Genomic DNA, 144,179 nt, shown 5'->3' with positions numbered 1-144,179 from the left:
TATAGCAGGACTGGCCTCAGGCTGGGGAGGCAGCTCTTGCCGAGTCATGCTGCCACAGCGTTGCTGGCCTAAGGTGCACGTGTCACTAGCAAGGTGAATTGCCGGCTAAAGCCTACTTGTCCTTAAATCAAAAAGAGGTCATTGTGTGTCCATTGACTATGTGAGGGCAAGGAATACAAAATGGCTTCCTTGTTCTAAGATGGATGCCACGGGTAGATCAAAAATGTGTTTGTAACAGGAGTGCTCTTGCTCGTAGTATAGCGAAAACACCAGGATATACTAAATGGATCATTTGCGGTTCACTGATACCAAAATTATGCATTTGCGACAATGTTACAAACACGGGTAAAATCGTCACGGAACCTCAGGAGTGTCCACCGTAATAACCGGATATATGCACTGCTTGCAGTTGCAATACAAACTACTGCTACTATTCATGGTAGTATTGGACAAATTTACAATTTCTTTTTCTTGCCTTCCCTACACTGGAACGGACGTGCGGGTGCGGTGTTACATTTGTATTTGTATTTGTACTGGGTTTTATATCGCGCCAACTCACCGACAGGTCTCAAAGCGCTACTAACCAAGTGCAGCTACAAGAGGCAAGATGAAAATAAGAGAGATTATAGATCTAATAACCAAACACTAGGAAGTAAATGCGTCTTTGAAGAGTAAAGTCTTCAAAGACTTCCTGAAGTGGAGGAGGTTGGACTCTCTGCGAAGCACCTCCGGTAACTTGTTCCAGATGATCGGAGCCTGAACTGAAAAGAATCTGCCTCCTTTAGTTGCCAGCTTAAAGCGTGGGCAGGACAGCAGGAAAGAACCGGAGGATCGCAGTGCGCGCTTAGGTTCGTATAATTCAAGTCTCTCTTTTATATAGGCTGGCGCCTGTCCATGGATTGCTTTGTGGCAGATGCACATGCTCTTAAATTCAACTCTTTGCACCACAGGCAACCAATGAAGCCTGTAGAGCAATGGGGAAGCATGAGTCCGCCTTGGCACACCAAATATCAGGCGCGCTGCGTCGTTCAGAGTAACCTGAAGACGGTTGGATAGATTTTTTGGGAGGCCAAGATATAGCGCATTGCCATAATCGATTCTCGACACTATTGTAGCTGAGACAATGGTTCGCAGCATATTCCATGAGAGTAAGGGAACGAGCTTCCGCAGTTTCCTGATTAGGTTGGTACAAGAACCAACTACAGCGGACACTTGGTTAGCCATCGAGAGTTCCTGATCGATTTTCATGCCGAGGCTCTTAACGCTAGGGCACGGTCTTGGAGTGGGTCCAAGTTCTTGTGGCCAAAACAGATCGTTCCAGGGGGAGGTCAAGGTTGAAACTACGAGAACCTCCGTTTTGTCTGGGTTGATTTTCAATAAATTGGACGACATCCAGTTTACTGTAAATCGTAATATGTCTTGGGCCGTGGACTGAGCCGATGGTGTATTGTCGATACTCAGCAGCAGCTGAGTATCATCGGCATAGTTAAAAACTTTACAGTTCATATTTGCCAGGGACTCTATCAATGGCTGTAAATACAAATTAAATAGAAGTGGAGAGAGCGCAGAGCCCTGCGGGACTCCACAAGATAAAGCACCCTCATCGGAGACCTGATCTGCTACCTGGATTCTCTGCGTCCTCCCAGATAAGAAGGCTGTTAGCCATTCGAGGGCTCGCTCTCCTATCCCAAACCGAGCCAGTCTGCCCAGAAGCAATGCATGGCTGACAGTATCAAACGCCGCTGAAAGGTCTAGTAATATCAGGGCGCTTGGCTTTTTACTGTCAGCCATGCATCTGAGCTCATCCAGTACAGACAGCATTACCAATTCTGTGCTATGGTGGGCACGGAAGCCAGCCTGCCGCTCTTGGAGAAGATGGTGAGATTCCAGGAGGGCTGACAAAGATTTTAGCACGTGCTGTTCCAACACTTTTGACAGAAATGGCAACTGAGAAATAGGTCTGTAGTTCTTCAGGCTGGATGGATCTGCCCCGGGCTTTTTTAACAGGGGTCTGACGCGTGCCTCTTTAAAGGAGGTAGGTAATGCGCCAGTAGCTAGTGAGGTGTTTAGGAGGTGTAAGATCTGATCCTCTAGGATCGGGATTGCTAGTCGGAGGATATCGGGTGGGCACGGGTCAGCAGGTGAGCCTGACTTGATGGATGCTACAAGTTGTCTCAGGATGGTAGGGTCAATTTCAGGGAAACTGGTAAAAATAAGGGTTGAGGAATTTATAGGAGGCAGTAGTTCAATGTGTGAGACTGGATTATCCTTCTTAATATCGGACAAGATAATCACAACTTTTTCGAGGAAATATCCTTGAAAGGTATCACAGTTGATCGAGATGTCGTTCTTTTCCTCCTTCACACTTAGCTCTTTCAGGATTTGAAAAGTTTCTCTCTGGATATTTGTGGCGTTGTTTATGCGTGTCTCGTAATAGTCCTTTTTAGCTAAGACGATAAACTTTTTGTATGTTTGAAACGACAATCTATATAGTTCCCTATCAGTGTCCTTTTTGGATTTCCTCCAGCATCTTTCGAGGCAGCGGAGTTTTCTTTTGTGTTCGCGTAGGCTTTGAGTGAACCAAGGGGCTCCTTTCTCTGCACCCTTTACTCTTTGTACCTTTTCGGGGGCTAGTTCATCGATTGATTTCCTAAGAGTAGTCGTGATCACATCATACATTGAGTCGAGGTCAGAAACACCTTGAGAGACTATGGAAGTCTGTTTGTATTTGGGCAGAGTTTTGGCCAAGGTGTCAGAATTTACTTTTTTCCATTGGCGTACTTTTTTGGTTTTTAAAGGAAGTTTAGCCTGGAAATTAATTAGCGTTACGTCGTACAGTATTAGGTGGTGATCCGACCAGATACAGGGTGTAACACTTGTGATGGCCACCTTTGGCATGGAAGACCAAATAAGATCAAGAATATGGCCTTTTTTGTGGGTTGGAGCTTCCACAAGTTGTACTAAACCAAGAGAGGTCATAGTAGTCTGTAATTTCTGGGCTAGCGGATCTTGATCGCTTTTATCCCAGTGGACATTGAAATCGCCAGTTACCAGGATGTTTTTATAGCGTGTGCATAGATCTGATAATATAGGGAGAAAGAGGTTGTTAAATTTTGAGGTACTTTGGGGTGGGCAGTACACTGTTAAGATGGTAAGACAGGAGTTGTTCATAGTGATTTTTATCCCTAAAATGTCGACGGTACTTATGGTCTCCGATAAGATTTTAGTTACCGTAAACTGCTTTTTAAAGATCGTTGCTACACCCCCACCTCGGGCCCCCTCTGGTCGGTTGTGCCAGATCATATCATATCCACTAGGAAGGGTGGCAATGATATCCGGGGAAGAGGCATCACTCAGCCAGGTTTCGGTGAGTGTCAAGAAATCAATAGTCTCGTCTTGTAAAAGGGTGTAGATTTCCAGGTGATGTTTCTGCAGTGACCTGGTATTGAGGGTAGCTAGCTTAAGGGGGGGTGAAGGATTAGAGTTCTTACCACCGGGTACGTGCAAGATGTTAAGGTCCTCTAAGGTGGCACATATAACAGGTGATAATGTATAGCTGTCAGGAATCAGTGCTAGGAGATCCCCAGAGGAGTAGCAGGTGCGTGTACCAGAGTCCCTAAGCCCTGTGCCCAGTCGTGCGCGGACGGGCGCAGACGGGCAGGACTCTGGTACGACTCCGGCGCAGATCCGGCGCACCCGCTGATCGCGTCCGCTGCGCGGAGTCATCTCTGCCCGTTTTTATGGCGCCTGAAATCGCGTCACAAATTGCTGCCTGACCCAAGATGGCCGCCAAAACCGGTACTCTGCTCTCGGCGTCAACACTCGGCCGAGAGCAGGTCTGATTCGGAAAAGCAGGGGTCTAGGTACTATTGAGCGCAAGGGGGGTCAACAGGGGGGTCGCAAGCACCTATTACGGTCAGGTGCACAAAAAACAAATTTACACAGTTTCAATTATTAAAAGCAGATTAAGATTTTTAAGAAGGCAAGAGACCTCCCGGCTTCCGCCTCAGGAGGGTGAAAGTGCGTGCAGGTTAGAATTACCGGCACTCTCCCTTCGCGTCCCTTTTATGGCGCCTGAAATCGCGTCACAAATTGCTGCCTGACCCAAGATGGCCGCCAAAACCGGTACTCTGCTCTCGGCGTCAACACTCGGCCGAGAGCAGGTCCGATTTGGAAAAGCAGGGGTCTAGGTACTATTGAGCGCAAGGGGGGTCAACAGGGGGGTCGCAAGCACCTATTACGGTCAGGTGCACAAAAAACAAATTTACACAGTTTCAATTATTAAAAGCAGATTAAGATTTTTAAGAAGGCAAGAGACCTCCCGGCTTCCGCCTCAGGAGGGTGAAAGTGCGTGCATGCTCTTCAAGGTAACACTTAGTTCATCCAGTGACCATCTACTCTCTCTAGATACACATGTGCTATCTAAGAGTCAGATAATACCATGCTCCAGGCATCCATCCATTCAAAGTATATGCACACATACAGTTTCTGTTTCACCCACCCAGGCTGTTGTCCTTCCACCCATCCTTGCTTCATCATTGACCCAGCCATGCACCATACCATATTCTTTCCTTCCCAGCCACCTCGGGGGACAAGCAAACACATATCATTCTTCTTTGCCAGCCATCATAAAATTTCTCGTCCTTCCACACTTACTTACACCCTTCTTTCGCTTTTCGTTCATCCCATCCATCAAGTTCATCTAAGATCTTATTGGGATTCTTCTCACCAAAAACTTCACAGCTAAGTCGAAGTACATTTAGAGGAGGCTACTACCTGGTTGATTTATAATACACCCGTGCAGAAAGCACACTATGCAGTCTTCAATCTCAATAAGTAAGGAATATATAGCTTACCTCTTCCCGCCACCAGCGTGCGAACCCTCACAGGAACGTCCGGCACTTGCACCGCCTCCTCCCCAGAGTCCTCGCCCAACACCACCACCTCCGCGCTGGCCCCGCCACCAGATGTTCCAGCTACAAAGTACATTTAAGAATGTTAGAATACACCACTCACTACTATATAATATTTGGTCTAGGAGGAATAAACAAATGTTAAAAAAACAAAATACAATGTAATAATTTGTAACTGTCTACTCTAAAGTAAAAATGTCCCTTTTTCCACAAGAAATGTGTCCAATTAATCGTTAGCACTAAGCACTTTTCCATTTTCCCTTAAACGTTTACTTTTATGACAAATTTGATTTTAATAAATGTGTTTACTTTTAATAAAGCTTTTAAACTTAAATAGACTCTGTGGTTTTTGGTCCTCCAGACTAGAGTGGATGAGCTAAAGGTTTTGGAATTTTTACAAGCATGAGTGCCTCTGGCACTTCTTGACTCTGACTCTGTACTCTTGTCCTGCGTTGGATAATCTAATGATGATTGGGGATCAATCATCGGTGACTTTGGGAGCTAAATGACTCTGCCACACTATCTAGTCAGTAAGGAGATTGGGGGTTCTTCAAAGTCTGATATCACTGAGGTATGTGGAAAGAAAGTCTACCTGCGCCTATTATAATTGATAAACAATGCACTATTTAGTGTTCATAGTTCGGTTTGTGCAGATTTGTCCCTGCAACAGTAGTAGAATGGATTGTCCTCCTATCCAAACCAAAAGTAAAGTAGTATCGTATTCTTTCTTGGTGGTCATTCACCTTTTTATTGTTGGCAATTGTCAAAGCATAAACATTTAGAAGACTTGAAAAGACATTATGGACAATCCCAGAGGACTGCACTCAGTGCATAGAGCTATTGCTGACTAGAATGGGAGTCCAATGGAATTGCCAAATGTGCAATCTTAGTTAGCTACACAGACAGACTAATAAGAATAATCTAGTAATACCACAGGGAGTCATAGTCGAGGCAGGATAAGAATTTAGATCCAGTCGACAAGAAGATCAAAGACGATTTAGAAAAAATCGAATGAGGAACGCTAGGAAAAAATAGGTACTCTATATTAAAATTAAAACTTACTGGGGCCAGTAAAGGAGCCCTCGCCTGCCCGATCCTGGCCTGCATCCTCCTGAAAAGCACCCTCCTCCTCCTCCTCCTGTGTCCTCTTGCCCTTGGGGGGAGCTGATGTACATTATGAAAGAAAGAAAGACCAGAAAACATGGATGAGATTTGTCAACCAAATCAAACATTTCAAAAGAACAATAACAAAATATTTTGGAGAAATAGCAAATAGATAGACAACTATTCCACGGGATATATTGACCTATCTCATGTGGTATACTACGTTATTCGTATTGCCTGATTTGCGGACCGTTGACTTTGAAAGTTCCTATGTAACTCACTAAACAGACTACTAAAAAGGTTTGCCTAGGCCTGGCAGGCAGCAGTCCGCAGCACGCGAAGTGACAGACAAAGTCCATCCTGCTTGCAGATCAGTGAATACTCAAACTATCAATCCACCGACCACCACCACTATTTCTTCTTATAGCCATGTGTCTAAAGGAAGGACTGGACTTCAGTCTGTTGGGGCTGATTTAGAAGTCCCTTGCGGCTCATTTTCCTCCATTGTTGCGTGACTTTTGTGACGCAGCGGCAGAACAAAAGAGTCGCCATGGTATGGCGTATATATAAAACAAAAACGCATATGGGAGATGCATCACGTTGTAAAGCCCTGCGCCATCAGGGGGCGTTCCGGCGCAAGGGAGGGCGTTCCTGCGCAGGAACGAATCCTAAAAGTGGCTGAGGGAAATCTACAAGATGTCAATCAGTCACTTTTAGGACAATGATGCGTGACTCAAACCCTGCACCTGCTTGAAGCCGACGTACGGCTTGATGCAGCATTGGGGAGATAGGGCACCCCAGAGCATTGCTGGAGGTGCGCCATCGTTGGCACGCAACTCCAGCAATGCACCGCCTTTACGGCACAGATGCGTAAGGCTTCTGTGACGTTTTGGGCCAATGGGTGGTGGTGGCATGGCACACAATTACTGCCGCATCCCTGCTACTTTGCAGGGATGCGCCGGTAATTGAAAATATGACCCTTAGTGTCTAGCATTACGCAGTTCTTTACACTACACTCATACATAATTTCTCAGGCCAATGAAATGAACACAAAATACAAAACAAATAAGCATAGTAGCAAGCAAGGCTACTGAGAAGGAGAGCAGTGCACCTGAAATGCATAGAAGATTTTGAAATATAATTTACCTACAATGTAATCGGCAGCATTATTGCTCTTGGTAAAGAACAAAGATTTGCAAATAACAGAGCCGGATAAAACAGATTAGTGATGAAATAGCTAGAAATAGCTACTACTACTCACCAAGCCCGGGGACCTCTACGCCGAGCGCGTCCAGCAAGTCCCGTTCCCGGTCCATGACATCCGTCCAGCGGTGGGTGGCCTAGTTATAGGTGCGCCGGACCCCAGAGAGCTTAAACATGGCCCGGCACACCTTCTCCCACCGCTTCCGGTGCTCCCGGATGCCATAGCCGGTTGCGATCTTGCCGCCTCCCAGGATGGTCTTGGGGAGGCGGCGCTGGACGTGGAAGATGAGTGCGGCCACCTCCTCCGCGCTAAAGATCTCCCGTGGCATCACTAGCTCCCCCCTCAAACGCCCGCACGGGAGTCGGGCACGGGGTGCGGGACCCTTCCCCTTCTCAGGGTGCTTCCCGGCTCCCTTTACCATGGTCTGGGCAGAAATGAGTTAAATAATAAAGAAGAAATAGAATAGGGAAGAAGAAAAGAAAAGAGTTTAAAAAAGTAGTTTAAAATTAACAAAAACTAGCAGAAAACACACAAATATAGAGCTAGAAAAATAGAGGGATAGATAATAAGTAAAAACAAACAAGCAAAGGATGGCAGAGATTCAGAGAGGATACAGAAAGCATGCCCAGAACCATAGCAATGAATGAGAAACAAGATGGCCGCACCCATTCACGACCGCGTGGGTACGTTCGCGCGAGATTTTCCTCGCGATCACGCGCGAAATTGTACTAGCGAGCAGCACACTTTGCGAGATTACACATAGCGGCCGGAAACGGAATTACGTCACACAAACAAGATGGCCGCGCCCATGTACGACCGCTAGGGTAACTTCGCAAACGTAAAGCTACAAGCGCCTTGCGAACACGCAAAAAATCACGCGAACATACACGCCGCAAAAAAATAAATAGTGTATTCGCACGCATTCGCGGCTTCCGAAATCGATCTCGCATGGATTCACGCCCCGCAAATCGCGCGAAATTGCAGAAAAACGATTTTTGCTAAACTGAAAGCAATCAGCAGGTGCAAAAGTTCAAACGTAACATTAGTAACCATTCACTCTAGTGCTTCCTGAGGGGACCCTCCAGAGTTCAGTTGCCTATTTGCAACTATTCCATGACCCTGCTATGACCCAAACAGCAGGCTCATAGAATAGCTACAAGTAGACCATAAAGGTCCTGTGAAAAAAAATTGCACTGCAACAGAAAGCAAATTACAGATGAAGGAAGCAGGTGCCAGCCAGACTGGAAGTTTCAAAATTACTGACACATTAATCACCCCCTAATTAATTCATGGCAGTTGAAGAAGGGCAGGTGTGCTTGCTTTCACTGCAACAGAAAGCAAATTACAGATAAGGAAGGAAGCAGGTGCCAGCCAGACTGGAAGTTTAAAAATAAGTGACACATTAATCAACCCCAAATTAATTCATGGCAGTTGAAGCAGGGCAGGTGTGCTTGCTTTTTTTCACCCCCATAATCTACAGTGATAAACAAACCTAATGGGTGGCAGTGTGGATGTATCAGAGGGTGGCATGGGTGTACCAGAGGGTGGCAGTGGTGAAACAGAGGGTGCTGTGAACCTGTGATGATAAACCAGACGTAGAAACAACATAGTCGCGGCCGTTGCGAGCCGAATAGTAAGTTCGCAATTGCGAAATGGTCCACAAATCCTCGCGAACGCTCGCCAACACAAAAAAACTTAAAAATCGGCTAACCCGCGAGAGTTCACGGATTTTGCAGGTTGCGAATCCGTAAATACGCAAATTCGCGTACGCGAGATCCGCTAGATCCTCCCATGCTTACCCTCTTCTTAGATATATGACAAAACATGTGTGCTCACAAACAGCAGCTTCATTCTCTTGTTATGTCTAAGTGCTAGTGCAGTGAGAATAACAAGGGGAATTGTTGTTTAACCTGGGTTTGTGTGTTTAGACTAAATCTCAGTCAAAGAATAAAATAGTAAAATGTATGCATGTTCTGTGTTTAAGTAGACTGTTGCACAAAGGCAAGCTGTGCAAGATAAAAGTGAACTACAATGTGCTCAGATAGGCTAACATAGGGAAAACAACAATGGGTCAAGCAAGAAACATACAACAATACGTGGCCTGTATTCAGTATCAGATGGCAATGGCATGTTCTGTAGCTAAAGAGGTGGTATATGACAGTGACTGGAGTATGTGTTATGCCCCTGTATTCAGCCCAGCCACCCTATATCTTCGCGTGTTTTTGAGGCTAGTCGCTCGCTGCATAGTTCGGATTCTCTAGGTCCATGTATTTGTCAAAGCCTACCTTCCATATAGCTAGAGATGGGCGACTGGTTTATCCTTTTGCCTGGCTATGTCTTATTTGCTGCTATGAGTCCTAGCCATGGTAGGTCCCTTCTATATGGTTTGCTATGTAGACCTTTTGTGATGAGTAGGATGGAAAATTTGGGGTTTCAGTGCAGGGACTTCTCCGGCATTTTCCCAATGCCTGGCAGGTCTCCCTCCCAGAAAGGAGCCAGGTCCGAGCAGCTCCATGTTGCATTTATAAAGTTAAACAAAGGAGGCACTGTAGGGAAGCGATTACCGCCATCTACCATAGCCTGATGCTTTTATGGTAGACTCAATGTGAATATTTGCATTATGTGAATCTGTATTGGGCAGGGATAATAGAGTCTCTTGAAGAGCTTAAGGCTTCTCGCTAGTCTTCATCATTCAGTGGTCCTAGATCTTTGACCCACACTTCTCGCAGTGCATGAAATGGGTCAGGGTGTGGATCTCCAGTGACTTGCATATAGATGAAAGTTTGTATTTATTAGGTGTTGTGAGTATTTATGTAGCTTCAAGTGGGTTGTTAGGTCAGCAACATAAGTCATGCGTGTGTGTCTGAGATAAAGAAAGAAATCAATAGAACTCTGTTTTATGGAGGCCGGATTCCTTTTGCAGTGATGTGTCCTGTCATCATATCCACAAAACAGTAATAACAACGAGGTCCTGTTTATCACAACCTTTCAAGGCCATCACTTGCTACAGCCAGTTTGCATGTCACATTGGGATTTCTCTTGTCAGCCTTCCGGTCCAACTCAGCGTCTGGAGGTGCAGGAGTTTGGGCTCATATACATTGTGTGTCCTATTGGCATATTCTGCATCACCTAGTATTCTGTTCCATATGTGTGTGAATTCACACTACCAAGCCATCACTCATCAATGACTACTTGATGTGATGCTCTGTAATAGTAGAGACTAATGTATATAGCTAGACCACTATTGTAGGTGGCTTTGAAGCATTTGACGAATGCGACCAGGTACAGCTGTCTCTTCCAAATGAAGTAGAGTAGTGCTATATTGAGTTGGGCAAAGAAAGACCTTGGGATAGGATATGGACACGGTTACAGTGTAAGCAAGGGAATGGAGAGCAGTCAAGGTCTTTTCACAGTCTACTGATGTTGTGGGTGTAGTTTATCACTACAACCCATTAGGCGGTCTGCATGACATAAAACCTTAGGCATCGTCATCTGGTTAGACTTGTTTCAAGGTCTCCTTCGCAGGGTGCCCTCTGTGCTGGGTGTCCAGGAGATACAGTAGGAATTTTGCAATGTTGATAAGTATGACATCAATTGTGCATAATGCTATCTTGTCAGTTTATTTATGTCAAAGGGGTTGACTTTGTTTCACATTATGTGTTTATAGGTGGACTGTTATGACTATGGCAATGAGGGTAATTTGGTTTGCCAGATCATTTATGACAACAGGTCATGTCTGTCGTTGGTTGCCTTCACTGAGGTGCTGACATGTCCATGTCTCGTCAGTTTATGACTTCAGGAAAGCAGTTCTATAGCTTTTATAACCTGCTATAATAGTAATAAATAACAACTTGGAAATTTGATGGTTCTATTGTGACTATTATTTTCAGACTCTGAATTACAATTCTAGCTCACTCCTGACAAATGTTTATTTGAGCCTCCCTATGTTAGCCTATAGAGCTGGCAATCTACAGACAAAAGGAGAGCAATTAATTTAGCAGTTGTTCCCTCACCTACCATTGGGACATCTATGGCAGACCTAAGAGGTAACTTATATGTAACAATATTTCAATGTAAGACTTTGAACGTACTTTTAGTTCCTATGTCAAATTAGTCCATAGTTTGTTTATTTAAGCAGAATGTAAAGCACACTGCCTTTAAAATGACAACAAGCACCCCTGCAGTGCACACTGAAGTGCATTACATCCACTGGACCTCTACACCTATGTGACCTATCATATACGAGGACCTTGCAGGTAGGTAGTCAGTACCAATTGTAATTACACCTGATTACTATGTGCCTTTTACACAGAGGACAAGTCTTGGGGCTGGTTAGAAGCACCCAGGGAACAATCAGAGACAGAAAACCAGCATCTAGTAGTCTAAATGGGGGGAAAAAGTGGAGGGAAATCTGCAAAAAGCACTGCTCTTTTAAGTGCAAACGCATATGCCCAGAAATGGTGGACAACCACAAGGCGGGCTTAATGAGGAGAGACAGCTTCAACTGACTACTTCCTCTATACATGTGTGCTGCATTTTGCCGCACACACACAAAGAGGATTGAGCCTCTAAGAATGATTTGTGTGCAGAAATATATCCCTTCCAGGACAAAACAATTTCTAACCACAACAATTGCACCCTTTAATTGCTGCACCATGGCGCCTGAGATGGTGCTAGACATTAAGAAGAGCACATTTAGTTGTGATACATTTAGACCTAGACCCTGTAATTTATATTATTACAATTATAGCCTGCATTTTTGTCTAGCTAAAGGAAGGTAAGATTGCCTCCTTTAAGCAGTGCATGCATCATCAATGTAACAAGGGCCAGTTTAAAACAGCGTTTTGGTTTGAGAGGAACGATAGAAAGACGAGTGTTTTTAGTCTGAATATTAACATGGACTCTCATCGTATCCACATTGTCTTATAGAAATGTTTTGTAGATTCAAGACAATACATGAAATCAGTGCCTTTGATTTGAGCCCAGTTGAGTGATGGCATTGATTTTGCATTACTTAAACCACAAGGTTTGATCTGTTTTGTATCTTAGCAGGTAAGATATTTGATGGATGTCTAGACAATAGCCCTCCTGTGAGTATCTACTCTCAAGAGATGGGGAGATATAGAGACGATAGCCCTCCTGTGAGTATCCACTCTCAAGAGATGGGGAGATATAGAGACGATATACTGTCCTATGAGAGAGAAATCAACAAAGAACTAAAAACTATTTTGAAGACCATGGTTACACGTGTTTGCACATTCAGATTTTGCTCTCTGTGCTCTCGTTCTTGTCTCTGTGCTGACAATCATGAGATATCACTTCAGCTGGTAAACAACAGGTAATGGAAAATAAATTAAAAGCACATTCTATTTCACAATCTCAAGCAGGAACTGTTATCCGGCGTCAGTGAGCTCTGTGTGCTGATCTGAAGACTTATGACACAAAAATGTGCAAACAGTTGACATTGAGGGCATAACTCTTACTGAGGAAAAATGATATTACTACCCCTCATTGTACCTTATCCAGGAACCCCAAAACACTCTTACCACTCCCTAATAAATGAAAGACCCATAATGCTTTAAAACCCCATTAAATCAAATATTATTCACCTCTGAACCTCATTTAATCGATTATAAATTTTTGTTTATTACTATACCTATATATAAATAATTTCACAATGGCAATTTATTAATTTAAAATAAGTTTTAATATACCAACATTTTTAATAAATCAATGCCCATAAATTAATGTATGTATTTGTTATAAAACATCTTTTAATTGCTAAACATGTTTTCTTTAATTTAAATAGTGGGAATTCATTAAAAACTCAACATATATACAGAGGTGTACATTGGGTGACTTCCATCTTAGGAATTAAAATAAAATACTTGCATGCACAGTAAGCAATAACCATCAAAACCTATGGAAATGTACCTATGTTACAATGACTACCAATATTATACTGGTGAAGTGCAGATTACATTCCCAAATATTTAATCAGTATATTTTGATAAACACATTCAGAATGCAAATAGGTCTGCAGTCTACATAAATGGCATCTCTTTTCCTGATTTGAAAATAACAAAAATGCAGCAACACCACAATCGTTTGATAAGCAGACAATACATTTTAAAATGTAAAAACATCCTTTTTTTATATAGTCCTCATTGTGCAACATTTATAGTATGGAGTTATCAGGGTCTCCCCTTTTCCCTTCCGACCGTGTCCTTTACCAATCCATCGTGTGGGAACCAACCGGGAACGACAGGGGACCCTTTACTTCCAATTACTATTATGGAAGGTTACTTTTCGGGGTGGGTTGAGCTAGCCCTCCTGGCTACTCTATTTGGCCTTCGACTTTAGTGAATGTTGCTTGCACTTAATCATAGGACATGAATAAAAAAGAAATAGAGAGAAGGAACATGATGAATTAACAAACATTCCATCATTATAAAGCCATATGATGGTTTTCCCACAACTCCCAAAAACAAAATTTTTTAGAAAATGACTTCTTCTTTTTATCTAAATTATACATTTTAAGCAATGAAGAAAGCCACTCCTCAGGTAGTGGAGCTATTTGTGTGATCCATTTTACACATACCTCTCTTCTGGCTAATAGAATCAAGATGAACACCAAATTTTCTTCCCGTTTTGTCAACTTGTCAGCTGATGGAGACCCCGTCACCCCAAAAAAAACTAAGTCCATACTCACGGTTAGCTGTTTTCCCAAAACCTCTTCTAAGGTCTTACCCACCACCTTCAAGAAACCGTCGAGATGGGGGCACTGCCAGAACATATGCAGGTCGTATTATTTACTTTTTCAATTTTATTATTGATTGGGAAGTTTTATCATCCTGCTATTGTATAAATTGCTGTTTTATGATGATGTTTGTATCTTTCATGGCTAAATTAGTGGAAATAAAGATTTTAAAAGTTTTTTTACAACAGAACATTCTTGTGAGAGTTTGGGAATTAATCATTGTTTACAAAATTCCTACGCTTCATCCAAAATGCTGCCAAAAATGTGGCCACAGCAAAAACTATAAAACAAGATAAATCTGTTTTTAGAATTCTGTACGCCTGCATACATTGGTTAAAACCCACATTTCTACACAACGGCACAAGCCAGTACCGTCTTGCATTTTTGTATGCCGGACAGAAAAACATGATATGCAATTCACTTTCCAGTTCATTATTACACCCCGGACAACATTTTTCAGAGGAGGTGGTCCATTTACTAGTAAAAGCTCTAATTGGCAGGGAACCATACCTCCATTGTAAATACAGCTTTCTGGTTAAAATGGGAAAAATATCATCCAGCACTGACTCAATTGAATAAAGATCTTTTTTCTTTTAAAAAGAAATCAGTTAAGGTCCCGCTTTGCACACACTGTATACGAGTCGTTGATTTACTGTCATAGTAAAGTTTTACTAAGTGCTTTCGTGAGACCCTGCTACAGGCTGCCTCTGGGTCAGCCCACAATTGTAAAATCCCCAGCTTTCCCACTTAATTTTTATATAATTGAGCCAAGGAATTCTACACACTTTTTGTAGGCTTAAAATTTCTTGGAGTTCCTGCCTATATTTAAGAAGCTCCGGTGTGCTCCAGAGTCTTCACCAGAATATTAGGGGTTTAAGGCCCAGGACCTCAGCTATTGGTCTAAGGGCCATGTCAAGCCTCAATGGTAGCAGAGGAGTGCTAGAAGGCAAAGCAAGAAGTTGTCTCAGAAATTTATTTTCTGTGACAATGATCTCAGCTCTACACTCATGACCCCAAAGTTCCCCACCATATACCACTGCCCCCCTGGCCTGTGTTTTATAGATCTTGATAGGTGGGCCAACCGGTTTTATTGTTGATGTATTGGGAAGCTTAAGGATGCCCCCTGTTAATTGGGCCAGTTTGAGTCGAGATTTAATTTGGTGGGGGGCCCAGGTCATACTTTCATTTAGGGTCACCCCCATGTACTCAAAAATCTGAACCTTTCCAACCTGTTTGAGCCTATACTCGGGTTTGGATAAGTGGTCGCTGGGGCATTAAAAACCATGAATTTGGTTTTCAGGGCATTAATTTCTAGCCTCCGGTCCCTGCAGAATGCCTCGAAGCCATCCAACACCCTCTGAATCCCCATTGGGGATTTCGACAGCAGCAGGGTGTCATCTGCAAACATGATTGCAGGCACCCTGTTGCCGGCGAGCTGAGGGGCATTGGTGTTGGTTATCCCATTTAAGTGGTCTATTACCCCATTGACGTAGAGGCAAAAAAAGCTTTTAGTCTGATTTTTCTAAACAAATTTTGTGCCTCTATCTTCAAATTTACTATGTCTGTTTTTGCTGTTGGGACAAATTTTATCCCTAGTTCAAGGACCGATTGCTCATGAATAGTGAGCTGTTTGGAGGAAAGATTGATAATTTATGAGTTTGTTACGTTTTGTAATAGTTCTTGTTTCGGGTTCTCATCTCCCATGCTTGTGGTTGGGGTTTTAACTTCAAAAATATGCGACTGTTACCCTCCATTTCCACACATTCCTCAGTCCCCAAGTACTTGGAATGTAGTCAATCTACCACGACGAGGCAGCTATACCGATTGTGGCTCCAGAAGGTGTCAGGCAAGTGCAAGAAGAGCATCCTTGCCAGGTCCCCCCTGCTACCCCCTCTGCGTTCCACTCTTGCTCATCCCTCATCCATATCCTTGTTTTCCCCCAATTGGGCTGGTGGATAGAAGAAGGACAGTGGATGGGACTGGATGGTAGTATCCGATTCACGGTTCCGCCATGCACATATGTGGGAAACAGTTCTCAAGAGATGGGGAGATATAGAGACGATATACTGTCCTATGAGAGAGAAATCAACAAAGAACTAAAAACTATTTTGAAGACCATGGTTACACATGTTTGCACATTCAGATTTTGCTCTCTGTGCTCTTGTTCTTGTCTCTGTGCTGACAATCATGAGATATCACTTCAGCTGGTAAACAACAGGTAATGGAAAATAAATTAAAAGCACATTCTATTTCACAATCTCAAGCAGGAACTGTTATCCGGCGTCAGTGAGCTCTGTGTGCTGATCTGAAGACTTATGACACAAAAATGTGCAAACAGTTGACATTGAGGGCATAACTCTTACTGAGGAAAAATGATATTACTACCCCTCATTGCACCTTATCCAGGAACCCCAAAACACTCTTACCACTCCCTAATAAATGAAAGACCCATAATGCTTTAAAACCCCATTAAATCAAATATTATTCACCTCTGAACCTCATTTAATCGATTATAAATTTTTGTTTATTACTATACCTATATATAAATAATTTCACAATGGCAAGTTATTAATTTAAAATGAGTTTTAATATACGAACATTTTTAATAAATCAATGCCCATAAATTAATTTATGTATTTGTTATAAAACATCTTTTAATTGCTAAACATGTTTTCTTTAATTTAAATAGTGGGAATTCATTAAAAACTCAACATATATACAGAGGTGTACATTGGGTGACTTCCATCTTAGGAATTAAAATAAAATACTTGCATGCACAGTAAGCAATAACCATCAAAACCTATGGAAATGTACCTATGTTACAATGACTACCAATATTATACTGGTGAAGTGCAGATTACATTCCCAAATATTTAATCAGTATATTTTGATAAACACATTCAGAATGCAAATAGGTCTGCAGTCTACATAAATGGCATCTCTTTTCCTGATTTGAAAATAACAAAAATGCAGCAACACCACAATCGTTTGATAAGCAGACAATACATTTTAAAATGTAAAAACATCCTTTTTTTATATAGTCCTCATTGTGCAACATTTATAGTATGGAGTTATCAGGGTCTCCCCTTTTCCCTTCCGACCGTGTCCTTTACCAATCCATCGTGTGGGAACCAACCGGGAACGACAGGGGACCCTTTACTTCCAATTACTATTATGGAAGGTTACTTTTCGGGGTGGGTTGAGCTAGCCCTCCTGGCTACTCTATTTGGCCTTCGACTTTAGTGAATGTTGCTTGCACTTAATCATAGGACATGAATAAAAAAGAAATAGAGAGAAGGAACATGATGAATTAACAAACATTCCATCATTATAAAGCCATATGATGGTTTTCCCACAACTCCCAAAAACAAAATTTTTTAGAAAATGACTTCTTCTTTTTATCTAAATTATACATTTTAAGCAATGAAGAAAGCCACTCCTCAGGTAGTGGAGCTATTTGTGTGATCCATTTTACACATACCTCTCTTCTGGCTAATAGAATCAAGATGAACACCAAATTTTCTTCCCGTTTTGTCAACTTGTCAGCTGATGGAGACCCCGTCACCCCAAAAAAAACTAAGTCCATACTCACGGTTAGCTGTTTTCCCAAAACCTCTTCTAAGGTCTTACCCACCACCTTCAAGAAACCGTCGAGATGGGGGCACTGCCAGAACATATGCAGGTCGTATTATTTACTTTTTCAATTTTATTATTGATTGGGAAGTTTTATCATCCTGCTATTGTATAAATTGCTGTTTTATGATGATGTTTGTATCTTTCATGGCTAAATTAGTGGAAATAAAGATTTTAAAAGTTTTTTTACAACAGAACATTCTTGTGAGAGTTTGGGAATTAATCATTGTTTACAAAATTCCTACGCTTCATCCAAAATGCTGCCAAAAATGTGGCCACAGCAAAAACTATAAAACAAGATAAATCTGTTTTTAGAATTCTGTACGCCTGCATACATTGGTTAAAACCCACATTTCTACACAACGGCACAAGCCAGTACCGTCTTGCATTTTTGTATGCCGGACAGAAAAACATGATATGCAATTCACTTTCCAGTTCATTATTACACCCCGGACAACATTTTTCAGAGGAGGTGGTCCATTTACTAGTAAAAGCTCTAATTGGCAGGGAACCATACCTCCATTGTAAATACAGCTTTCTGGTTAAAATGGGAAAAATATCATCCAGCACTGACTCAATTGAATAAAGATCTTTTTTCTTTTAAAAAGAAATCAGTTAAGGTCCCGCTTTGCACACACTGTATACGAGTCGTTGATTTACTGTCATAGTAAAGTTTTACTAAGTGCTTTCGTGAGACCCTGCTACAGGCTGCCTCTGGGTCAGCCCACAATTGTAAAATCCCCAGCTTTCCCACTTAATTTTTATATAATTGAGCCAAGGAATTCTACACACTTTTTGTAGGCTTAAAATTTCTTGGAGTTCCTGCCTATATTTAAGAAGCTCCGGTGTGCTCCAGAGTCTTCACCAGAATATTAGGGGTTTAAGGCCCAGGACCTCAGCTATTGGTCTAAGGGCCATGTCAAGCCTCAATGGTAGCAGAGGAGTGCTAGAAGGCAAAGCAAGAAGTTGTCTCAGAAATTTATTTTCTGTGACAATGATCTCAGCTCTACACTCATGACCCCAAAGTTCCCCACCATATACCACTGCCCCCCTGGCCTGTGTTTTATAGATCTTGATAGGTGGGCCAACCGGTTTTATTGTTGATGTATTGGGAAGCTTAAGGATGCCCCCTGTTAATTGGGCCAGTTTGAGTCGAGATTTAATTTGGTGGGGGGCCCAGGTCATACTTTCATTTAGGGTCACCCCCATGTACTCAAAAATCTGAACCTTTCCAACCTGTTTGAGCCTATACTCGGGTTTGGATAAGTGGTCGCTGGGGCATTAAAAACCATGAATTTGGTTTTCAGGGCATTAATTTCTAGCCTCCGGTCCCTGCAGAATGCCTCGAAGCCATCCAACACCCTCTGAATCCCCATTGGGGATTTCGACAGCAGCAGGGTGTCATCTGCAAACATGATTGCAGGCACCCTGTTGCCGGCGAGCTGAGGGGCATTGGTGTTGGTTATCCCATTTAAGTGGTCTATTACCCCATTGACGTAGAGGCAAAAAAAGCTTTTAGTCTGATTTTTCTAAACAAATTTTGTGCCTCTATCTTCAAATTTACTATGTCTGTTTTTGCTGTTGGGACAAATTTTATCCCTAGTTCAAGGACCGATTGCTCATGAATAGTGAGCTGTTTGGAGGAAAGATTGATAATTTATGAGTTTGTTACGTTTTGTAATAGTTCTTGTTTCGGGTTCTCATCTCCCATGCTTGTGGTTGGGGTTTTAACTTCAAAAATATGCGACTGTTACCCTCCATTTCCACACATTCCTCAGTCCCCAAGTACTTGGAATGTAGTCAATCTACCACGACGAGGCAGCTATACCGATTGTGGCTCCAGAAGGTGTCAGGCAAGTGCAAGAAGAGCATCCTTGCCAGGTCCCCCCTGCTACCCCCTCTGCGTTCCACTCTTGCTCATCCCTCATCCATATCCTTGTTTTCCCCCAATTGGGCTGGTGGATAGAAGAAGGACAGTGGATGGGACTGGATGGTAGTATCCGATTCACGGTTCCGCCATGCACATATGTGGGAAACAGTTCTCAAGAGATGGGGAGATATAGAGACGATATACTGTCCTATGAGAGAGAAATCAACAAAGAACTAAAAACTATTTTGAAGACCATGGTTACACATGTTTGCACATTCAGATTTTGCTCTCTGTGCTCTTGTTCTTGTCTCTGTGCTGACAATCATGAGATATCACTTCAGCTGGTAAACAACAGGTAATGGAAAATAAATTAAAAGCACATTCTATTTCACAATCTCAAGCAGGAACTGTTATCCGGCGTCAGTGAGCTCTGTGTGCTGATCTGAAGACTTATGACACAAAAATGTGCAAACAGTTGACATTGAGGGCATAACTCTTACTGAGGAAAAATGATATTACTACCCCTCATTGCACCTTATCCAGGAACCCCAAAACACTCTTACCACTCCCTAATAAATGAAAGACCCATAATGCTTTAAAACCCCATTAAATCAAATATTATTCACCTCTGAACCTCATTTAATCGATTATAAATTTTTGTTTATTACTATACCTATATATAAATAATTTCACAATGGCAAGTTATTAATTTAAAATGAGTTTTAATATACGAACATTTTTAATAAATCAATGCCCATAAATTAATTTATGTATTTGTTATAAAACATCTTTTAATTGCTAAACATGTTTTCTTTAATTTAAATAGTGGGAATTCATTAAAAACTCAACATATATACAGAGGTGTACATTGGGTGACTTCCATCTTAGGAATTAAAATAAAATACTTGCATGCACAGTAAGCAATAACCATCAAAACCTATGGAAATGTACCTATGTTACAATGACTACCAATATTATACTGGTGAAGTGCAGATTACATTCCCAAATATTTAATCAGTATATTTTGATAAACACATTCAGAATGCAAATAGGTCTGCAGTCTACATAAATGGCATCTCTTTTCCTGATTTGAAAATAACAAAAATGCAGCAACACCACAATCGTTTGATAAGCAGACAATACATTTTAAAATGTAAAAACATCCTTTTTTTATATAGTCCTTATTGTGCAACATTTATAGTATGGAGTTATCAGGGTCTCCCCTTTTCCCTTCCGACCGTGTCCTTTACCAATCCATCGTGTGGGAACCAACCGGGAACGACAGGGGACCCTTTACTTCCAATTACTATTATGGAAGGTTACTTTTCGGGGTGGGTTGAGCTAGCCCTCCTGGCTACTCTATTTGGCCTTCGACTTTAGTGAATGTTGCTTGCACTTAATCATAGGACATGAATAAAAAAGAAATAGAGAGAAGGAACATGATGAATTAACAAACATTCCATCGTTATAAAGCCATATGATGGTTTTCCCACAACTCCCAAAAACAAAATTTTTTAGAAAATGACTTCTTCTTTTTATCTAAATTATACATTTTAAGCAATGAAGAAAGCCACTCCTCAGGTAGTGGAGCTATTTGTGTGATCCATTTTACACATACCTCTCTTCTGGCTAATAGAATCAAGATGAACACCAAATTTTCTTCCCGTTTTGTCAACTTGTCAGCTGATGGAGACCCCGTCACCCCAAAAAAAAACTAAGTCCATACTCACGGTTAGCTGTTTTCCCAAAACCTCTTCTAAGGTCTTACCCACCACCTTCAAGAAACCGTCGAGATGAGGGCACTGCCAGAACATATGCAGGTCGTATTATTTACTTTTTAAATTTTATTATTGATTGGGAAGTTTTATCATCCTGCTATTGTATAAATTGCTGTTTTATGATGATGTTTGTATCTTTCATGGCTAAATTAGTGGAAATAAAGATTTTAAAAGTTTTTTTACAACAGAACATTCTTGTGAGAGTTTGGGAATTAATCATTGTTTACAAAATTCCTACGCTTCATCCAAAATGCTGCCAAAAATGTGGCCACAGCAAAAACTATAAAACAAGATAAATCTGTTTTTAGAATTCTGTACGCCTGCATACATTGGTTAAAACCCAAATTTCTACACAACGGCACAAGCCAGTACCGTCTTGCATTTTTGTATGCTGGACAGAAAAACATGATATGCAATTCACTTTCCAGTTCATTATTACACCCCGGACAACATTTTTCAGAGGAGGTGGTCCATTTACTAGTAAAAGCTCTAATTGGCAGGGAACCATACCTCCATTGTAAATACAGCTTTCTGGTTAAAATGGGAAAAATATCATCCAGCACTGACTCAATTGAATAAAGATCTTTTTTTTAAAAAAAGAAATCAGTTAAGGTCCCGCTTTGCACACACTGTATACGAGTCGTTAATTTACTGTCATAGTAAAGTTTTACTAAGTGCTTTCGTGAGACCCTGCTACAGGCTGCCTCTGGGTCAGCCCACAATTGTAAAATCCCCAGCTTTCCCACCTAATTTTTATATAATTGAGCCAAGGAATTCTACACACTTTTTGTAGGCTTAAAATTTCTTGGAGTTCCTGCCTATATTTAAGAAGCTCCGGTGTGCTCCAGAGTCTTCACCAGAATATTAGGGGTTTAAGGCCCAGGACCTCAGCTATTGGTCTAAGGGCCATGTCAAGCCTCAATGGTAGCAGAGGAGTGCTAGAAGGCAAAGCAAGAAGTTGTCTCAGAAATTTATTTTCTGTGACAATGATCTCAGCTCTACACTCATGACCCCAAAGTTCCCCACCATATACCACTGCCCCCCTGGCCTGTGTTTTATAGATCTTGATAGGTGGGCCAACCGGTTTTATTGTTGATGTATTGGGAAGCTTAAGGATGCCCCCTGTTAATTGGGCCAGTTTGAGTCGAGATTGATTTTGGTGGGGGGCCCAGGTCATACTTTCGTTTAGGGTCACCCCCAGGTACTCAAAAATCTGAACCTTTCCAACCTGTTTGAGCCTATACTCGGGTTTGGATAAGTGGTCGCTGGGGCATTAAAAACCATGAATTTGGTTTTCAGGGCATTAATTTCTAGCCCCCGGTCCCTGCAGAATGCCTCGAAGCCATCCAACACCCTCTGAATCCCCATTGGGAATTTCGACAGCAGCAGGGTGTCATCTGCAAACATGATTGCAGGCACCCTGTTGCCGGCGAGCTGAGGGGCATTGGTGTTGGTTATCCCATTTAAGTGGTCTATTACCCCATTGACGTAGAGGCAAAAAAAGCTTTTAGTCTGATTTTTCTAAACAAATTTTGTGCCTCTATCTTTAAATTTACTATGTCTGTTTTTGCTGTTGGGACAAATTTTATCCCTAGTTCAAGGACCGATTGCTCATGAATAGTGAGCTGTTTGGAGGAAAGATTGATAATTGATGAGTTTGTTACGTTTTGTAATAGTTCTTGTTTCGGGTTCTCATCTCCCATGCTTGTGGTTGGGGTTTGAACCTTACGTGACCTCTGCCTTCGCCCTTCTCTAAAAAAAATTTGGGATAGAGGCACAAAATTTGTTTAGAAAAATCAGACTAAAAGCTTTTTTTCATAATAAAGATAATACCAGATTACCAGAGCCATCAAATTTATCGAACAAATCGTCCTTCACTCCTACATCTCAAATGGTTCCCAAACAAATATTGGCATTTGAACAAGCGGTTCTTTCCTCTCTCACGCAGTAAGGTAAACAGAAAACTTTTTTCAAGAAAAACATCACGAAAGACCAACAGACAGCAATTAAACAACTAAGTAATGATACATCAATAGTAGTGAAGCCGGCCGACAATGGGGGAGCCCTAGTGGTATGGCAAAAAGAGAAATATATAGCGGAAGCTGCCAGTCAAATAGGAAATACTGAATGGTACAGGAAACTAACAGAGGATCCATCCAACAGGATCCAGACTGAGATACAAATTAAACTAAAAGAAGGACTTGATGAGGGCATATTAGGCCCTAAGGAAATCGATTACCTGAATAAGAAAGATCCGCGCTCTCCCGTAATCTATTTCCTACCTAAGGTGCATAAAAACCTACAAAATCCACCCGGAAGACCGATTGTCTCCGGGTGTGAGTCAAACCTAGAACCAATATCTAAATATGTGGACGTTTTTTTAAAACCATTCATGAGTGATGTTAAATCCTACATTAAAGATACAGCAGACTTCATCAATAAAATTGAAGATCTACCATTTGATGAAAATAATGATTTAATGGTAGCGTTTGACGTTAACTCATTGTATACACAGATCCCTCAAGAGGAAGGTTTAGAAGCAATTGAGTTCTTCTTAGACACAAGGCCCAAACCACAAAGAGTGCCTACTAAATTCATAATCGAGCTGGCCAGCTTGGCATTAAAACAGATTTTTTTTCGATTCATGGACACCTTCTACATGCAGGTGAAGGAGACCGCCATAGGGTGTCCTTATGCTCTAGAGATGGCGGTCCTCTTCATGGCCCTGTATGAAGAACGGTTCGTCTACTAAAATAATCCTTATGGCGAGCACATCTCAAAATGGTATCGCTACATTGATGATGTCTGGTGCCAGTGGAATGGTACCGAAGAACATCTGGTCCAGTTCCAAGAATGGCTTAACAACAGGCATCCAGACATCAAATTTAGAATGACATACAGTAAGACACGCCTAACATTCCTTGACATTGAGGTCTTTCCCCAAAACAATGAATTGGTCACTACACTACATCGTAAACAGACTGACAAAAACACCATCCTCCACTATCGGAGTTTTCATCCACAAAGTTTAAAAGAAAACCTGCCGTACAGCCAACTGTTGAGAATCAGACAAAATTGTTCAAGAAAACAAGATTACTTTACACATGCAGAAATTTTCTGTGAGCAGCTAAGAGCAAGAGGTTACCCAAAGAAAATGCTGAAACATGCCACCAAACGTTCATGGTTTACCCCTAGAGAGGTATTACTAACTAAAAGAGACAAAAAAAACACTCGAACAGCTTATTTGTGTGTCAACCTACGGTCCACACACAAACAGATTCAAATCGATTGTCTTGAAAAATTGGCACCTAATATCAAACCTTGAAATTCCTTTTGCAAAACCTATGTTTGCCAACAAATAATTAGGTCAGATTTAGGTACCTCCAAAGCTAAAAGTGACCTGTGCACTATATGGAACTTGAACCCAGTGCAAGGCCACCACAAATGCGGCACCTGTGTATCATGTGCAAGTACCGTTGAGGGAACAATGTTTGAACACAACACCATCAAATGAACCCACAATGAATTTACTAATTGCAAAAGTGAAAATATTGTCTATGTAATAATTTGTCCTTGTGACACGCTTTACATTGGGAAAGCCAACCAACAGATCACACAGAGACTGGCACAACACCGCTCCAGAATAAAACAGAAAGTTTTGACTGCACCTATGGTCCAACACTTCATAGACCATAATCACACAGAAAAAGATTTAAGATGGTCGGTTCTCTCAGGAATAAAAACTCCTCAACGTGAAGGGAATGTGGAAACCCTTTTACTTAGGAGAGAAGCATACTTAATCATGAAATATAACTGCGTGAGTGTAGGGTTAAATGAACAATCTGAAATTTAAATCCATGACTGCGTCCTCTGTAAAATGACCACATATGAAATGAGCATCAAGACTACATCCCCCACAATCACTTAATCACATGACACGAGCAGATTTGAAATGACCATGTGACTGGAACACCAAACACTCATTCAACACAGGAGCAGGCAGGAACAACTTGAGAGACAAGGAATTCCAAGGTAACGATTTGTACGAGTGGGAGAATGAATCCAATAGATAGAGAATGAGACTTAAATCTCTTCTTTTTCAACCTTTCAGCGAATGCGGGCAAATAAAAGGCTTGGTGAAAAAAGGCGACGCCTTTAAAACGAAATTACGGCGGTCAGCCTTCGTGCTGAAACCCCAAGTAAGTAATTACTGGTAACGGAGAAACTCCCCATAGAGATCTTTAAACAATTGTGTATATCCATTAAAATCATCCTTTTTTAACAATTCCCAGCTCCCGCCGTCGCTCCCCTATAAGCTGTGCAACAAAAGACAAAAGGCAACTAGCGGCCGCATCTACGATTAATGGACACTAATACACGTAAGTCCTGATGCTATATGAGTAACAAGAACTCAGTGATACAATGGCCCCTACTAAAGTCAGACACATTATGTGTTCTTCACCCCTGCAGAACTGTCCAACCACGAATCAAGAGCCTTAATCAACTAGAACAGATCTGTACACAAATCCTGAAAAGGTAATAATGAGTACCAATGACTCATGTTACTAAAGGGACAAAAGTGAAGGTCCTATACTGAATCGTATTCCCCATTGTTTTTATATAGGTACCCAACTAACAGCCCTGAAGAAAAGCCCGACAAATAAGAAACGGGCTTGGAAACGCGGCGGCTTAGTTTTGTTCGTCCTATTCACGAACACTCAAGTGGAGTGGAGTGGTGTGGCTCACTGGTTAGAGGCGGCAGACCCGTAAGCAGAGGACGGCCCGGGACCAGGGTTCGATTCCCGACGCGGCAGGGTCGTGGACCAGGGTCAGCGGGCTCGATAATTCTCGCCTCGGTGCCTACTCCAGTCAGGGAACACACTCGGCAACTCTGGGCATTAGCTTGCCTCATCTTCACAACGGCCCCCCAGACCGCCGGGGATGCTTGGTCGCACCTTAGAGATACCCATTAGGGACCATCTCTCAGGGTGAGCCAGGACGGGTTCCCCAGCGGTCGAAGCGCGGAGATACTCCTCCGGGAGTTGATTCTAGCGCTATATAAACCCCCAATCAATCAACCCGCAAAGGACCATAACCATAACGTTGTATATCCAGTCAATGAAATAACGTTTACTAAATTGTAGGCCCTTGCGTGACCAGTCCTCGATTAGATAAAAATCATATTGCGTAGGTCTGGTGTTCAAATTAGCTAGTGGGGTACAACTTAAAATAGGTTTGTAAAAAGTGTAATGTCGAAATTGTAATGTGAAATGTTAATGTATATTTGTATTCCAATCGTCTTGTTTAGTGTGAAAAGTGTATGTATAATTTGTATGTAATGAATTTGTGTTTCTGTAAGGCAACAAGCAAAACCTCGGTCTACCTGAAATGTTTACAATGTGATGTAACTTGTACATGATAAAAAATACTCATACCACCCAAGGACTAAAGCTTTAGGGTGTAGAGATCTGCTTAGAATAAAAAAGTGGCAGAATTTGGAAAGTGACCGGGTCCCTTTATTTATAAAAAAATATTGTTACGTTGTCCTACCCGGCCTCAGCAAGGACACAACCCCACTCTTCCGATAAAACAAAAAAGGAGGCATTACTGGCACGTGTTTTCTCCTCTCTAGCCCAAGTTTCCTGGAACATACAAACATTGTTCCCTTCTATAAACGATCCCCACTCAGGGCAATCAAATTTATTAGCCAACCCTGCCAGGTTCTCGGACAATATGAGTAGGGACCCTGAGTTGGTGTTATTATAGGCTTTCCCCCTGGAAATTGTGAGGTCCATATTAGATTTCAACAGATCCTGTGTGCCCTGTTCTATAAGTGCAAGTTTTGGGTCACTTCCCAAGCTAAACTGATCAATACTAACAGCAGATGGACCTACCGATTGCCCCAGATTATTGCTCACTAGCAGAGCACCATCTTGTGGCTTTCCCACTAGAGTCCATACTCTCCCGCCACTAGACTTCAAAAATATGCGACTGTTACCCTCCATTTCCACATATTCCTCAGTCCCCAAGTACTTGGAATGTAGTCAATCTACCACGACGAGGCAGCTATACCGATTGTGGCTCCAGAAGGTGTCAGGCAAGTGCAAGAAGAGCATCCTTGCCAGGTCCCCCCTGCTACCCCCTCTGTGTTCAACTCTTGCTCATCCCTCATCCATATCCTTGTTTTCACCCAATTGGGCTGGTGGATAGAAGAAGGACAGTGGAAGGGACTGGATGGTAGTATCCGATTCACGGTTCCGCCATGCACATATGTGGGAAACAGTTCTAGGGTCCCTAAAATTCACTAGCACGCAGTCGCCACTCACCGTTTTAGTAGTATTACCTACCCAATGGAGCCTTCTTACCATCAGGACCTCACTTGACATTTGGAAGGGGAGTGGTCTATTCTTGTTCAGCCAGCTAACAACCTAATTTTTGAGTGATGTGAAGGGTTCTCTGGCCCCCAACTCTAGTGAAGGAACTCCCACTAGAACATCTACAAGTGGGTTGGCTTCAGGGGGCAGATCAAGTGTTAATTTATTTCCATTGGTATTACCCTCTAGCGATTTACGTTCTGCTAATACAGCAGGATTCTTGTCAACCAGCGGGGGATTCGCTTGTGGCACGGGGTTAGGGTTCCTAGCAGGAATACACAAGAGTACTGGGGCTGGGCTAGCTATGGGGTTGGTGCTAACTAACTGCGCTCCCCCCTGACATATCTCCTTCCTTTCCCCATTCAACTTTTTTCTAACCATGGTCAAACTATCAGCAGCCCCAGCTGTAGCCTTCTCAATGCTAGACAATCTTACTTCAATCTTAAGGAGTCTGTCTTCTAAAGGTTGAGAAGCACCCAGGTTTTCAACTGTCAAATCAGTGCCCGACGATGCCGAATTATTAATATTTCGGGCACCTGGAATGACAGGAGGCAAACCCACCTCTAAAGGAACAATAGACTCACCTATATCAGCAGCGGCTCTGCCTTTGGGGATCGGGCAACTCCATTGTTTAGCCAGTTTTGCCTTTTACCATCAGGTTTTTGTGCCGCCCGTTTCCTTTTAGGTACTGCCCCTTCCCAGGTCCCCCGTGTCTTATTTAAACTTGCTTGACTATCGTTAGTAGAGACATTAAGTAGCAGATTGTTCTCCGACAAAACTGGCGGAGTATTGTCATCACACAAAATTACATTTTCCCCAACAGAAGGCTCATTTACTATTAGATTGTTACCGGACCCTGGGCGTTCGTTTATAGTTGTGTCCACACGCCTCTCTGGTGTTTTAGCATTCGCTATACAGCCCAGTGATGACCTCTTAGCAGATGTTAATTCCTGGGGTAGCCGCCTTTCTAATATAGTAATTTTGTGGGAGAGAAGAGAGTTGGCTCTGACAATGAATTTTTCCATTGTTCCTACTGCAGAGCGGACCGACAATGCTGATTTACTCCTCATCTCTCGTCCCGCCATTCTTCTAAAATTAGTCCAAGCAGGAAGCCTAGGCATTTGGGATAACTGAAGATATATGTAAACCACAAACAACAGATAATAGGGGGGTAGCCCGGTCCCGTCTCTGCCGGTCTAGAACGGGTTAAAACGGGCCCGCCCTTGGCCCGCGCACGTCCCGCGTTACGTGGGAAGTGCTTGTTCATATAGACCAGGTGTTGGGCTAATCACGGGAAGAGGCACCAGCTGTGAACAAGTTGAGGATGCTGGTCCTCGCAGTCCTGTGAGCCCGTGTCAGCACCCAAGCAGTCTCGGTAGGATCAACGCACCTCTGGCCCTCCAAAGTAATGAACAGCAAAGTCCCAGCAAGGTCCAATGTCCCGGTAGCAGCAGTCAGCGAGCGGCTCCCACGGAGCGGGGGCTGCGAGTCGTTTTACAACTGCAGGCAGGTGTCGGGCTAATCACGGGTAGAGGCACCAGCTGTGAACAAGCTAAGGATGCTGGTCCTCGCAGTCCCGTGAGCCCGTGTCAGCACCCAAGCAGTCTCGGTAAGATCAACGCACCTCTGGCCCTCCAAAGTAATAAACATCAAAGTCCCAGCCAGGTCCCGGTAGAAGCAGTCAGCGAACGGCACCCTTATTCATCTACCACTCAATCAACACATTATCTACACGTACACACACACACACCTAATTTCTACCTTTCTTGCCTACGGTTAACAACCGTTTCTTACGCTCCAACTGCAGAATCCGACTAACACCCTGTAATGTACTGGAAAACAAAACACCCATTTCCTTTACAAGCCTGTAGGTTCTTTCCGCTTCTGCTACCTTTCTTCCTTTTCACCTTATTCTACATCCACTACCTCAAATACACCTACCTACGACATTTATTGCTGCCTTTGCCAAGTATTATTCTAATTCAAAATGGAGTCCCTGAAATGGGCCCAGTATTGTAATTTTTCAGCCCTACCACCGCAGTGGTAACTTAGTACACTTACATTCCTTCATTTCATGTGGTACTCAGACTCCACTAGGAAATTCAACAATCTATCTGTATAATGAGCTGGGAAACCAAACATCCACTTCCCTGACAAGACAGTGAGTACTTTGCACCTCTGCAGCCTTTCTAATTTTTCACCTTTTTTATCTTCTCAATCAACACATCATCTACACATAACACACAAACTTGCTGCCTTTTTTTGGCTAGGCTTATCAATTAACCATGAATTTTATAATCTAATTCAAACTCCTGCCTTTTATCGAGCCTTTTTGTTATAACCAAAGTGGAAACAATACTATTTTGGAATGGGTAAGGTGAATAGACATATTTCACATTTTTTAGTACTGTATTTTGCTATAACAGCCTGAGCCTTTTCCTGAAGTCATAACGAACAACTTATTTAAAAATTTAAGAAAACATAAGAACACAATATCCTTATAAGTAATTATATTTATATAACTTTGTAAATGAGTGAAACTCTACTAATGAAATATTAGTAGATAATGGTCTTTATATAATATTTTTTGTAAGCCAAAATAACTGAAAACACTAGTTTTGTATTTATATGTTACGAAAACTGATACAATTAACTGTTTATATTTTTATACAAGGAGCAGAACAGAAAGAAAAAATGATGGAAAGAGAACAGCCTCATACTGAGGAAATTTTGGATATTACCTTGAGTGTAATTCAAGAACTAATCGTATCTATCACAGGCAATGACAGTGAAGAAGGGAAATTAGTGCTCCAGACATGAGCTCTGATTTTAAAGACGAAACCTTTGATACACACTTTCTAGAAGCATTAAATTATGTTGAAACTTTAGAACAAATAAATTCCGATACTGCTAACGAGGAAATTGATGTGTATGAAATACCTGATGAACGGATTCATGTCCAGGCCCTTTATTGATCCTTTTTGTTCTAGCTACTACCGCGGCCGAAAACAGTGGGAAATTTGCACACCTGCAGACTTTTTTCGCCAGAGTTATCAATTATTCTTCAACTAATTCAAACTTTATTCCCTTTATTGAACCTTCTTCATAACTACTACCCATGAATGACAACGGGAAATTGTACACTTGCATTCTTTTTTGCGTCCTTTCTACCGCTCAGTGTGTGTACTTTGTGCACTCGCTAAACTCCGTACATGAGGGTGCAGAGCGGGAATATCGTCGTAAAAATATCGACTAACCTTAATATCGCCGCAGAAATATCTACAAGAAGAAATATCGATGTCAAAAATATAGTTTGACCAGAATATCGACAGACAGGTAAGTAATATCGTTAACATTAATATAGTTGTAATAAATATCGTTTACAAAAACATAGATAACAAAAATATCGTTTTTTAAATAATAATAAGTAATTAAGTGTTTTTAATGAGTATTGGTTGTCAAAGTAGTATTTTTTGTAGTATTTTATTAGTTAATAACATATTTTATGTTGAATTTAGTGTTAATAGTTCCGTAGCGGGTTGTGGGTTTATAGGGGAGTAGGGTGGGAAGTAATTTAATTATAATAAAATAATAGATTAATTAATGTGTTAATTGAATATAAATAGTGTAATAAATAATAGTTAATTAATTTCAATTAGTTAATTGATTAATAATTTTGTAAATTAATTATGTTAATTGTTTAATTAATTTTAGGTGTGTGTAGTGGAATTTTTAAGTGGAAAAGTAGTGAATTAATTACATTTTAATTGAATAATTATTTAATTAATGATTAAATAAATAAAAATAAAGATTTGTTAATTTTTAAACATTGTAAATACATTTAGTAATTTTTACCCCTACACTATCCAACACCTTCCCTACTGTTGCACCCTCTGGAGTGGGAATAGTAATTTTTACCCCTACGCTATCCAACGCTTTCCCTACTGTTGCACCCTCTGGAGTGGGAATAGTAATTTTTACCCCTACGCTATCCAACGCTTTCCCTACTGTTGCACCCTCTGGAGTGGGAATAGTAATTTTTACCCCTACGCTATCCAACGCTTTCCCTACTGTTGCACCCTCTGGAGTGGGAATAGTAATTTTTACCCCTACGCTATCCAACGCTTTCCCTACTGTTGCACCCTCTGGAGTGGGAATAGTAATTTTTACCCCTACGCTATCCAACGCTTTCCCTACTGTTGCACCCTCTGGAGTGGGAATAGTAATTTTTACCCCTACGCTATCCAATGCTTTCCCTACTGTTGCACCCTCTGGAGTGGGAATCGTAATTTAAACCCCTACGCTATCCAACGCTTTCCCTACTGTTGCACCCTCTGGAGTGGGAATAGTAATTTTTACTCCTACGCTATCCAACGCTTTCCCTACTGTTGCACCCTCTGGAGTGGGAATAGTAATTTTTACCCCTACGCTATCAAATGTTTTAACTAATAATATATTTTTGTATTTTAATTATATGTATGTATTATTGTTGTTATATAAAGTAATGTGTTAAATATATGTATATGTACACATTTATTAAGTTTATAATGAAAAAGTGTAGGTAATTTGTTTTCAATAGTCAAAAAATAAAAGTAATGTAATGTATTTTGTTAATAGTACTTATATTTATTTATTATTTAATGTAATTTTAATTATTTTAAAAAGTCGATATTTTTTACATCGATATTTATTACAACAATATTTTTGAGTAGATATTTATGTACTTACCTGTTTAGGTATAGGGTGTCGATATTTTTGTAAACGATATTTTTACAACTATATTTTTGTAAACTATATTTTTGTAATCGATATTTCAACACCCTACCGTACATGAGATACCCATTTCTCAGGCACCCACTGCACATTCCGATGCAGTCTGTGTAATGGACTGGAAAACCAAAACACCTACTTTCTTTACAAAGCAGTGGGTAGTTTGTGCGTCTCCTCGATTACTTATCTTTCACCTTTTTTATCTTCCACTTAATCAACACATCATGTACACGCACACCCACCTACTTTCTACCTTTCTTTGCTATTGTTACCTAATCTTCTATTTCATATCCATATTCAAAATGCAGGCCATTTATTGAACCTTTTTATTGTAACTACTACCCCGGCAATTTGGCACACTTAGTGTATTTCTTGCCCAGGGTTATCAAATACTCATGAACTTCATATTCTAATTCAAACTCATGTCCCTTTATCAAGCCTTTTTCATGAAGATATTTTACGGCCAGAAGACAGAGGGAAATTTGCGCACTTGCTACCTTTCTTATTTGGGCTTATCAATTATTCCTCTTAAAATTCAAAGTGCAGGCCCTTTATTGAGCCTTTTTGGTAACTGTTACTCGTCAAAGAGTAGATAATGTGCGCACTTCCTATCGTTTATGTATATTAAAAACCTTAACAAAAGTCTACCAATATTAAAAAAGACCTACTATAGTCTATGTTTATCAAATCTACTGCTTCTTATCCTACTTCAAAGTACAGACCCTTTATTGAGCCTTCTTGGTAACTACTACTCGTGAATGGCAGTGCACAACTTCCACATTTACAGCCTTTCTTATTTTTTCACATTATTCATCTTCCACTCAATCAACACAACATCTACATATACACACACCTACTTGCTACCTTTCTTACCTATAGTTCTCAACTGTTCTTCTATTTAATATTCCTATTCAAAATGCAAGCCCTTTATCAAGCCTTTTTATAGTAACAACTACCCCAGCCGAAAGGAGTAAGACATTTGCATGCGTCCTGCCTTTCTTCTCTGGGGTTATCAATCATTCTTCAATTTCATACTCTGATTCAAAGTCAAGGTCCTTTTTCAAACCTTTTTGTTGTAGCTACTACCCCAGCCAAAGGCAGTAGGACATTTGCACATTTGGTACATTTCTTGACTGCGGTTAACAATTATCCTTCTTCCAATACAAAATCAAACTACAGGCACTTTATTGAGCCTTCTTGCTAACTACTACCTGTGAATGGCAGTGGGTAACTTGCACGCTTTCAACCTTTCTTGTTTTTTTAAAATTATTCATCTTCCACTCAATCAACACAACATCTACACATACACACACACACACCTACTTTCTACCTTTCTTGGCTATGGTTAACAACTATTCTTATATTTCATATCCATATTCAAAATGCAGGCCCATTATCAAACCTTTTTGTTATAGCTACTAACCCAGCCAATGGCAGTGCGAAATTTGCACACTTCCTGCCTTTCTTGGCTGGCACTATCAAATACTCTTGAATTTCATATATTGATTCAAACTCAACTCCCCTTATCAAGCCTTTTTCATGTAGGTACTGAATCTGCCAGAAGGTACTGCAAAATTTGCGCACGTCCTGCCTTTCTTAGCTGGCCTTATCAATTATTTTTCTTAAAATACAAAGTACAGGCCCTTTATTCAGCCTTCTTTGTAACTATTACTCATCAATGGCAGTGGGTAATTTGCGCACTACCTGCCGTTCATGTATAATAAAAAGCTTAATAAAAGTCTACCAATATTAAAAAAGAGCCACTATGGTCTATGGTTAACAAATTATACTCTGTCCTCAGGTTATGCAAACAGTAACAAAATAGCTTTCATTGATGTTTGTTTCAACAACTGCCTTCAATCTACACTGCAGTCAGCTGGGCTCATAACTTGAATTCAGGTTTCCTGCTACATTAAGGACAGCATTGTATTCAGCCTTGCTTTCCTTAAGGCAGAGACAATTATACTGTGTCCCCAGGTTCTGTTATCTGTGACTAAATAGCATTCTTCAATCTTTGTGTCAACAACTGCCTTCAACCTACACTATGCACAGCTGATTTCACAACTTTAATTTAACTTCCTTCTACATGAAAGACAGGTATTGTCCAGCTGTCACACACACATGAAGTCTTGGTAATCGCTACCTAATACCATCACCACATATCCATATTCATCCAGAGTGTAACTGATTCTTCATTCAATCTACACCAGATACCACTGTTCACAACTTCAATTTATCTTTCAATCTACATTTGTCTTCACTATCTGTGCCAAGGGCTGCGTCCAATATATTTTGTGGTCACTACAGTTCAAAACTTCATACCAGTAGCACCAGTACTACAGAAAAAATGCAATCCAACCTTCTTTTTTGAAGGTACACACTAATGGATTCTATGTCTTCGATTTTGTAAAAGAATGTGACAAATAGCATTCATCTATAACTGTGCTCACCAGAGCCTTCAATCTACACTATGGACAGCAGGGTTCACAACTTCAATTCACCTTTCTATCTATACTAAAAACACCAATAAATCCAACTTAGATTTCTTTTATAACTGAGACAATTGTACTGTGATTCACTTGACGGTTACGAAATACCATTCATCAATCTTTCTGTCAACAACTGACTTCAATCTACACTGCAAACACCGTAATTCACAACTTAAATTCACCTTTGAATCCAAATGTATCTTAAGTATCTCTGCTAACAATTTTTTCATGTAGATACTACCACAACAGAAGACAGTTGAAAATGTTGCACTTGCTGCCTTTCTTCGCAGGGGTTATGAATTATTAATCTTATAATCCAAATTCAAATTAGAGACGCCTTATTCAGCCTTCTTCCTAACTACTTCCCCTTAAATAGCAGTGCTTAACTTCCACACTTTAATCCTTTCTTGCACCGCACAGTCTGTGTAATGAGCTGAATATCTAAAAAACAACTTCCCTGACAAGGCAGTGCGTACTTTCCACGACTGCACAACTCAATCAACACATCATCTACACATACACACACTTACTTGTTCCTTTTTTTCACAGGGATCATCAATTATTCTTCAATTTCTTATTCTGATTCATAGTCTAGACCCTTTATCAAGCCTTTTTGTTGTAGCTACTACCCCAACCGAATGCAGTTGTAAATTTGCACACTAGCTGCATTTCTTAACCGCATGCGTGCGGCATGATTTCCCCCCGTACGCTGGATTTTGCGGATTCGCACTTTACATGACAAGCTGGGCTCGTCATGAGCGTGCGAGGAGGCTACCTCATGACGAGCCCAGCTCGTCATGAGCGTCGAAGGGGTTAACTAGGGTTATCAATCATTCTAGAAATAGCTGCAAACTCAGAAACAATATTTTCATTTGCAAACAAATTGCAAAGTAATCATAGCTATAAAATTTCTTTGCCATATTCTCTCTTTTTTCCAATTCTTATATCTTATAGAAGACTTCCATAACAAGCATCATATACTTGTCGCATATTTGTGATAAATTCCATATATTCAAAATATGACCAAATATTAACATTTCCAATACCACATTACATCTTTTACTTAATCTACTTCTGGAGCATCACAACAAATTACAATACCACGAGCTATTTGCAGAAGCTTGTTGTGAAGACTCTGAAAGAAAATTAAAGTTCTCAATATTGATGACGTAACCATGGTATCAAACTTAATGCTTGCCTTGTGCATTTAACAATGCAGCATACTCTTTAAACAGAGTATGACATATTACTCTCAATTTACTTAAGACAGACAATTATGCTGTGTCCTCCGATTCTGTTATCTGTGACTAAATAGCATTTTTCAATCTTTGTGTCAACAACTGCCTTCAATGTACACTACGAACTGCTGGGTTGACAACTTGAATTTTACTGTAGCCTCACTTCCTTTTATATTTGACTAAATAGCATTCATCGATCTTTCTGTGAACAATTGCTGTCAATCTACACTACGGACAGCTCAGTTCACAACTTTAATTCAGTTTTGCTTCTACTTTAAGGAGAGCCTTCTTTTCAGGTTTGCTTTACTTAAGGCAGACACAATTGTACTCTGTCCTCAGATTCTGTTAACTGTACAAAATAGCGTACATCAATGTTTTTATGAATTACTACCTTCGATCTACATTACAGACAGCAGGGTTGACAACTTCAATTCAGTTTTCCATGTAAATTTCTCCACACTATATGTCCTCAGAAGTGCCTTCAATAAATTCTGCGCTCAATAGAGTTCACAACTAGATACCAACACTGCCAGCACTACAGAATACAATTAATACAATCTTAATTTATTTAAAACATAGACAATTTGACAATGTCCTCACATTTACTTACAGTTTGAAGAATAGGAAAGTCAGACTTCATTTATTTAATTTAGAGAAGCTTCTACTGTATGTCTTCAGATTTTCTTTAAGTGACAAATACCATTTGTCTATGTCTGTTAACAACTACCTTCAATGTACACTGAACAGGGAACATACAAGCTCAGTGCCAAACATACTACTTGCTCACTGCACCATAAATCATCACAGAAAAGACTGAACAGTTTTATGTCACAGTGAGACATACTGTACCTTGTAAATGGAATTCGTACAGAATTCAATCGACATAACACATTACTTCAATTACTGTACCCCCCCAACCACACAGCACTATGTATATTCAACCTCGGCACCAAACATTACTAACTCACTGCACTACAAATCACCACATCACCATATTGAATGAGATGACTTCATTCCAAAAAATAAATATCAAACTTTTCAGAGATATACTTTAACTTACTTCTGTAAATAAACGACCAATATTTATTAGAAAACTTGATTATCAATCAATCAATCAATCAATCAATCAATCATGCCATTTGTATAGCGCACTACTCACCCGGGAGGGTCTCAAGGCGCTTGTAAAGACTGTGTTACCAATGCATCCTGCTTCGACCACTCATCATCGCAAACTGCACAGAACTTTGTTGCTTTAGGTACACACTTCCTGCCTTTCTTGCCTGGGATTATCCATTATTCAATCTACACTGCAGACAGCAGTGTTTACAACTTGCATTGACCGCTCTTCCTGTCAACAACTACCTTCGATCTACACTGTGGACAGCCGAGTTCACTTTCCTTCTACATTAAGGACAGCATTACATTTAGCCTTACATTCCTTAACACACACACTTATACTGTATCCTGAGATTATATTATCTGTGACTAAATGGCATTCATCCACCTTTGTGTCAACAACTGCCTTCAATATACACTACGGACAGCTCAGTTCACAACTTCAATTCAGTGTTCCTTCTACATTAAGCACACCCTTGTTTTCAGCTTTGCTTTCCTTAGGGCAGACACAATTTTACTGTGACCTCAAATTCTGTTATCTGCAACTAAATAGCATTCTTCAATATTTGTATCAACAACTGCCTTCAATCTACATTGCAGACACCTCAATTCACAACTTGAATTCAGCGTTCCTTCTATATTAAGTACAGCATTGCATTCAACATTGCTTTCCTTAAGGCACAGACAACTCTACTGTGACCTCAGTTTCTGTTATCTGTAATTAAATAGCATTCTTCAATCTTTGTGTCAACAACTGCCTTCAATCTACACTGCAGACAGCAGGGTTGACAACTTCAATTTAGCGTTCCTTCTACATGAAGGACTGCATTACATTCAACACTGTTTTCCTTAACACAAATACAATTCTTTATCCTCAGATTCTGTTATCTGTAACTAAATAGCATTCTTCAATCTTTGTCTCAACAACTGCCTTCAATCTACACTGCAGACAGCAGAGTTCACAACTTCAATTGAGCTTTTCTTCTACATGAAGGACTGTATTACATTCAACACTATTTTCCTTATAACAAATAGAATTCTATGTCCTCAGATTCTGTTATCTGTTAATAAATAGCATTCTTCAATCTTTGTCTCAACTACTGCCTTCAATCTACACTGCAGACAGCAGGGTTAACAACTTCAATTGAGCTTTCCTTCTACATGAAGGACCACATTACATTCAACACTGTTTTCCCTATCACAAATACAATTCTATCTCCTCACATTCTGTTATCTGTAACTAAATAGCATTCTTCAGTCTTTGTCTCAACAACTGCTTTCAATCTACACTGCAGACAGCAGGGTTGACAACTTCAATTGAGGTTTCCTTCTACATGAAGTACCGCCTTACATTCAACACTGTTTTCCTTATCACAAATAGAATTCTATATCCTCAGATTCTGTTATCTGTAACCAAAAAGCATTCTTCAATCTTTCTAACAACAACTACCTTCAATCTACACTGCGGACAACTGGCTTCAAATCTTGCATTGACCGATCTTTCTGTCAACAACAACCTTCAATATACACTGCCTACAGCAGAGTTCACAACTTCAATTGAGCTTCTCTTCTACATGAAGGACCGCATTACATTCACCACTGTTTTCCTTATCACAAATAGAATTCTTTGTCCTCAGATTCTGTTATCTGTAACTAAATAGCATTCTTCAATCTTTGTCTCAACAACTGCCTTCAATGTACACTGCAGACAGCAGGGTTGACAACTTTAATTGAGCTTTCCTTCTACATGAAGGTTCATATTACATTCAACACTGTTTTCCTTATCACAAATACAACTCTATATCTTCAGATTCTGTTATCTATAACTAAGTAGCATTCTTCAATCTATGTCTCAACAACTGCCTTCAATCTACACTGCAGACAGCAGGGTTGACAACTTCAATTGAGCTTTCCTTCTACATGAAGAACCGCAATACATGTAACACTGTTTTCCTTATCACAAGTACAATTCTATATCCTCAGATTCTGTTATCTGTAACTAAATACCATTCTTCAATCTTTGTCTCAACAACTTCCTTCAATCTACACAGCAGACAGCAGGGTTGACAACTTCAATTGAACGTACCTTCTACAAGAAGGACCGCATTACATTCAACACTGTTTTCCTTATCACAAATAGAATTCTATGTCCTCAGATTCTGTTATCTGTAACTAAATAGCATTCTTCAGTCTTTGTCTCAACAACTGCCTTCAATCTACACCGCAGACAGCAGGGTTAACAACTTCAATTGATATTTCCTTCTTCATGAAGGACCAGATTACATTCAACACTGTTTTCCCTATCACAAATACAATTCTATCTCCTCACATTCTGTTATCTGTAACTAAATAGCATTCTTCAGTCTTTGTCTCAACAACTGCTTTCAATCTACACTGCAGACAGCAGGGTTGACAACTTCAATTGAGGTTTCCTTCTACATGAAGGACCGCATTACATTCAACACTGTTTTCCTTATCACAAATAGAATTCTATATCCTCAGATTCTGTTATCTGTAACCAAATAGCATTCTTCAATCTTTCTAACAACAACTACCTTCAATCTACACTGCGGACAACTGGCTTCAAATCTTGCATTGACCGATCTTTCTGTCAACAACAACCTTCAAAATACACTGCCTACAGCAGAGTTCACAACTTCAATTGAGCTTCTCTTCTACATGAAGGACCGCATTACATTCACCACTGTTTTCTTATCACAAATAGAATTCTATGTCCTCAGATTCTGTTATCTGTAACTAAATAGCATTCTTCAATCTTTGTCTCAACAACTGCCTTCAATGTACACTGCAGACAGCAGGGTTGACAACTTCAATTGAGCTTTCCTTCTACATGAAGGATCGTATTACATTCAACACTGTTTTCCTTATCACAAATACAATTCTATATCTTCAGATTCTGTTATCTATAACTAAATAGCATTCTTCAATCTATGTCCCAACAACTGCCTTCAATCTACACTGCAGACAGCAGGGTTGACAACTTCAATTGAGCTTTCCTTCTACATGAAGAACCGCAATACATTTAACACTGTTTTCCTTATCATAAGTACAATTCTATATCCTCAGATTCTGTTATCTTTAACTAAATACCATTCTTCAATCTTTGTCTCAACAACTTCCTTCAATCTACACAGCAGACAGCAGGGTTGACAACTTCAATTGAACGTACCTTCTACAAGAAGGACCGCATTACATTCAACACTGTTTTCCTTATCACAAATAGAATTCTATGTCCTCAGATTCTGTTATCTGTAACTAAATAGCATTCTTCAATCTTTGTCTCAACAACTGCCTTCAATCTGCACTGCAGACATCAGGGTTGACAACTTCTATTGACCTTTCCTTCTACATGAAGGACCGCATTACATTCAACACTGTTTTCCTTATCACAAATAGAATTCTATGTCCTCCGATTCTGTTATCTGTAACTAAATAGCATCCTTTAATCTTTGTCTCAACAACTGCCTTCAATCTACACTGCAGACAGCAGAGTTCACAACTTCAATTGAGCTTTTCTTCTACATGAAGGACCGCATTACATTCAACACTATTTTCCTTATAACAAATAGAATTCTATGTCCTCACATTCTGTTATCAGTAACTAAATAGCATTCTTCAAGCTTTGTCTCAACAACTGCCTTCAATCTACACTGCAGACAGCAGGGTTGACAACTGCAATTGAGCTTTCCTTCTACATGAAGGACCGCATTACATTCAACACTGTTTTCCTTATCACAAATACAATTCTATGTCCTCAGATTTTGTTATCTGTAACTAAATAGCATTCTTCAGTCTTTGTCTCAACAACTGCCTTCAATCTACACTGCAGACAGCAGGGTGACAACTTCAATTGAGCTTTCTTTCTACATGAAGGACCGCATTACATTCAACACTGTTTTCCTTATCACAAATACAATTCTATGTCCTCAGATTTTGTTATCTGTAACTAAATAGCATTCTTCAATCTTTGTCTCAACAAGTGCCTTCAATCTACACTGCAGACAGCAGGGTTGACAACTTCAATTCACTTTTGCATGTAAATTTCTCTTATGTTTACCAAGAAGAGCCTTCAATAAATTCTGCACTCACTAAAGTTCACAACTAGATACCAATTCCGCCAGTAGTACAGACAACATTCAATACAATCTAGATTTATTTAAAACAGACAATTTCACAATGTCATCAGATTTCCCTACAGTTTGTACATTACGAAATTCATCCTTCATTTCTTAAAATTATAGATGTTTCTACTGTATGTCTTCAGAATTGGTATTAAACAAGAGACAAAGCATTCCTCCATTTCTCTGTCAACTACTGCCTTCGACCCACAATACGGACAAGAGGATTACCAACTTCAATTTACCTTTCCATCTACACTACGGACAACATTGAATGTAGCTTTGCTTTATTTAAGATAGACAATTGTACTGTGTCCACATATTCTGTTAACTGTGACAACATTGCATTCATCGATTCCTTTAATGAAAGCCAAAAGTAAATTGAAAAGAGAAACTGACACATTTTTCTTAGTAGAATGGAATGATAGATCAAGTTCTAAGCCTTTTTTTAATGACACGTTATCTTCAGAGTAATGATTTGCATACAGATGACACTAGTATTCGTACCTATGAAGTTAGAAATGATTGTTCTATTGTGAAACACAAAATTGTTCCTACAAATGCAAAAGAAGTGTTACCTGAGGAACTTTTATGGACACGTTCTAAAACTCCAGTGAACACTTCCAATTGTAGTAGTATTTATACTGTAAGTTAAGAATCTATTAATTTTCTTATGCATATTTTTACACAACTATAACAACAAAAGTGTTAAACAAAAGATTAAGATGTGGCACACACTAGACTCTTGCAGAGTGAGAGAAAATACTGCTTTCCAAAGTCATTCCCTGCCTTATCTTTCTAAAAAAGTATACCAAACTGTTTTTCACCAATTCAGAATATTACCAGTTAATCATACTCAAATCAGAAAATTAATCAGAACATTGTATTACGCAAAAATTCCAGCACTAATGTTTAAAAAATTGAACAGTACTCTTTTCCGTGCATCTGTATCAGATGTAACAAATGTCTCTGATGAAATTCAGCTTAGTTACTTTGATCCTCAGGAAAACCGTGCAGAAACTGAAATATTAATAGAAGAAAATGTGGAACAGAATGTACAATTCTGCACCTCTTTTGCCTGTTTCTGCAACTCTTCCATGACCTTCTGCAGTTCTCTTGCCTTCTTTGTTACCTCAGTTGCTTCTTGCTGCACTTCTTTTCCTCTTTCTACACCTCTTTTACCTCTTTCAGCACCCCTCTTGCTTCATTCTGTGCTTCTCTTGTTTCTTTCGCACGCCTCTTGCCTCTTTCTGTACTCCTCTTCCCCCTTTCTTCACTTCTCTTGCCTTTTTCTGCACCTTTCTTGCCTATTTCTGCACTTCTATTGCCTTTTTCTGTGATTCTCTTGCCTCTCTCTGAAAATTTCGTACTCTTTCTTTACCTCACTAGTTGTTGTTGTTTTCTGTAATTCTCTCGCTTCTTTCTGTATTTCTCTTGCCTGTTTCTGTATTCAAATGAGAAGTGCAAACTGTCATGGTTAAATGTCTGCATGCCCTTATGACTGAGGTATATGTCTACTTGTGCATGTATTCTCACATGTTATGCATCTAAAGATGATAGCTTAGAAAACGGGTAGCTGCTCTTATAAATGCTTTTATGTATATAGGTGTTATAGAGCCACTTAAATATACTATTGAATTCCCATGTGCACATACTTATTTTTGTACACAAATTTACAGAGTATGCAGTTTGAAACACAGGAATTCAAGTATTTGCATGTTTAATGTTTTCGAACATGTCATCAGGTAAAAGTACAGATGCATGTATTCATACCTTCAGAAACGTGGTGAGACTTACAACAGTGATATGGTATGGATTGATTTTTTTACATTTGGTATGCCTAAAATTCTGAGCAGCTGATGAATATTGAACCTTTAAAAGAAAAATGAGGTTTAAGGCATCCTGAGAAAAGGATTAGTGATTAGGCTACATTGTTTGAGTCTGTGGAAAGGTACAGTCAAAGTTGGCCTCTTTCTGCACCTCTGTTGCTTCTTTCTGCACTTGTCTTGCTTCTTTCTCCACCTTTCTTCCTCTTTCTGAACTTATGTTGCCTCTTTCTGCATTTTTCTTGCTTCTTTCCACACCTTTTTTCATCTTTCTGCACATTTCCTACCTATGTAGGCATAGTTACAAATTATCATTAAAAAACCTGAAAAAAACAGAAGTTTCAGGGACATTATATTCAAGGATTAGTATTTAAAAAACATTAGAATTTCATTGAAAAAACGACAGGTTTCAGGGACGTTATAGTTAGGCTGACATGTCACTCATCCAAAAACAGAGGAATCTGGAAGTTATATTTAGCTGAGCTAACTACAACTTGTTCCCCTGCAATGCACTGCAGATGATGTCACATATTGCATCACTCATGACATGGTCAGTTACATCACTGAGGATATCACTGATGATATCTCAAATGACATGACTACTGACATCATCCACATAACATCTGATATACTTCCGCACACTGTAATTTAACCTTTTAGACACCCACTCTAAAATACAGACTATCATTCTCAAAACCATACACCCACCAATACCAGTTTTTCAACATACCTATTCACTGATCCATAGGTCTGCCCAAACATCTACTCACTAACCCATACAGTCACTTATACACTCATTCACTCATCAATACAGCCACTGATACATACACTCATACATCCATACAGACACTCACATACCACCACTCACCCAAAGAATTACTCAATCACCTAGTCAGTCACCCAAAGTATCAATCACACTGCCATTTACTAACCTAAAAAGCTATACACACACACTCTCACTTATTCATACAGATAGTAACACACATTTACTGTCTTCTTCAATCACTGACACAAGCACACACTCATCCTTTCAGCCACACTCACAAACACTCATTCTTAAATATAGTCGCTTATATACTCAAGCACTCAAATATACTGCCTTTCATATGTGTTGCTACACATATACCACTGAGACATCAATTCACTCACCAACATAGCCATACATACACTCCATCATCCATACAGCCACTTGTAGATGCACTCATAAACCCATATACCCACTAAATTACCCATGCACACTTTTATGTAGGGAGTCACACCCCCACCGACATCCACAGTCAGGCACCCAGACGGGTACTCAGACAACCAATCACTAACCCATATAGACAGACGGATACAGATATTTACACAATTTAGTAATTTACTTGTACATTCACTAAGACATTGGTAATTACTCACTGATAAAGTCAGTCAAGCATCCACTAAATCATCAATCTAGACACTCATACACCCACTCTTTCTTCAATACACATTTGCATATATATATATATAATTACAATTCTTAAACTTTTTAAAAACACTAATTCACTGGATGATGTCATTAGTGATGTCACTGGCTATATCATAAGTGATGTAGTATGTGATGTCCTTAGCAGTGCATTGTGGAGGCGTGAGTTATAGTTAGCTCAGCTTACTATATTGGCTGAAATTCTCTGTTTTTGTATGAGTGAAATGTCAGCCTAACTATAACGTCCTTGAAACATTGTTTTTTTTAATGAATTTCTAAAGTTTTTTAACTGGTAAACCCTAACTATAATATTTTTTTTGTGAATCTATATTCGAAATAGGAGGCACTATGTAATTGGGGAAAAATAATCTTTTGAATACTATGAATTATTAGTCTAATAGATAAGTGTGAGATTTTTTCTAAGTCATGCACTTACTTTAAAATGGTGTTTCATTATTTTATTCACTGACATTGATAAAGGCGGAATGCTGAAACATGTCTGTCAGTGTAGGGAGGTTCTCCACATAAAATATTTATTTATTTATTTCGAATTTTGGATAGCGCGTAGTTACCCTAGAGCATCCCAGCGCTTGTTCCAGAGCAACAGAAAGGTAGCAGTCAAGCGTATTCAGAGGCATCAGTTAGGAAAGAGGTGCGTTTTGAGGAGATTGCGAAACCGGAGAAGACAAGTCTCCGATCGCAGACTCAGGGGGAGTGCGTTCCAAAGAATCACTGTGTTCACTGAATATCTTCTCCCCCCCGTAAGTGCCTTTTTAACTTTAGGAATTTTGAGCAAATGTTTCTGATCTGAGCGCAAGGCTCTATTGGCCTTGTAGGGCACAAGTAAGTTCTTCAGGATAGAAGGTCCCTTGTCCTGGAGAATTTTATGCGCAATGCAAAGGGACTTGAATTTGACCCTTTCGCGCACCGGGAGCCAATGCAGTGCCTTCAATGCGGGTTTAGCAGACCGCGTCAATGGAGTACTCTTAAGAAGCCGTGCTGCAGCGTTTTGAATCTGTTGAAGTATGTTAAACGTTGCTTCAGGGGCACCGAGAAAGATAGCATTACTATAATCCAATCTTGATACGATCAGCCCCTGAATAAGCAGTTTTCTGGATGGCGGTGGAAGGAGGGGCAGAAATTTCCGAGCTGAGCGGAGAAGACCAAAGCAGACTCCCGTCATTTTTTTCGCTTGGGTCCTGAAAGAGAGGTCTTGTTCCAGCCAGACCCCAAGACTCTTAATCTCCTCCTTTGGACTCGGGAGCTCGCCCAAACAACTGGGCCAGATAGTCGGAGGGAGTGAGGGTCCTTTGTGTCCAAAAAGCATTATTTCGGTCTTTGAGCCATTCAGCTTCAATGCCGATTCACACATCCAAGTATAGACTTTGGACATGCAGGAGTGCAGCGTGTCTGGACTTTTAGAAAGCTGGGATAAGGCGACCACCAACTGAGTATCATCAGCGTAGCTCACGATTTTGATACCAAATGGGGCAACCGCATCCTCCAGGGGGGCCATATACACATTAAACAATGTGGGGCTTAGGGATGAGCCCTGTGGCAGACCACAAAGGAGGGGGATTGACGCTGATCGTGCGCTGCCTTCCCATACCTGGTAAGTCCGGTCGCTAAGGAATGACATGAGCCATTTCAAAGCCGTCCCTGTCACTCCTACATCTGACAGCCGTTGAATTAGCACTTGGTGATTAACAGTGTCGAAAGCCGCACTGAGATCCAGGAGGATCACTGCCACTGATCCAAATCCAAGATGCTTCTGGCTTCCTCAACGACTGCCAGAAGAGCGATGTCGGTGCCCTGACCCGGCCGAAGCCTGTTTGTGAATTACGCAACAGGCCATTGGACTCAAGAAAGTGTGATAGATGTTGGTTCACCAACCTTTCCGCGATTTTACTGAGTCCAGGAAGCAAAGAAATAGGCCTGAAATTTGCACGATCCGATGGATCTAGGTGAGGCTTTTTCAGGGGGGCTTTCACAACTGCTCCCTTCCAGCTCGGTGGCACCAGACCCCATGCAAAGGATGCGTTATTTAAATCGGTAACAGGGGTGGCAATAGTAGTTCCTACCTGTTTCAGGATCCTCATAGGGACCGGGTCGCTGGGGGAGCCGCTCTTAATAGTGACCAGCACTTTAAGGACCTCGTCCACTGACGCTGGTCCGAAGGCTTCCAGGTGGACGTGGGCTCCAACCGGCTGCCTACTGGCGTCTGCTCTCTGGTCAATCTGGGGCAGGTTACATAGAATGTTCTCTATTTTGGTGTGCAAATAGTTCGCCAGATCCTTACATTTGTCGCCTGGGTTGTCGTGAGCTAAAGAGGGCTCGGGAACTCGCAATAGTTCCTTAACCACTAGGAAGGTTTCTCTGGAGGAATTCGAGGAGTTTTTAATTCTTTCATCAAAGAATTGCGCCTTAGTACGGCGAAGAGCAGATTTATACGCCCTTATCGCGGAGCGGTATTCATTTCTATTAGATTCGCCCCACTCCTTCATCCATACGCGCTCAAGCTTCTTACAGCCCTTCCTAAGAATTCTCAGCTCAGGCGTATACCAGGGGGCAGAGCCCATTCTCTTCTCCCTTTTTGAGACTGTTCTTTTAGGGAGGATGGAATCGAGTGAGCTGGTCAACCAGTTACCGAGGTTCGCGTCTGCCATTACCGGGTCCAAGACTAGGGGGGGACGCGAACGTTCAAGTTTGAGGATCCAATTCTCAACCGACATCCTGGACCAGGCCCTTTTCAGAATACGAGCACTAGGAAGAGATGTAGCCATGACCTCAATTTGCCAGGGGAAAGGGACCAAAAAGTGGTCTGACCACGGGAGAGGGTAGGAAGGCATGGCCCTAAAAAGGGGCACATTGGCAAAGATCGGGTCAAGCAAATGGCCCTTGTTGTGTGTTGCTCCAGAGTTGATAAGGCTCACCTCAAAGGCCTTAAGATCACATTGTAGGTCTGCCACCACCAGGTCCGCCGGGTCGTTAAAATGGAGATTAAAATCTCCCAACGTCATAAAGTTGGTAGTAGTGGATGCCAAAACTGTGACGGTTTCCATCAGAGAGCTGACAAAATTGCCAGCACACCCCGTTGCGCGGTAGACCAATAAATCTGACACAGAAACCGTAGGTGAAATCTGCAAAGAGAACTGACAGCTCTCGCAGTCCATCACCCCGCTATTCAGTGCCCTACACACAAATGAATCCCTATATAGTATGGCAATGCCACCCCCTCGACCCACAGGCCTGTTCTGAGAGTGTATTAAAAAGCCTGGAGGGAGGGCCCGTACAATATCCACCCCTGAGCTCGATGTGAGCCACGTTTCCGTCAAGAACAGGATATCTAAATTATGATCCTGTATGAGAAAATGAATCTCTAAGGAGTGCCTCGGGAGGGATCTGCAATTCAACAGGGCCATTTGCAGGGAGCTCTTTCCCTTAGATGGCGGGGGCGAGCAACATACCTCACAATGGGAAAAAGGTTTTGCTCCTCTGTAAATGTAGTTGCAGGTCGTCTTTTTAGAGGGTCGTAATGACATAAGGTCGTCGCGAGTATAGGTAATACTGAGCCCTAATGATTTTAACAAGGGTCCTGGCTCTAAGCCCGCCTGGGCGCCATTCCGGCGCGCCCGCTGCGCGTCACCACTGCGCGTTTCCATTGCAGATTTATATAGCGGTTCGTGAGTCTGCCTGGGACACTGAAGCGCTGACCAAAATGGCGGCCGTGAGTGTCCCAGCCTACCCCAAGATGGCTGCGGAATCGGCGATATGCAGCAGCTAAGGACCCGCTCAAACGGCGGTGTAAATACGATTATAGTGCAGGTAAGCGCTAAGAATTAAAAACAGGGGCTAAGAAATGAGGCTGTAAATAATAAAAGAGCTAACAGGAATTATTAAAAAACGAAGCACTCGCTTCCAGAACTGTCACGCTATGTGCAAGAAAGGCTGCCGAGTGCTAGGATGACCAGCAAGCACCAATTGTTGTTTATCACTTTACAAATTTCCCTGTAGTGTTTATGTGCAAGTCAACATGTCTTCTGTAACAGAGCGAGAGGAGGCAGCAGTTGATATTTTTAAACAAGGAATGGGAGAAATAAAAAGTAGTGCAACTTTATCAAATACCTCTGGCAATCCTCCCAGCAACTTAAAGATTCTATACCCGACACTGGAAAAAACCTACGAAAAACAAATTCAAAAGTGGTGGGAGGCAACATCTGTGCAAAACTATCTAGAGGCAGAATGCATTCCTAAAGGATGTTGTATCTTTACAGTTTCATCTTACGAGAATCCGGATTCACAATTGCTGAAAGACTGGTTGGACTATACTACAAAATCCTCAAAGGGAATGGTTAGGTTCCTAATCAGGTATGCTTGGAATGATAGGACTAAACTTTTGGAGGAAATTAAAAATTATTAAATTATAAAAAAGGACAAAGACAGCAAACAAAGGGGTCTATTCGGATGGTGGGTGGATAGCCAGCGCTAGTGCGGTGGTGGAAACCACCATACCGGTAGTGGCCATTCACCTGCGTTCGAAACCCGGAAAACCGCCGGTCCGATTAGCATCGTGTTTGTGACCGGGGCGGTGTGATTTTTCACCCGCCACTTTTCTGCTGGTTGCAGCTCACCCAATTGCCTGGAGGACAGAGCTGGACCGCTACAACTGTGGTGGATCAGGGCCTAGCACCGCCGGCAGCGATTATGATGCGGGCGATAGCCAGCCTTTCCACTGCAATGGAACCATCATAGAGAGGCATGCAGAGACATGTTCCAGGGGCCCATTGCAAGCCCCCAATGTGTTGGGGGGTGTGGGTGCTCTGGGGGATACCCATGGTACCCCCCTCACTTCCCTGTACCAGGAGGCAGTCACTGTGCAGTGCCTGCCACGCAATGCAAACCTAGTCGCAGTGTGGGCTAGGACCCCCTCTCTGAGAAAAGATAGCTCAGTGATGTTTTTTCGATGTGATCAAGAGGTATACTAAAGTCTTCAGATGAGCCAGGTTTGGAAGGGGGTGTGAAAGGTAAGTAAAAGTGAAGTAAAAACTTCCAACCTGTTTTTTCTGGACAGACGTCTTGGTTAAAAAAATGGGTGTGAACTATGGCAGAAGGATTCAACCTGTCATAGTCTCTAATTGGTCAACATATCTCAGCCATGATGCACTCCATGGAGGTGACGTGGCTTTCTTCAGACCTAATGAAAATGCAAAAATAAGGTGAGTTAACCACACATATCAAATGTAGTGTTGTGTAGTTCCTAACACCTCCCAGCACCTGTGCATTTTGGATGATCTAAACTGAGGGCTTGGTGTGCAGACAGACGCTGGACACCCCCACAGGATGAGTCAACCATTAGACCTGCTAGCTCTTCAGTGCCACTATCTCCCCTCTGTACACTACAGTGTGGTAGGTAGTTTCTGGCAACCACTGAACATGATAACTCCGATTCCTCAGGTGTCGTGGTAACAATACAGTTTCTTTCACTCAGTCACGTATGCTTGCTTTTCTCAGAAATTATAAAATATCTATTGTTAGCTATGTCATGTTAGCTGCGAGAATCAAAGACATGAGCAGACAAATGTAATCTCTAGTGCCAATATTGTAAAAATTAGATGCATTTCTACTGCAGTGCTAATGAGATGAATAAAAGCATATTACATAGAAGAATAGCATTGGTGAACTCCTATGATGCATATCCTACCTAACCATGCCTAGCTTATAGGTGTAGGTGAATCATGTATGTGTGGATATGTCCTAATGGAACATAATGGAACCTAATGGAGCCAAGAATTCCCTGGGAAAGTGCTAACCCTTCACCTAAAGGACCCCATCTCTGCATCGAGGACGGCACTCTGCAAGAGATGTCATGTCTCTGCCTGGCGAAGGATCAGCCTACAGAGTCTTGGTCCAGCTTGGAAGAAATTTCTCCTCCGCCTTGCCTTGGAAAGGGGGAGTGAGAGTCTTCCATACTAAAGTGGTCACTCTGGGGTTTTTCTAGATTTTATATGTTTTGAAAACATAGACATTTGGTCTAAGTTTACCTTTGCGAGTACCAAAAAGTAGCAAGGTTAGACGCTTGGTCGATGTTTGCCATTGTGAATAATGAAAATTAGTGAAGTTACACATTGTGAAACGGGCCCACTGATATCAGTATAGACTGCAGTCGTGAGAGAAAGGGAGAAAGAGCAGTAGCACAGGGAAAACACGTAATGGATGTGACTCCGGTACCAGACTTAGAGGCTGTTACTAAAGCAAGCGTTCCAAACGCAAAAGCACTGCATCTGCGATGAATACAATGGGCTAATGTTTTCAGTGCAACAAAAATAGACTGCAAATTTGATTCTACAATAAAAGCACATGCATTCCAGTAATACAAACAAGAATATCCTCTCACAAATGAAATAATGCCTCTAGATCAGTTGAATACATAATTTACACTAATGGATCTGCCCAGCTTGCCGTAGGAAGTAGACAGCAATACAGAGCAGCATGTGCAATTGTGATGGGACATATGCAGGATGACAAGCCTAGCAATACAAAGACACAGTCTCTAGGAGACTGCATGGCACAGCTGGCAGAACTAAAAGCTCTGATACTGGCACTAAAAGATATGGATCGGAAATTCCTGACACTTATTGTGTGTGATTTGTTTTACTCTGTCTAGTCATACAATGAATATCTTCACTATTGGGAACTGAATGGGTTTAGACATTCCACAGGTTGCACAATTATGCACAGATTGCTGCGGGAACAGGTGGCAGAGCTGAAAAAACACTTGACACAGGCTCATGTAAGTCATACATCGAGTCATCAGCGTGTTTCTTGCATGGAAATTCACTTGCTGATGAAGCTGCCAAGGCAGCAGTGTGAACTGCTGTCGTTGCTGCAATCACTTTTTCTAGCAGAAGGATAGACAGACAGATATCTGTGACTGCTATGCTCTACAATAGCTCAACCTTGAAGAAAGGTTTTCCACTCAAGTACTCCTACAAGTTATTTGCGCAAAATATCACTTATGCTCAAATTCCAGGAGTGGGGGATAGAGTAAAACTGAACATGTATCGCAGATCAGGTTTCATTCCAGCTGCACACAAGGGTCTGGGTTCGACACACACTGGTATCGCTGTGACTGTTTCACTACTGAAGCAGTTATTGGTGGCCAGGTCATTACTAAACAGACCAAGGGTTATGTGCTTAAGTGGGACATCAGTCAGCAGAAGAAAGGATCTATAGTAGCACATCTACCGCAAACACCACTACTGATATCAGACAGAACTTTCACATGTTTCTATTTGGACCACTGCTGCCCTTCCAAATCTGACAGGGCTTGCAGGTACATCCTGGCAGAATTGATTTTATTCTCTATATTCCTGTGGGTTTCGCCGCTGGACTCAGCTGACGCCCAAATTGGTATAAAGGATTTGCGAGTCTCCATAAGGACATATGCAATTGGCACAATTTCTCAGTCAGTGACATTCATCCTACATCTGTGGAAGTTGACTCTGGTGGTGGAGGGGACTTCTGACAGTGAAAGGAGGAGCTGGAAGTTGTCTGCATAAGAGATTATGCTGATTTTGCAATATCTGATGCTATTCTTCGATTTAAGTTGCCACTTAATGAGAAACTAACATTCTTGGGCTTGTGAAACGTTTATCAGTCTAGACTGTGGTGCTAACTGTACATGTTTTAAGTTTCATAAAAATGAGAGCCATTGGATTGTATTCATTTGTGGACATGTATCCATGTTGTGTAAGGAGTTGCTCATGCTTTAAAGTGTCATACTTGCAGACAGTAGAAACTAACAAGCAGTCACAAACTAAACATTTAAAGGCAGCTGAGGATCATTGTTCCTAAGGGTAAAGTAAAATTATGTTTGCATAAGAAGCAAATTTAAAAGTTAGATTTCAAGCTATATAGCATGGGTGCACGTAGCAAAGGCTCAAAGTTGGAGAAGGTGTCACCAGAGAAATGGCTTCTACTATGACCCTGAAGGAACTCCATGAGAAGTATTTTGATCCAAGAACGGTCCTGGAGACATTTTACATGCGAGATTCTGGATTTCTTGATGATACCATTACTGAGACGTTTTCTAAATTCTTCAAAATCACCTCATCAGGTATGTACTATTCACAGACTTTCCCATTTTCAGACGGAACCTACATATCTAGTTCTGCTGGCAGCAGATAAACTCTCAATGTGGTACTGGAATAGTGTCTAATGTAAATAGTGAGTCTAAATCATTTGCAGTAGAGGATTTGGTGAAAGGTGTCTGGTGATCACGCGCCCTTTCTCTACCACAATGCACCAATTATGGTAAGAACGCTAAGAACAAAATCTCGGAATTATTAATAAAACAGATCAGTCTTTGAAGAACTGGTCTTGAAGCGACTACACTGTAACAGTGAATACAGTAAATACTTATGCACAAATATGATGATAACATTTATATCACATCTGATAGCCTGGGTTTAAAGCAGAATCAATGAAGACTCAAGCTACATGAATGTGTGCTCTTCCTCCTCTCCTCCGTGCTTCATGACCTTTGCCCTCAAAACTGAAACGTTATGTCAGGCCGGTGTAAGGAGATTACCAATTGAGTTAAGGTGTATTTTGCTCAGCAATACAAGAACATTATTTTAAATGTCTTCATTTGATGGTTGAATGATTCATAATTTTATATTCATAAAATCACTCTGGGCTATTCACAGCTTTGGTGAAATATGGTATATATGTATCGATAGATCTAGAAAGATATAGACATGTATAAATGTTTGTATATATATAACTATATATATATATATATATATTCACTGAATAAACCATAGGTTTCAGCCACGTCATAGTTAGGAATTAGCATTTAAAAACATTAGAAATTCACTGAAAAAAACCATTGGTTTCACACATGATATAGTTAGCTGGACATTTCACTCATACAAAACCATTGAAATTCCCCCGTTATAGTTAGTTCAGCTAACTACAACTCGTGCGCCCGCAATGCACTGCTGATGACGTCACATATTACATCACTCATGACATGGTCAGTTACATCACTCATGACATCACTGATGACATCTCAAATGACATCACTGATGACACGACTGATGACATCATCCAGTGAATGTGTCTTTCTGAAAAATAAATATTTTTTATATATGTAGATCTAAAGGTTGATGGAAGAATAAATGGGCAAATAAGTGTCTAAATGGATGTTTTTTCTGTAAAAATGATTGCATCACTGACTCATTAAGTGTATCTTAGTGAATACATGTATTAGCGAGTAATGTTTAAATATGTAAATATCTGCATCAGTGTCTCACTTTGTCTATAAGTGGCTGCATGGGTTGGTGAGTAGGTACATGAGTGTCTATATGGGTTATTAGTTGTTTTTTTGAGTATCAGTATCTGTATGGTTCGGTGGGGGGTATTACTTAGCGCATTGATGCACGAATGAATAACCCACTGTTTGTATGTGTTTTGAAGACAGCATGTGTGCAAGACTGTATGTGGGGGAGCAAAGAAAGATAAGTGAGGGAGTTAGGCTGAGTTATAGGGAGTGAGCATGACAGAAGAGGAGTGAGAGACTAAGAGGACAGAGAGAATGGGGGTAAGAGAGAGAGTGAGGGAAGGGGAGTGAGGAAGTAAGACGACAGAGGGAGTGAGAGAAGGAGTTAGTGAAGTGGACTAAGGAGAGTAACGGAAGGGAAAAGAGTGAAGGAGCGAAGGAAGGGAAGAGAGAGGAAGGGAAATAAAAGAGGAGAGCTGAAAGAAAGTGAGTGTGGGAGTGTGGCTGAGTTATAGTGAATGAGCGTGACAGAAGAGGAGTGAGAAACTAAGAGGATGCAGAGAATGACGCTTAGAGAGAGAGAATGAGGGAAGGGGAGTGTAGAAGTAAGAGGACAGAGGGAGTAAGAGAAGGAGTTAGTGAAGTGGAGTAAGGAGAGTAAGAGAAGGGAAAAGAGTGAAGGAGCGAAGAAAGGGAATAGAAAGAAAGAGAAATAAAGGAGAAGGTCTGAAAGAAGGTGAGTGTGGGAGGGGAGTGAGGAAAAGGGGAGTAAACATGGGGATTGAGAATATGTGAGGGAAGCGCAGTAAGGGAACAGGGGTGTGGGTGGGTGAGAGAAGAGTGGTGAGGTTAAGGAAAAGAGTGTTAAAAAACTAAATTTTGTATGTCAAACTTACCTTATAAGTAATGTAAACTTACTTACATATTTTCAGTAAATTTAATATCTGTGGAAGAGAAAAAAAAGTAAGTTATAATATTTATAATATATATTTTACAATACAAGAGAGAAAGCAGGAGATTCAAAGTCAAAAAAGGGTAGTAAGAGATAAAGTAGGAGTGAAGGACTCAGAAAGGAAAACAAAGGAATGGTGAAAGTTATAGAGAGTGAAAAAGAAATAGAGGGAGAGCAAATTACTAAGAGGAAAATGTCATGGATACATTCAGCGATAGAGAACAAGAAAAAGAGAGAGAAATGAAGTGAAAGTGAGTAAGATACTAAAGGAATGTGCATTAGAAAAACTAAAGAAAGAAAGGAGAGTAAAGAAAGGGTAGTGAGTGACAGGGAAGCAGGATTGATTGATGGTGGATTCATGACATTGAGGAGTGAAACGTGAGTGAAGGTGAATGGAGGGTCGTAAGACAGTGAGGGCACAATGGGAATGAGGGTAACAGAGAGGGAGTGATCGAAGACAAGTGAGAATATGGGAGAATAGAGGGAGTGAGAAAAAGAGTGAATAAAGGGGAGTTAGGTGAGTGAGGGAAGGGGGATGACTGAGGGAGCAAAGGAAGGAAAGAAGGGGAAGAGAAGTGAAGCAAAGGGATTGGGAAAAGGTGAGTGCTTGAGGAGAGAAAGAGGAAGGGGAGTTAAGGATGATGAATGAGGATAACTGAGGGAACCGGAGTAAGGGAACAAGGGTGAGGGAGGGTGAGTGAAGAGCAGTAAGGTTGAGGAAAGAGGGAAGATAGAGTGAGGATAAAGGCAATTGAGCATGAGACAAGGGGAGTGAAGGAGTGAGGACATGGAGGTATTAAAGAAAGAGAGGCAGAAAGAGACTGAGTGAGAGAGCAAAGAAAGGTAAGTGAGAGAGTGTGGGTGAGTTATAGGGAGTGAGCGAGACAAAAGAGAAGTGATAGACTCAAGGGATGGAGAAAGTAACGCTAAAAGAGAGGAACTGAGGGAAGGGGACTGAGGAAGTGAGAGGACAGAGGGAGTGACTTAAGGAGTGAGAGAATTTGAGTAAGGTGAGTAAAGGAAGAATAATGAGTGAGGGAGCAAAAGAAAGAAAGAGAGGGGAAGGGAAGTGAAGAAGGGAGACTGAAAGAAGTTGAGTGTGGGAGGGGAGTTAGGGAAAGGGCAGTAAACATGAGGAATGAAAATAACTGAGGGAAGTGGAGTACGGGAACAGGGGACTGAAAGAAGGGCAGTGAGGTTGAGGAAAGAGGAGTGATAGAGGGTGGATGAAGGCGAGTGATTATAAGACAAGGGAACTGAGGGAGTGAGGACATAGAGGTAGTGAAGGAAAGAGTGAGAGAAAAGAACTGACTAAGGGAGCAAGAAAGGTAAGTGAGGGAGTGTGGGTGAGTTATAGGGAGTGAGCGTCATGGAGGAGGAGTGAGAGAGTGAGGGGATCGAGAGAGTGAGGCTAAGAGAGAGGGAGTGAGGGAAGGGGAGTGAGGATGTGAGAGGTCAGAGGGAGGGAAAGAAGGAGTGATTGAAGTGGAGTAAGGTTATTGAGACAAGGGGAATTATTCAGGGAGCAAAGAAAGGAAAGAAAGGGAGGGGGAGTGAAGTAGAGTGACTGAGAGCAGGAAAGTGGTGGATGGGAGAGTGGAAAAGGGGAGTAAAGAAATGGGGAATGAGGATACGTGAGGGAAGTGGAATAAGGAAAGGGAGGTGAGGGAGAGTCAGAGAAGGCCAGTGAGTGTGGGTTAAGAGGAGTGATAGAGGGTGGAAAAAGGTGAGTGAGCTTAAGACAAGGGGATAATAATATATATTTGATAATACAAAATACAAAATAATTTGTACAACATGTTATATGTTTTTGCTGTTCTCAGAATATATTGAATTTCACATAAAATAGTGATTTCATTACTACTCATCATATGACAGCGGGCAAAAAAAAGACACAATCAAACTGATTGTGTTTAAAAAACCCATACAACTTTTCAATAAATAATGTGAAATTTGGAAAAAACGTATCTTAAGTCACTTTTGATCCACATACTTTTCCACGAGGCCAAATGGTATATGGAAAGTCCTTTTCTTTGGAAATTACTCACGAGTATTCTTAATCTCCTATTTACTCGAGTTTCTGAAAGAAAAGCTCCAACATCTTTTACATTATGAAACAATAGTTCTATTTCCAACTCTTCGCTTACTTTTCATTAATAATTCCTACAATACTCACATCAAACACTATGTGATACACTTACACTACCTCTATGACAACTACATGTATTTTATTATCTTCATTAAGCATGGGCGTAAAATCCGTTCCGCTTGCGGATTTTGCGGATTTTCGGCAAATTCGCAATCCGCGAACTCTAGCGAACTTACCGAAAATTCGTAAAATCCGTGCGAAGCGGATTTTTTGCTTGGTTGCACTTGCCAACTAGAATACTATACAACTTCGCGAGAGTAAATACTTGCGAACACGTAGATGCGGCGGGCAGCGACAATCTCGCAATTGCGAGATTGCAAAATTTGCAATTTCGCACAAGAAATCCACCAGCAGGCAGCATAAACCTTGAAAATTATGATTTTTATCAGAATAACTCCTCAGGTTGACATTTGCCTGCACTTTTTCTCTGCAAGGAGTCCATTTTGGGGGGGGGGGGGAGGAAGGAAGTGCCCCACAGTCTCCAACTTCCTGTTCCTGTCCAGCAGGCTCCTCCCAGTGCTTTCTTCATGTGCTGGTCACTTTGATTTGGATCTTGACCTGGAAGGATTACTTTTTGTGGATGCTGCTGGATATTTGGATTTTTGCAAAACTGAAAGCACTCAGCAGGTGCAAAAGTTCAATCTTATCATTAGTAACCATTCCCTGTAGTGCTTCCTGAGGGGTCCCTTCAGAGTTCATTTGCCTACTTGCAACTATTCTATGACCCTGCTCTGACCCTCACAGCAGGCTCAGAGAATAGCTACAAGTATACAACAAAGGTCCTGTTAAAAAAATTACACTGCAACAGAAAGCAATTACAGACAAACCTGAAAGCACTCAGCAGGTGCAAAAGTTCAATCTTATCATTAGTAACCATTCCCTGTAGTGCTTCCTGAGGGGCCCCTTCAGAGATCAGTTGCCTACTTGCAACTATAGGCCACAAAGGTCCTGTGAAACTGCGCACTGCAACAGAAAGAAAATTAGAGATAAGGAAGCAGGTGCCAGCCAGACTGGAAGTTTAAATTCAGTGACACATTAATCAACCCCAAATTAATTCATGTCAGTTGAAGCAGGGCAGGTGTGCTTGCTTTTTTTTACCCCCATAATATACAGTAATAAACCAACCAGAGGGTGGCAGTGATATACCAGAGGGTGGCATGGGTGTACCAGAGGGTGGCAGTGGTGAAACAGAGGGTGCTGTGAACCTGTGATGATGAACCAGACGTAGAAACAACATAGTCGCGGCCGTTGCGAGCCGACAAGTAAGTTCGCAATTGTGAACTGGTACAAAACCCTCGTGAACTGGCAGAAACCCTTGCGAACACAAACAAAAAAAAATATCCGCAAATTCGCGAGAGTTCGCGGATTTTGCGGATTGCCAATCCGTAAATACGCAATTTCGCGGATTGCCAATTCGCAAAATCAGCCCATGCTTAATCTTCATCACTCTCACTCGGAAAGGAATTTTGAACAGCAAACTATATTTTATTAACTGCTCCAATCTTCATAGGCCAATTACCTTCCCTAAAATTTCGGTAGTAAGAACACTAGGTAAGAATTTTGTAAGTCAGAAGGCAAACGTTGTTTGAAAGTCAATTGAGTATCATTACAATTACTCCAGCCTTTTTGACATTTTAAATAAGCTGTGTAATGTCCTGATGTTGTTGAAGGGCCATCATGGTATATAATTGTTGCAGTTGCAAAGGTTCCTCCTGAAATTGATAATTGAGAAGCCACACAATTTTTTATTAAAGTTGTCAATTTAGTTCCATCAGGTCTACATCGTTGGAACATTAAAATTACATACTGTCCATATCTTTGTATAAATAATGTTGATAGCATTGCAGATTTACATTGAGTACAGACCATGTTTTGATTTGCTTCTCTAACTAGATTATTAAAAGACACTGATTTGCAGTCTGGTAAAGTCAAATATATAAATCTTTCAGTGTCTACCATAGTACTACTTGAAAAGGAGCAATTGTCGCAGTCATGTTGCCATTTATAAGAAAGGCCAAAAATATTTTCTACACCTTCATCTTGCAATACAACAAGCATATACATTAGAAATTCCTGACAATCTTGCTGAATAGTCTGTGAAAATTGATTTAGACCAGAACATATGTCTAAAGCATTTCGAATTTCAGAAACACTTTTTATTTTTGTTCTATTACTGCTACATTTCTCAAACACAGAATTCAACAAACAAAATCTTTGATCTCGATTTTCAGCAATCTGTTCTTATACAGTTTTGAGAAAAAAAAAACATTAACCACTACATTAGCATAGCAGTTGACACCAGAACTGCTTTCAAACTGAAATCCAACAACATCTTTAACTGAATCCTTTTTCTTTCTGCTTACAATTACTGGTTCATCTACTTTTTTTCTTTTTGCTATAACTTCACTTCAATTTTTCTCATTTCTTCTTTTTCGGCCTACCACACGCTTTTCAAAAAGAGGATATTGAGGTAAATTTGGAGCATACTCTCTTCTTAACCTATTATATTCTTTTACACATTTTAGATCTGCATTAATCTTTGTCTCATCAAAATCAATCAAGTACAATCCAGATAAAGTTCTGACTCGAGATAAATCAACATATGCCATACCCTCTTTGAACACAAAACTTCCAATATTCACCAAAGCACTATCTACACTTAAACCTTGAGATTTATGAATTGTCACTGCATATGCCAAAGAAACAGGAAACTGTTTTCTACGGACATATAAATCTTTCACAAGCAGAAATTGGGCTGAACAACGACTGATTTGTTGTACTTCTTCAATACCATCAAATTTAATTTCTATAAATTCAATTCCATCTCTATTTCGGTAATTCACAAAACCAACAACATGACCCAGTGCTCCATTTACTAAAGCTCTTTCCACATGTAAATTAAGTCATAAAATTATACGACAATTTAAAGATGCATACAGTCTTTTCCAAACCAGCAATTTTAGATATTGTCTTCTCTAAAGAATACAATTTTGATTTCAACTTTTCTGACAAAATAGTAGTTGCTCCTTCATGTTCTATTTTATCAATAGCTTCCAGTTTCACAATCTCTTGATTTTCCAACTTTAACATTTTGTTGTTGAAGATAGAACATTCTTGAAGAGTTGGCATCAAGCATATGACAGATTTGTTTTCAGGAATTTTCATAAAAATATTCTCTGGGAGAATATTTTCATTTGGAAACAAATTTGAAATTAATCGTCCATGTAAAGCTTCTTTGCCATGCTCGGTTAGTTTTCCAATTCTTACAACTTGTAGAATATTTTTATAATCTTCATCCTTTGCCTGTCGCATATTTTGAAGCAGTTCTGCATATTTGAAATTTAACCATATGTTGACATTTCCAATGCTTCCTAAACACTTCCTGGTATCTTCATGCGTAAGCATTTTAAACACTGGGTGTCCTTTCACTGGAGTTAGCTGCAGTAGATCTCCACAAACAATGATGTGTTTGCCTCCAAATAACACATCATACTCTGTATTAAGAATTTCTTACATTCTTAAATGCACAAAAGCAAGCATTACATTTGATACCATGCTTACTTCATCAATGATTAGAAGTTTCATTTTCTTTAGGACTCTTGAAACTTCACAACAAGCTACTCCAGATAGCTTGTGGTATTGTAATTTATTATCATGCTCTACTGGCAGAATCAATAAGCGATGTAAAGTAATCCCTTTAATGTTGTGTGCTGCCAACCCAGTTGGAGCGGTAACAACACAAGACAGCAATGAATCCGTTCTTTTCTGCAGATACGTTGCAATTGCTTTAATCAGGAAACTTTTTCCAGTTCCTGCTTCTCCACTCACATACAGTCGGACAGGTATAAATGATGTACATGAGCACTCTTTTTTCTCATGAGATGAACCATGCTCAATGTGTTCTGTGACTTCGTCATATATTTGTCTCTGCTCAACGTTTAGTTCTTTTTCCAAATCTTCTAAGTTAACTACATCCTCCTGAGCTTGTTCCATGGCTCTTTCAACTTCATTCATGGCAGTGGCAGCTTCATTTTGTATAATTGGTCCTCCTAGTGGATTCTGACTCAATGAAGCAGAACTCTGACTGTCTTGGGAACTGTCTCTAGCAATCTCTGCTGCAATTGTAGCTTCTTGCTGTATTTCCTCGTTCAACATTTGCAAATAATTTGAAACAGAACATTCTATGGTATCCTTGGTTGCATTGAACGAATCTTCATAAGTAAGAAAATCTCCAAGTAATTCCTCTTCTGTACGCCAAGGCTTAAAGAGTTGCAAAAGAGCTAAGTGATAAAATTCCCTTTTTGTCTGGAGATTCAAAACTCAATTTTCGATGATTAATTAAATGGCCTTTTCTTTGTTTCACCAGACAGCCTTCACATCCAATTACAGCATATACACCTTTATGGATGTCTTCTGTGACGTTCCTCTTAAAAGTATAGCTTTGCAGAACTTCATAGAGACAAACGTTCTCAAGATGACTACTTTTATTTGGATAGTATGTATCCAACATGTTTGTCTTCAAAATATCTGTACTGTCTGGCTCTTTCTCCGCCAAATACTCTATTTCTTGTACAGATTTCAAAACTCGGTTTCGTGTTGCAGCAAGACCTACACTCACCCAAATGATGGTTCTAGATTTGGCATATAGACTTGCTGATGATAACCGATCAGAACATTCATATGCTCCAATTTCTCGATGCAACAACATCTTCAGACTGTAACTGTATAATTTCTTGCTTAGACTCTTTTCATGTGAAATTTCCTCCCACATTTCCTTCAGATCCGTCTTTTCTAATTTTGTGATGTAAGACGTCACATATCGAGCCACAGCAATAGAGTTGTCAGCAACATATTGAATATCCTTATTAACATTCCACATGGACAAAATGACTGGGTTGTAGTCATTAATGTATTTGGACTCCTCATTTCTTCTTAGGTTGTATGTATTTTTTGGTGATTTTCTTGTCACAGTATGTCGCAGAGAAGACATAAAATTGTTGACTCTTCCTTTCGATGTTACTGGACGTGGAAATGCAAAACGACATTTCGGGTAGAACTTGTCCTTGGATTTGTATTTTCGACGACAGTATTTCCCACAACGATGGGTTTGAAAGCGTAAAACTTGATGTCTTAAATTGTTTTCTTCTGTACTTTTCAGAACAGCACATGTAGAATACTGCTCAATGAAACTCATCACTTTCTCATCTGAATCTGTTCCAAATTTTGGTGCATCTTTAATCCATAGCAGCATATGTATGTGAGGAAAACTTCTTGCTTGATACTCCTTTCTCCAAAAGAAATCCAACACCTCTCCAAGCAGAGGATTTTTTTTGTTTGTAATAAAATACATCATAGCTTCAAACATATGATTGAAATACCTACATACATTAACTGGATCCAATGAGCACAGTTCTCCAGGTGTCTTGTATTCAATATTTTCAATGTTTTTATTTGCCTATCGTAGAAATCCAAGTACGTCTTCCCAAGCATACTCAGCACAGCTAAGAGTGAGGAACCATGTAGGAGTTCCTAAGTTTCTTAGCATACATTTCAATTTCCCATGACGACGGTACCAATACTCATTAGTACCACGCTGACATGCCATGAGATTAAATAGCTGAGATTCCAAAATACTGTCTTGCAGTTTCACTTTATCCATAAAGTCCCTTGCCGAAATATTTTGTAGATGTGCTCCACTTTTATGTATGTGGTTCACTGCATAAAAAAAGTCCAGACAAGTCACTCTCAAACAGTAGATGGAACAAATATGGAATGCATTGACGAAACCTTGGATCTTCTGCATATAATCTTGAAGTCCGGTATTCAGATGCAGGAATTTGAACAGGTCGGTCGTCATATCGTCCACCTTCACCTTTTGGAAATAACTGTGGAAAACAACGAGCTTCCAAACTTTCTTCCCATACACTAATGGGACTTCCTTTCACTTCTTTCATTTGAAACAAGTCAATAGCATTCCCCATTACTTCTTTGGAATGCAATGGATGAACTCTATAATTTTCATAAATTTCTTCACTTCTACAGGCATCAACTTTTTCAATTTGCCCAGCTGAGAAATCACTGTCCTCTTCTACAGTTGTTTCCTCTTCTCCCACATACACATTTTATAGTACTGATTATTTTTTACCAGATACAACGTTGCCTTTTTGACTTTCCTAACATACACTAATTCTTGCCAGATTTTCTTACTCTTTGTCGGAACACCATTAATTAGAATAACCAGAGGTTCCTCCTCTACTTTTTCTACACCAATTGCATCAATATTTTTCTTAAAATCTAGAGGCAAATAAACAACTCTTCCCTTTAATCCTCTCTGTAAATCTGAAGGAGGCAATTTCCCTGTCTTAGGTTCCATGCGAACAATAGCCTGAAAAGGATGTACACATTGAATCAGAATAGACTCATAGGTATTTAAATCCATCAATTCAGAAGGAATGTCTACCAACTCCAGATTATTATGAACAGCTCTATCAGGCATTCTGATTCATTTAATTTATTATAACAATATTTACAAATATGTGTATAAGAACCCAAATCAAAACAATTTTCTACCAACAAATAAGTTGCAAAATCCTTCCACTCATTAATATTTACTTTTTTGCTTTTTACATATAAATCAACTCATCTAGTCTGATGCTTATAATGAGTTTGTCGACAACACACACAAGTAAAATTAGGCTTTTCACTTGAATTGACCTTAAACTTTCTACTTTCATGTTCAAATTTTTCTGTACTTGAAATCTCTACATTCTCTTCTACATGACCTTCCATTACTGTACCAATGTATGCACTGTCCTCTTTTTCACCAAAGTAACAAAACTCAATTTCTTCACAAATGTTTTTCACATCTAATTCAGTTCCATGCAAAAGAGCACTGTTTAACTGTTTTAGTTTAAGTGCTGGACTTTTTGCATAATACAACCTTCTCACTAATTTCCTCACTTTATTATGATGCACTGCTAACATCCTAAAATGGTGAAAAACACTCTGACATACTTTTCTTGAAAGACAAGCCAGTAAATGCCCTTGCAAACCCGTTTTTTCTCTCACTCTACAAAGATCTAAGTATTGCAAAATTCTAATTTTTTGTTTTAGACTTTTCTTAGTATATGTCCGTAAGAAACTGCGAAACAAATCAATTGAATCCTGTCGCACACTACAAATACTACTACAATTCCAAGTATACACTGGAGCCTTAGGACATCTCCCTAAAACTTCACCAGCTAACACCTCTTATGTATTTCTAGGCAAAATCTTTTCTTTTTCAACCAGACAACCGTCCTTCACCTCATATGCTCGACCACTGGTGTCAACTGAATGCACCAAATCATTATCCTGAAAGTAACTTTCTTCATTAAAAAATGGCTCACAACTTGAACTATGCTTCCATTCTCCATAAAAAACATCACAAAAATTAGTCTGATTAAGTACTCTTTTCCACTTACATTTTGATTTGAACAGATTGATTACCTTATCTAGTGTACAAATTCTATTCATTACTAATCCATATAACTTATTTTTCACTTTAAATGCTTCATCCACAATCTTAACTACGCTTTTGTCTTGACATGTGTCTCATGTGCCTAAGATCACACTGTTATTAAAGCTTAATTTTAAATGGATCTGGGTGAATAATGTGCTTAGTTGATGTCTTTAAAAATATTGAAGTACATTTTTTTTAACGTCAGTTAGGCTTTAGCATATGTACTGACTTTAGGAAAACATGTATTTCCATATTTTTAAACTCATCAACTAAGCAAATTATTCACCCAGATCCATTTAAAATCAAGCTTTACTCACAGTGTGATCTTAGGCACATGACCAGAATGTTACATATAATCTACCATGTCTATCTCTGCATGCAGTATGTGTGTCTCTGCTCATATTATTTCACTGTCTCTACTGGCAAAAAACAGGCCACCTATATATAAGCAATACATAACATTCATATCTCATTACATGTAACATCCTGGTCATGTGCCTAAGATCACACTGTGAGTGACGCTTGATTTTAAATGGATCTGGGTGAATAATTTCCTTAGTTGATGTGTTTAAAAATATGGAAATACATATTTTCTTAAAGTCAGTTAGACTTTAGCATATGTACTACTAAGAAATCTTAGGCAGCATGTCTGTTAGGCCTCTTACTTTACAAGTAGGCTCAAAGCTGTGCAATGAAGATCCAGGGTGTGCCGTTGAAATGAGAAATGAATGTTATGTCTAAAACCTAACTCACTTTAAGGAAACATGTATTTCCATATTTTTAAACTCATCAACTAAGCAAATTAAAACTAAGCAAAACAAGCTCCCTCTAAATATCATTGGTAGGATTAATCTGATTAAAATGAAGGTACTTCCCAAATGTCTTTACTTATTCCGGTCTATTCCACTATTCCTTAGTAATTCTTTTTTTAAGAAACTTGATGGGATCTTCAGTACCTTTATCTAAATAAAGGGGGGATAAAGGGGGCTTAATTTTCCTGACTTCAAATTATATTTTTGGGCAACTTTTTTTGGCCGTCTTCGCAGTTTATTCATTATGAATAATCAACTTTATTTTCATATATTCATGTTAAATTCCGACTCTAATATGTTTTTATTAAGAGTCAATTACCTCAATTATTTCAAAGGGTGAAAAATCAAGACTGCTAGAGACACTGTTAATATTTGGTTCAATATTTTGACAATATGTATTACCTCTTTTTTTCATCCGAAACTTTTGTTTTGGGGAAACCCGGGACTTCCTGGGATTTTTCATGATGGCTTGGCAAACATTTGGTCCGCTCATGGAATTAAAACTTTAGGGGATCTTTATGGTATCCATGGCTTTCTGGACTTTGAGACACTCAAAAATGTATATAAGTTGACTGAAGCTACGAGATTTAAATACATGCAAATTCATGACTATCTTGTACGTAAGATTAAACTTCGGGAAATCCTGGATTCAGACATATGGAATTGTCTTTATTCATTTAAGTAGAAACATTCAATTAGTGAGGGTTACAAATGTCTCAATTTTTATAAAATTAGTGACTGTTTAAAAATCGCTGAGAAATGGACCTCAAAGCTGGGGTCTAACATCACTTCAAGTAAGATTGCTGCTTCTTTACGTAACATCAATAATCTTGTGCAGTCTTCAAGTTTAAGATTGTAGCAATTTAAGACTACATGTATGCTTTATCACACACCAGAAAGGTCTAGAAATAATCTTTATAGTAATCGGACTAAATGCATATTCATAGCTCTGGAAATCTCCAAGTAATTGCAGTTCTGAACGCCATGGTTTGAACAGTTGTATAAGGGCTAAATTCCCTTTTATCAGCAGTGTCACAACTCAGCTTTCTGTGATTAATCAAATTTCATTTAGTTTGTTTCACCAAACATCCTTCAGAAACAATGACTCCATATTTTCCATCATTGATGTTCTCTGTTGTATTCCGTTTCAAAGTGTAGTTTTGCAGCACTTCATAGAGACACATGTTCTCAAGATGATGACTTCTGTTTGGGTAATATGCGTCCAACATATTTGTTTTCAAAATATCTGAACTTTCTATCTTTTTCTGCTAAATATTCAATTCAATTTCAAGTACAGATTTCAGTACTCGATTTCGCATTGCTGCAAGACCTAGACTCACCCAAATGATTCTTCTAGATTTGAAGTATAGACTTGCAGATGATAACCGATCTGAGCATTCATATGCTCCAGTTTCTCGATGTGATAACATCGTCAAACTGAAACTGTATAATTTCTTACTTAGAGTCTTCTAGTGAGAAATCTCTTCCCACATTTCTTTCAATTCCGTCTTTTCTGATTTTATAATATAGGACGTTACATATCGAGAAACAGCAATGGAATTTTCTGCAACATACTGAATATCCATGTTAGCATTCCACATGGACAAAATAATTGGGTTCTAGTCATTTATGTATTCATTTCATCTTAAGTTGTAGGCATTTGTTGGAGACTTTCTTGTGATGGTATGTCACAAAGATGACATAAAGCTGTTTACTCTTCCATTGGATATTACAGGACGTGGAAATGCAAAAGACATTTGGTGTACAACTTATCCTAGATTTGAACTTTCGTCAACTGTATTTTCCACATCGGTGGCTTTGGAATCGTAATACTTGTGCTCTTAAGTTGTTTTCTTCTGTGCTTTTGGGTATAGCACATGTTGCATATTGTTCAATAAAGCTCAAAACAGTATCATCCTCATCTGTTCAACATTTGGGGGCGTCCTTAATCCATAACAGCATATGAATATGAGGAGCACCTCTTGCTTCATACTCCTTTCTCCGAAAGAAATGCACAACTTCTCCAAGAGGAGTTTTTTGTATTGCAGATAAAAGACATCATAGCTTCAAATCTATGATTGAAATGCCTACATACATTAACAGGATCCAAACAACACAATTCCCCAGGTGTCTTGTGTTCAATATTGTTTACATTGCAATTTGCTTCTCAAAGAAATTCAAGTAAATCATCCCAAGCCTACTCAGCACAGCCTAGGATAAGGAACCATGTAGGAGTTCCTACGATCCGTAGCATACTTTTCAGTTCTCCATGACGACGGTACCAATATTCATTAGTCCCACACTGACATGCCATCAGATTAATGAGCTGAGATTCTAAATGATCACTTTATCCATAAAATCTTTTGCAGATACATTTTGCAGATGTATTCCAGTTTTAAAAATGTGATTGACTGCATATGAAAATCCAGACAAGTCACTCTCAAACAAAAGATGAAATATATAAGGAATACATTGTCGAAATCTTGGATCTTCTGCATATAATCTTGTTGTCCGATATTCAGATGCAGGAATCTGCACAGGATGTTCATCATATCGTCCTCCTTTTCCACTTGGGAATAACTGCTGAAAATAACGAGCTTCCAAGCTCTCTTCCCATACACTTATGGGAATTCCTTTTGCTTTTTTCACTTGGAACAACTTAATAGTGCTTCCCATCACTTATTTTGAATGAAGTGGATGCACACTGTAATGTTCATAGATTCCTTCACATCCTAACTTTTTCAATTTGTCTACTTGATGTTTCAGAATCTTCTGCTACAACTATTTCTTCTTCTCCCACATACACATTTCTAGAGTTCTCATTGTTTTTTATCAGATACATTGTTGCCTTTTGTACTTTCCTAACATCCACTAACTCTGGCCAGATTTTCTTATTCTTAGTTGGCACACCATTAACAAGCATAACTAGTGGTTCACTTTCTACACTGTCTACACCAATAGTTTCAATATTTTCTTTAAATCTAACAGTAAATACACAACTCTTCCTTTTAATCCTCTTTGTAAATCTGAAGGAAGCATTTAACCTGTTTTAGGCTCCATACGAACAATAGCCTAAAATGGGTGCACACATAGAATGAGAATAGTATCATGGGTGTTTAAATCTATCAATTCTGGAGGAATAGCAACTAACTCTGAATTATTATGCACAGCTCTAGCGGGCATTTTATTCTCATCTAATTTGTTATAACAATATTTACAAATACGCTGATCATAACCCAAATCAAAACAATTCTCTACCAACAAATAAGTTGAAAATTCCTTCCACTTATCATTATTTTCTTTTTCACTTTTTAAATACAGATCAAAACTCTTAGTCTGATTTTCATATTGAGTTCGTCGACAACAAATACAAGAAAGATTTGGCCTTTTTTGTACAACTATGTTCAACATTCTCTACAACATGGTCTTCCATTAATGTCTGAGTTTCTTCACTCTCTTGTTCAGAACCAAAGTAACAAAACTCAATATCATCACAAACCCTTTTCACATCTGATACTGACCCACGCAAAAGAGCACTGTTCAACTCATTTAACTTTAGTGCTGAACTTTTTGCATAATACAATCTTCTCACTAACTTCCGCATTTGAGTATGATGTACTGACAACATCCTGAAATGGTGAAAAACACGTTGACATACTTCCCTAGAAAGACAAGCCAGAGAATGACCTTGCACACCAGAATTTTTTCTCACTCTGCAAGGGTCTAGTCCTTGCAACACCTTAATCTTTTGTTTAACACTTTTTTTACTATATGCTTGGAAGAAATTGTGTAATGTATCAATAGATTCTTGTTGTACACTACAAATACTACTGCAATCCCAAGTGTACACTGGGCCTTAGGAAGTCTGCCTAGAACTTCATCAGCTATATCTTCTTCTGCATTTCTGGGAACCATTTTCTCTTTCTGAATTGGACAACCATTTCTAACCTCATAAGCTCGACCACTGGTGTCAACTGCATGCAACAAATCATTGTTCTGAAAATAACTCTCTTCACTAAAAAAGGCATGGAACATTTTCAGTGCTTTCAACATTTTCGCTTTATTTCTGAGTCTAGTAATATTTTTAATAAAGCTCTTTGTGGTCTTACCATAACTTTTTCTCTTTTTAGCCACATTATGTTGATCATCCAATAGTTGTGGTTGAGTTTTTTTTCAAGTAAGTATCCCTTTTCTGACGTTTTCTTTTCCTTTCCTTTCCTTTTTTGGCATGATAGCTTTATTTTAATGATGATCAACAGTATCTGCAAAAAATAATCATTAATAAGTGATTATTAACAACTTTATAAATTATCTTTTTCTATTACTACACAAACACATTTCATATAAATTCTAACTAAGAAATTGTAGGCCTGAAGCCCAAGTGTGAAGGTGGTTAGACCACTACATGCATAGTGCTTAGCAGTTTGAAGTACTCCATAACCGTAAAACCAGGCTCACTGCATGTATACATGCATATTAACTAAATGATTACAATACTATAAAGAGAGACACTGAGTGAATTCATAATTGGTTCACTTTTACTTTAGTGAATAGATTAGTACATGGTACATAAACACTATGGTTTTGCAACAGTAGTCACATTGTGTTTGCTGGAGTGTATTTCTTATAAATGGAGTATATAGATACTGACTGGGGAAAGGTAGTCCTGAAACACAAGTGTGAAGGTGGTTAGACTACCACTTGCATAGTGCATAGGAGTTTCAAGCACTGCATGCCCTGCATACGGTCAGCTCCGGTCCGCTCCAATCTTGAAAGTTTCACAGTGATTCGTCAAGCAGGGGCCGAGAAAAAAGGTGAGTCCCAAAACGCTTTTTCCCCATGCAATTTCCCATATGACATTTAGCCTCAGCTGCAGCCCGAACTGCTGTACGGATTTATACAAATTTGGTCTCTCTTACAAAATCCAAACCAAGTTTGCAATGGGAGGGCAGGAGGCACGAGACTCCCACCCTCTCATAGCAAACAGCAGTATACCAGGGTTAGGCACCCCAGGATACTGCAGGAGCTGGCCCTGGGGCGTGGCAGACCCCTGGGCCCTCAAGGGCTCCAGGAAGGGAGCCACACAGCCCCCCTCCCACAAATCAGAAAGCACCGGGAGTGATGGTCTCCAGAGCTTGGGGGGGTTGTTGAGGCCCCCCCCACCTCTAATGTTGCAGGGGAGGGCCTTGGAGCCCTCAACCATTTATTTTATAGCCCCGGGGTTGGCTCTCACTCTTGCATAGCAAACAGCAATGTTGAAAAAATCTTCCGGTAAGATAACAAAGGATTTTGAATTCCGTTTTAGCCATTTTTGTTGTAGTTTGCGGTCGTTAAAGCGGCGACAATTTTAATGCCGTCTTTGTAAATATGCCCCTAAGTTATGTAACGTTGACAATCCTGTCTCCCATTTAAATAGGCACAAAGTATTTAGTGAATTGCATTGTGAATTGTGAAGCAACACTGTCTAATTGTGATCGATAAAGAATCCAAAGAGTTGTGTACTTCTTTTGCTCATAATGTATAAAGTGGCAGATTTACAAGTCCCTTGCATCACTATTGCATCACTTTTAACATGGGAAAAGTGATGCAAAAGTGGCGCAAGGGGCTTGTAAATCTGCTACACAGTGTTCTTTCTTAGTTTGCTTTCCTCTCTGTCGTGTAGAGGATCCTGGGTAAATATAATGGTTTCTGTACAGCCAGTATCTTTCAACCCTACCCCCAAACTGCTTACTGCCAGTTACCATAGTAACAGTTCATGGAACTCTTAACTGAGCACACAGGTCACAAGTTCACCAGACAATGGGCCAGATGTAGGTCACCAAATACCGGTCGGTTACGGTCGATTTCGGCCGTTACCGACCGGTATTTGGTGATTGAGATGTAGGGGGCCTATATTTTACAGAATCGGTAAATTTATCGAATCTGTAAATTTACCGATTCTGTAAAATACCGAATCGGTATATTTACCAAATGGGTCAATCTATATGTAGGTGGCACTGGAAACAGTGCCACAGGCCCCTAAGAATTCGTTATTTACCATGTAATACTATTGCATTGTAAATAACGAATTTCTGTTTACATGCACATCTGTGCATGTACATCTGTGCCATGTGACACACATACATGCCCTCTGAATCAGGGGTGCAACAGGGTGTCAAAGTGACACCCTGTACCCCTTGTAAATTTGGTCATTTTACCGAATAGGTATTTACCGATTCCGTAATTGACATTGGTTCCTATGGACCTCTCGGCCCACAGGAATCAATGGCAATTACAGAATCGGTAAATACAGATTCTGTAATTACCGAATGTTACAGATTCAGTAACAAATTCGGTAAATATACCTACATTGCATTTACCGATTTGTAAATACCGAATCGGTAAAATTCGGTATTTACGAATTGGTAAATGCCATTTACCTACATCGGGCCCTAAGTTGCTAATCCAAACACTTACTGTGCTGGAGTTTTTTAAGTTTTCCATAGGAACCGTTAATCGCAGCTACAGACTCTGGTAAAGAGTTGGTAAAGAGTTAGCCTCAGTATTATACTTCTAGTTATAAACATCATTTCCATATTTAATTGTTCGATGTTTTGTAAGCATATGATTATCACACTAAATAATAGTGAAATGTTGTCAGAAAAAGAAGACGTATATACTTTTTTTTTTACTTTTATTAAAACAACAATAAATAACTTGAAACATAACTTTAAGATAACAATATAATAAATAACTAGAAACATAACTTTAACATAACAATATAATAAACAAAATGTGAAATGGACACCAATAGAAGGAGGGTAGATAACCTGCAAAACAAAAATGAAAATAAGTGTTTAAAATTAGATCGATGTGACTGAATGGGGTCAAAGATCACAACTTAAGGTAACACTTGGCAAGATTCGATAATTTGCACATCTGCAGCGTGCCTGATGCATCCCACCCCTCTCATAGGCCCGCTTTGAAGAGGTGTCTGTACAGAAGGGCCTACTGCATCAGATTTACAGTATGGACCAACAGGTCTTTAAACAGGAACCAAACCTCCAATCCATCAGGAACCAAACCTCCAATCCAGTGATAGCCAGCATGCCGGTGTCCAAATCCCACTGTGACGACTTTGCAAGCTTTTTAAACAAAAAAATTGCCAAAATTGACCGATCATTCAGCGCTATGCCCTCCTCCCGCACAGAGTCCTGCCCCCCTGCAACTAACCACATCAAGCCAGAAACCGCAGCTATTCGCTGGTCATCCTTCCGGCCTATCCAGGATGAAGTGATAAGTAATCTCATAGCCACCGCTAAACCCTCGTCACACTCCCTTGATCAGCTACCCTTGAGAATGACCAAAGACTGGAATCCTACTCTAGCCCCAATCTGGGGCAAGATCATCAACAGCTCTTTGAGCAAGGACATGAACAACTTCAGACCGGTTTCGAACCTTCCGCTCTTATCCAAAATTCTTGAAAGATGTGTGCTGTCACAGCTAACCCAACATCTAGAGATCACTAATCTACTTGACCCACACCAATCAGGGTTCAGAAAGGGCTGCAGCACTGAAACCGCAATCCTAAATGTCCTGGATGATCTACAAATGTCACTCAACTCCAACCAATGTAGCCTTCTCATCCTCTTAGACCTCTCGGCTGCGTTTAACACAGTTGATCATACCCTGTTACTCAATGTCCTCCATGAGAGAGCGGGCATTGAAAAGATGGTTCTAAAATGTTTCTCCTCCTTTCTCAACAACACACACAAAAAATAAAAATCAACACCTTCGAATCGGACCCCCTCCCTATTAGTAGAGGAGTCCCACAAGGGTCAGTACTTTCCCTGCAACTTTTCAACATCTACATGGAGCCCCTCACATCAATTCTAAGGAACTCCAACATCCCCTTCCACCTCTACCCGGATGACACACAGTTCTATCTGGAAACCACATCGATCGCAGACATTCATAGACTGAATGGCACACTCACGGAGGTTTAACATTGGCTCTCATCCAACCACCTCAAACTCAATGAAGAAAAAACAGAATTGCTCCTCATCTCGAATAAAGATGAAAACCCCCAAATAGTAGAATGGCTCAAAGCCTTAAACACCCTTAATGTTCCTCGTGTGCCTACAGACTCTGTAAAATCCCTAGGGATCACTCTTGACCCCAAACTGGACATGAAAGTACACATCTCAAAAACTGCCAAAAGTGCATTCCTAAACCTGAAACTTCTCCACAAACTAAAACCCTTCCTCCCCTCGAAAGATCTGAAACAGGCCTCTCAGGCACTGGTGCTCTCCAGAATTGACAATGGCATTGCAGCTCTGACTGGAACAGCCAAATCTCACCTGGGACCTCTGACCACTACCCTCAACGCCGTAGCAAGAATGGTCATGGGAATAAAGAAATACGAGCACATCTCTCCAGCACTCAAGGATCTGAAGTGGCTCACTATTGACCAACGAGCCAGCTTCCGTACAGCTTGCCTCACACACAAAGCCCTGCATACAGGCAAATCAGAATATCTGGCCACCAAACTCAAAGGGGCCGGTCAGTCTAGGAACCTAAGAAGCTCCAACACGCTCCTACTCATCCCTCTGAAATCACAGAAACACAAAACCTCAAATAAATCCCTTGCGGGTAATGCTCCCAAGATATGGAACTCCATCCCCCCCATATCAGAATGACCGCCTCCTTCCCAAAATTCAAGATGCTACTCGAAGCCCTCTTCCTTGAGCGCTCTGGATCGTAACGAGAACCCCTCGTTTGACTTTGAAAGACCACTATCTCTATGATCCCGGATGATTCGCTCCTGATCTCTGCCCTGTAGTACGCTCATGTTGTTATTGTGCAGACTTTTACTTCCCGCATGTGTTCCCTGTTCTTGTTTACCGTCCACACTGTCTTTTTGGTGCTTATTTGTATTTGCTGTGAAGCGCTCTGTTACCCCGTCGGAGGTGCATGATTAGTATCTCCATCACATATTCGTTTTTAAATATGGGTGTGAGTTGGGTGTAATTCACGCAGTAGCTAGTCGACCTCCCTACACCATTTGAATGTTGATGTTAATTTGTTACTGGTAAGTGGAGCTATTGACGGTTCTTTGAATGGTTTGTGGCGATTTTGTTGGCGGAAGGAATCAATTGAAGAGTGGTGATATTTGCAGTTTTTACTAGGTTGAGATTGGGATGATAATTAAAAAAGATACAAAAAACAGATATACTTAATGAACATTATAATAAGGAATTATTGGCGACTTGCTCTCTTTCCGCAAGGCTGCAAAAACCTTTTTGTTTCCCCAGCTATGTGAATTTTTAAACCCTTTTTTAATATTTTCTGTCTCCTTGTTGTGTTGTGTCGCCACCTTGTCGGTGCGCCGGGACGCTCCTTCGCTGGAGCAGCTGTGCGCAGTACAAATAGCACTAACATAACATAACATAACATTAAAAAAACTTTTGAATTTCACGGAAAAAACCATAGGTTTCAGGCAGTTTATAGTTAGGAATTACTATTTAAAAAACCTTTAAAATTTACAGAAAAAAACATAGTTTTCAGGCAGGTTATAGTTAGGAATTATCATTTAAAAAAACCTTAGAAATTCATTGAAAAAACCACGGTTTCACTGGTGTTATATTTAGCTGGACATTTCACTCATTCAAAACCAATGAAATTCCTCCGTTATAGTTAGTTGTACTAACTGTAACTCTCGCGCCCGCAATTCACTGGTGATGATGTCACATATTACATCATTCATGACATGGTCAGTGACATCACTGATGACATCACTGATGACATCTCAAATGACATCACTGATGACATCATCCACGTGACAATCAGATACACCTCATCATACACTAGTATAACCTTCCATCACTCACTGTAAAATACAGAGTACCTTCTTATTTCATATGGGGAGCAGTTGGTGGACCCTGTTTATCATGCCATTGACAACCACCATTGCTAGTTTCATTTTTTTTTCTCCTCCTAGTTTTTAGTTCTGTGTGTCCTGTTGAAAATTTTTCCCTCTTTTAAAAAGCAATAAAATCCCCCAAAAATATAAAACAACAAAAAAAAAAAATCTTTTCAGAACGAACTACTCTGGTTAAAGAACTGGCTAAACTTGTTCGCTAGTGTGTGAAAGTTTACATGAACGTATGTCTAGTAGATTTTTGACTGAAAGAAAGCATTTGTGGTGTATGATGAATGCATAAGTGCAGAACTATAAGGAAGTGCTGCAGCATGACACTGTAAAGTGTTTAGCTACAGCGTGCTGTGGTAATTCAGAAGCACAGGTATGTAACATATGTACATAAATATGTTGCAAGTCTGTGCTTCCCTCTGCATTGCTGCTTAAACTGCAGCCATGTGGTGACACAGGCACCATTGCACCATGGCGCAAGGATGCCTGTGTCATGTGGACATTTTCTTTGGCACACCTTCCTACACAAAAACAATCTTTAAAGGCATTTTTTTCCTTCAATATATGCTGTGCATTGTAGCATATATTGGAAGAGAAAAAATGGGGAGAAATGAAAACAATTCTCATTGTTGTGCCATGCTACACCAATTGGAGAATAGTGCAGCATTCACACACATGTCCAGATTGATGATTTTTGATAAAACTGGAGATGTGTCTTGTTCTCGAGTGTTCTGTGCAAACACGCACAGCAACACCTAATGAACACATTTTCAACTCAAAGTGGTGTGTATGATGAGATTGTATTTACATGGAAAACAAAAGGTATACAGAGTGCCTTTTCCTCTCCTTGTAAATATGAAAGAGCGTTAATGGCTAGGCCTATTTTTAATATAGGAGTACATTTCTGTACTGCTAACAGAGAACAAGATAAATTTATAAGTACTTACATTTTAGGAAACTTATAGAACATGTTAATATGGGAAACAACCTTTACAACGCAACTTTTACAACGCACTACCATTACAACGAAACTTTTACAACTCAAAAACTTTTACAACGCATACCATTACAACGCATGTTTTTACAACGCAAGTACTTTTACAACGCATGCCATTACAACGTAAGTATTGGTAAGTATATAATTATATTTAATATTTTATATGGTTTTTTTTTTTAAGTTTTCAGTTTTTGGGTAAAGGGGTATTTTTAGGGTTCAGGGTCAGTTTTCAGTTTTTGGGTAAAGGGGTATTTTTAGGGTTCAGGGTCAGTTTTCAATTTTTGGGTAAAGGGGTATTTTTAGGGTTCAGGGTCAGTTTTCAGTTTTTGGGTAAAGGGGTATTTTTAAGGTTCAGGGTCAGTTTTCAGTTTTTGGGTAAAGGGGTATTTTTAGGGTTCAGGGTCAGTTTTCAGTTTTTGGGTAAAGGGGTATTTTTAGGGTTCAGGGTCAGTTTTCAGTTTTTGGGTAAAGGGGTATTTTTAGGGTTCAGGGTCAGTTTTCAGTTTTTGGGTAAAGGGGTATTTTTAGGGTTCAGGGTCAGTTTTGGGTTTTTGGGGTACAGGGGTATTTTTAGGGTTGAGGGACAGTTTTGGGTTTTTGGGGTACAGGGGTATTTTTAGGGCTCAGGGACAGTTTTGGGTTTTTGGGGTACAGGGGTATTTTTAGGGTTCTGGGTTAATTTGTTTTTTTTTGGGGTACAGGGGTACAGGGTAAAAAAAATTAAATTAATTAAATTAAATTAAATTAAATTATATTAATTACAATTAATTTAAAAAAAATATATTATATACTTACCAATACTTACGTTGTAATGGTATGCGTTGTAAAGGTATTTGCGTTTTAAAAACATGCGTTGTAATGGTATGCGTTGTAAAAGTTTTTGCGTTGTAAAAAATTTGTTGTAACGGTATGCGTTGTAAAAGTATGCGTTGTAACGTCATACATCCGTTAATATATTACTGAAGGGAAGAGATGGGGCCTAATGTGACCTGTGCAAAAATCCTCAGTGATGTGCTTTAAGTTAAAGAGCTTTATTTCTTTTAATTCTGAAATTACCAGGCCCTACGAGTCCACCATATTGCTCTATTGTATACTATGCCACGTATCTTGCAAAGAGGTGCTCTTAAGCTGTGTCCTATTTGTTTCCGGTGCACAATGGAATTCTCTGGCACAAATCTACTCTATTCATCTTCTCGTTTTTCAACTGTGTGCAAACACACGCCATTGTTCATTTTAAGACTTACTCAAACTTACCTCAACAGTAATACATCTAGAAAATACTACACATTTTATTCAGTTGTTTTTATAATGTAAATTGTGGTAAACTGCTTATGTTAGAATTAGGATCTGCGAAAGAAAAGAAAAAATAGTTATAATATGTATTAATATATTTTTAACAACACAGCATAATTTAAACATTTTACAAAGTAAATTCTTTGCATTTTTGCTGTTCTCAGAATATATTGAATTTCACTGGATACAGTGATTTCAATCGTACTGATCACATAACAGCGGGCAGTAAAAAACAATCAATAATATTGTTTAAAAAAAAACTAGAAACCATCCTCAAAAATATACTGTATATTACAAATCACACATATATAAAATCCTTACTGCTAAGAAAATGTTTTACCTTAAATTTATAAACACTATAAATGTTGTCGCTTAAAAGTATACCCTGAGGCAATGCGCAAGAAAAAGTCCATAATTCAAACATATACCATTCCATGCGGCCAAATGGTATTTTTGTACCACATTTTTATGTAAATTGTCCAATGGTAATCCTATTAAATCATAAAAATACATTCCTAAGAGGATGAATTATCTTCCTAAAACTTTGGTTTTAAAAATGTAGGTAGGAATGTGGTAATTCGCTAGGCAAACGTTTTTTGAAAACCAACTGAGCATCATTACAAAGTGTTCAGCCTTTTTCACATTTTAGATAGGCAGTGTAATGTCCAGATGTTGTGGAAGGATCATCATGGAAAATGATAGCTACTGCTACAAAAGTCCTTCCTGATATTGATAGTTGACGGGCTACAAAATGTTTTATTAAAGTGTCCAATATTCTCCCATCAGCTGTACAAGGTTGCATCTTTAAAATTATATATTGTCTATAGCTTTGTATAAATATTGTTGATAACATTTCTGATTTGCATTGGCTACACTCCATGTTTTGTGTGCTGCTTTAACTAAAGACACTGATTTGCAGACCAGTAATGTCAAATATAGAAATCTTTCAGTGTCTACATTAGTGCTACATGTATACATACAATGTTCACAATGATGATCCCATTGATAAGAAGGCCAAAAATATTCTATATGTCTACACCATCATTTTCAAATACAGTAGGCATATACATTAGAAATTCCTAAGCATTTTGTTGGATATTTTGCATAAATTGTGTAGAACCAGAACATATGTTCAAAAGATTATGAACATCACAAACAATTTATATTTTATTTTTATTAGTTCTCAATTTTTCATAAATGGAATGCAACAAGGAACAAAAACTTTCTTCCAGATTCTCCATAATTTGCTGTTGCAAACCTTCAAGAAAGAAAATAACATTGACCACTGCATTAGCATAGCAGTTGACACCTGAACTATTTTCAAACTGAGAACCAACCATCTCTTCAACTGTCTCCTTTTTCTTTTTGCTTGCAGTGACAACATTATCTTCTTTTTTTCCTTCTCCATACCTTCACTACAGATATTGTCATACCTTCTTTTTCGACCTACTACAAGGTTTTCAAATACAGGATATTGACCTAAATTGGGAGCATACGCTTTTCTTAACCTATTATAATCTTTTACACAGTTTGCCTCTGCAATAATCTTTGTGTCATCAAAATCAATCAAAAACAAACCAGATAAAGTTCTGACTCGTGACAAAGCAACGTATGCCATACCCTTTTTAAACACTGTACTTCCAATGTTCACCAAAGCACTCTCAACACTTAATCCTTGAGATTTATGAATAGTAACTGCATTTGCCAGAGAAAGTGGAAACTGTTTTCTTCGGACATATAAATCTTTAACAAGCAAAAAACAAACTGAACAACAACCAATTTGTTTCACTTCTTCAATCTGATCCTATTTAATTTTTAAGAATTCAATACCATCTTTATTCTGATAATTAACAAAATCCACAACTTTACCCATTGTACCATTAACTGAACCTTTTTCTACATCCAAATGACACCTTAAAATGACACAACAGTTTCTACATGCATATCGTTTCTTTTCTAAACCAGCAGTTTCGGTATCGATTTTTCTAAAGAATCCAATTTTGTCTTCAATTTTTCTGTCAAAATAATAGTGATTCCTTCATGCTCTATTTTATCGATGGCTTCCATTTTTATTATTTCTTGATTTTCCAGTTTCAAAAGTTGTTCGTTAAATGTACAACACGCGCGCAGTGTTGGCATTAAGCAGATTACAGATTTGTTTTTCGCAATTTTCATGTATATTTTCTCAGGAACTATAGCTTCATTTGGAAACAAATTGGAAGGTAATTAACTCTTCAAAGCTTGTTTTCCATATTCTGTCAGTAGTCCAATTCTTATATCTTGAAGAATAGTACCGTAATCAACATAATTTGCCTGTCGCATATTTGTAATGAGTTCTTTGTATTCAAAATATGACCAAATATTCACATTTCCAACACTACCCATAGACTTTCTGGTGACTTAATGTGCAAGTGTTTTAAATACGGGTTGTCCTGTTACAGCAGTAAGTTGCAGAAGATCTCAAAAAACTATGACATGCTTTCCTCCAAGTAACACGTCATAATCCGTTTTAAGATTTTGCTGCATTTCTAAATGCACAAAACCAAGCATTAAGTTTGAGACCATGCTGACAATAATCAGAAGATTAATTTTCTATTGCACTCTTGAAACTCCACAACAAGCTTCTCCAGATAGCTTGTGGTGTTCCAATTCGTTTTCATGCTCCACTGGTAGCATTAGTAAACAATTAAAAGTAATTCCTTTAATGTTGTGTGCTGCCAACTCAGTTGGAGCAGTTACAACACAAGACACATGTGACTCAGTTGTTTTCTGTAGATAACTGGTGATTACTTTAATTAAGAAACGTTTTCATGTTCCAGATTGTCCACTCACTTACATTCCGATAGGTTGAAATGATGTACATGTGCATTCTTTCTTTTCATGAAGAAATCCATGATCAATCTGTTGTCTCTCTTGCTGATATATTTCTTTCTGTTCAACATTGAGTTTTTCTTCCAAGTTTGCTAAGTCCGTTACACCTTCTTGAGCTTGATTCATTGCTGTTTCCACCTCATTCATGGTGATTGCTGCTGCATTTTCAACAATTGGTTGTCCTACTGGATCTTGACTCAGCGCAGTCGAACTTTGACTGTCTTGAGAACTGTCTCTAGCAATCTCAGCTACAATTGTAGCTTCTTGATCAATGTCATCATTTAACATTTTCAGAAAAATTTGCAAAAGCACTGCATTATATGCTATCTTTTCAAGCATTTAAGGAATCTTCATAGCTCGGGAAATCTCCAAGTAATTCCAGTTCTGAACGCCATGGTTTGAACAGTTTCCTGTCATGGCAAACTCTGCTTTGGATTTTGGCAGCAAGAGCAGGGAAACCTGCTACCTCTTCCAAAATCCAAAGCAGATTGCTTTTCCACACCGGGAGCTGCATGTCAGCAGATCCCTGTGTGGAAAAGCAATGCCGCAGGAGGTGGGGAGGCAGCAGGGATCATGTGGGCATTTGCGTCACCACACGGACCCCAACAGATAGGGCCAGCCCTGGGGATTGGGTGCCCAGGGCCAGAAATGGCCCGGGAGGTGGGCTACATGGCTCCCTGGGGCTTCTCTTAAATATTTGCGGGGAACACAGCCCCCCGACAGCCACAGGGACCGCCACCTCCTGGGGCTTTTTAAAAAAAATGTGAGAGGGGGCTTGAGCCCCCCTCACAAGCCCCGGACACCACCACCTCCCTGGTGCTATTTTCACAAAGGGAGGGGACACCCTCCTGGAGCCCTTCATGGCCCTTGGGCCCACCACCCCCCAGGGCTGGCTATGGCAGTGCCCCGAGGTGCCCACCCCAGGACACTGCTGCTTTGCTTTTCCACATGGGGAGCTGCATGTCAGCAGATCCCCATGTGGAAAAGCAATGCCGGCACCCGCAGGAGGTGGGGAGGCAGCAGGAATGATGGGGGTATTGGGGTCACCCCATGGACCCCAACGGATACAGGGCAGCCCCAGGGATTGGGTCCCTAGGTCCAGAAGTAGCCCGAGAGGGGGGCTACATGGCCCCCTCCCCTTTGAAACAAAAAAAATAAAAAATAAAAGGCAGGCCGGCCCAGCTGGGTAGGTCCCCGGCTCATGATTGGCCTGAGGGGGGCCACATGGCCCCCCTGCCAAAAATAATGAAAAGATAGGGATGGCAAGGTCCCGGGGTATGGGGTCCCTGGGGCTAGAAGTTGCCAGGGATGAGGGCCACGTGGCCCTCCTCCCCTTTAAAAATTAAATTAAAAAAACACAGCAGGATGGCCCCGGCAGATGGGGTCCACGGTGCATTAAAAAAAGAAAAAGGGGCCACACAGACCCCTTCTAAAAAAAAAAAAAGCCGGACCTGATAAACGGCCCCACCCCCTCTCAGCAGCACTCTGTAAACTAGACCCGTGGCACATTTTAAGTTGAGGAAATCATTCCTCTTCAATCCTGAGGGTATCTGGGAGATAACTAGCCCACCAGGTACCTCCAGTAAGTGCCACAGGGCTGCGTTGCAGAGAGGTGGTCTGTGGCCATGCCCCTTTTTACACCTCTCTGCAACACAGCTCTGTGGCACTTACTGGAGATACCTGGTGGGCTAGTTGGGCCCAGGGACACTCAGGATTTAAGGGGACTTAATCCCCCAATTTAAAATAAAGCACCTGGCTCGTTTGCTCAGTGGTGAAGGCTAGGGGCAGGGCCGGATGTGACAAGTGTGCAAAAGTGCTCCATGGCATGTTTTAAGTTGGGGGATTAAGTCCCCTTGTACCCTGAGGGTCCCTGGGAGACAACTAGCCCACCACGTACCATCAGTAAGCACAGCAGAGTTGAGTTGCAGAAATGTTTAAAAAGGGGCATGGCCTTGGGCCATCTCTCTGCAACACAGCTCTGTGGTGCTTACTAGATGTACCTGGTGGGCTAGTTGGGCCCCATGGACCCTCAGGATTCAAGGGGACTTAATACCCCAACTTTAAATGCGCCACAGGACTTATTTGCACACTTGTCACATCAGGCCATACTCCCTTCATTCCCCACTGTGCAAACAGGCCATCTGGCGTGTTGTACATTGGGGGTTTACGTCTCCTTGAATCCTGAGGGTCCCTTGGGTCCAACTAGCCCACCATGTAGCTCCAGTAAGCACCACAGAGCTGCGTTTCAGAGAGGTATAAAAAGAGGAATGGCCTCGGACTACCTCTCTGCAACAAAGCTCTGTGGTGCTTACTGAAGGTACCTGGTGGGCTAGTTGGCCCCCAGGGACCCTCAGATATCAAGTGGAATTAATCCCCCAACTTAAAACCCACAAGGGGTGCGTTTGTACAGTGTTGAGGGAGGGACGGGCCTGATGTGATGTGTGTGTACTTATCCAATCACTCCACAAAAAACCCTAGCCAAATTCACCATGCACTCTTCTCGCAGTAATCTAATCATCGAGTCACTACCCATATAGTCATGCAATGATCCAGGCACTACACACGCACTGCTACAATTCCTGTGTACTACCCAAGCAGTCCCCTAACCACCTACACACTTCTCATTCACTCCTTCAATTCCCCTGGTAGTACCCATGCAGTCCAGCAATTACCCTGTTACTCCAAGTGCACTCCTCCAGTCACTCCGCCACTACTATGTACTAATCCTAACACTCTGCCAATACCCAAGCTTTTACAAATTCACTCAGGCACTCTCCTTGCAGTATTCTAATGTTTCAGACAGTAGCTATGTATTTGTGCAACATTCAAGGCACTAACTGATTAAGCATGGGCGGATTTTGCGAATTGGCAATCCGCGAAATTGCGTATTTACGGATTGGCAATCCGCAAAATCCGCGAACTCTCGCAAATTTGCTGATTTTTTTTTTTTGTGTTCGCAAGGGTTTCTGCCAGTTCGCGAGGGTTTTGTACCAGTTCGCAATTGAGAACTTACTTGTCGGCTCGCAACAGCCGCGACTATGTTGTTTCTACGTCTGGTTCATCATCACAGGTTCCCAGCATCCTCTGTTTCACCACTGCCACCCTCTGGTACACCCATGCCACCCTCTGGTACATCACTGCCACCCTCTGGTTGGTTTATCACTGTAGATTATGGGGGTGAAAAAAAGCAAGCACACCTGCCCTGCTTCAACTGACATGAATTAATTTGGGGTTGATTAATGTGTCACTGAATTTATACTTCCAGTCTGGCTGGCACCTGCTTCCTTATCTCTAATTTGCTTTCTGTTGCAGTGCGCAGTTTCACAGGACCTTTGTGGCCTATAGTTGCAAGTAGGCAACTGATCTCTGAAGGGGCCCCTCAGGAAGCACTACAGGGAATGGTTACTAATGATAAGAATGAACTTTTGCACCTGCTGAGTGCTTTCAGTTTTGCAAAAATCCAAATATCCAGCAGCATCCACAAAAAGTAATCCTTCCACGTCAAGATTCAAATCAAAGTGACCAGCACATGAAGAAAGCACTGGGAGGAGCCTCCTGGACAGGAACAGGAAGTTGGAGACTGTGGGGCACTTCCTTCCTCCCCCCCCCAAAATGGACTCCTTGCAGAGAAAAAGTGCAGGCAAATGTCAACCTGAGGAGTTATTCTGATAAAAATCATAATTTTCAAGGTTTATGCTGCCTGCTGGTGGATTTCTTGTGCGAAATTGCAAATTTTGCAATCTCACAATTGCGAGATTGTCGCTGCCCGCCGCATCTACGTGTTCGCAAGTGTTTACTCCCGCGAAATTGTATAGTATTCTAGTTGGCAAGTGCAACCAAGCAAAAAATCCGCTTCGCACGGATTTTACGAATTTTCGGTAAGTTCGCTAGAGTTCGCGGATTGCGAATTTGCAGAAAATCCGCAAAATCCGCGAGCGGAACGGATTTTACGCCCATGCTTATAACTGATCAATGCTACAATCCCCTATGCACTACCCATACAGTCCTCTAACCACCTACACACTTCTTATTTGCTCCTTCAATTCCCCAGGTAGTACCCATGCAGTCCTACAAACTGTCACTCCCTGTGCACTCCTCCAGTCACCCAGCCACTACCATGTACTAATCAAAACAACTATAACACCTACAGTTGTCAAAGACTGACAGGGGGATTGATGGAGTGCATAGGAAGTCCTCAGGGGATTGTAGAAGTACATTGAAGTACATAGTTAGTGACTGGATGATTAGAGTACTGCAAAGACAGTACATGGTGAATTTATAAGTGCAAGGGTATTGGAGCACAGATTGGATAAGTACATGGTGCTGAGAAGGTGATTGAAAGAGTGCTCACGGAGTGACAGGGGAATGCTGGAGTGCATAGGTACTGCTCTGGTGATTGTAGCAGTGAATGTATTAGTGCATGGGTCATTGCATGAGTACATGTGTACTTATAAATTCACCATGCACTATCCCTGCAGCACTCTAATCATTCAGTTACTACCCATGTACTCATGCAATGGCCCAGGCAATAACTTGTGCAGTGCCACAATCCCAAGAGCACTGCCTATGCACTCCAGAAATCAGCATGCCACTCCCTGTGCACTCTTCATGCAATGGCCTAGACACTAATACATTCACTGATACAAACCCCAGAGCAAGGGACAAAGGGGCAGAGCAAGTGCAAGAGCTTACAGCCAAGAGCAATCAGCAGAGCGGGCAGTGGCACACAGGTGGTACTTTGCAGCGTGCGGAGCAACCTGCCTGAGGATAGGGTCAACAGTCGCTCTCCTCACCGTGCAGCGGCTGCCATATGAGGGGAGTTGGGAGGGAGGAGCAGCTGGGAGGTGGGAGCGGGCGGCAAATGGGTGCTTCAATGGGGCGGGGCCCCAGTGGCCGGTAAAAAGCAGAGGGTAGAGCGGCCAGGGAATACAGAGGCAAAACAAGGGCACAATAATAGGGCAAAAAAGTACAAAATGAAATAAACAAGGTGAGATACAGCAAAACAATACAAAGGCAGGCAGCACATCCCGGCAGGGGAAAAAGGGGCAGAGCAAGTGCAAGACATTACGGCAAAGAGTGGCCTCGAACCAACAGCAATCGGCAGCAGCGGGCAGTGACACAGGTGGTGCTGTGCGGCGTGGGGATCGACCTGCCTGAGAACAGGGTCAAGGGTCGCTCCAGTGACGTCTGTGCTGGATACATGTGGGTTGAGTATAAGCCAATCCTCAGGGAATGGTTGGTGCTGGCAACAAGTACAACAACAATCATCGGATCACACACAGATATTTAATCATAAAGGGTCATTGAATTGTACTGCACTAAGTTAGGGGCGCCAGATGTGAAATAATACACAAAAGATTCTATGGGAAGGGGTTCATGACTTGTGGTACACTGAGGTAGGGGCAGCAGATCTGAAATCATACACAAAAGATTCTATCATAAAGGGTCCATGAGTTGTGGTACACTGAGGTAGGGGAATCAGAAGCATTCTGCGTATGCACAGCTAGCTATGATGCGTGGTTCGGGAGGGGCTGCACTGGTAACAATGTCTGTTGCCTACTGGACTGCGTCATCTGAATTACAACTCGATCTGAAGTGTGAGCCCTGCAGTCCACAATGTAATAGAAGGCAATAGTCAGCACCGAGATCGAGGAATGCTTTTTGACACTTCCTCTTGACAAAATCCGAGGACATAGAGTACAATTCTGTCTACAATTAATAAATCATATCTCAATGTAAATTGTGAGCTCTGCTGATCGCAGTGTAGGTAACAAAAGATGAAATATGTATGGAATACATTGTCGAAATGCGAAGGTTTCAGTGACGCTGTAGTTTGTTGCCTACTGGACTCTGAAATTAATCATTCAAGACTGAATTTGAATTGTGAGCCCTGCTGGCCACAATGTAGGCCACAGGCATCAAATGCCCACAGCCATGAGGTATTGACTTTAGCTGCAAAGGTTGGGAGCATTTGGTTTTCTTAACCAATTATAGTCTCTTACACAATTTGCTTTGGTATTAATCTTCAATTGTGAGCTCTGTTAACCGCAGTGTAGACCGAGGCAGTGGTCAGGAAGGGCTAACAGCTGTGTGGCATTGACTTGAGCTGTATAAAGATAGTAGTAGGTGTGGCACTCATTGTGTGCGCAACCAGTGATGATGCGTGGTTTAGGCTGGCCGCACTGGGAGCAATGTCTTGTGCCTTTTCTACGGGAAAGCATCATCTGCAATCGCAGCTCAATCTGAATTGTTAGCCCTGCTGTCCGCAGTGTAGATCAAAGGCAGTAGTCAGTACAGCCATTGAGGAATGCTTTTTGTGACTTATTTTTGAGAAAATCCAATGACATAGAGTACAGTTCATTCTGCAATAAATATATCAAAATTGAATTCGAACTGTGAGCTCTGCTGTCCGCAGTATAGACTGCCATTCAGTGTTCCTTTGGACTTGCAAGATGAAATTGGTCATTATGCTAAAGCTATAATTGATATCAAAAATATTCTTGAAGCAAGGATACTAAAAGGATATTATGTAGGTTTTAGGGTTGTTGTAGTTAGTTGCCTACTGGACTCTGTAATTAATGATTCAAGACTTAATTTTAATTGTGAGCCATGATGACCGCAGTGTAGGCAGGAGGCAGCGGTCAGCAAAGGGACCAAAGCCACGTCGCACTGAGGAGAGCTGCAGAGTTAGTGGCATCAGAAGCATTCAGCATGCGCAGAGCCTACGTTGATGGATCGTCCAGGCGGGCCACACTGGTAGCAATGTCTTTTGTCTAATTAATTCTGCCTTAATAAGGGTACATGGTGATGACTTATGATGCACTGAGTTAATGGCACTGGAAGGACTCAGCGTGTGCGCAACCTGTTATGATGCGTGGTCCGGGCGGGCGGCACTGGTAGCAATGTCTTTTATTAAATTATTTCTGCCTTAATAAGGCCACGTGACATTGACTTCTGGTGCACTGAGTTATTGGTACATCTGGCACTCAGCGTGTACGCAGCCTGCGATGATGCGTGGTCCGGGTGGGCTGCACTGGAAGCAATGTGTCTTGCCAACTGGACTGCATCATCTGCAATCGTAACTTCATCTGAATTGTGAGCCCTGCTGTCCGCAATTTAGATCAAAGGCTGTAGTCTGTACAGATATAACTCTGCGGTGCTGTGCTGCTGTGTTCGCAGGGGACCTGTGCCGAGGAGGCCCGCGGTCATGGCGGCAGCCACATGGCCAGGTGAGGGCTGCAACTCTGTCAGACGCATTGGCCTTCACACAAGTGAACCACACCCAGAGCCCTGGCCTATTTATTCACATTTCTACCCAGGAGTGGCATACGCTGGACCACCCCATTGCGCTGTGCTTACAGGGGACAACGACACAGGTACATGACCAAGATCATCCCCACTGCCTGATGTAACATGGTTGCGTCCACTGTCCACTACACTACAAGCACCAGCAGTATATGTACACATGGAGAGGTTTGTGCTCTGCATAGAGAGGTCTATCTAGCACATCACCCCTACACGTGGTATTGTATGCATTATCATTGGTCGGTGACTTGCGTCCTTCAAACAATGTTTAGTTGCCACATCTTGCAACATTCAACTATTGTGTGGCTGAGGGGCCAAGCCATTTTTCGTAGGTCCGCTGTCCTGTTGTACGCTGCCTCTGTAGTAGTGGGGGGGTTCCAGCGGGGAGGTCCTGAGGGTGGTGGCAGTAGGTGTTGTGGCCTTCTTGGGGGTCAGAGGTGCATGATCAGTAGCTCTATGACATGTTTTGGTCTTCAGATGTGATTTTGGTTGGGCCCCTGTTCCTACTGTAGGTAGTCATCCTACTTTACGCCAGTAAAAGGCAGCTGGTACATTCCTACTGCTAACGCTGCTTATCACCAGTTTTTGGATCGGACCGCAGATTTGGCTGCTCATTGAAAATATCGGGAAGTGGTGTTTTGTTTTATTTTTGCACAGGAACGCCTACTCTGCATATTATTAGCGTTAGTTGTTGCTCTCATTTGTGACAATTTTTTTTGCGGAAGCTATTGCTGGAAAACTGGTGATATCGGCTGCTTTCCCCAGGTTGAGCATGAAATGATAATTTAAAATCACTGAAAGAACATATAGGTATGATAAACATTATAATTAGAAATTAGCATTTAAAAAACCTTAGAAATTCAGGACGTTATTTTAGTAGGACATTTTACTCATACAAAACCAGAGAAATTAAAATGTTATTGTTACTAAAGCTAACTATATGTAGCGCCCCTGCAATTCTCTGCTGATGACGTCACTCATGACATGGTCAGTGACATCACTGATGACATCCAAATGATATCACTGATAACATCACTGATGACATCATCCATGTGATAATCTGATGCACCTCCTCACACCCTAATATAACCTTTGATACGCCCACTCTAAAATACAGACTGCCATTTTTGAAATCATAGACAAATCAATAGCAGTTACTACATACCCACTGACTAATTCCTAGCTATACACACACATTAATGCATTCACTCATACTGTTACTCATACATTCAGTCACTCATCAATACAGCACTATTATATGCCCTCACACAAATACACAAACACTCATCCACCGTCACTCATTCATAGAGTTATTGACACACCTATCTAGTTATGTAAAGAATCAATAACACTGCCATTTAGTCACTTTTACAGTTATACATTCAATTCCTAACCTTTCATACAGATATAACATATACTTACTTTCTTCTATAATCACTGACACAAGCACAAACTCATTTATACAGCCACTCTCACAAATACTGACTCTCACGTATAGTCATTTATATACTCCAACACTCACATATACTGCCTTTCACATATGTATTAACTCTCACATATAGCAGTGAGACATACATTCACTCACCAAAACACTTATACACACACTCACTCACCTATACAGCTATTTCCACATGAACTATTGTACCCATACACCCAGTAAATTATTCACTCACGCATGTAGGCAGAAAGTCACATACCACCCACCCACCCACACACACAAACACTGAGGCACCCATACAGATACTAATGCAACCAATAAGTAACCCATAAAGACAGTCCTCTACCTAATCATCAACCCACGCAGTAGCTTACAATACAAATGAGAGACTGATACAGATATTCACACACTTTAGTCACTACCTCATGCATTCAGTAAGACACGTGTAATCACTAACTTATACAGTCAGTCACACACCTATTAATTCCTCCATACACATGTATACACCAACTCATTCTTCAATACACCTTGACATTAACATATATAAAATATATTGAAACTTCACAGACACACACATTCACTGGATGATGGCATCAGTGATGTCATCAGTGATGTCATTTGAGATGTCATCAGTGATGTCATCATTGATGTCACTGACCATGTCATGAGTGATGTAATATGTGACGTCATCAGGAGTGCATTGCAGGGGCGTGAGTTATAGTTAGCTCTACTAACTATAACGTTCAAATTTCTCTGGTTTTGTATGAGTGAAATGTACAACTAACTATAACGTCCCTGAAACCTATGATTTTTCACCTATGTTGGCCTACAAAAAATACTATATAAATACTATTATCTAATGACATACCATTAGTAGAGTTTTAGTCCTTTGCAAAATTATACAACTATATTTACTTATAAGGATATCCTGTTATTAGCTTTTCTTACATTTTGAAAGCAGTCACTCCTTATGACTATAGGAAAAGACTCAGGCTGTTATAGTAAAATACACTACTAAAAAATGTAGAGCATGTCTATTCGCCTTACCCTTTCCAAAATAGTAAATGTGTTTTAATATCATGGAAAAGATAGTATTCATTGCCCTGAACAGCACTTTGTATCTGTGTATATTTAGACATCATTATCATACTACTTTTTGAATACTTCATGTGTTTACTCTATCTCTATTCCTCATCTATAACTTAGTCTAACCCTACTAATTACCTACCCCTTCCAATTTCAAACTAACCTCTCCTCTAGAATTTATCTGCAACCTTGTAGCTTACAGTTCTTTATTTTTCTCACTGCTTTTAACCTATAATTACGTAACATTCATTAACCTAGGCCTCTCAGTTTATTGTCTAATTTTTATATTAATTATTTCCTTGTGTTCTCCTACTAACTTTTCTTTATGCAGTTGCTTGTTATCTATTCTGTCAATCCTTCAATATCTTGTGTTTTTCATGAATGTTCCTTCTCAATTCAAAAGTCTTTCTACTATTTCTAACTCAATGTGTTCTTTTCCCTTAAGACCTTGCTTAACACAAATGTTATCGTTTCTTGTTTTAAGTTAGAGAAAATACATCGACTGAGTACATTCAATATTGTCTATAATGACAGGTAAGTTTACTTACTCACTAAAATGTCAAACAACGTTCTTTAACTCTCACAGAAATATTTCCACTTTCTCAAATGTCTAAGGAGCAATTGAAAACGGGTCTGAAGTCCGGAACGTCTTCAGTGAAGTGCGCACTCGTTCGTGAGCGCGTGCCTCACCAAGGATTCCCCAAAAATCTGTGGTAAATGACTAGATCGCAACCGGGTCTTTCAGCCGTGGCCCGTGGTGGGAGTTGCGATGGGGCAGGTGGGGGGGGCGGGGGAGGGACAGGGTGAGAGGTGATAAACAACAGAATCTGGATGATTGCAGGAAAGTAAACAATTACATTAATAAAATGAATTTCGGGCCATATTATCAACAAAACACGATATCAACAAAAGCCGACACATTATCCCCCCTTTTATCAGCAGGAAAGTGGCGATAAAGCGGCGATAATCTATCTCGTTTTGTTGATAACATGACTCGAAATGCATGCTAATGGCTTCGTGGTGACGATCACGCGTGGTTAGGGGATCGTACATGGATGTTTAGGCTCTATTTTTTTTTAAAGAAAAATCGCGGCATACGCGTACAGAAATATGTACAATTATGAGCAGGATCTGCATGCTGATTGGCTGTCAATACTCCAAACCAGGAAGTGTTGCAAGCCATCTTATTTGTCACGGCAGCCGAGTCACAAGGAAACAGTAAAACAAAGTTGAGAAATAAGGAAAGGGGGCAGGATAGAAACATTTTGAACCTATATTGTTCCTCAGGGGGTGGTAGATTTATTGTACGAGTACCAACCACGTATGGACGACGTACAGCTGTAATATTGAAAGTCGTCACGTAAGCGTACTTAAGCAAGAAAACTAAAAATAATTTTTGATATTTATGAAGTGTATTTGTTTATGTGTTGTGTGGATCTAAAAAGAGCTGTTGTGTTTATTGCAAGATTTTAGTACCTACAAGTAAGTACCGATGAGGAGTCTTAAGTTTATGAGGAACACTCTGTTCCCCTCATCTGTAAAATGTACACCATCTCTCCTATAGATGCCATGCTTATTGAAACACAGATTGTTGTTGTAAATGGACCCCATTCAGTAGTCTCGGAAAAAGGCAGAAACAGATGTATTCACATGTTTCCTAGATTTTTCAAAATGTGGACAATAGTGGTTGGACCGCTTCCATCTCTGCCTTTGGCATATATTAAAATATACAAAGACAGTTTTCGGGGACCATGTCATCAATTGAGCAAAGGTGTCCTTCATGAGCATTTCCAGAGCTACCCCAGTCAAAGTGCCTAGGTCATTGCCACCACAGTGCACAATTATGAGGTCAGGGTGTTGGAGATGCATAAAGGATTTCACCAATGGCATCAATTGGTACAACTTTAATCCTCTCTGTCCAATCCATTTAGTGTCTACATTTGGTAAACCTAGGTCCTTGTGAATTCTTTTCTGTTGTGCGTACCTTTGACTCCAAAAAATATAACTGTGTCCCACAATCCACAGTGTAAGCATTTTGAAGAGAGGTCTGGATGCACTCTGATGGCGTCTGTAAATGAAATGCTAGTTTCAAAAGTAAGATTTTTCTAAAATGGTGGACAACATGCAGTTTTCAAAAAAAGAAAAGAAATGATTGGTTGTTTGACAACATTTTACAGAAAACTAGGCTCCATGTCTCTGTTTTTTAAAAGCCTTATTTTTATTGGTTTAGAAAAAGTGATAGAAAAGAACGTTACATAAGATAAGTTGGTATATTCTCCAGTCAAGCACACTTGCTGTTTTAATTTGCAACAATATATGATGAACTTTTCACCTGTGTACTGAGTTAGGTGTTCCCTGAAGTGTATCTATGGTAAACGGCAGATTGTGGAACAGGGGAAGGGTTGAAAGTTCTATTAGTTGGAAAGCTTTGGAATGTTAAACCAATAGAAATGTGTGTTTTCTTTTGAATTAATGTGAACATGATTTTAATTGGTTATTTATATGTATGTATGAGTAAAACGAGAGCGAAAATGTTCAATTTGACGGTTGTGCTGCAAACACTGAACTCCAGAGATTTTGTAGAAGAATATCCACTGTGTGAGTGGTATTCCTGTTAATCTAGAATTCAATTTGAAAGGTGAGTTGAAAAGTTGTATGGGAGTGCGTATGTGCGGTGTATCTTTGTACATTAACAAATTATGGGGTATATATTATCAAGACTCAGAGATACAATTATCGCCACTTTATCAGCTGGAAACTGCCGATAAAGTGTTGATAATGTTATTGCCTGTATTGATAATATGCTCCTATATTCATCCGTTGTTAAACGTTTTATAGTAGTAAATGTGTTTTACATCCGATAATATATCCTTGTGAATTCTCATAGAAACACAGGTTATCGCCATGAAACCTTCCGGGTATACGTGCGCTTTATAAATTCCCCCAACTTCCAACTTCCATATATTATCGAGACTATTAGTGGCAGTTTCCTGCCGGTAAAAGCAGTGATAATGTAGCGCCCTTTACTGATAATCTGGCACTGACGGGCATATTATTAAGGACCAGTTTTAAAATTATCAACGTTTTATGGACAGGAAACTGCCGATAAAACGGCGAAAAAGGGCTTGATAATAGGTTCATGTAAATTGCTATAGAAGCCCAAGTTCTAGTGTTAACCTGGGCTGGTATGGGAATACTCAAGGGCATAACATCAAGCTCATTATCGTTGCTTTATCGGCATTTTCCTGCCGATAAAAACAACAATAATCTATCGCCTTTTGTTGATAATATGTCCCGAAATTCATTTTATTAATTTAATTGTTTACTTACCTGCAATGATCCAGGGGGCATATTACAAGGGGGGCGATAGGTAATTATCACCGATTTAGCGTCCATTTTCGGCCGCTAAGCGGCGATAATTCTATCACCCTATTAGCAACCTGTCGTTAATTGATGTTAGCGATAGCTTTTAGGCGATAGCGAGCAGTTTGTGGCCCGCTTTGCATGTCAGCGATGTTTATTGCTAATGACGTGCAAAGTGGGCGTACCCAACCAGTTAGCGACTGAAAGCAGTCGCTAACGTCGCTATCGCCTATTAGCAAGGCAGGCGTACCGTTGGAAATATTAGCGCTAACCGCGAATATCTCCAAATACTAACACCTGCACATACCAGTTCTTAGCCATGTTATCAGATGTAACAAATGTTTGTGATGAAATTGAGATTAGTTACTTTGGTCCTCGGGAAGACAGTGCAGAAAGTGAGAGATTAATAGAAGAAAATGTGGAAGAGAATGTAGGACAGTGCAGTGTAGAAAATTTTGAGCAAGAAATTATACAGTTTAAGGTGATTTCAGGTGAAAGGCCAAATTATTCTTTTATCTGTTGTCGACGAATTCATTATAAAAATCAGACCAGGACTGTTGATCTGTATTTAAAAAGTGAAAAGGAAAATAATAATGAGTGAAAGGATTTTGCAACTTTTTTGTTGGTAGAGAATTGTTTTGATTTGGGTTCTGATCAGCGTATTTGTAAATATTGTTATAACAAAGTAGATGAGAACAAAATGCCTGCTAGAGCTGTGCATAATAATCTTGAGTTGGTAAATATTCCTTCTGAACTGATGGAATTAAATACCTATGAGTCTATTCTTATTCAAACTGTGCATCCATTTCAGGCTATTGTTCGTATGGAGCCTAAGACAGGAGCATTGCCTCCTTCTGATTTACAGAGAGGATTAAAGGGAAGAGTTGTATATTTGCCTCCAGATTTAAAGAAAAATATTGAAACTATTTGTGTAGAAAATGTAGATTATGAACCTTTAGTTATTCTTGTTAATGGCGTTCCTACTAAGAGTAAGAAAATCTGGCAAGAATTAGTGGATGTTAGGAAAGTGAAAAAGGCAACATTGTATCTGGTAAAAAATAATCAATATTACAAAAATGTGTATGTGGTAGAAGAAGATATAACTGTACAAGAAGATACTGACTTGCCATTTGGACAAATTGAAAAAGTGGATGTGTCCAGAACTGAAGAAATCTACGAACATTACAGTGTTCATCCATCGCATTCCAAAGAAATGATGGGGAATGCTATAGAGTTATTTCAAATGAAAGAAGAAAAAGGAAGTCCCATTAATGTATGGGAAAAAAGCTTGGAAGCTCGTTGTTTCCCTCAGTTGTTTCCTACAGGAAAAGGAGGACGAAATGACAAATGACCTGTGCAGATTCCTGCATCTGAATAACGGACATCAAGATTATATGCAGAAGATGCAAGATTTTGACAATGTATTCCATATTTGTTTCATCTTTTGTTTGAGTGTGATTTGTCTGACTTTCTTATGCAGTAAACCATATATTGAAAACAAGTGTACATCTGCAAAATGTTTCGGCAAACGAATTTATGGATAAAGTACAGCAGAAAGATAATGTTTTGGAAACTCAGCTGATTATTCTGATGGCAAGTCAGAGTGGTACTAATGATTCCTGGTACCATCGTCATGGAGAACTTAAAAGTATGCTAAGGAACTTAGGAACTCCTACATGGTTCCTTACTCTAAGCTGTGCTGATTTTGCTTGGGATGATTTACTTCAATTTCTTTGAGAGGCAAATCCAAATATACCAAATATCGAATTCAGGACACCTGGAGAATTGTGCTCTTTGGATCCTGTTAATGTATGCAGGTATTTCAATCATATATTCGAAGCTATAATGTCTTTTATCACCAATAAAAAATCCTCCTCTTGGAGTGGTCCTGGATTTTTTTGGGAGAAAGGAGTATCAAGCGAGAGGTGCTCCTCACATACATATGCTATTATGGATCAAATATGCTCCCAAATTTGGAACAGATTCAGATGATACTGTGTTGTCTTTTATTGAAGAATATGCTACATGTGAAGTACCCAAAAGTACACAAGATAAGGACTTAAGACAACAAGTCTTAGGATTCCAAAGCCAGCGTTGTGGCACATACTGTCATTGAAAGTACAAATCTAAGGACACATTCTACAGCAAATGCCGTTTTGCATTTCCTCGACGTGTAATATCGAAAGGAAGATTGAACGGTTTTATGTCATCTTTGCAACATAATATCACAAGAAAGTCTCCAAAAAATACCTACAACTTAAGAAGAAATGAAGAGTCAAAATACATAAATGACTATAACTCAGTCATTTTGTCTATGTGGAATGCTAATGTGGATATTCAATATGTTGCAGACAATTCCATTGCTGTTGCTCGATATGTGACATCGTACATAACAAAGTCAGAAAAGATGGAATTGAAGGAAATGTGGGAATAGATTTCCCATGAGAAGAGTCTAAGTAAGAAATTATACAGTTACAGTTTGAAGAGGTTATCTCATCGAGAAATTGGAGCGTATGAATGCTCGGATCGCTTAAATCTGTACAAAAAATTGAATATTTAGCTGAAAAAGAGCCAACAAATTTGTTGGATACATATTATCCAAATAGAAGTCATCATCTTGAAAACATTTGTCTTTATGAAGTGCTGCAAAACTATATTTTTAAACGGAATATTACCGAAAACATTAATAATGGTATATATGCCGTTATTGGTTCTGAAGTATGTCTGGTGAAACAAAGAAAAAGACATTTGATTAATCACCGTAAACTGAGTTGCGAAACACCTGACAAAAGGGAATTTTACTTTTTAGCTCTTTTGCAACTTTTCAAGCCATGGCTTTCAGAATTAGAATTACTTGGAGATTTTGAGAGCTATGAAGATTCCTTCAATGCAACTAAGGATACTATAGAATGTCATGTTTTTGCTAATTATGTCAACATTTTGAATGACGAAATTGAGCAAGAAGCTACAATTGCAGCTGAGATTGCTCGAGACAGTTCTCAAGACAGTCAAACTTCTGCTCCATTGAGTCAGAACCCACTGGGAGAACCAATTGTTGTAAATGAAGCAGCAACGGCTATGGAAGAGATGGAAACAGTAATGTATCAAGGTCAAGAACATCTAACAAACTTACTTAGGAAACTTGGAAGAACAACTAAATCTTGAGCAGAAAGAAATATATGAGCAAGTGAGAGAACAGATTGACCATGGATTTCTTCATGAGAAGAAAGAGTGCTCTTGCTCATCATTTGAACCTATCCGTATGTATGTGAGTGGACAAGCTGGAACAGGAAAAAGTTTTTTAATTAAAGTAATCACAAGTTTTCTACAGAAAAGAACTGAGTCGCATTTTTCTTGTGTTGTCACTGCTCCAACTGGGTTGGAGGCACACAATATTAAAGGAATTACTTTACATTGTTTATTAATGCTACCAGTAGAGCATGACAACTAATTACAATACCACAAGCCATCTGGAGAAGCTTCTTGTGAAGTTTTAAGAGTGTTGAGGAAAATGAAGCTTCTCATTATTGATGAGGTAAGCATGGTCTCAAACTTAATGCTTACCTTTGTGCATTTTAGAATGCAGCAAATTCTTAAAACAGAGTATGATGTATTATTCGGAGGAAAACACATCATAGTTTTTGGAGATCTTCTACATCTTACTCCTGTAAAAGGACAGCCAGTGTTTAAAACTCTGTTGCATGAAGATACTAGAAAGTCTTTGGGGTGTATTGGCAATGTAAACATTTGGTCATATTTTCAGTATAAGGAACTTACTAAAAAAAATGCGACAAGCAAATTATGTTGATTATGGAACTATTTTTCAAGATATAAGAATTGGAAAATTGACCGAAGATGGCAAACAAGCTTTACAGACACGATTACTTTCAATTTGTTTCCAAATGCAAATATTGTCCCATAGAATATATACATTAGAATTGCAGAAAACAAATCTGTAATCTACTTAATGCCAACACTGCGTGAATGTTCTATATTCAATGAAGAAATGTTAAAGTTGGAAAATGAAGAAATTATAAAACTGGAAGCAATTGATAAAATACAACATGAAGGAATCAGTATTATTTTGAGTGAAAACTTGAAGAGGAAATTGGATTGTTTAGAGAAATCGATAAGTAAAACAGCTGGTTTAGAAAAGAATTTGTATGCATGTGTAAATTGTAGGGTAATTTTGGGACGTAATTTGAATGTGCAAAAAGTTTTAGTAAATGGAGCAATGGGTACAATTGTTGATTTTGTTAGTTATGTAAACAGAGCTGGGATTTAATTTTGGAAAATCAAATTTGATGAAATTGCTGAAGTAACACAAGTTAGTCATTGTTCAGCTCGTTTTTTGCTTGTAAAAGATTTGTATGTCTGAAGAAAATAGTTTCCTGTTTGTTTGGCATATGCGGTGACCATTCATAAATCTCAAGGTTTAAGTGTAGATTGTGCTTTAGTAAATATTGGAAGTACCGTTTTTAAAGAAGGTATGACATATGTTGCTTTGTCTCGAGTCAGAACTTTATCTGGATTTTACATGATTGATTTTGATGAGACAAAGGTTTCTGCAGAAGCAAACTGTGTGAAAGAGTGTATTAGGTTAAGAAGAGAATATGCACGCAATTTAGGTCAATATCCATTGATTGAAAAGCGTGTGGTAGGTAGAAAAAGAAGATTTGAGAATATCTGTTCTGAAACTGTAGAGAAAGAAAAAAAACGAGATGAAGTTGCGCCTCCAAGCAAAAAGACAAAGGACAGTGTTGAAGAGAATGTTGGTTATCGGTTTGAAAATAGTTCTGGTGTCAACTGCTATGCTAATGTAGTTGTTAATGTTGTTTTTTTTCTTCAAAGTTTCCAACAGCAAATTGTAGAAAATCGGGACAAAAGATTCTGTTCATTGTTGAATTCTTTTTATGAGAAATGTACTAGTGATAAAAGTAAAATACAAAGTGTTTCTGATATTCTAAATGTTTTAGGCATATCTTCTGGTTCTTGTCAATTTACGCAGAATATTCAGCAAGATTGTCAGGCATTTTTAATGTTTATGCTTGGTGTACTGGAAGAGGAAGGTATAGATGTTGAAAACCTTTTTGGCCTTTCTTATAAATGGCATCATGACTGTCGAAATTGTTTGTTTACATGTAGCACTGACATAGACACTGAGAGATTCATACCTTTACCTGCCTGTCAATCAGTGTCGTTTAACAATCTAATTAGAGGAGCATGTCAAAACATGGAGTGTAGCCAATGTAAATCAGAAATGTCATTAACATTACTTATACAAAGATATGGACAGTATGTTATTTTAATGCTGCAACGTTGTAGAATTGATGGAACAAAATTGAAAACTTTAATTAAAAATGTTGTAGCTGGTCAATGTTCAATATCATGAAGAACCTTTATAGCTGTTGCTATTATTTTTCATGATGGACCTTCTACCACATCTGGACATTACATTGTTTATTTAAAATGTCTGAAAGGTTGGATACAGTGTAATGAGACTCAATTAGTTTTTAAGCAACGTTTGTCCAAAGAGTTACCAAAATCTTACCTAATATTTTCAAAGACAAAATTTTAAGATCCACATTTGCCCTTTAGGATTAGTGCTGTTAAGGTAGATTAGTCTGGTGTTGTAGAGTATTTTGTAAGTGAGGGTGAGGAGCTTGAAGGTGATCCTTTTCTTGATATTGAGGCAGTGTAGGTGTATCAGGTGGTGGGTGATGTGGGTGCAGCCGGGGACATTGATGATCAGTCAGGTGGTCGTCTTTTGGATTTGTTGTAGTTGTTGTAGGTGTTTGGCTAGAATTCATGTGTAGAGTGTTTTGCCACAGTGTAGTCTACTGCTGATGATGGCCTGTGTCACTGTTCTTCTTCTTTTGGTTAGGATCCACTTGTAAATGTAACAGAGCATGTGGAGGGTGTTATAGCAGTACGGGGACACAGTGTAGACTTGCTTACACATGGAAAGGGAGGAGTTGAGGTTGAATCCTAGGTTGTGGACATGGTTGATAGGTGTTGGTACTGTTCACAGTGTAGTCAGGTAGCAGGAGTTGTCTGAGGCTGATGGAGTGGGTCTGAGGATGAGTACCTTCATCTTGTGCCAGTTTGTGTTTACAGGGCTGCTCTTTATGTAGTTGGTGACGTCCTTCATTGTGTTGTGGAGGTTCCTTTTGGTGGTATGTGGCTTCTTGGTGAGGAAGAGGATGAGCTGGGTGTTCTTTGTGTAGGAGATGTTGTTGAAGTTGTGATGGTGGGCTACTTGTGTTAGGGTGGCCATGTAGATGTTGACCAGCGTCGGACTGATAGATGAGTCCTGGGGGACCCGTAGATGATGTTGGTGATTTTGGATCAGAAGGCTGGGAGGCGGATGTTCAGGATTACTATTGAACAACTTCCAAACAAAGGACTTGATGCATACTATTTGGCCGTAATGCAAAGTGTGCGAAACCATTAAGGACTTTTTGCTGTGTATTTTGTCAGCATCTATTTGTAAGTAACATTATTTACAGTGTAAGAAAATTAATCAGAATGTATTGTTATGTTATGATTGTTTGAGATATGTTATATTTACGTAAGAAATTGCTCTTAGAAAAAAACATTTAAGACATGTTTTATTTCTATTTTGTATATTGTTATTGACAATGTTGACTGTTTTTATTTAAGATATTCTTATGGATTGTCTTTTTTTGCCCGCTGTTATGTGATGAGTACTATTGTACTCACGGTTTGTAGTTAAATTCAATATATTCTGAGAACAGCAAAAAAGGCAAATGAAATGTGTTACAAATTATTTTGTGTTGTAAAATATATCTAGTAACTGTGTTTTTTTGTATCTTCCACAGGTGACAATTTTATAATATATACTTTTTTTTATTATTTGTTATGCTTAAGGGAAGTACAAGTAACTGACTGAGCCGCAGCCCGTGGAGGGAGTTGTGGTGAGGTAGGCAAGTGGGGCGGGGGAGGGGCAGGATGGGGGTTATAAACAGCGGAATCTGGATGATCGCAGGTAAGTAAACAATTAAATTAATTACATAAATTTTGTATCCTGCGCCCTGCATCGCAAAATGCGATGCAGGGCACGAAACGAAGTGGCATATTATCAACAAAAGGCGATACATTATCGCCGCTTTCATCGGCAGGAAAATTCCGATAAAACAGTGATAATGGGCTTGATAATAGGGCCTTGGAAATTCCCATAGCAGCCCAGGTTCTGGTGTTAACTTGGGCTGTTATGGGAATTCACAAGGGCCTATTATCAAGCCTTTTATCGCCGCTTTATCAGCAGTTTTCCTACCGGTAAAAGCAGCGATAATCTAATATGCCCCATAGTTTTACCACGCATGCTTTTACAAGTACTATCCATTTACCACGCATATTCTCAATAATGTATTTGTGTTGACGAACGCGCGTTGTAATGGCTGTGACTTACGTCCTTCAAATTAGTTTTTAGATATACGTGTGACCAAGTCTGATAACATCAGAGTTAAAGGACAAACACTGTGATGTCTGCCATGAAGACTGAGACTAATATGCTCAGTTTTCGTAAAAAACTGAAAACCCTACTCTTTTAAAGTATGTTTATAGCCGTGATTGATGTCAGTTTTCTTTCTTCTTTAGTCTATCCCTTGCGCCGGGAAACCCACTGCGGGTAGCTGTTGCGCACTATAAATTTTAAATAAATAAATAAATAAATAAATAAATAAATGTCTGTGCCTCAAAATCTTGTCGATCACCAAGAAAATAGGCGGTCGATAAAATGAAAGTAACAGATATAATAAAAACAACGGTGAAAAACTACTAAAATGGCGGTAGACGGAGTACCTCATCAACTTTTGCCACCTCGGCACTACGTTCCAAATAAATGAAGATAAACTTTGATTATTAATATATTACAAAAGTACAAATGCGAATGACACACACGACACCCTGAAATAAAGAAAGCTTTGTTTGTTGAATTTGAAGAAAAAGAATAAAACGTGGGCTTCGAAATGAGGCTGCGCATGCGTAGAGTACAACTGCTACACAAAAAAAGTTTTACATACTATCATAGAAATGAAGGGGCATGTTATCAACAATAGGTGATATATTACCGCCGCTTTTATTGCCAGTAACTGCAGATAAAGCGGCGATAATGGGCTTCCCAAAAGGCCCTTATAAATTCCCATAGCAGCCCAGGTTCTACTATTAACATGGGCTGCTATGGCAATTCACAACGGCATAATATAAAGACCATTATCGCTGCTTTATCGGCAGTCTCGTGCCGATAAAAGCGGCGATAATGTATCGCCTTATGTTGTTGATAATATAGCCAGAAATTTGTTTTATTAATTTAATTGTTTCCTTGCCTATAATCATCCAGATTCCGTTCTTTATCACCCCCCACCTTGCCCCTCCCCTGCCCCGGCTGTTCCACCGCAACTTCCTCCAGGGGCCGCATCTGGGCTTGATAATACGCCCTTGTTAATTCCCATAGAAGCCCATGTTAACACCAGAACATGGGCTTCTATGGGAATTAACAAGGGCGTATTATCAAGACCATTTTCGCCGTTTTATCTGCAGTTTCCTGCCCATAAAACAATTATAATGTTAACACCGGTCCTTGATAATATGCCCGTCAGTGCCATATCATCAGTAAAGGGCAATACATTATCACCGCTTTTATCGGCAGAAAACTGCCGCTACAGCGCCGATAATGGGCTTAATATTAGGCCCTTGTAAATTCTCATAGCAGCCCAGGTTCTTGTGTCAACCTGAGCTTCTATGGCAATTCACAAGGATATATTTTCAAGCCCATTATCGCCGCTTTATCGACAGTTTCCTGCCGATAAAATTGGCGATAATGTATCGGCTTTTCTTAATATTATGGCCCATTGCTCTTTTTTTGACCAGTAAACTTAGGTGCAGATTATCAAGGACTGGTGTTAAAATTATCGCCATTTTATTGGCAGGAAACTGCCGGTAAAACGGCGATAATGAGCTTGATAATATGGCCTTGTTATTTCCCATAGAAGCCTAAGTTTACACCAGAAGATAGGCTTATATGGCAATTTACAAGGACGTATTTTCAAGCCCAACCTCCCAACAGTAATAAAAAACTCCAGACAATGCAGGTCATTTTACATATCACTGCCCCAGAAAGGTGGTGTTCCCCGGGATGTGTATGTGGAGAGAGAGAGAGAGAGCTCAAAACATATTTTTTTTTTAAAAGACCGCGGGGTGACGCTCACCAAGACTGCAAGGAGTAGGAGCGTAAACCCCCCCCCCCGCATACTTCAAAATAAAACCAGAGGAGTGCCGTTCCCCAGTGCTCGGGGCACCTTACAAGCCCTCATTATGCAGAAAAATTGCCCCCTAATGAATAAAACAAACTTCTACTTTTTTTTCACCTTTTCCACCGCATACAAGTACTGCACGAGTACCCCGCCATTTTTTAGTTTAAAAAAAATACAAATTGAGCCTAAAGATCCATGTACCACCCCCTGACCAAGACTATAGGGTCAGAATGTTTCTACCCTGCCCCCTTTCCTTATTTCTGAACTTTGTTTTACTGCTTTCTTGTGACTCTGCTCTCCCGAAAAACAAGATGGCTGCCAAGACTTCCTGGTTTGGTGTATTGACAGCCAATCAGCATGCAGCTCCTGTTTGTATTTGTACGTATTTCCGTACGCATACGCCACGATTTTTCTTTAAGAAATAAAAAATAGAGCCTAAACATCGATATACGACCCCCTGAGCAAGCCAAGAGGCTCAGAATGTCTCTAGCCTACCCCCTTCCCTTATTTCTCAACTTTGTTTTACTGTTTTCTTGTGAATCAGTTCTAGCGAGGCACAAGATGGCCACCAACACTTCCTGGTTTCAAGAGTTGACAGACAGTTCACAGCCAATCAGCATGCAGCTCGTGCTCGTAATCAAACAGATTTCCGTACGTGTGCTGAACTCCGTCTGTAGATATTGCTATGATTTTACTTGCAATTTTCTCAAAATCTACTGAATGGATTTACACCATTTAACACAAAGCACAATCTGCAAACAAAACTCTACCTCTCTGCCCAATTTGGTGTAATTCCGTTCAGCCGTTCAGGCTTTAGCCCTGGCTAAATGTCCCTATTGAAAATGCATGGGGAAAACACGTTTTGGGACCCCCTTTTTTCTCGGCCCCCACTTGACAAATCACCCCCATGGGAATTAACAAGGGTGTATCATCAAGACCATTTCAGGGAAGGAGCGGAACGGAGCAGGCCATTTTCTTGGAGAAATTCACGAAGATTCGTCCACCAGTGCCAAAGTTATTCCAAATAGAATGTTGCGGATTTCCTATGGAAACTAGGTCCTAACTATAGCTACCTACTGGCGACCGCCAGTAGGTAATACACACACACACATATGTACATACACACCTATCCATATATATATATACCAGAATAGGTAATAATATCCAAAAGAAACCAAAATCCAAACATCAGGGAATTTGGAAGGAATCACAGACCATAATCCAATTTCTACATTATTTTATTAAGCTGTGTGTTTCACCCCCTCAGGGGCTTCATCTGGTCCTGAATACAGAGTTCACTGTGGCCCACCACCTTTAGAAAGGTGGGACTGTCACATGAGTGTATGGATATTAAAAATAAACTAGTAAACACATATAAAAAATAATGCCAACAGGCATTTTGTTTACATAGGATCATGCTATATCATATTTGCATAATTATAAAATGATTGAAAATAACAAACAAGCATACGCATATATGAGGTACATATTTTCAGAAACAATAACATTGCTTGTCAAAGGAAAATCAAAATATGATATTGTATTTTATTTTTTAAAACACATCAAGTGAAAGTGTTTCTCCTTCTAGAAAAGAGATTAAGCGGTGTGTGGTGTAATGTACACCTAGGCACACAATGCCTAAAGTGCATCATGCAGAGGAATCGATTCAAAAGTGTATGCATTGAAGTCCCTATTGCACATCAGTGGGAATGGCTGCCAAGTGGCCTATATCATGAAGATCAGAAAACGAATAACAAAAACAGTTACAAGCCAGGTTGCAAAATTCACTCTGTTATGCCTAAAACACAGTTAAAAAATGAATTGTATAAACATCCATCCTAAATCATATGATTTATATATATGCATATGATTTGTTTGTGTTATCAAAAGGCAGCATATATTAATTAAACTGCAGAGAAAAGATGTTATATATCCATATAACACCACACTTCCTTATCCAACACCACAAACTACAGTAAATTAGTAAATTAAAAAATCCCTTCTGTAATGTCTGCAATGGAACTGTAATGTATTACTAAATATTCATCTAAAAATCTGAAAGTCTGGAGTTTAAGGATGAAAAACCTCATCATGTACATCGATAGAGTAGATTCATAAGAGGGATGCAAGGAAAGATTAGGAGGGATAGAGAGTGTTGAATTGACCAAAAGTGATGGAAAAAAACAAAATGAAAAGAAATAGGAAAAGATAAAAGGCTGAGAGGACGCAGTTCACCGAGGTCCAAGTCAGTCGATATGGCAGTCCAACTCCTCACCTTCATTCAGTCCTGATGGGGATTTTATCCCAATAAGAACAATGTACTTAGACTCCAAAACCCCGAGTCTCTTATCATTATCTCGGCCTCAAGTTTTCTTCAGCACACTGCCAATCCCAAAATATGGCATCAGATCAACATTTTGGTTATGCCCTTTGCCCAGTGTCCAGCCATTGGGTACTTAACATTGTAATTCTTAATGGGCCTGTGATGCTGCAGGATATGTTTCTTTACTGGGTAGATGTTATTGCCTAATTATCTATAACGAAAGGGACATATAAAAGCATAGGCCACATAATCACTCCCACATTTGATACATTTGTTGCTGGAAGATTGTTTGCCTGTGGAGAGCAAATACTCCTTTACATTCCTACTTCCCTTACAGGCTTTGCATCGGCCACATTTGGAAAACATGTTTTTTTTTCTCAGCCACTGTGTTTCTCCTGTACGCGTATATCTGTGCACTAGAAAGTCTTGTAGAGATTTAGGGGCATATTATCAAGGGGGTTTATCTCCGCTATTTTGGCTTTAAAAGCCAAGAAAGCGGAGATAAAATGATCTCCCTATTACCTAGCTGTCGCTAACACCAGTTAGCGACAGCTAGTAGGAGATAGCGACCATCTTGGGCCCCACTTTGCATGTCAGTGATATTTATCACTAATGATATGCAAAGTGGGCGTGCCAAGATGTTAGCGACTGGAAACAGTCGCTAACATCTCTATCTCCTATTACCAACTTTTGGAGATATTCGCGCTAAGCGCGAATATCTCCAAAAGCTAAAACCTGCCCTGAGCAGTTCTTAGCCATGTTATCCAATGGGAGGTGGATAACATGGCTAAGAGCATTAGCTCGGTAATGCATGAATATCGCTGACTTTTCAGCGATATTCATGCATTGCGGGCGTTTTTTATCGCATTTGCTATAAACCTTGGTAATACCAAAGTTTATCTGCGATAAAAATCGCCGCAGCTTAGCGGTAAAATTTTGTCTCTAACCAAGCAATAGCGATAATTATCGCTATTGCTTGGTAATATGCCCCTTAGATTTCTGATATTCCACTTGAGGGTGTTGTTGTCAGACACTTCCTCCATGTGTGAAGCTTTTCGGGCCTTTTCTGCTGAGTTTCTTTCAGAGATCTGAATAGTTTCTGCTGCTTGCTCTGATATGTGAATAGGTAGTTGTTGTAACTTCACTCTTGGTTTCACCCTACTCCTCTCCACCCCTCCTCACCCGTCCTGGGATTTTGTGTTCATTCATCAATTGTTCCCTACCTTCATCCTTCCCGTGCTCTCTCCTTCCTCTCCTCCCTATTCCTGTTTCTCTCCTCCTCCTTTTCTCCCTCTTTGTTCTCCCTAGGGTGGATGATGTATTGTAACTTCACTCTTGGTTTCACCCTCCTCCTCTCCCCCCCTCTTCTCTCCCCCGCATTGGTTCACCCCGTGCCCTCTGCAGAAGGCTATACAAAAGGGGATGATGGACGGAGCGTTTGAGCAAATCAAACACTCACCCCCAGTCAACTGATCTGGGTTTAATCCATCACCATTCTTTAGCCCACTCAGCCACCCCATTTCAGACATGGCTATATGCAAATCAGTCTGACCCTGTGCCTTATGGGAACAGTCCATCCCGAACTGCCAAGCCATGTCTTCCATGGACCGGAAACAAGCATCCTGGGACCGGTTTCGGATTCATAATCCTCATCAGCCAGGCTATCTTGAATCCAGTGGCCAAGTGAGCAAGGGACTCACGTCTGAGCATACCCTGCCACATTTAGGGCGAACAAAGCGATACAAAAGGGGATGATGGACGGAGCGTTTGAGCAAATCAAACACTCACCCCCAGTCAACTGATCTGGGTTTAATCCATCACCATTCTTTAGCCCACTCAGCCAGCCCATTTCAGACATGGCTATATGCAAATCAGTCTGACCCTGTGCCTTATGGGAACAGTCCACCCCGAACTGCCAAGCCATGTCTTCCATGGACTGGACACAAGCATCCTGGGACCGGTTTCGGATTCATAATCCTCATCAGACAGGCTATCTTGAATCCAGTGGCCAAGTGAGCAAGGGACTCACGTCTGAGCATACCCTGCCACACTTAGGGCGAACAAAGCGATACAAAAGGGGATGATGGACGGAGCGTTTGAGCAAATCAAACACTCACCCCCAGTCAACTGATCTGGGTTTAATCCATCACCATTATTTATCCCACTCAGCCACCCCATTTCAGACATGGCTATAGGCAAATCAGTCTGACCCTGTGCCTTATGGGAACAGTCCAGCCCGAACTGCCAAGCCATGTCTTCCATGGACCGGAAACAAGCATTCTGGGACCGGTTTCGGATTCATAATCCTCATCAGCCAGGCTATCTTAAATCCAGTGGCCAAGTGAGCAAGGGACTCACGTCTGAGCATACCCTGCCACACTTAGGGCGAACAAAGCGATACAAAAGGGGAGGATGGACGGAGCGTTTGAGCAAATCAAGCACTCACCCCCAGTCAACTGAACTGGGTTTGTTCTACATTCTGTCCATCAACTGTGATTTTTGCAATTTTCACCCCGAGTGGGCTGGGTATGCCCAGACGTGAGTCCCAGGCTCTCCACACCACTGGAGTCAAGCTATCCTGGCTGAATGAAGGCTGATAGCCAGAAACCGGTCCTTGGATGCTTGATTCCGGTCTGGGAAAGACATGGCTTGGTAGTTCGGACTGGACTGTTCCCATGAGGCACAGGGTCAGAGCTGATTTGCATATAGCTAGCGTCTAACCCAGGGTGGTGTGGAGTGCAAAAAAAAAATGATGGATCTAGGCCCAGATCCTTGTACTGGGGTGAATGTATGACATTGTTCTACATTCTGTCCATCAACTGTGTTTTTACAAATTTTCACCCCGAGTGGGCTGGGTATGCTCAGACGTGAGTCCCAGGCTCTCCACACCACTGGAGTCAAGCTATCCAGGCTGAATGAAGGCTGATAGCCAGAAACCGGTCCTTGGATGCTTGATTCCGGTCTGGGAAAGACATGGCTTGGTAGTTCAGACTGGACTGGTCCCATGAGGCACAGGGTAAGAGCTGATTTGCATATAGCCAGCGTCTAACCCAGGGTGGTGTGGAGTGCAAAAAAACGATGGATTTAGGCCCAGATCTTTTGACTGGGGTGAATGTGTGACATTGATCCACATTCTGTCCATCATTGTTGTGTTTGCAGTTACCGCTCTAAGTGTACTGGGGATGCTCAGACGTGAGTCCCAGACACTCCACACCACTGGAATCAAGCTAGCCGGGCTGATGAGAGGTGTTACCTCGAAACCGGGCCGGTCCTCGGATGCTTGTTTCCGTTCTGGGAAGGACATGGCTTTTGTAGTTCGGACTGGACTGTTCCCATGGGGCAACAGGGTCAGCGCTGATTTGCATATCGCCATTGTCTAACCCAGGGTGGTGTGGAGTGGAAAAACGATGGATTTGGGCCCAGATCTTTTGACTCGGGTGAATGTGTGACATTGATCCACATTCTGTCCATCATTGTTGTGTTTGCAGTTACCGCTCTAAGTGTACTGGGGATGCTCAGACGTGAGTCCCATACACTCCACACCACTGGAATCAAGCTAGCCGGGCTGATGAGAGGTGTTACCTCGAAACCGGGCCGGTCCTCGGATGCTTGTTTCCGTTCTGGGAAGGACATGGCTTTTGTAGTTCGGACTGGACTGTTCCCATGGGGCAACAGGGTCAGCGCTGATTTGCATATCGCCATTGTCTAACCCAGGGTGGTGTGGAGTGGAAAAACGATGGATTTGGGCCCAGATCTTTTGACTGTGGTGAATGTGTGACATTGATCCACATTCTGTCCATCATTGTTGTGTTTGCAGTTACCACTCTAAGTGTACTGGGGATGCTCAGACGTGAGTCCCAGACACTCCACACCACTGGAATCAAGCTAGCCGGGCTGATGAGAGGTGTTACCTCGAAACCGGGCCGGTCCTCGGATGCTTGTTTCCGTTCTGGGAAGGACATGGCTTTTGTAGTTCGGACTGGACTGTTCCCATGGGGCAACAGGGTCAGCGCTGATTTGCATATCGCCATTGTCTAACCCAGGGTGGTGTGGAGTGGAAAAACGATGGATTTGGGCCCAGATCTTTTGACTGGGGTGAATGTGTGACATTGATCCACATTCTGTCCATCATTGTTGTGTTTGCAGTTACCACTATGCAGAGCAGCATTTTTCAGAACTCCAAGTGCTCCTTATGAGTAACATCTTATAACATTTAGTGGGAGAAACATACTTAAGGTTTCCCAAGATGGCCGCCAGTGTTCCTCCAGGTCTCCCAATAAAAACGATACCTCACTTGCGACACAGGCGAGGGCCCAAAACCTATTGAGGGGACATCAAAACGACCTATCACAAAGCAGCCTGGTTATGTAAGGGGGGTCCCCTGCCTGGGCTCGGCAACTATTTTGGGAAGCTACCAAACCCATACATTTCTGGCACCCAAGGAAGTCCAGTGAGTTATGGCTTGTGTGGATCCCCCAATATTTATCTAACCAGAATCCCCTGCAAACCTCAAATTCAGCTGAAAAAATCACTTTTACCTCAAATTTCGGTATGGTGAAGTTCTGGAATCTGTCTGGATCCTCACATGTCCTACCACCCAGCATTCCCCCAGGTCTCCTGATAAAAATGGTACCTCACTCGCGTGGGTCGGTCAAGTACCCGCGACAGGCAAGGGCCCAAAACCTATTGAGGCGACATCAAAATCATCTATCACAAAACAACCTGGTTTTGCAAGGGGGTCCCCTGGGTTTTTTACCCCAGGCTCGGGGGCCATCTTGGAAAACTACCAATACCACACATTTCTGAAAACTAGGCACCCGGGGAAGTCCAGTTAGGTATGACTTACTTGGACCTCCCAATGTTTTGGATCTGTGACCAACTGTCTCTTGGAAAATGTATCTACCTGTTTTATGCTAACTGTTTCTGTCCATGTTATCCCAAATGTATCCACCCCTCCTATGTCCCTTGTATACTACTTCTCATTCCGGTAAAGCGCTCTGGTACCCTTACGGGTATAGTTTGTGCTCTATAAAACACAAAATAAATAAATAAATTAATGAATTCCTCTACTTCTCTGTGGTTATTATTGATTTCTACATTTACTTCAATTGTTGTGGGGCACCTGATCTTAATTGTGATCGTTGAAAATCTTTGGAGTGAGTATACACTAATCGAACATTGTGGAAAATGAGCTATTCATGCAAGTTACTCCAGGTCTGTAAATGTACCCCATTGACAGTCTTTGTTTTTCATTAATTCCTTATTTGGTTGTGTCCCAGCTGGATTTGTAATTCCATTAGTTGTGTCCTTTATAGTCATTTTGAATTTGTAAATGATGTTATCGGTAAAGGGAGAAAACCTGTATCCTCTTGATTAGAAAAAAGTGCTCCCACTAGATTTGAGTGGAATTTTTGTTGATTTTCAAACATTTGATACACTGCTGAAATTAATAGTTCAATATTCCTAATGGTTTTTACTTTTGTATTTTATACTGTTGACAAACCTTTCCAGGCTCCAGGCCTCACCCCATGATTTGCTCTAATGCAGGGTTTTGGTTTACTTTTTTTCCTGCTGTTGTTTTCTATTGTTCCACATATAGTTTAATGTTTGTTAACTGAATAAGTCTTCCTTATGAATCCTCCCCAATGATTGTTGTTGGTAGAAAAACTTGATATTATAGATTTACGGATCTATGCCTAGGATCACATTCGGTTGAGCCACTGTACATTGAAGTACTGATGGACCCCTTAAAGGCCCAGGGGTATTGTTGTCCTCAGCGTATTCCATTGCTGATGAATGCAGTCGTTGAGCCACCCTAGGATTCTTTGGCTCTTAGTGAAATGGACACAAGCTTACAGGATGCAGTTTCTCCCTCAGTGGCTGCTGTGGGGATTGGATGAAATCAACTTTGCTCCATAAATCTGCTTTGAGGTGCACCTCTCGGACCATTATCTACGGTTGTTTACAACAACAGTGTTGTGTCTACCACTCTGAACACATAACCAGTTTGGTTTTTCTATGTGGGTTTTTAAAACAAAATGAATCAAAACAGTTTTTGCTTTTCCTAGTCATCATAGTTTTCCCGGTGGTTGGTATTTCAAATAGTTTAGACGATTTGTAGAGAAGTTTTAAACCTTTTATAATTTTGATTCATTACAGCCTTTTGGCTTTGTAAATAGCTTGTATATATGAATGCATTGTATGAGGAGTGGGTGTTATGTTCCCATGTTAGGCCTATGCAGCAAAGCTGTCCATTTCTTTCACTGTCCAATTTTTCACAATAACATTTTTGCTGTGAACCTTTGCACATATTAGGATTTGTTTCTCTGATATTTTATTTATTTATTTATTTTATTTATTTATTTTTAGAGTTTTCTATAGCGCGAACTTGAACCGATTAGGTTATCAGAGCGCTTTACATAGCACCAGTTCCGTTACATGTTATCACAGCAGTTTACATAGAATCAGTTACGTTGCACATTTTAGGATCTTGAACCCATTAGGTTATCAACGCGCTTTACATAAGACAGCATTCGATGTCCAGTGCCCTCCTCCGCCGTGTAGCGGGGGACCACTTCCAGCCCTCCGACGTCGTCGAGCTGTTGGGACTAGGCTCCTGGAATTTCAGCTGCCCCTTTACAACTAATTAGTTTGAAGTCATGACAGAAATCTCAATCCCAGCATCTCAATCGGTGCATTACAGGTAAAAACAGGCTATAGGACCACTACGTAAGACCAAATAGAGTAAACTGTGGGCACCCCGGAATATATGAGGAAGCAGTCGGTGCGTTACAGGTAAGAAACAATTTACATAAGACAGCATTCGATGTCCAGCGCCCTCCTCCGCCGTGTAGCGGGGGACCACTTCCAGCCCTCCGACGTCGTCGAGCTGTTGGGACTAGGCTCCTGGAATTTCAGCTGCCCCTTTACAACTAATTAGTTTGAAGTCATGACAGAAATCTCAATCCCAGCATCTCAATCGGTGCATTACAGGTAAAACAGGCTATAGGACCACTACGTAAGACCAAATAGAGTAAACTGTGGGCACCCCGGAATATATGAGGAAGCAGTCGGTGCGTTACAGGTAAGAAACAATTTCATAACAGGTTATAGGGCCAGTACATAGAGAAACACATTGTTGTACATTGTAAGCATCCAAGAATATATGTTGTAGCAGTCGGTGCATTATAGGTAAGGACAGTTGCAAAAACAAGTAGATGTAGAAAGGCTGCAATAAAAGGCAGACACTATCACAAGATACAGGCAAGTAAGGAGCGCGGTAGTAGAACTTAGACTATGTGTCTGGTCTCAGCTCTTGCTCCAATAGTGAGATTGAACTAGTCCATGATGGCCGCCACTGCGAAGGAACAGTCTAAGATGGCCGCCAAGAAGGGGAATCATAGTCCTCTGTTTGTTGTTATTGCTTTGGACCTGTGTGGAGGAGATATGCCGAGGAGCCTCGTGGGCCTCTGGAGATGCCGGCAGAGATTTATGGTTTCAGTTAGTGACCCCTGCCCTTGTGAACAATGGCGGTTTAAAAATGTGAAATGAGTGGAGTAAATAAAGTACCTTATGATTATTTTCAGCTCAGTGGAGCCTTAGAGCTTAGGATGTAGTATTGCCGATATCACATTTTGCAGGGTCTATTCAGGAGGTGAGGTAGGATGCGGTGAAGATACTACTTTATTTACATATCTAGATCCGTATAGCATTATCCCGATGCCTCAAAGGTCATGAACAAGATCTCTTTGTGCGCAATGTTCAAATGTCATTCTATCTTCATCCAAGGGCGACAGAGTTAGCAAGATTCTTGGGTTTTCACCCACACACCCTCTAGGTACACTTAGAGTAGTGTGTTGCATAGTAGGACTACACCAGACTATTATGTTGTTTATATACCTGCATACACAAAGTTTAAGCACCAGGGTATAACTATATCTACTATTTACTCTTCCGGTGCTTCTAATCACATTTATCTGCGTCTGTCTACTGATTATTGCAGTGCATGTATGCTATTCAAGAATAACATTTGTTCAGTAACTATATTGAAAAATTTCCACTGTGTATTCTTTTCATATTTCTCTGAACAAAAATAAGCAGGAGTGACTGAGCAAAAGGGTCTGATCTGTTTCCACGATCCCTGAGGGGTCCGGGTTGCCATTTTCAGTGGTTGACAGAAAGTATTCTCTCCCTGGTATGTTTAGTGGAGCTTACTGTGGCACTGTGAGCTAGCTGGCCTCTAAGCTAACTTATCTTACCGAGGTGTTCGGAATCAGTCTGGGTACCTCACCCAAAGTTTAAGTTGTCCAAAAAACACACAGGTCTTACAAATTAGTGGAAACTACACAACAAAACTTACACTTTTGTGTAAGTTTACAATTGTTTGGTATTCACAAAGGGATTAGTATCTTTATGAGTGCTAACTTGTTATGTGTGGAGACTCTGTACTCATATAGATAGTACTAGTAAAATACATTTGTGAATAGCTAGCAATTGTAAACATACACAGAAATGTAAGATTACCCTTACGAATCAGGCCCTAAATGTATTTCAATTTTTTCCATACATCTTAACGATTAGCAAGTTCTCCATGCAAAGCAAACACATATTTTCTATTCTTTGTCATATATATATTGGTTGAAGGAAGATAGCAGATAAATGTGAAAACTGTGCAATATAGGCAGTCAATATATATGCAATATACATATGATGTTTGTATACCAGCAAGTTGATGGTGGATCTCAATGTATGGTAATAGAAATAAAATTGCAAAAAGTATCTATTGGGGAGAAATGTTAACTAAAAGGAAGAAATGTGTGCATCAAAGTGGAAAGCATGTTTTCCATCTCTACTCAAATGTGAGTACCTGCAATGTATTTATTTCATGTTTATGCGGCTGGATACAGTGATAAACAAAGGCTGCCTGAAAGTAATTCATGTCATGTTTATACAGTGATAAACAAAGGCTGCTGTAATGTAATTTAAAGATTTGCAAGGGCTGGAACACGTGGCCTGCACCATGCCTTTAGTTTATGATATTGTCAAATAAAGTAGTTTTTAACTTTTTATTTAGTAGTGATGTGCTGTTTTCTTTCTTTTTTTTCAGTTAAAAGATGTGTTTTTAGTGCATAACATGCAATGATATAAAAGCACATAATTCATTGTTCCCTATGACATGGGTGTCATTATCATAATGATGGTCTGACACTAATCTGCAGAGTTTACCATTGCACCCCACTAGCATTTCCCTACACTAGATAATCACATTGTTCAGCACTCCTATCAAATTCTGCAACATAAAGAAAAGGGAAGATATTTAACTATTATAAATAAATTGAATTACCAACTACTGCCTAATTACAGTGTAATTTGGTATTTAGATCTATTTTCTCAGAGTAGCCAAAATAGACCTGTGGTTGCATTAGGTCTGAGAAATAGAGCTCAATGTAACAGAACACAGATAGCGGACATATATTTCCCCAAATAGACTCCAGGCATTTAGTAATATTTTCTTAACACAAATTGCACCTTCATTATCCAAAATGGTATCAAGTTAGGATATCAAACAGATATCCGTTGCTGTAGGTGAAAAGACAACATTTTTGTAGGGAAGGCCAGGCGGACATTCCTGTTTCAAGCTTGTAAGGGCATGAGGAGGGAGATCTTTGCTGCTACCAGATGATAAGAACCCATTCATGTAGCACAGTCATATTGGTGTCTCAGATGTCTTATTATTATCATGTAAAGGTGGACTTTTACAAAAATACCAATGCATTTTATTAATTTCTACTCCTGGAGAGAAATATCATTGACATTTTACATTGAAGCACATTTGGAAATCCATATTTTGTTCTTCTAGTGGCTCGATCCTGAACTATATCAGTTTGAGGTAAGGAATTCAAAATCCATGTGGTCTTTTGAGGTTTGCTTAGGCATTATGGATGATGCTCGTGGTCTAGTGATGACTACATTTCTTTTGGCAAGCCTGATAGTCACTAGCTCCTTAATTGATGACTATCATTCACTATTGCCTCCAACATCAGCCATAGTGACATGTATCAAGTCAATCAGGTGATCCACAGGCTTGGTCTCCCCTGCCGTTAAACCAGTAGCTCCCAATGAGGTACTAGTTACAACTCTTTGTGAAGGATTAGTACTGTACACAAGAACAGATCCGAGATGCCTCCTGATATTGTTCCAAAATATATGTGACCCTCTGAATAAGCATGGTTGTCTTTCTACCTCAAAGTCCTTTTAGGTCTTTGCAGCTGTAAGAGGGCCACAGGTCCATTGCATCCTCACCATCTGTTGTTACTCATTTTGGATTTTGGAAATCATTATGGCCAGGTTCTTTCAGCAACAATAGTTCTCTGCAATTAGCTTTAAAGAAAAAGATTATCAAGTGCCCCCCTTCATTATATTATGTGAGAGTCGCAAGGGAATATGGCAAAATAAGTCAAGCTCCTTGGGACTCACAAAGCTTGCTAACAAAAGCAAAATAAAAAAGACTCCCAAGCTTTCTGAGGAAAGAGAATGAAAACGTCTAAGAGATTTGTAAACAAAACAAAAATTACATTATGATCTAATAAACCAAAAATAAATTAAGACCCAGTAAACTGATAGGGAAAACCAGGACTTGTCCACTAGTATTTATTGACCTAGAAAGCACAAGAGTACTTACTGTGACATATTTCATAGCACAACCCATTACTTCCCGTATCCTTGATAAACTATCCAAAAATAGTAACACTCCTAAAAAATAGTCTTTCTAATCAATGTCATTAACACCTTGCATATTGGGCAAATGTTCATGCTGTGCAGGATTTTTTAACAGTGGGCGGGATTCGGACGGGCCCCGGCCTTCGTGTGCACAGGCCCACCGTGACACAAGGGGTTAACAGTGGTGTAAATAACATCAACCACAAAGTCTTCCCTGATTAATGCTACTGTGGGCTAAAACTGGTTTCAGGTCCATCTCTCATCACCCTCCAACTAGTAGGTCATCATATCCAATTAATTGAATTGGAGAAGTCTAGAAAAATACCACATCAATAAACAAGTGATACCCCCCTTGTTGAAGAGCTGTTGATCTTAGTTTTAAAAAATGGCAAGATAAAAATCAAATAAACAAATGAAGTCCGTGCACATTTCAATTATAAATTCAGGGTAGTCCTTGAAAGGCTTTTCCGACTCTCACCCTTTACTGACGTCATCCCTGCCTATGTTGCATTACTTTCCTTATGACTCTACCCTAGATCTTCCCCTCATACTCCTCCTCATCCTCTGCAGCTCATTTTTACTCATATAACTTTAGCAGCAGCTTACCAGCTCCCATTTTCCTCCCACATCTACTGTACACCTGCTGGTTAGTAAACTCAGTCAGAACAGGACGTCCATCGGATTTAATAGGATTTGTATTTCAGTGGACAAGATATCCGTCACCGTTGAGACAGAGTATCACGCTCGCTGATATCTAAATTAGGCCCTCAGTCCTATTCATGACCACTCAATCCAGACACACTACTGGAGCTCAAGAGTTTAGAGCTTTAACTGATAAAATGTGTCCTAATATTTCTGAGGTGGAATCTCATTTAGTGTACCATAGCACTATTCAAAAATATCTGGAACCAAATACTTGCTATACTGTCTGTCATTCCCCCATGACATAAAGACACCTCTGAACACGTGTGACTAGATTACCATTATTGACAATAATCTTTCTGAAGTGACACAATTACCTTCACTAATTCTACTTCAGAAAATGATCATGTACACCCTTGAATCCAAGCTCAACCCTCATCTGCTCTCTTCGTGATCCTTCGACAGGAGAACCAAAACCCACTTACCCCCACTGAATATCACAGATGAAACATATGCAAGGAAGGGATACCCTTCCAACGTCCTAACCATCCAAACACTGCAGATGAGTTCTACATAAGACCCTGGAGACAACCTAGATCTGGGGAGGTTATGAGGGTCAAAGGAGAGCCTGAGAGGTGATATGGAAGACGCGTGTGACATGAGAAGAACAAACATGTAACATACAAATGATATGATGTTGTACTGGACATTTACATTTTTTCTAGTTTGCTGATTTTGAATTCACTGAAGTATAGATGTTTATTCTAAACAGGTCAAGTGAAAGGAGACTCAGCGATTGTTCTTTCCATTGGGCCCTATGCCCACTACCCTCTTCTAATCTGTGAACATTTCAACGAGATTACCTTTGCCTGCGCAGATGACAAGTCCATCCAAGAGATACAGAAATGGTGGAAGAATGAGCCTGATGCCGTGGATTACAGTCACGCTATGAAGATGATTTGTGATCTCCAGGGAACTGGGTAAGGAGTTTGCTCCACATTAACACAGCCCTGCTTTGCTTTCCTATTACAAGGGGACACGTTCAAGAAAATTAAGATTTTGACATCTCAGTTAGAACTGTAAAAGAAGAAATACAATAAGGAATAATCTTCTGTGTGCTATACTCTGGATTCAACAACTCAGATACACAGCTTTGGTGATAAAGCAACGGCTCACTAGGCTACCCTTGGTTCTGTTTTGTTATAACTTACTTCGTAGAATAGCTTCCATGCCTCACCAATTAATTTCCAGATCTTGATTTTAAAAAAGTGTTCATCTAGTTCTTCACTCTGACATGTACCAGTAAAAATACTGCAACATTCATATGCTCAGACTGTGCAAAAACTGTTTCACACAAGTGGGAAATGAGAGGATGTTTTAGATTTCTGTCTTCCTCTTTACTTTACAGTGAACATAAAATAAATATACCTCTCCTCTTGGCTACTGAATATTAGGGTATTAGGAGATTACCATGTTATGACTCTAGTCTCTTTGTTTGATGGTGTGATTTTTCACTGGATTAGACATCGAGCACTTGTACTTGCATTCAAACATCCACCTGTCGTATGACCTGCCCGTATGAGGGTCCAGATGAGTGCATGTTTTTTATCATCAACATTTTCATCATGTGTTGAAACATGTCAATGATAAAAGACATAGACGTTCTGAAGTATGGACCTCTTATTTTAAATGCTTGACATTAAAATCATACCAATAAAAAAATGTATGGACCTCTCCATACACAGTCAAAGTTTAGACACAAGGTGTGGTGTGAAACATAATACCAGGCAGTCTTAGAACTCCCAAATCTATCTCTCTAAAGAAACCCCAAACAGACAGACTGACAGATTGACAGACTTAGAAATTAAGATTCACATTGGCAGAGGTATACACCCTGTCGGAGAAGGGACCACAATCCTAGTCGGGGTAATTCAGACACCCTCCCTAAATTAACCTGTGCTCACCCTCTGGTAGCTTGAGCAGTCAGGCTTAACTTAAGAGCAATGTACAAAGTATTTGTTCAACACTTCAAATAGTGAAACAATGAAAAGAAAAGAGAAAAATCCACACAAGGTTAGCAAACCAGAGCTTAATTTAATAAGCAAAATGTTACAAAAACACCAGAAATTCAGTAAGAAGAACCAGAATTATGAAGTTTTGAAGAATAGCTGCAACTATAGTGCTTAGAAGCAAAGTGTCAACTTGGGGTAGCTGGTCAATCCAAAGGTTCTGGCCAACCAGGATGGAGCATGGGCAGGATACAAGGACCAACCTTGTCCTGCTTAAAAGGTACCTTTGTGGAGGATTTATTGACATTGAGATGCGAGGAATAGGGAGGTGATGCATCAGTTCCAATCCCTAGGATTTGTGGGAGATGCTGTATTTTTCAGCTGTTCACTTGCATATGTGTTATCATTGTGCAGCACTAGATGTAGGCAATACTTCATAATTTAAGACATGCAAGTGAAGCATCTGTGCCGAAGATGTGCAGGTTCCAGCAGACGCAATAATGGCAATGCATGGATTTTGAAGATGCAGCCCAAATAACCTACTTCAACCACCCAGGACTGGAAAAGCACCACTTAGAAGGGTAGGACTCACAGATGGCAGAGACCAGGTGCTATTGAAGTGCTGCTGACATTCTTTGATGGCCCTGAGACTTCAAAACAGGAAACAAGCACACACATCATTGGAGTCACTTTGGGTTCAAGTGTTGAAGGTCCAGTCCTTCTTACCCAGGCAGAGAGGGCAGCAGGCATGTCAGCCACAGCAGGTCAGTCAAAGAAGTCCAGCGCAATGAAAGTCCATTAGTAGCCCTGTTCCTGCCAGAGTATCCACATGCACAGAAGTGTATTTAGTTGGTAGGGCAGGGGCAATGCTCCAGCTCTCATAACCAGTAGTGCCTTTAATGTGTGGGGCACTTGAAAGAGGAGCTTTTGAAGTCCACAAAAATGCTAACTTCCAGCCCTCGGTTCCAGACTCACTTCAAGGAGTTATGTAATCCTTTGTGTGGGAGCTTGTCAAAGCCCAATGAGGTGTGTAAACTCCTCCCTCCATCCTGCCCTGAATGACTCATGAGTATGTTAATGGCCCATCAGACACATCTACGCAACCTTTGCATGTGACTGTGTGGAAGAAATGCACAAGCCCACCTGTTACCCACCCCAGATGTGTATCATAGAAAGGCATCAGGCACACAGAGGCTAAGAGCAGAAAAATGGCAACTTTATATAAGTGGTATTTTTAAATTTGTAATAATAAATCAAACCTTATTATTAATCCATATGTACCAAACATGACAGGTCTATTCTTTCTCAATCAGAAATGTCAATGATTAAATGTAATAAGGAATTTCCAATGTTAACCCAGGAGAAGTAAAGACCTCAAAGTAGAGAAAATAAAGTTAATTGGGAGTGTCTCACTCACAGTATATGCAAAACTAAAATGTATATGCCCTACCTTTTACTTACGCAGAATTATGCCATATGGGCTTTATAGGGTCTACCTTGGGGGTGCCATAGTTGTAAGAAAAGGGGAGTTTAAGTTTTGGCAAGGGGTTTTAAATGGCAAGTCTACATGGCAGTAAAGTTGCACAAACAGGGTCTGCATTGGCAAGCCTGATACATATTTAAAGGGCTACTTAAGTGGGTGGCACAATCAGTGCTGTAGATACATTACTAGCATTTGATGAACAGAACCTAGGCACATTTAGTACACCATGCTAGAGACTTTTAAGTAACCTAAATAGGCCAATTGTAGATTAAACAAATGTATCACCTCTTAGGGAGGGAGCACATGCACTTTAGCACTGGCTAGCAGTGTTAAAGTATCCAGAGTCTTCATCTCAACAAAAACAGGTCAGCAAACAGTTAAGCAAAACAGGCACAAAGTTGGGAGAAGACCACCCCAAGGCTGACAGATCTAACACAGATTATAGCACATAAGTAACTTTGGAGCAACTAAGTACTATTTGTAAGTGACAAGGTAACTCACATCTAACCTTATGATTTCTACAAAAGTATACAAAGGTAGAAGTATGGATTAGTGACTTTATGGCTCATTTAAAGCTATCACACAGGAGAGTTAGATCTAAATAAGAGCCAATTAATACAAGAGAGAACGAGCTGGAGGCCTTACACAGCTCATTAATGTAAAATTCTAGTCATTTGCATGACTTGTTCATATACAAGATGTGCTCTGAGGGAACCATTTTTCTTTTCAAGTACATGTAAAACAACTTGGCTTTGATATACTATGGTGCTGAGTTTTGCTCTAGGAAGGAGGAGCATAAGCCCTTAACATGGGACATTGACGTATGCCTGGATTGGATGGCTTTGACGGTACCACTTCCAATGAGGTGCACCACCTGGGGTTCATCTTTTCTCACATTTATCCTCTTGTAGGGGCATTGCACCCAGAGACGGGGGATTCATCGTCAAAGCTAACTCTCTCTAAATATAGGTCTATGCTTAAAGACAATTTTCAAATTACAGGAGAATGGCTATACATTCTGGTGTAGGATATCCCATGAAATTCTACAAAACAGCGGGTGAGACAAAAAAGGCTCAATTAATGTTAAAACATGATGACATAGTAGAGGTAATGTTGTCAAACAAAACAGACATTTTCCAAAGGTTCCCTTGCAGAAACTTGATAATTTCACCACAGGAAATTATACCTAAAAACGGTCTGGGGAAATTTAGACTTATATTTAACATAACTAAAGAATATCAACCAATGATATTTTGAAACCATGGGGGCTGTATCATGATGGGCTTTTTGTAAACACACTATGTTGTTGCTCTTTGCTTTTCTAAAAACACTGATACCTTTCTTAAAGTTCTCTGTTAGACTTAATGCCATTTTTTTCAATCTATCTCCAAGTTTCCCATCTGTCACCTTTGTGTTTTATATAGATCAACAAAATATACACACTGAAAACAGGCTACCTAACAATATTTAGGACTATAACTTTATCAGAAGATATTTAGGCAACAATTTTAAAAGCGGGTAATATAGATGGTTTCTAAAAGTGAGGTGCCCAAGTACCAAAAAAACTGATGTCATTTGCATAGGTAGTTGCGGGAAGTTTCCAATTAATCTATATATTAGATTTCAAGGTATGGTTGAGGGTAAAATGGCTGCTGGTATGGAAGTTGGCCGACAAATCCAGTCATATGATGAGACAGGGATAATCTGTATCTGTGATCAGGAGAGCATTGTCTATGATTTGTAATATAGGTGTCCTATATTACACTGTGTCTTAAGCTGGATTGGCACAGGGAATAGCTGCTATTGGATTTATATTTTTCAATTATACTATTGTCAACGGTTAGGTGATTGATGGTCTAGAAGTTGATACATCAATCAATCAATCAATCAATCAGCATTCTTATAAAGCATGACTACTCACTCATGAGGGTCTCAAGGCCCGGGGGTGTATAAGTAGTTCAGTAGAACAGCCAGTCTTGTGGTCCTTCCTGAATTGTGGCTGTGGCAGTGATTTCCTGACAATATCCTCAGGATTGAGTGATGGCCCTCTGGTTTCTTCAAGAGTGGCAATGTTATCATAGATTCTGGTACAACTATTTGATTAAGGAATATATTTAAAATGAGTAGGTTCAATAAGGTATCTCCAGTGTGGGTGTTGTTGAAGAACCGGTACAAATATCTATATGGATATGGCTTTGATGGATTTGAGGATATCAGTGAGGTCCGCAACAGGCAGGACTTCGAAGGAAAGGAAAGCATCATGTAATACAGCCTAGAGGGGTGTTATGTTATAAAATGTTTTGTAGCGCGCTCTGCTACTGCAAAGTATCCTGGCGCGACATAGGCATAGGAGAAGAAGGCTTGGTGACGTCAAACTAATTACCGATCACCTGCATGAAGAAGAAGTTAATGGCTTTGCAGGTACCTGTGGAGTGATGCATTAGAAGGTAATTTTGGGGATTGAGCAAAACTTAATTGTCTAGAAGAGTCATCAGCAACTTGTAAGAAATGGGGTCCTTGGTGTTCAGTAATATACACAATCCTTGTAAGGCGTACCACAAAAAGTCACTAACGTAACATGTACTTAACCAAAGGCAGTTTGACATAAAAACATCAGGCTTAAATTAGAGGCTATGTGTAAAGAATGTATGCAGCAACTTAAACTGTAATAAATGAAAACACACCACAATAAAACTCTAAATGTAAAAAACGTAATAAAACCAAAATGTAAAAATTCAAAAAGTAGATCCATGGTTCTGTCCAAAAGCAATATGCTCTCCTTTGAGTAGGCGACCGTATTTTCTGCCCTTGCTCGCTCAAAGTAGATCATTGTTTGCTATGGCTTGAGGAAGGCGGTGTCCAACCCTGGGACAATGCCGGAGTAGCCCTGTTGGGTGGCAGTTCACAGGGCTCTCTAAGGCTCCAGGAGTGTGGCCGCATGGCTTGTCCTTTCTCTCAAGTAGGAGGTTGTGACAGGGGTTCAGTGTTGGACACCCGTCATTATTTTGTTGTTTGCCCGGGGTTAGGGATGGTGGCAGCACCGAGGTGTGCAAGAGGGTCCACACAGCCCCCCAAATTATTACCTGGAAAGCCCTGGAGAGGTGTTGAACCCCGGGGCTAGGAGGGGGTCCAAGACCTTCCCTATATTAATTAAACAAACAAGCCCAAGGGAGGTTGTGGTCTCAAGAGCACATTGTTGCTATGTAGACACCCCCTACATAAAATATTTTAATTCTTTTAAGCCCTAGGAGGGTGGGAACATGTGCCCCCTTTCATTATCAAAACAATCCCACCAGGACCTGGCTCCCCTCCCGGGCTTAATGTGGTAGAGAAAGGGGTGTGGTCTGCGACCACCTCTCAGCAACCCACTGTGTGGGGCTTACTGGAGGTAACAGGAGGGCTGGGGGATAAAGTTAAAATGACTCCTGAGGGACCTTGGAGGCCAAGAAGCACTCCTGGTACCTCCTGTAAGTCCTATACAGTGGAATTCATGAGAGCTGGTTGGAGGCTGATCCCCCTTTCTCCACCACTCTGAAAACATGACTATTAGTTAAAGAAGCATTAGAAATTCACTCGAAAAAAAACGCATGTAATAGGAACATTATAGTTAGGCTGACATTTTACTTGTACAAAACCTGTCAAATTCAGCTGTTATAGTTAGCTGACCTAACTATAACTCACGCCCCTGCAATGCACTGCTGATAATTTCACATATTACATCACTCATGACATGGTCAGTGACATCGCTGATGACATTTCAAAGGACAAGGCTATATGTCCACCAGTGATGGCTTCTTTATAGACACCGAATGAGTCTGAGATGTTACTGAACCCCCTCAATCCCAATATCGGAGTTTGACTAAATAGTAGCTAAAATCTAAGATGTTACCCAACTCCTGATCTGTATTGCTCTCCTGTCTGGCTGTAGATGTAAGAATAGACAGTGAATTGTTGCTGTAAAGGGGTTGATTCTTATTCATGAGATGGGAGGGCTCCCTTAGAATTGTTACCAAGGACTTGGACAGCAAGCATGATTTTGTTAGCTCTTGGATCTTTCAACTGATTACTGATTTCATTCTTGTTAATATTAGAAGTCAGGGGCCTACTGGTGCCTTCTTGCCAATCAATTACAGCTTAATGTTTACCCCACAGATTCTTCATTTTTTAATTCTAGACATGATGAGTGTTGATTGCTGAGGCCCTCTGCCAGTGAAGAATGATGACAGAGACCATGTTGACTTGTCCCTGGGCCAATAATATCTAAGGCCAATGAGGTCAGGGCTGCAACATTTAGAGGCAGTTCTGAAGGTGCAGGTGATTTGCAGAAATAGCTCCTAAATTAACATTTGGTGGAATGAGTCAACTGTCCTACAGTATGAGTAAGTCACTCATAATGGGTCTCTCCCTCCTTTTGTAGTGATTTATCCTGTGCCTGCCCTGCTGATTTCTGGTTAACCAGGGATAATTTCTGCCACCCCATTCCCTGCTTAGCCAGTACTTGTTTGAGTTTTTAAAAGTTTGAGCGGGGGCTTATGAGTACCTTGGATGTCTCACAGAGTGATTTTGGATATTAATCTGGTCCAGAAACCCCAACCAGAGGCTTTGGCTGGTGAAGAATAGTGTATTGCAAAAGATCCACCTCCCCTCCTGCAGTGCACCTGGTGCATAGACCTGGGCGGCCAGCATGAGGAGCACAAGCACACTGAAAATGTTAGCTTTATGCAATCTGCATTTTGAGCGGGTGGGCCCTTATTGTTACTGTTCTTCTGGTCCCCTGTCTTCCACAGGCACTATGTTTTCAATGCACCTGTACACTCCTAAGCATTCCTGTAATTCACCAGAGATAAACTTTGAAGGTCCTTGGTAAGCAGTGAATCAAGCTCTGAACAATTACTGGGCTGCGTGTTGTTGCTCAGAAGTGGGGTGCAGGAGAGGAAGAGGAACCAGCAGAAAACCAATCTGCCCCAAACTACTCAGGGCGCCTCAATAGTTTGGCACAATTGCTCTGTGGACCTGGCTGCAGGGGGGGAGCATATGCAGGCAAATCCGCATAAGAGCCAAGTCACGCACCCGCTGTCAGCCCTGTTTAGTTTTATGTTTAACTCTTGTGCCACGCCGCTCAGCACTCTGCACTTCCAAGCTCGAGGGAAGGGGTTGATGCAGTAGCAGTTCTGATGTGGTAAGGGTCCTCCTCAGAGGAAGCGGAACCAGCCTAATGCTGCCCGATTCTTCACCCATTCAGAAGAAACCCGCAGCTCTGTCCATTACCTTCACCTCCACTTGCACCCATCTCTGCTGCTTGTCACTTTCGATGTACTTTGCCATTTTCAACCAGTCTTGTTAGGGCTGGATTGCTGGAAAATACATCCCCACCGGAATTCGAATCAAAATCCAAAAAGCTGCCCATGCTAGATCAACCGTTTGGCGTGTAACGTCAATCCTCCGACATCCAATTTAAAAAACCTTAGAAATTCTCATAAAAGACAAAGTTTATAGTGACCTTATAGTTAAGCTCAAAATATACACACACAAACTCATGGAAGTTCAGCAGTTACAGGTAGAGTTATCTCAATAAACTATAACTCAAGTCTCTTAGATGTTGCTGTTTTATTCAGGATGAGGGATTTGAGTGGATGGGAAGTTTTATTGATGGTGATGGAGATGACTGCTCCCACACAATGTGTGATGTAGATAGAAGGGTCACTGTAAACATATCTTGCAATGACCATATTTTAGTAATGATGGACTTTTTTCACTTTGCCTAAGTACAGTATTCTCTTTTATGTCAAGCAAATCTCTAACTCCAAAGGAAAAACTCACACCAGCATTTTTAAAGGGAATTTAGGGAAAGCAGAAATGCAATGAAAAGTGAATGTACTAGTAGACAATAAATCAGTGATACTGATTGCTCTAGAGAAGTGCAGGGTGGAAAGTGCACAGCAGAGGCGCTGGGAGCAGCCATCTTGAAAAGGTTTATACATGTTTCCATAACAGCTATGACAATGGTTATCTTTGCATTACAAACCATGAGTCAGTCGACAATTAAAAACATATTAATCACCTTCTATCTCTTTGTTTTAGTGAACAATGGACTGAGAAGCAACAGATGCTACAAAGAAAAGTCAAAAGAGTCCTGAATTTTGATGTCATGAGCAGTAACCCTTTGTCTCCCATTATCCACCCCCAGGCTGACTGTCTGCTCCTGATACACTGTGTGGAGCACTTTGTTAAAGACAAGAAGTCCTACTGTAAAGCTCTTGAAAATATCTCTTCACTGTTAAAGCCTGGAGGACATCTGATAATGATTACAAAATTCTATGCAACATTTTACATGTGTGGTGACTACAAGTTTCCTGTTTTCTGCTTGGATGAGGATATTCTGAAGGATGCTCTCAAGGGGGCTAGTTTTGTCATTGAGGAAAATCACATTTATCCTCGTAAAACAGAAACTTTGCACAGTATAGCTGATTACAAATATTTTGCCATTTTAAAAGCTCGCAAAGAAAGAAAAATATAAATTAAAGTAAATAAAGAGTAAACTTCCAGGAGGCAAACTAATTAAAAATTAGGCTCGGATGAGCATCAAATGTATTAATTTTTATTTTCCCATGATGTATTTTATTTAAAATTATAACAATTTCTTTAAAATTGGAGTGAAATGCTGGTAAAATATCAAAGTAGTCCATCATGCTGGACGTAGTTGAGTAACAATAGTGAGTAAAACTGTTACTGATTAGTTGTTGCATAAAAACAATCAATAAACAAGGCTGCCATCCTAACTCCTGGACCTGACTTTCTTTTCAAGAACTTCTCATTCCTGGTGTTTTGTTTTTGGTTTTAAACCCCAAGGATCTGGATCCTCGTGCAGCAATTATATTCATAACCCTGATCCCTGTCTGGCCTCCAGTTTTCAGGATAAATATGTCAGTATTCTACTTTAACTCCATTTTTATCTCTGAAAATAAAATTACATTAGGGGAAGTTGAGCAGGGTGACCGTGCATTCATGTTTTATTTATATATTATTATGGAAATTAAGAGGTCAGTTTATTCTGCTTCAGTTAGTGGCACATGTTTAAACACAAGGCTTCAAACATAAGACTTGGAAGAATTTAGGAAGGAGGAAATGTAATGAGGAGGTTTTCTAGAGTGATCCAACGGATTCTTTCATGTTTGTGCATTCTTCTCTAGAACTAGCTCAGTCTAATCATAGATTGCTGGGTCCTGCCCCTGAGCACTGATGGGTGCATTGAGACCTTGCACGGGTGATGGCCAGCCCAAGTACTTCAGATCTCCTCCTGATACAGATTTGGAACAGAGTGACACCAATGGCCACACTGAGGGTGGGACCTTATCCTGTACAGCAGCTCACTAAATACACATTGAACCCTGCAGCTCTTAGATCATGGTGAAGCAAGGACTGGATGTGCAGAGGGACTGCCCATAGGTGACGAATAGCCTAGGTACTCCATATTTACTCTTGATACAGACTGCGAACTTGCATCCCTAATGGCCACAATGTGGTTGGGCCACACCGAGACACCCCTTATCGCCGCCACAGATGACATCAGGCGCAAACTAGACAACGGCAAAACATCAGCCCTCATCCTCCTGGTCCTGTCAGCTGCCTTCGACACGGTCCGCCATCGTACTCTAAAGACACGCCTCCTAGAAGCTAGAATCCGAGAGAAGGCCCTAGACTGGACCACGTCCTTCCCCTCTGGCAGAACCCAGAGCGTCCGCCTCCTGCCCTTCCGATCCGAGGCCACTGACATAATCTGCGGCATCCCCCAGCGCTCATCCCTCAGCCCAACGCTGTTTAACATCTACATAGCCCCCCTCGCAAAAGTGGACCGCCAACACAACCTCAACGTCATCTCCTACGCCGACAACACCCAGCTCATCCTCTCTCTCACCAAGGACCCGCACACTGCCAAAACCAACCTCCATGAGGGAATGAAAGCCGTTGCCAATTGGATTAAGAACAGCCGACTGAAGCTGAAATCGGACAAGATGGAGGTACTCATCCTCGGCCCCACCCCCTCATCCTTGGACGACTTCTGGCGGCCGACCACACTGGGAACTGCACCGATGCCCACCAACCATGCACGCAACCTAGGATTCATCCTCAACTCGTCCCTTTCCATGTCTCCATGTCTAAACTTGTCAACACTGTCTCCTCCTCCTGCTACAACACCCTCTGCATAAGGCTTTAAGTGGGCGGGGCTGTGAGGGGCTTAGCCCCCCCAGTTTTTTTTTGAGGGACCTTGAAAGGGGGCTCTAGGGGACTCTATTTTCAGGCCTCAAAGGTCAAAGGTAGGGTGTGCAGACGTCCCGGTTTTTGGTGTTACTAGTGTGGGTAATATGTCTTGATAGTGAAATACTGCCAATTTCGTTTTTCACTATTGAAAGGCTATCTTGCCTATAGGATAACATGGGGAATGCTGTGTGACATGTTTACCTACAGTTGCTGTGATTGCTGAGGAAGGGACTGTTTGCTGTGTGCTGTGTCAACCTAACTTGCAGAGGAGCTGTGCTGTGTGCTTTGCCCCTCTTAAGCCTGTCTGTCTCCAAGGGCTTAAGAAGAGGTGGAAACTCAGGGATAAAAAAGTTCTCCAGCATCCACCCTTTCATCTGCTGTGTGGGTCTCTGCGCTATGCCTTTGTGAAGCTGCCCCCCTGTGAAATCTGTCTCTGTGTGCTCATCGGCACACAGCTGGGGCGTAAGGTCATGAGGCCTGCTCTGCCTCAAACGTGATCTGCCCCAGGATCGAGTCCCTCGCGCTCTGTGTGTGCAGATTAACGCACCGCTGAGGAACTTTGTAGCGCCTGCTTTGCCCCAGGGCGTTGTGTGCGCATTGTCTCCACCGCCGCCCCTCGAGCTGTGTTGTATTCCCGAGGCCGGGTTCGCTGCTGTGAGAAGGAGCCTTGAAAACACCCTGCCAATATTCACAACCACCGGCCCGGGATCGTCATTTCCAAGCCACGCTCGGATTGGTCACAGCAATGAGGATTTCCCCCAGCAATTCGGAAGTTCGTCAGGCAGAGTTATGTTGCGTCTGGAGAGGCGTGAGGCGTCCCCTAGCAACCAGGGTTCCCTCTCGCTCATCATCGAGGAAAGGAACTGCCTGAATCTGAGGACAAGGCATTTCCCATCGGCGAAAGCAGCTTCACCAGAGATCAGCGCGGACCGCAGAGCCCCCTGCACATCCTAATGTAACCGGTAACCAGAGTTTGCACAGGGGGAGAGATTATGATCACACACGCTACCGGCGGGCCTGCCTTCTCTTTACAGGTCGCCCTTTTGCTACTTACGTGTCAGTGGTGTAACGAAGCTTGAGGGGGCCCCCTGCAAAGTACCTGGAGGGGGCCCCCTCTGACCACATTCAAGAGCTTGGGGAGCCCCACATCGTGGGGGCCGCAGGGGGCCTTTGTTACACCACTGGGGAGAGATTCATATTAAAGACTTCTGGACTCTAGCCCAATAGCTGCCTTCGCTTTCCAGTTGATAATTCAGTTCACATCTGGTTGGCAGCCCTCGCAGTTGCTCACTGTCGTCCTCTATATTTCTTGGGTCACGTTAGCACCTCTCCTGCCATGCCCCTTTGTAGTGCTGCTTCTTGCCTACTTTGTTTGGTGGGTCTTACAAGTGTGTTTGCAGCAGTGCTCTGGGTACTTCAGTCAGATTCCTGACACACCCCCAGATCACTGTTGTACCACTCACTGCTGAAACCACTATGGCTTGTTTCATAGGGAATCTAGGGCCAGATGTAGGTGGGAGATTTTGGCCATTTACCGGTCGGTAACGGCCGAATTCGGCCGTTACCGACCGGTAAATGGCCATGGAGATGTAGGGGGATAAAAAACATGCATTTTTGGTAATTTTACCGAATCGGTAATTTTGCCGATTCGGTAAAATTACAGAATCGGTAAAATTACCGATTCTGTATATTTTACCGAATCGGTAAATATACCGGTCGGTAAAATTACTGAAAATGCATGTTTGGTATGTAGGTGCCAATTTTAACATTGACACAGGGCTTTGAAAATTGGTATTCTACCATGCAATACAATTGCATGGTATAATACCGATTCAGGAGTACCGATTCAGGTGTACACCAAGACAGGGGATGCTGTCTCTTGAAACAGAGCTGTGCAAAGGAGGTGGGCTCCAGTTCGCCATTGCTCTTCTGCTCCCATCCTTGGTTCTCTAAAGACAGAGGGATTCTCTTTCTCACCTGATTTCTGGGCCTGTTGGCACTTTCCATCCTGTGCATTAGTGCAGAGATTGAGGGATAGCACGGGCTTTTAGTGGATTCATGAGTCCGGAACTTGACAGCAATTCATGATAGAATTATTCCCATCACCTTGTTGGTTGTTGTGGCTGACTCCGTAAATGCAGCGGCTACGCCCAGTTGTGGGTACCACGCTCAATTGTCATAGGAACCAAGCTATACCTCTCTGATGAGACCTAAGTACGTTCTGCTGACCCCATCTCTAGTTACACATTAGTTGCCCCAACTAATCCATTGTAGTGTAATAAGAAGGTGCTTTACAGTTGTGATATAAGGGAAAATGCTACTTTGGGTGATTCTGTTACTGGATGCGACTTCATGATTTTCTTGAGCAAACAATGCTAGTTATCTTGATTTAGACCACGCCCCTACTCGGATAGGACACACCCCTTTAAGACATTTGCCACTCCCCTTTTAGAGCACCACCAGGTTTTTTTTCCCACTTAAAGCCCTGCTCTGCATGCTCCACAGGATCTACAAGTGGATCCCGACCGAAACAAGAAGAACGTTGACACAGGCCCTCGTCAGCAGCAGACTGGACTACGGCAACGCACTCTACGCAGGAAGCCTAGCCAAATACATACGATGACTACAACGCATCCAAAACACCTCCGCCCGACTGATCGTCAACGTCCCCCGCCGCAGCCACATAACCCCCCAGTTGAGAGACCTACACTGGCTCCCCGTCGACAAGAGGATCACCTTCAAGCTCTTCACCCACGCACAAAAGGTACTCCACAACACCAGACCAGCCTACCTGAACAGCAGACTCAACTTCTACTCCCCCACCCGACAGCTCCGCTCTACCAGCCCCGCCCTCGCTGCTGTCCCCCGCATCCAACGAACAACCTGCCGCAGCAGATCCTTCTCCCACCTCGCCGCAAAGAACAGGAACACCCTCCCTACCCACCTACGGCAGACCCAGCACCTGCTCACCTTCAGAAGACTCCTCAAGACCAGGCTCTTCGAGCAGTAGCAGTTCCCCCTCCCCCAGCGCCTTGAGACCCTCACGGGTAAGTAGCGTGCTTTACAAGTACTCTGATTGGTTGATTGATTGATTCTGCTATTAAAGCTTACTGGACATCAGTTCTACATCTCTGCCTAACTCCCGGACATGACTTTCCTTTCAAGACTTCTCATTCCTGGTGTTTTGTTTTTGACTCTAAACCCCAAGGATCTGGATCCTCGTGCAGCAATAATATACATAACCCAGAGGACTGAATGGGTACCAGTTCTCAGGACAAATGTGTCAGTATTTGAATTTAACTCAATTTTATCTCTGAACATAAAATTACATTAGGGGAGGTTAAGCAGGGTGACAATGCACTCATGCTTTTTTGCTTTTTTTTATATTTATTATTAAAGTTAAGAGGTCAGTTTATTCTGCTTCAGCCAGTGGCACATATTGAAAGTCATTATTTTCAAACTCAAGGCTTTAAACATAAGACTTAGACGTATTTAGGAAGGAGGACATATTATGAGGATGTTTTCAAGATTGATACAATAGATGGTGTCATGTTTGTGTGTTCTGCTTCAGAACTAACCCAGTCTAACCAAAGATTGCTGCTCCCAGCCCATGAGCACTCTGGGTGCATTGGGATCTAACATAGGAGATGGCCAGCCCATGTACTTCAAAACCTCTCATGATACAGTTTAGGAACAGAGTGACACCAGTGGCCACACTGTGGCTGTGGCCACATCCTGCACAGAAAGCTCAATTAACTTCTTTCAGCCTGGAGAAAGATCAGGATGTGCCTGGGGATGGGCTACAGGTGATGGGCAGCCCATGTATTTCACATTCTTCCCTGCAGTTAAAGCTTAATGGACATCAGTTGTACAAATCCACCTTTGTCACATCCACTCTCCACCACCATTGACCATTGACTCTGTCTAACCATCCTGCCTCCCAAACCAGATGTAGAATCTGAATTCTGCTATGAGTTCACAGCATCGCCATCACTCGTACCCTCCAATCAGTCCCTGTGATCTAGTGGTGCATTTACATAAATTGACCTTCTTCTTTTTTTACAAAATTTCCCAAAATGTAATAGATCACAATCAGTAAATATTTCCAATTGCATAATCTTTATTTTGGTTGAATCCACTATTGATGGCTTTCTCTTTCATTACCCAATCAAAGTCATGTTTATTTTATACTTTGCTCTTTACTCTTTGTGTTTTAAGCTGAATGTTACATTAATGTGTTCTAGTTTCATGACTCTCCCTATAAGAGGTGTGGCGCTGCGGCCAGGGTGACTGACACAGGACACTGGGGCTCATGGTTCGATCACCGACACTGGTGGCAGGTCAGTCCAGCACCATGTGACTCTGGGCAATAGCTCGCTTAATCTTCCCGACGGCCCCCAGTGCCTGGATGCCTCCGGGTAGCTGTGCGCTTTACAAATACTGGATTTACTTTGCCTTCTATCAGGTGTCTAACTGCTTTCGAAACGAACAGATGAATTGGAGTTATAAATAAGCAAGGTAGTTTTGATTTGTTTAAAAAAAGATATTTATGTAAATTATATATCAATTATATATATATAAGTAATTAGAAGATGACTTTTACAAACCAAAAAAACACTGAAGTTCATCAGTTATACAAAACCCAGCTAAGTATAACTCAGATGTCATTAGCCACGTGCCCCACTTCACATTTTCTTCCTTTAAAAAAAAAAGTCAATCCTGTGTGACTCCTACAGGAATATAGGAGGTCCATTCTGGTTCCCAGAGAAGTCCCATGGTGACCCTGTGGTAAAAACTACGCACAAAGACCACAGGGCCAGTTTGCACCTATCTTGCCCCCTATATAGTTTGTATTTTCATTTTGCAAGACATAGGGACTGAGCCCAAGTGTCCTGTAATGAGAGACACAACATAAACAAACTCTAATGTCATTACTAATCAGCCAAATAGATTCCCTTGCTAAAGCAAGACCTCTGGGTCTTGTTGAACTGAAATGGGCAAGGGGTATAAAGCCCTCATAATAAACAGATTAGTAATTTTTTCAAATTTGCAGTTTCGTGTCTGCCGAGACTTACTTACTGACATTTGTACTCCGAATGACAAACAGCACACTTTAAAAGTAAATATTTAGCTTTCTGCCAAATTTGGTGTTATTCTATTTTGCTCTTGTTAGTTTTACAGTGTAAAATTCCCTTTTCAAATGGCATGGGGGAAAAGGAGGTGTGGTGGATGATTTTTCTTTTTTGGGAAGTTTCACAAAGCTATATAAAAAGGTGCCTAAGTTATTAACCAAACATTATACAAACACATGTTTCAGGGTGGTCCATCAAGCACGAGCTAAGAAAAGAGTGTGTTCCAACACAGACTTTTCCCATGCAAATTTTCAGTGGAATTTTAAGAAGCAATATAGAAAAACAGCGTGTTAGACCTAACACCCTTAGAGTTGTTTTCTGTAAACTTCTTGCATACCTCTACCACTTTTCTGACCTCATTTTTGCTGGTGTTATGGCTCTGTTCACTTTAGCACAACTAACCCATGCTAAAATGCTTGTACTCTCTCACCTACACATCGTAATATTGGTTCATCCCCAGTTGTCATATTTAATTTACTTCTAAGTCCCTAGTAAAGTGCACCATATTTTCCCAGGGCCTGTAAATGTAATGCTACTAGTGGGCCTGCAGCACTCATTGTGTCCCTCTTAAGTATTGTTCTAACCATGACTCAGACATGCCATTGAAGAACCTTTGTGTGTGGTTTACACTGCCATTCGACCATAACCTTAAACAACTTTCCAGGCCTAAACCTGCCCTTTTAATACATATACATCACCTTAGACCCTAGACAACCCGGAAGGCAGGGTGCAATGCATATAAAAAGCAGGACATGCACTTTTACGTTTTTTGTTTCCTGGTAGTGAAAAACTATTTTAATTTTGTTTTCCACTACTGCAAGGTCGATCACTCCCATAGGATGACATTAGGAATAGATTATTACAATTTAAGTGTAATTTTCAATTGTGAAGACAGAGACTTTGAGTTTGGTGTCCCTGTAATCACAGTTTAAAGACAAAACATATGATGAAGTTGGATTTTAAATTGCAGTCCTAAAACTGCTGTTTGCATTTTTCTGACTTAAGCCATTTGGTGCCAGCTACCTGACAAACACAATGAGAGCTTAGATGTTACTTGATGTATGACCTGGGATGATAGGAGAAAAGAGCTTGACTGAGCCTCACTTATACCTGAACACAAAGTCTGGACACAAAGGGCCACCTATCCCCCTTTAGGCAAGGAGGACATCTGTGCACTACAAACAACCATTTCCAAAGTCTCCCCCACTTTAAAGACCAACTGGGTATGAGTACTGGACCTTTGACACCAACACTTCAGTACACACCGATACCTATAATGACTCAGCCAGGTAGAAGGACTGCTGCGCTGTTAACAAACTGGCATTTTCTATATTGACCTGATACCTACTCTTCCCTTGGTTAAAAGGACTGGACCTGCATCCCTTGAACCCAGAGTGACTCCAAGGGCTTGCTCGCTGGCCTCCTGATCTGAGATTTCAGGGACATAAAAGACTTCCAACCAACAGGCTTCTACATCTGGATTCTGCCATCTGTGATGTTGCTCTGCCAAGTGGAATCACCCTAGTTCCGGATTCTTGGAAATGGGCCTTGCTACAGCCAAATGCATGCATCCTTGGTCAAACTGAAGCATCACAGCCTTTGTGTGCATCCAAACTTGTTTTATCATTTCTGTTGCGTGGATCAGAACCCATGCATTGCTCCGGTCTGAGACCAGAAGTGGCGCTTCACCTTTGCTGTATAGATCGGCCCGATGCACTGCTGTTGGATCCCCCAACGCTATAACTGGCACAGTCTTTGCATCAGTGTCAACAGCATCCTTGACAACGAATCTCTGCATTGTAGCTTTTCGCTCATTGGAGTAAATATGCAGATCAGGACCTACATATCACCACTACTGTGTGGGTCAACACCAATGCATCAATCCATCTGCACCCACATCCTCAACTCCGATAGGGTTACAGTAATTTTGTGTGGTGGCCTCACTGGTTTCCTGTATCTGGACCGCGATTCATTGTTGTTGGACTTAACTTTTGACTTTGTCATGGGCCGGCACAACCAGATGTCCTAAGTAAGGGTTTATTGTTTCTTCACACCTTTAAAAAAATCATAACTTAATTTCTACTTAATGGACTTTTGTCATTTAGCTCTTGATGGATTTATGGAGCTTTTTCCTATTTTTCTAACCTGGTGTAGAATCTTTTTGTGTGGTGCTTTCACAGTTTTACTGTTTGAAGTGTTACAACAATACTTTACTCCAATGCCTCTAAGTTCAGCATGACTTCTGTTTGCCACACTGCCAGATGGTCAGCACAGGTTAATTTAAGGTTTGCCTGCTTTGTAACCTGACTAGAATTGTGGTTGCTGCTTGACTTGGGTCCATACCCTATTCAACGTATAAACCAATTAGGAACACAGCTAAATATTTATTTAAAAAGTTTGCTTTATGTCATTTTTGTAAAACTGTTCAGCTGTTTTCTAAAAATTTCCATTTAGAGGTATTCATAAAGAGGTAAATTATGGTGATATATGAACTGTTGGTGTCAGAATCTGCTCTGTAAGGTTGTTTTTAATGTACATGTATGCAAAAAATATATTAAATGACACCAATAGTGGGGCAGGATGAATCAAAGGGACCCCTACATTGATTAGCTGCCCACAACATAAAACATAATGTGGTGGCTATTGACGGACTCTAGGAAATAGTCCCCATTGAGATGCATTGTAGTGAAACCCTGTTTTAAAGTAGTCACAAAAAAAGAGCAAATTTAAAGGATGATAACAGATTTTAGTCTCAATTTAAACCATTGTAGGAAATATGGTATGAAAAAACTATTCCTTTTGCGGTGATTAGATGAACTTTGTTTCAAAGAAATATGTTTCCTCATGATTTTCTCATAGAATTTATGAAAGGTGCTCCAGATGTTAAAATGAGGGCATATTTTCTGTAGCCCATTTGAGACAAAGGCAGCAAACTGACCATGCCCATGCTGGCTGGTGGGTCAGTGGATGCACAATCCAGCACGGAGAGCAGTGGAGATGGGGCAGGAGCATCAAGTAAACAGCTCAAGACAAGAGGAAGGGGAAGAGGCAGCACATGGGATACACAGATCTGAGTAAGCCAACATGGGCACGGATTCAAACAACAGAGGGGGGAGGTTAGAGGAAGCAAGCTAAGAATGTAAAACAAGTGGGAAGTGCAGTGGCAGCACAATGGACCAAGCAGGGCAGGAGTTTAAGGGCAAGTGCACAGGCTCGGACAAAATAGAGCAACGGGCAGGTATAGAAGCAGCAAGCTAACCCCAGAGAGAAACAAAAGTGACAGTGGCAATATAGCAAACCATTCAGGACCGGAGGCAGGGGATGGGGCTCACACGAAGACAACCAGTAACATGGGGTTAGGGGCCAGGTGCGGGGAAGCAAGCTGATCATGTAGGGTTGGCTGGCAGAGGCAGTAAGATAACCACAGATAATAAGTGGGGGCACTGGAAACACAAGGTACCACACATGGAAAGAGAGAGGGGCAGAGACATGAACTTTGAAAAAGGAGGACAGGGATGGGGCAGCAAACTAACCAAATATGACATAGAGGAAGGCTGGTGACAGCACAACAGACCTCACAGGGTAAGAGGGAGTGGTCAGGGATGCAAGTTTATACAAATGAGGGAAAAGGATTGGCCAACGGGGCTTTTTTCCATCAGCATCTTGCTTCCTCTGGAGAGAAACCATCCAGAAGGAGCTTGTGCTATCAATAGCTAGCCTTAACAGTATGTGAAAGGTTCTGGCTACTGTTGTAGGGCATGGGGATGCAGTCCTTATGTCCTAGTTTTCTAAATAAATATTATAAGAGGCGCAGAGTAGGGGTGGTGATTGTGGAGGTTACTAGAGAGATTTCCCCTGGGGCCAAAGGAGTCTTTCGAGAGCGCTCATGTCTTCCTCCAGAAAATGCTCTTTAGGATTCGGTAAATACTAAAATTCCAGTACATATTTACAGCTCATTATAGAGGTGAGTTTTTCAACACACCTATACTGAAATATGAAGCATGCTCTATTAGGCACAACCTTCACCCTGTTCAGAGGTCTTAATGGACAGACCAGTCCCTCACCAAAACCTGAAATACACAACCTAGGCATTTCACACAAGTTTCCCCTCCCTTTGGACACCCATCTCTCATTAGGTGTGGAAACTCCTATTACGAACACATCCTCCCAGTACTCACTGAGATGTGGGTGGACAAGCCTTACCAATTCACACCCTACACATTGTACAGTAGTCTTCATGGAGTGCCAAGTTCATACTATGTACACCTTTTGCCTCTGTAGACAGCTTGATCGTGAGCTCACTCCCCAGGCACTCAAGCCTTATAATGCACTTGTATAGAAGTCTTCAAAGAGAGTCCACAAACTCCAGTTATGGCCCATCAGAGGGGGAAGACCTTACTATGCAGACCCTAGACCTTCTACAGAAAACGTATGTCTAACCAACTCCTTCCAGACACTTACACTGCATTAAATGTGCTAGTACATTGTGCATTGGACAAACATTTTAATGGAGACCCCACCCCCTCCAAATACCTAAACCCCCTAAGTTGGCAAAGGCTCTACAATCCACAGATTAAGCCTTTACCAAGAGCTCACTCCCACCAGATGCTCACTACCCCTTAAGTGACCAAGGTCCTACCGTACACACCTTCACACTTTTCTCATTATACAGAAGTCTTCATTGAGAGCCTACTTCCTGCACACACCTATGCCCCATATTTGATTATTGATGATCTGTTGAGGACAGTCATTGTGTTGTGAGTAGGTAGGTCCTTACACTGCTCATTCTACAACCTGCATTGAAATGTTCACAGTGAGCCCACCACTTGTACACACCTATGCCCACTAGGGAGGAAAACCTCTGCTATGCACACATTTTACCCTGTTCAAAATATTGACAGAAAATTCCCTTTCTCCAGATATATATGTCTCATTAGGGAGGCAGAACGTTATAATGTGTAGAGAGGGACAGACAGAGTGTTCTACCCTCTCTCCATCTATTGCTCACAATGTCACTTGAGACTAGGAAGGAGGGATGGGGTTTCTAATCAGCTCCAATCCCCCTCATCTTTGCCACACAATTACAGTTTGGCGGAATCTAATGTGAAATGGCCCAACTGTTTCCCCCTTCCATAGATCTTGCTTGATGTATGCATGATAGTAACAGTCATGCACACATATCAAAGAATGTGAAATGCTCCAAAGTCCCGGAGGTATGCAGGGTTGTAAATCACCTGGATCTCCAAAGAGGCTGATATTTTTAATTTGAGCAGTCTGATCTCATGGAGTGGGACATTCAAGTAGGCTTTCTGTAGAGGCCTCAAGATCAGGCTTTTCGAGCAGTAGCAGCATTCCCCACCCCAGCGCCTTGAATCCATCACAGGTGAGTAGTGCACTTTACAAATGATATGATTGATTGATTGATTGATAGAGGCTATATTGGCTGTCATAGGTCCCCCTGCTCAAGCTGAGGACTATAACACTGGAACAAGTCTTGTGTGGCTGGTATGGCCTGCTGTCATAGGCTAAAAGGCTATTGAGTACATTTTATATTACGTGTGCATTAAACAAGTTTAGCAGAAAGCTAAAAGGGAATGTGAAGAGAAAAAGTGGAACAATCATTTTATAAGCTGTGCTGAAAAAGATATTGATACATTCTGGTCCTTGGTAAGGTGGGAGGGCAATGGAGCAGCATCACAAGCAACAAAGCACATCTCACCATTAGAATGGAGGTATACAACGTCTTTCGCCTACTTCTCCAATACTGGAAAACAGTGATTTTCAGCAAGGGACACTTAAACCTTGCTTTTGTCGATTGAAATCTGCATTTGATTTAGCTCCCCGGAAGAGATTGTGCCAAGTATTGTGGGATTTAGATATGTCCTTGCATCTTCTGTCAATCTTGAAATGCCTTTATACGGGCAAATATGCTGGAATTTGCTGAGGAGAGCAAGGCCAGTTCACAGACTCAATCCCTGTCAATAAGAGTGTCCATCAGGGGTGCATTTTTGCTCCCACTCTGTTTTCACTATACCTGAAAACATTTCTGGACTTTCTTTCTCTCCTTCCTGCCAACACTCCAACTTTGGCCAAGGCGAAAGTATATACCCTGCTTTTTGTTTATGACACTTTAATAATGTCGCAAACACCAAGTGGGCTGCAATGCCTACTCAGTTGCTTTGAGGCATTTTGCCTTAAACACGGTTTAGAGGTAAATGCAGCAAGTAAATATGCATGTCAATTAATCAGCATGAATCATACAGAGGGAGATAACTCTGGGTGAATAAAGTATTTTCCTTTGACTACCTGTCAAAAAATTCAACAACTGCAATAACATGATTTCTTTTTTAATAAAGCAACTTTGAAGCATAAACAAATTGTAGGTGTCATTTTGAAGAAGCATCACACATCTCAGAGTAAACCACTCACCCTAGCATTGAAGGTCTAGGATTCAAAATGTGAGCGTGTAGCCGTGTATTGAGTGGAACTCTGGGATTTCCATAACCAAGCAAATATTGTGAAATTTTTGAAAATGGGCTCAATAACATTAAAAATCAACTGAACTTCCTGGGATTTCAAAGGATTTTGGAAACCTACTGCTGTCCCTCTAATCTCTGGACTGGGTGTGAAAACCAGATTGTGGCTAAAAACTAAGGTTAAAGATTTGGGTGGGCTGTGCAGTGGAGGCTGAGTCCACCATACTCCTGTGGAGGTGTCTGCCCCTTTGTGAAAGGGAGCAGAACTTAGTCCCAGCTTATTGGGGAGTTGTGGTCTGGAGGTCTCTCAGCTCCAGCACAAGCTATCAAAATGTGCCATGGTCCCATAACCATGGAATGTGTACATGTTTCTGAGGCCAGGAGGCTCCAGTCCTTTGAGCTGCGTAGAGCGAGCTTGCACAGATACAGAGAGGACAGAAAAGTGGGATTCTTCATTAGGGCTCTGGGGCTGTGCACCACTGAATTTATTTAATTCATTTTCCTGGACAAACATTGAATAGATGGATCAATATAAAGATACAATCGTATTCCTAAACAAATTGTTGTATTTGAGTCTGGGCTTTCTGAAGCAGGAGCTGGAAGACAGGTAGTAATCAACTTTGTGACACCCCAGGCCCAGGCTGCACGTCACTAGCCCTGTCAGAATTGGAGGTGCTGCATTTGTTTCCCACAAAATGGATCCAAAAGACGAGCAGACCAGCGGCAGACCAGCGTTCTTGTTCCTTTGTGAAGTTGATCCAAATATCCAAGTCAAGCTCAAAGAGAGAGATACGTGCAGCAGTAGACAGTTATCTGCTCTATGACATTAACACTGTCTCTACCTTCATGCCCTAATAACATCAATGCCAAAAATGTGGATTGATTTACAAACAATGAGTGCTAAAAACTTTAGGGAAATGCATGTATGTGCTTTGTTCCTCTCTTATTTCAAGTTTTACTTAATATTGCCTTCCTCAAGAGTTATCAATTTAATCATGTTGTGTTTCTTTATATTTATTTTCAATGAATACTTTGAGTTGTGCAGGCGTTTATGAGGGGCTTTTATTGAGAGCTCTGATGCTGATGCTGAAGCCAAAATTAGTGAGTTTAAACTTTTTGAATCCAAGTTAAACACTATTGTGTGATCAGTGTGCTGTGTCTGACTGAGTGTACCTGAAACTTTAAGTGGTGGCTAGCCTGCTAAACTGACTGCTAGACTCAGGCATTCACTACTATAAAAGATTTATAAACTGTTAATGCAATTTAGACATTCAACTTAAAGAACATTTATCATTCAGTTCTCTTTATTCTTGAAGAGTAGATTAACTTATTTCATACTCAATTCAAACTCAATACAAAAACATCTTCACCTTGATGTTTACAGAAAAACATCGGTATACATAATTTTCAGGTAAACAAAATAAGATAGTATAATTTTGTTCTTTACACAACGCAGATGTAGATAGCCCAATACATTTCGGGACTTTTCAATGTCCCTTCGTCAGGGGTAACACTATAAATCAAAACATGATAAAAAAATAATCAATTGTTTCAGCACTTCGGAGGATCAATAAGTCCAACTGTATATTTACAAGACTAGATGTAGCTCAGTTAAAGATCAGCACATCAATAAAATGCATGCTTGTTTATAAAAATCCAGGTGTGTTGTGTATCCATGAATGTGAGAAAACAGTGTAAGATAAAACAATTCACCTGTGCGTGAGAACGTGTGCAAAAATCTTCAGCAGAACAACTTACTCTGAACTGTCGGTTAAAAGCACCCCCCGGGTGTAAAACCAATGGTTCATTCCACCAATGTTCTATTCAAAAGGAAAAACAGTCGTATCAACCAACCATCATCAGTATATGTGGTGCTGCGTGAGTTAAAACGTGCTATAATTCACTGTTACTGTCCAAAAAGAATTCCAATATCGTACCACCTGAATATGTAAACGGAAGCACAAACTATAAAGTTCTCATAGTTATATCCTGTGTTCTGTACAATGTAAAAAACAAATCTGTAACAAAAAACCATTCTAACAAACGAGGATGCCTCTAATAACCAACCTATCCCCAACGCACATACCATAAATCTCAACGTGTAGAAACTTCTCCAATAACCACCAGCACCTCCTCGATCGTCCAAATGTTCCCGGTCATGTGACAACGCAGCGTGCGTTTCAGCGTGACGGGACGCCGTTTTTAAAATACTCAGCCTAGGATTCGAACCCAACCAACTGATCAACCCACGTCACGATTTCGTAGTCAAGGAAACTACTCGATGACTCGACATCCACTAATGTCAACACAACTTTATTGCTAAACTTCATAAAGCCACACAACAGGAAATGCGAAAAACCACATCAATGCACTCAGGATTATCACAATTCAACGCTTAATTGTTACCAACCGCGAACACCCGAAAGCACAAAAGGCAAATAAAAAGAAAGCTTGTTCTAGCAGAACCAGCGCAAATAGGTAATGAATTATGCTCACCCAGGGATGCCATCACTAGGTCACTGGGTGACTAGACATATGTTGCTACAAAACTCAAATATGATTAGCAATTTAACCACATTACAAATTGTGCCAAAGTGAAACCCATATGTGTCCGAATTACTTGACAATTCCAAACAAAGATTTAAGAGAAAGAAAGTGTGGAATAAAACTCAATGTGTGTATATGTACCCTACCAACACAGTTCTTATATATACTGGTTATCAAAATACAAATATAAATACATCTTATGTGACTTCAAAAAAAGCAGCTCATTTCCATACGGTCATTAAGACCCCCGGTGTCATTGTACCCAAAAGCTTAATCCAGAATGTCTCCCTTTGGAGCAATCTTCTATTCATATCAATACCCACTTTGTCAATAACTGTCTCAATTATTTGGAATCTCAGCTGTGCTATAGTGTAATGTTTGTCTAGCCAGTGTGAAGCTCATGCGGAAGTCATCACCTTGTTGCGGATTCAAATTATGTTCTGAAATACGCTTTTTAATTTTCCTTTCCGTGTTTTTCCACGTAGAGTAATCCGCAGGGGCACTTTATAGCATAAACAACATTGTCTGAGTTACAGTCTCCTTTGTAGCATAATCAAATTTGTTCACCAAAATGTGGATGAGAAATAATATTTTCTAAGGTGACATTGTTGCAATGTACACAATTTGTACAACGTCGCATACCCTCTGTTGCACATTTTTTCATTGTTCTTCTGGTGCTTAGCAGCTCTTTTAGGTTCTTGGTTCTTGTATAAGTGAACAGTGGTCGCTCCGCAGAAATGTGATGAAAATCATGCCACATTGCTGCCGACCACTGCCTGAAGAGTCAGCTGGGCAGTCCTGCAGTCCCGGTTCCGGCTGTGAGTGGAGGTTGCCGGCCGGACCACAAGCCCCAACATCCTTAGCGGCATCAAACACTGCACGCGGCTGCAAAGCGGCAGGAGGGGCTTAAAATCAGTGCAGGGCACCCTCACCGAGGGATGCGTGTGGGCCAAGGGCGGGAGCGTCTTTGCCCATCAGGGGCCGGAAGAGGCTGGGCTGGGCCACTCCTCTGACACTTAACATTGAGGAAAGCATCCCTGCAGTAAGTCCTAAGCACAGCTATATAATTATCCCTCCTATCTGAGAGCATGGTATTTTGTGGCCCTAAATTGGATTGTTTGTGTCTGTGAGGAAATGAGTAAGCGCCGGGGAGCAGGTCTGACATTGGACACATTCTTTGTGAGTGCTGAGTCACTGTTAAACCAAAAAACTGAACTTACAGAGCACCACCTGTCACTCGACCCTGTGTCCCTACAATCACGCCTATCACTAGGTGGTCTGGTCACATACAGAGCAACTTGCACAACTCCAAAAAATGTACCACCAATGGAAGTATGCTCTGACCCCATAACTTTATCCCCACCAAACTTGGGAGCCCCTAGTAAAGTTTTCCTGGACGTGCCTAGTCTTAACACTAAAGCTCAGGTGGAATGTCCACAAAGGAATCCTAGAGCGAAATCACAAACTGCCTAATCCGTCACAAGAAAAAGGAATATTGGGGCGGCGCAGACTAAGAAAAAACATACTAAAAGTTGTCAATCTGCTAACAATGTATTAGACCAGGTGGCCATTTCTATTCACTCTGTGGGCACACAGACCGATGCTTTTCCAAATACTGCGTGCAACGGTCCTAACATACACACCATGGGAGTCGCCGCCGATATTAATTCTGCAGTGAAATCCATTGAAAATG

The 144,179-nt window shown here is 40.8% G+C and overlaps 1 protein-coding gene across 1 annotated transcript; it reads left to right on the top strand.

Annotated features, from left to right (window-relative positions):
• Positions 1-52,594: 52,594 nt before the first annotated feature.
• LOC144752250 (nicotinamide N-methyltransferase-like) lies at positions 52,595-126,851 on the top strand. Its single transcript, XM_078640256.1, has 3 exons — positions 52,595-52,777; positions 117,353-117,560; positions 126,154-126,851. Exons 1-3 carry the CDS (start codon positions 52,630-52,632, stop codon positions 126,587-126,589), a joined length of 792 nt encoding a protein of 263 aa, XP_078496382.1. The 5' UTR covers positions 52,595-52,629; the 3' UTR covers positions 126,590-126,851.
• Positions 126,852-144,179: the final 17,328 nt, after the last annotated feature.

This window comes from Lissotriton helveticus, chromosome 4_2 (genome assembly GCF_964261635.1).
Source record: "Lissotriton helveticus chromosome 4_2, aLisHel1.1, whole genome shotgun sequence".
Taxonomy (NCBI): domain Eukaryota; kingdom Metazoa; phylum Chordata; class Amphibia; order Caudata; family Salamandridae; genus Lissotriton; species Lissotriton helveticus.
The sequence above is the reverse complement of the archived record's forward strand: the minus strand, read 5'-3'. Positions and strand labels throughout refer to the sequence as shown.

What these genes read in the sequence shown, in the direction of transcription:
- LOC144752250 (XM_078640256.1), top strand. Translation starts at nt 52,630, where the DNA reads ATGGCTTCTACTATGACCCTGAAGGAACTCCATGAGAAGTATTTTGAT. An exon ending in CTTCAAAATCACCTCATCAG is followed by an intron (nt 52,778 to 117,352) that starts GTATGTACTATT and finishes TATTCTAAACAG; the next exon opens with GTCAAGTGAAAGGAGACTCA. An exon ending in TGTGATCTCCAGGGAACTGG is followed by an intron (nt 117,561 to 126,153) that starts GTAAGGAGTTTG and finishes TCTTTGTTTTAG; the next exon opens with TGAACAATGGACTGAGAAGC.